This window comes from Callorhinus ursinus, unplaced genomic scaffold (genome assembly GCF_003265705.2).
Source record: "Callorhinus ursinus isolate GAN/ISIS: 27379988/994484 unplaced genomic scaffold, GSC_fseal_2.0 scaffold6, whole genome shotgun sequence".
Classification (NCBI taxonomy): domain Eukaryota; kingdom Metazoa; phylum Chordata; class Mammalia; order Carnivora; family Otariidae; genus Callorhinus; species Callorhinus ursinus.
In genome coordinates, this window is record NW_027397068.1 from 42,453,729 (window position 1) to 42,555,203 (window position 101,475).

Here is a 101,475-nt window from a genome sequence, read left to right on the forward strand (position 1 = left end):
GTGGACATTTTCTAAAATGGTCATTCTCAATCTTGGAAGCATATTCATATTATCTAGAGAGCTTTCCAAAAAATAAATCAAATCAGAATACCTGGGGAGTGAGGCGCAGCTATCAGAAATGTTTAGTAGCCCCTTGTATGGCACGCTGCATAAGAGGGCTGGGAAACCCTGCTCTAGAAACACAAGTGCCCAGTGGGCTAGGGGGAAAAAAGATATCAATTCCTAGCTCATATTGCGTCCTGCCACAAAATGCAGAAGCCCAGGCACAGAGAGGCTAAGAAACTTGCTTCAGTTTACACAGCTAGTAATTTTCAGTGTAAAGACCTAAAAATGGAGCCTCAAAGCCCATGTTCTCTTTCAGTGTAGTAGTAAGGTTCCCGAGCCAGAGTGGCACATTTTATCTGTCCTTTCTTCCTCTTCCTTCTTCGTCTTCCACTGCTCAAGGGCCCCCTCAGCACCTTATGTAACAAGTGACCTGGCACTGGTTCAGGCAAGGACTGTTGAATACAGCTTCCCTTTGGACATCTAAGGTTCCCACTGCATCAGCAACAAGATCAATTCAGGAGGGGCAAACCAGGATTTCACTGACTTAATCAAACACCCACCCATTGTGTTCCCTGTGGAAGACCTGCCAGAGATGAAGAGGGTCAGGATGGCTGCTTTACTAAGCTTTAAGGAAGTTAAGGAAAATCACCATTATAAGTGACAAGGAAATGGAAGGGAAAGCCATAGTCTCCCATGGCTAAGCCATTACTTGGGGGCCAGCACAGCCTACCCCGTTAATTCTTTCCTCCTTCAAGACTCTGCTGAGGCAAACATCCTCACGGAAACCTTCCTTTATCTCCCCATGCGTCTGAGTTAGGAGGACTTCCTCACTGCTCACAAGCACACTGGCTTATGTCCTGCGCAGCCCTTACCACACTGCACTGCCTTATAAAGTATCTGCTTCTCTCTCCTTTTCACCAGACCATGAACTCCCTGGGGAAGAAGGATCATGCCCTTGACCTGTATCCTTAGCCTCTAGCACAGTCCCTGGCACAGAGAATATATTCAATTAATATTTCTGAATGACTGTCTATATTTAATTATAATAAAAATGGCAAAGGACATTAAGGGGGGTAGTAGCTTAAAATTTTGTACATCAGAAAAATGAGTCACAACTTAGACAAAGGTTAGATGACCCAAGCTGGAAAGTCATGAACTCTTTCTAGCTCCTTCTGACAGCTGGAAGTCAAACCTACCCTGGTGCTTAATTTCCAGTGTAGAGAGGACCAGAACAACTGGATAGACCCTGAAAGTGATCTAATCGGCCATGCTGATTCATTACTTGGTGCATCCACGGTCCCTGTCACCAGAAGCCACATAAAAGCCCCGTGCTTGGTGTTCCGTAGAGCAATTTTTATGTCCATAATTACAAATCAGGGACATTTTAACATAACAAAAAACACTGACATGTTTATATATGTGCCATAAAATCATGGGTGTACCTTTTTTCAAGTGAAAATGTAAGACTCTATTAATATTTATTAGTCTGTACTTTGACAGTAACTTGAGCATGGATGAAATAGAACCTGCTGGTTAGTTGCTTTTTTGATAAATCTTTTTTTTAAGAGAGGGAGAGAGTGCGTGAGAGAGCAAGAGTGAGGAGGGGGAGAGGAAGAGGGAGAGAGAGAATTTTTTTTTTAATTTTATTTATTTGAGAGAACGAGAGAATGAGTGGCCTGATGTGGGACTCAATCCCAGGACCCTGAGACCATGACCTGAGCTGAAGGCAGACATTTAACCCACTGAGCCACCCAGGCGCCCCGGGAGAGAGAGAATCTCAAGCAGGCTCCACACTCAACACAGAACCCACTCAGGCCTCAGGCTCACAACCCTGAGATCTTGACCTGAGCTGAAATCGAGTCAGACGCTTAACCACCTGAGCCACCCAGGCGCCCCCAGTAAATCTTTTTTGAGCGATGAATTTGTATAAGGCTTTCCGGCAAGAAACGGGAGGGGGTTGATACGGGACACATACTTGACCCTGACAGACCTGAACATCTATTTTAAGGAGAAAAAAAAAAAACCTGAAAAAAATAATGACAAACCATTCAAGAGCAAATGTATGTAAATACTACCTCTCATTTTACAGATGGAGAATGTGTAGATGTGAAGAGAAAGAGATGTGTAAGGGCTAAAGACCTGAAAAAGTGAGACATGAGCTGATTTTTCTTCTCCGTTATGCTTTCTAGTCACCCTGCCAAGCCAGGCTTGGAACAAAACTGTCAGTTTCTAGTCTTTCCTCTGAAAATGTGACTGCTTCATCAGCCTACAGGAATGGCTTATGGGTTCCAAATTAGAAAATATACCCACAGTTGATGCTTATTATTTGAGGACTCCATATCTATGAATTTGCCTCATTATTAAAATTTGTTTGTGACAGCAAAATCAATGCAGGGCTTTTGCGGTCATTCCAGACTTGGGCAGAGCCCCGAAAAACTTGGGCGTGCAGGCGGCATACCTTTCCAGCTGAGGTCAGACAAGCCTAAGCTCTACCTTGTTTCAGCTCTCAGACGGTAAACAAGTGCCCTTTTCACAGAGTACAGATACACCATTTTTGTGCTTTTGGGGGAAGGGGGCTAATTTTGCTATTTAAAATGGTTCCCGTGAAATGTTGTTCAGTTAGATAAGCTTACTAGGTTTCACTCAGGTGTCAGTTCTAATGATGATGGCCCTGAGCTCAAAGTTCATGAGTCAACAATACATAAATAAGGTATCTTTAAACAGAAACCCACATAAAACAAGGTTATACATTGATCATTTGACAAAAATGTTGAGTGCAGGGGATCACAGGATCCAAACTCCGTATTTCCACCGGGAGCTAGGGTTCAGTATTGTAAATCCACCCTCCCTCCTCTCTCCCTCGGGATTTGCCCTGGCCACCGCGCTGGAGGGCCCAATTCGGCTGGGTCAGGCGCTTGTAGGGCTTGAGCGGGCGCCCGGAGCCCGGAGTGGGCGCCCCCGGCGCCATGCGCAGAGCGGCCGGCAGGTGGCGCCCAGCGGCGGGCTCCTTCCCCGCGTGGTGCGGGCCAGGTGCCCTGGACGCCGCGGAGCTAACCACAGCGGCAGTGCAGGCGGCCCCCGGTCCCCCACCTCTTCCACGCAGCGCTCGCGACAAGTGCGCAGTGGGAGGGCGGACGCGGGCGGCGGGGCCAGCTGCGTCCCGAGCTCGGGCACCGCCGCCTGCTTCTCTGGAAGCGCCTGGGAGCCCCGCCGCGCGGAGTCCGAAGTCGGCCACCATGGAGGCGCAGGCGCAAGGTGAGTGGTCGCCCGTCGCCCTGAGGGTCGCGTCCTGGCGCGCAGAGAGGCGCTTTCCCGGCACCGCGTAACTTTGCTCTCGGACGGAGCGGATGGGTGCCATCTGCACACGGCCGCAACTCCGCTCCTACCCGAGCCTGCGGGATAATCCCTGCTCCCCAAACTCAGGATTTGCTGTGTGGCTGGGGCCAGTGAAGATGCTAAGTGGGGAGGTCCCTCGGCTGGAAATGCGCCCACAGAGTGCTCGACTTCTTTTCCCAGCCCCCCGCGTTTTCCCATCCTCGCGGGTGCCCGAAGGACCTGTTGTGCTGGGTCCGGAATCCGCGAGGCGTTCCCGTTGCCCTTGGGGGAACAGGGAGGGAGCACGGCTCCTCAAGGCTTGAGCGGTGGGCTGGCGTCCGGTGCCAAGTTCGGGCTGGGCGGCGCGCGCGGGAGCGGTGGCTCCGCGGAGACCCGGGGCCCCCGGCGAGCCAGGACTTGCCTTCCGAGGCAGGAGAGCGTTACCCGCCCGGGGATCTCCAGCGATAGACGCGTGTGTCCCGCTTTCCCAGGGCTGGGAGAGACCTCTGCCTCCCCCGGGCGGGGCGCGCAGGGTCCCCGGCCGCGGTCTGGCCGCCTCGCTCCCCGCTACCGGGGTCGCCCGCTGTAGGAACCCGTGGCGGCGGCGTCACCAAGGGCAGCCTCGTGTCTTGGGGTCACACTCAGACCAGGGGTAGGGAGTCCGTATGGAACTGTGCCCATTAAAAAAAATTAAAAAAATAAAGGTAAGAAGAGGTTCAAGACCCTTTCCTGAATGAGAGCGATTTGGTGGGTGCTTGGGCCTGGGCTGAAGCCACCCAACAGGTTTGCTGCCAGGATTACAGTTGTCTGAACAGTACGAACCATCCTGCTGTGTTCCATCAGCCAAGATCCTGCCCATAAAGCTGCTGCTGCCAGTATTTTTTATTCCCCATTATCTAATTAAGAAAGGAGAATTCAACCAAGGGTGGGGGTTGCTGATCAGATTCAAAGGCAGGGGTTGGGTTGAAGGTCTTCTCTCCTGACCTGAAGCAGGTGGGAACAACACTGGAGCTTTCCAACCTGCCTTGCAGATTAGAATTATTTGTAGTGTTAAATACTGACCCATCCCAGATCAATCAAAGTGGAATCTCGGGGGCCTGGGCATGGGTATATTTGAAAGCTTCCCAAGTAATTGGTTATTCATTGACATTGGAGAATAAGACTCATCTGAATTCTGAAGACAGCTAAACTATAGGTCGGAAGCATCGGTGTCACTGGTTTGCTTTACTTGCGAGATTTACTTAACAAAAATATTCCAGTGCTTTCCTTTTGCCAAGTACTGTGCTAGGGGGAGCAAACACAGACTTGATTTTGGCTTCATGACATTTATAGTAGAGGAAGTAACAGACATTAATTTGATAGTTACTGGAAAATGAAGTGTAAAATCGCAGCCGTGTTAATGATCTAAAAGAGGGCCACATAGCTCCAGTGAGAGCCTGAAAGTTTGGCCTAGTAGGTGATAATCAAAATAGTGAAGATTGTTTACTGTGTTTCTGTTTGTGCTTGTGTTGACTCACTTCCCCGCAACAGTCCCATGAAGTATTCCCATTCTCCAGAGAGGAAACGGGCAGAGCATGTGAATTCCTTGTCACATCAAGTAGGCAGTGAGTAACAGAGCGCATGCAGTGAGTGCTGGTCCCACTCAAGGCCTGGCACTTTTAGAGGAGGAAGAAAACTGAAGTCCCCATTTATGTCCCCCTACTCCCTTTGCCACTCCTCCCTCCCCCTCATGAGTGGGTAGAATCTGAGTGGGCGGGGAGCCCACCTTAAAGGGCAGGTGAAGTTGTCTTCGGAATATTTGGACTAGGGTGACGGTCAGCTGGGAGGAGAGAAATGAACAGGTTTAAGAACTACTTAGGAAGAAAAATCAGCTAACTTTGGAATGTGTATGTAGGATGATGGTATCAAGGATGACTCTAACGTTATACTTCCACAACCAGAAGGATGATATATGCCTCTTAAATCCTCATTTTCCCAGTTCTTGGAGTTCTTCATTTTCAGACTTTTTTTTTTGGTGATTTAAGCAGCAGATCTATTAAGTTCTCTAAAAAGACTTTTCCTAAAATGTTTATAGTTTTAGATGAATAGGAAAATCTTCTTACCCCTTGACACATGTTTCTAGCCAAATGAATTGCCTCTTAGATTCTAAGAGACTCCTCTGGTTTCTTAAGTGCAAGTTTCTATCATCGGCACGATTTATTTTAGAATTATCTCGAGTGGGGATGGCTTATCTTGTTGCCTCTTGATCTAGAAACAAGCAAAATTGAGTGAGATGAAGTAGGCAATGCCGCTGGGATGTTCCCTTGTACTTTCCAGGAGACCTGTAGGTGCTTAAACATAGTTTGTATGCATAGCTCAGTAAATGCAGCAGCAGGGTCTTTTAAACTTTTCCATAAGTGAAATTCTGCAAATATATACCTTGACTTTATAAAATAATTACTTCCAGCAAAATAAGAAGACATTCTGGGAAGCCGACAGAACAGAAAATATAGAGGTGGGATTATGCACAGAATGATTCGATGAGAAGGAGCTGGAGAACAGTGTGGAATGACAAGTCTATAGGAGGCCAACATGCCCATTTGCTTTCCTGGTACTAGAGAATTTTGCGTTAATAAAATTGATATATTAGAGAGAGACTTTCGTTAGGAATGTAGCATTTTCATGAAACATATGGCAATCCTTTGAAATAAAAATTCCTGATCTTTTTAAACCAACTTTCTAGGTGGTTTAAACCACATTACTCTAGGAAATAATTTTGTTTTTGTCTTTCCTAGTGTCTTTAATGTTAAAAGGGAAATTTTCTCTCCACTTAACACTTGTATACATTTAGATCGATAATTGTATTAGTTTCAGGGCACCTGCATGACTCCGTCGCTTTAGCCTCCGACTCTTGATTTTGGCTCTGGTCGTGATCTCAGGGTTGTGAGATCAAGCCAGAGGAGGGCTCTGTTCTCGGTGCAGAGCCTGCTTAAGACTCTCTCCCTCTCCCTCTGTCCCTCCCCCCTCTAAAAATAACTTAAAAAATAATTGTATTAGTTTCCTATGACTGCTGTAGCAAATTACTACAAATTTGGTGGCTTAAAACAACAGAAATGTATCCTCACAGTTCTGAAGGCTGCAAGCCCAAAAGCACTGTCACCAGACCACAATTGAGCAGGGCTTTGCTCCTTTGGAGGCTCTGAGAATTAACTGATTCCTTGCCTCTCCCAGCTTCTTGTGGCTGCCGGCATTCCTCGGCCACGTCCCTGCAGGCTCTGCTTGGGGGTCCCATTGCCTTCTCTATCAGATCTCTCTCTGTCTTTTATAAGAATGCTTGTGGTTTCATTTAGAGCTCATCTGAATAATCCAGGATAATCTCCATATCCCAAGATCCTTAAATAATCACATCTGCAAAGACCCCTTTCCCATATAAAGTAACATTTACGGTCCCAGGGATTGGACCTGCTACCTTTGGGGGTCATTATTCGGCCTACTGCAGTAACTATTTTTTAAATTCAGACAATCTACTCAGGAGGATTCTCAGAGATCTGTAAATGACGTGAAGTTATAAATGTCAGATTAATCTTACCTGTTTCCAAATCCATTAAAATGAAAATGTCATGGGTAACTTCCATTATAATTATACTTTGTTCACAGGACATTCATTTACACCCATGTTTTTCCAGGAAGAACTTACAGCAATTTATACATGTTTAAAAAACACAGCAAGATAATGTAAATTAGAAACAGGTGAATGAAAATAAACAAGGATCAGAACAGAAAATGAGGCAAGGAATAAAGCCGTAGAAACCTGAATACAGTTATATCCTTTTTCTTAATATTGCATGGAAGACAGTTTTGCTTTGTAATACTTTGTTTACAAAGAAAACAATAAAATAATCCCTCTTCTCCATGCCAAATAGCAACAGGTTAAGTCTCTTATGTTGTAGGGATCCGATTACTCAAGGAAATGATTTGTTTTATATATTTCAGGGACTATAATCATAAACCTTAAACTATGGGAGGTAGGTGTTAAATATTTTAATTTATGGCTTTTAAAATTTTTTTAAGAGTGTTCTTACTGCCTTCAAAGCTACCTCCTGTAGTTTTATTTCCCCCCAAAAGTTTTAAAATAGGTAGTATTGTATCCATAATTAAAGTTAGTCGTTTGCGCAAATCTTATACTGTTATTTTAATTAAAATTCTTATAAAATCTAATCATATAAATGATAGATATTATAGTATACTGGAACCTATTTCAAATTGTCTGCCCTAATATACTTCTTGTTTCCTTAATACTTTGGGTAGGCAGAATCTGAGAAGTTGCTTCAAAAAAACCTGTAAGCAAGAGAGTCCATTTTTGTGGCCTGTGACAAGATTTGGTACTTAGTGAGATGCAGTAAATAATAAATAAGTGCTTCGGCAAACATTGATTTGCTAAATATTTCAACAAGTATTTATTGATTACTGTAGTAATAGCAAATACCCGATAAGAACTTACTACTGAGAAGCGACAGGGGATATGGTTAAGATTCCAGAATCCAAGCAAACTGCCTGAATTTTAAGTCTGTCATTCTCACTTACCATTAATATGACCCTGGACAAGTTACTTGATCCCTCTGGGCCTTGATGTTCCCATACATAAAGTGAGAATAATAATAGTACCTATATCGTAGGATTGTATTGAGGATTTAAGGAGTTAATACATGCAAAATGCTTTAAAACAGTTCCCAGCACATGATAAATACTATATAAATACTGGTTCTTACTTTTAGTGGCATAGACCAAGAACTTTGCATGCATTATCTTACTGAATTCTTATAGTAACAACTATGGGATAGATACCATTACTTTTTTTTTAAAGGTTTTATTAATTTGAGAGAGAGTGAGCGAGAGAGTGAGGGAGAGAGAGAGAGAAAGAGAGCACACTTGCATGCCTGCACATACAGGGAGGAGGGGCAGAGGGAGAGGGAGAAGCAGACTCCCCCCTGAGCAGGGAGCCCAATGTGGGGCTTGATCCCAGGACCCTGGGATCGTGACCTGAGCCGAAGGCAAATGCTTAACCGACTGAGCCACCCAGGCGCCCAGATACCATTATTTTTAACTCATTTTGTAGACACGGAAACTAAAGATCAGAAAAATTAAGTGGGGGAGGAAGAATTTAACTGCAGGTCTGCTTGAGTCCAGAGTCTGAGCCTCACCACTTCACCCCTACACTAGCCCCACAGTCATGTGCAGGACAGCGTATGCCAGCAGAAGACGAAGATGCATTTGACATGAGTCATCTTTCCAGGGAGGATAGCTAGGAAGGGCCATCCCCATGGGTAATGCACACAGAATTGAGGAGATTACATATTTCCATCCCAATGGGAGTTTTTGAATACTAGAGTGCTGATTAGAACTAATTCACATTGAGGGTGACAATAACAATGATATTTTAGTGGTTTTTCTTAATGCCCGATGCCATGTTATACACTGCAAAATTGTGTTATTTAATTACTAAAATGAAATCCTGAGGAAGGTAATGTTATTTTCATTTTACAAATAAGGACACTGAAAGACAGTAGTTACCCAACTTTCTCCAATTCATACAGCTTGGATGTGTTAGAGCCCGGATTTGTAATCCGAAAGTTTGACTTCGTACATTGGGATTTTAATTACTGTTCTGTACCATCTCCTTAAATTGGTATGCATAAGCAGTCAGTGTGCAGAGTTACAAATCATAGATTTTGCTTTATATTCATATGGTCAAGGGGGTTTTAAAAGGGCAGTAAATAATAAATAAGTGCTTCGGCAAACATTCCACTGTCCATCCCACATATGGGCAAGGTCTAGGTCTGAAAGAATATGACCAGAATTCTTGAGGTCTGCAAGAATAAGCCCCATAATATGGCAAGCTGGGGGCGGGGGTGGGGTGAGGTAGGGTGGGGTGGTAGTGTGCTCTTATATCAACAACGTGCTATTTTAGTTCTGTTTTCAAGATGAATTCAGTAAGTCACAACAAGCCGTGTGATTCTTAGAACCAGTTTAGAATTTTATTACCAACTGCAAAGATAAGCCAGTTCAAATGTGGAATGGTTCAAATATGTTACTCCGCTTGGTGTTCGTTCATATTCGTAATCTCAGGACTGTAGAATAAATAAGAGACATGAGGATCTGCACGCTTGTTTCCGGAAAGTAGGATGCTGGCTGAAAGGACTGATCTCAAGGAGTACCCAAAAAGGAAAGATCTTTAGTCTCCTGAGTATTATAATTACTTGTTAATGTGAATATGTTTTATTTATTTAGCTGTCTCCCAAGCATATTAGCACAATACCTACTTTAACAAGGTACCTAGTGGAAAAAATGAATAGTCAGTGGATTTGTCCTTAAGCTACTGTAGCAATTTCCATGTTAAATGTTTGTGGTCTAAAGTGGCAAAAAAAGAGGACATCAGCCTCAGCCATCCTCCTGGTTTGCTCTCCATATAATGCACGTGTTCGCTATTACTGCGGGTCTGAATTGTCCCCAACACCGTGAAGCCACCTCTTCAGTTTACTGAGGTAGGATGCAGTGAAGAACACAAAAAGGATGATCCCAAACTGAATTTTCAAGCCTGTCATTTTACCTTCCATTGGATATTTAAGAAATGCAGTGCGATTTATTTAAAATATCTCTATTAAATTAAGAATCATCCTAAATGCACCAGGGAAGGCAGCACAACATTTTAAATGAATTTGAGTTGGCTAAAAGAAAGCTTTGGGTCCCCAAGGAAAGATAAAATTTTAAATAGTTTCTCACAGCGTGAGTCTTTTATAAGTGTTGCATTTTGATGCAGAGGAGACGAAATTCCCAAAATACAACCACAGATTTTCAAGAAGACCCTTTTGTCACCAACATATTGCTTCCTTCTCAAAAGACAAAAATCTGGCACTTTGCTCTTTGTGCTTAGCCAGATAATGTATCATGCACTGGAAATGTATGTGTACGTTACGCCTCATCTCCAAACTTACCTATGGTTATTTGTACCTTACAAATTACATTTTCCTGATGTGTATCTAAAATACAGAATCCTCCAACCCCTTGAAAATTGCAAACTGCATTTTTCTTATAATTAGACATTTCTTTTGTTGATCACTAGCAGGCGCCTTGTGAAGGATCCTAGAAGCGGAGCGGATTCATTCAAAAGAAAAAGCTTGGGTGAGGGGATCTCTTCAAATCTCTTGATTTCCGAGTCTCGAGCTGTCAGATATTTGTTTTTTCTCTGATCCCTCACCCTCCCCGCCACACATGAATGAGCTGAAAGTAGCAATGAGAGCTACAAAGAAAATTGTCTGTATTTTCCAAAATTTTGGCTTCCAAGGTGGATTCATTTGTACATGAAAGCATCATGGAAGGATGGGGGTTCCCTTACTTAAAAGAGTTAGGGCAGGCCAAGAGGAAAGTGCAGTCTTTGGCCCCTGTTATTCCATTTTTGATACCCCAGAGCCCCACCTGGGAGTTTCGACATATCCATGGTTCCTGCAAACTTTGTTTCAGAAGACTGGGAGGCTCTTACTCATCGCTTTCTCGCATTTTCCCCTGTGCAAGAAGTGCATTACCGGCAAGGAAAATACCTCTTTATTGTGGGCCTACTGTGTGCCAGGTGGGGTTCCAGTCATTTATGGGATGCTCGCTCCGCTTTCAGGCCCAGAGCCTGCTCTCCAGGACGCTGTCCCTGAAAGAAGGAAGCATGTTGGGAGAATTAGGACTTGCATTTGTTGCACCGCGACAGTTTTGAGAATGTGTGGAAATAAGAACACACATTCAGAAATTTTTTTGAAATGTGATCTTGCTATTTTGAGAAATCTGCATGCAGAAGATGTGAGGGGAGTATCCACCAGCCAGAAGGAAGGTGGTTACTTCCTGGCAGGGCTGCACACGGGCACTTGACAGATCCTTTTGTACTTTAGAGAAGAGCTTGGCTCCTCTGGCCAGACATTGCATTGGCACTGCCAGAGAGGAACGCCTTGTATTTACTCATAAACAACCTAATACATTTAAAAAGCAAGTATTGTATAGAAAAAAAAAAAAGCAAGATGGATTGGGTAACAGTAAACAGATGCAAAACATATCTGGAAAGAGGTTCAGATACGCATTTGAAAAGTATTGGAGTTCACAGTATTGCCCCTTCCCTCCCTCACTTAAATTCTTTTTGGTTCTTGATGCAGGGTCCTTGAGCACAACTGTCAAGAAAGAATTCTTGAGGCGTTTTATGGTGCTTTTATTCTAGTACAGGGACAGGACGTCAGCAGAAAGAGCTGCACTGGGATTGTGAGGAGTGACTGATACATAATTTAAAGTTTGGGGGGCGGGTGGAGATCACCAGCGTCTCTAAAGGGATTTCTCCACATTGAAGAAGAGTTCTAGGATCCGGGAGGTCTGGCTACTGTCAAGATAAGGTTGCTTTTAGTCCCCAGTGAAACATCAACATTCAGGCAGCCCTGCCTTCCGTGAGGAATGTCACACTCAGCCCGTCTCCCGTGTTTATCAGGGGGCTGCAAGTTGTAAGGAAATTTAATTTTCGCTACATTTCTCTTGCCTTTGTTCTCCTCAACAGTTAGGTTATGGGGGTTGCTCCTTCCTTCATTAACGAGTTCGGAGCAAATAGTCGATCAGTGGTATCTAGCACTACCCTTTTATATCCTGCTATTGATGTGAAATGTTGGGGTCAGGGAGCTGATGGTTAAGAAAGAATTCTTGGGACATCTTCATTGCAAAAAAAAGGTGGTTTTTATCAAAGCATGGGGACAGGACCCGTGGGCAGAAGGAGCCACACTGGGGTTGTGAGGAGGGATTGATTATATACTTTCAAGTTGGGGGGGGGCTTAGGGCTAGTGTAAGTCTCTAAGGAATTTGGAAGCAAGGTTTCCAGAACCTTGAGGGGTCATTTACTACTGTATAGTAAACTTGTGCTCGTGAGACCCTTCAGATGTATATCAGTGGACCATATGCTTGGAAGGTGCTTGCTAACTTATATCTTGTGGAGGGAGGGAATGGAGATAAAGGAAGTTTCCAAAGGGATTTTTGTATGCTAAAGAAGACTTCCAGGATCTTGGACCTCTGGCTAATGTCAAGCTAAGGTTGTCTTTTGCCTCCAGCAAGGTATTAACATCGAGACACTTGAGTTTGGGGAGGAAGGTCACTGTGCCTGTCTCAAGTACTTCTCAATGGGCTGTAAGTTGTAAGAAAAATTAATTTTTTTTCTTTTTGCCTTTGTTCTCCACATCATTATCCCATATCTTACAATTAGATACAGATACAACTTTTGATGACCTTTGCTAATGGAGGCTATTATAAAAACAAAATTCAGCTGAGTAAATTTGAAGATCTGATTGGCTGTTTTCAACAATACATGAATTGGGGAGTATCCCAGCTAGGAAGCAGAGAGGGGCTCTGAGGAGCGGTATAGAATGGCAGGCTCTTATAGACAGAAGGGGATGGGAAAGAAAAAGGAAATTTCTAGCAAAGAGTGGATTGTTTCAGGCAAGGTCACCTTCCCCATCTGTGGGGGTCGGAAGAGGTCCATCAGATGGATTACCCAACTAGTGCTGACCTCTGACTCCAGCCTCACTGGTTAAAGGTTACTTTTTGGAAGAAGCTGAGACTGCAGTTAGGTTAGGTATTAAGTCTTGATTTGCTGAGGTGGGACTAAGCAAAAGCAACTTCATTTGGGCCTGTCATCTCCTTTTTAACAAGGGTAAAAACCCATTTCTATTTGGCTTCATCCCACATTTTGTGAACTTACAGTTAAATATGCTTGTTTGCAAAGAGCCAGGAATTTACAACATATCCAGGTACAACAACTACCTTCCTGTGGAGATCTGAGCTCTGGAAAAGAAAGAACTTGGTGCCAGTGTTCTGTTTGATTCCTGAGGGGCTCAGTGCCCTCTACTCTCCAATGATGCCCTGTGCCCGACTCTGCGGAGCTGGCCTCTGTCCTTCTCAGAGTTTTATCTGTTCTACTTAGCCCTTTTCCAAGGCTGTGGGAAAATAAATATTTTAGATTAATGTAATGGGACCTGTTATATTTGGCAGAGGCATAATGGTCCCAAAATAGCTTTGAATTTGGGTTCCAGTTGATGTGAGAAAAGAGAAATTTTGCTCTCCCTCTTTTTTTAATTTACGATTTACCTTTTTTTTTTAAAAGATTTATTTATTTGAGGGCGCCTGGGTGGCTCAGTTGGTTAAGCGACTGCCTTCGGCTCAGGTCATGATCCTGGAGTCCCGGGCTCGAGTCCCACATCGGGCTCCCTGCTCGGCAGGGAGTCTGCTTCTCCCTCTGACCCTCTTCCCTCTCGTGCTCTCTCTCTCTCATTCTCTCTCTCAAATAAATAAATAAAATCTTAAAAAAAAAGATTTATTTATTTGAGAGAGAGAAAGAGAGCGAAGCACGCACACATGCGTGTGCCAGTGTGAGCCAGGGAAGAACCAGAGGGAGGGAGATGGAGGGGAAAGATCCTGGCGCCAGAAGCAGGACCTGATCCCACAACCCTGAGGTCACGACCTGAGCTGAAACCAAGAGTCGCTCAACAGACTGAGCCACCAGGTGCCCCAATTAGCTCTCTCTCTCTTAAAAAAAAAAATTCCAGTGATCAGTTCTCAGTCCTCATCTTGGTTGACCTACCAGCATGACGTACATAGATGCTCACTACTTCTTGAAGTGCTGTGTTCTCTTGGTCTCCAGGGCATCGACTTCTTTTTCCCCCTCCTTCTTCACAAGCCCTGTCTCAAGCTCCTTTGCTTTCTATCTGCACTCCTTCTCTTGTGAGCTACTCAGGCTCGTGCTTCTAAAATTCCATCCAGACACTAACAGCTCCCGAATTTCAGATTCCCCTCAACTTCAGACTACCTACTTGATATGTCCGCGTGAATGTCTAATATAAGTATCTCGACTTAACATGACTAACATTGAACTTCTGATCTCCTTCCTCCCGAAGTATCGCTAGTTCTCCCAAAGTTATCCCCTTGTCAGTTAATGGCAACTCCATTTCAAATGCAAAAGCCCAAAGCCTGAGAGATTTTTGTCTTGGGCGGGTTTTCCCTACCATACCCCATCTCCAGTCTCATTTCCAAAATATACCTCCAGTCCAACAACTTCCCACCCTTCTGTCGATAGGGCCTTGGCCCAGGCCACCACCATCTCTCACCTGGTTTCTGCATGAGTTTTCTAGCTGGTCTCCCTGTTTTGGCCCTGGCCTATCTTCAGTCCATTCCCAACATGGTAACCAGAGCGATCCTCTCAAAACATTTGGTCCCATGCCACGCCTCCCTTCAAAACCCTGCAGTAACTCCTCATTTCGCTCAGAATAAAGGGCAGAGTCCTTACACTGGCCGAAAGGAAGGATGCTTTGTGATCTATATTCCCCTTCCTCCCCTGTAACTTCCCTGACCCTGTGTCCCAACACCCTGCTGGTTAATTCCCTTTGCTTGGTCTTCAGCACCTTTTAATTTACTGATGCCTCTGCCTCAAAAACTCTTCCTCAGCTACCTTGCTGGCTTGTGTCCTCATCATCTTGCCAGTCAGGGTTACCCTGAGGCCTGGCAACTGGACCCCTGTTGTCAGGAGACAAATCTCCATAGGTTTCTCAAGTTTCTGCACAACTGGTCCTCTGAGCGAAGGCATTAACAGCTACTTTTCTTTGCACTGTCTTTTTAGGGATGTTTTGCATAGCAGGTGGCCTTGGAAAGGAGAGACTGTCTCCCTTAGGGGTAGATTGATTTACTGTCCAGGATAATAAAGATCAAGTCTCCCTCTGGACCAGGTGTCAGGTAGATTTGCTAGCAGCCACCTTATGAAATCAGGGCTTCCTAATCTCAGTGTTACTTTCCTGAAACATACCCCACTGTGTAAACAGACAACACCTGACCCTCATCATGTCACCCTTTTGGAATTAGGGCTCAAGGAGCTGATGCGATGATGTTACTATGGCTATTGCTGTTGCTGTAATTGTCTTTTTTTCTGTGATCCAGGAGTCTTGTGTCTTCTGCCAAGATATGTGAAGCTGACAGGCTAATTTGCTAGCCTGCAAGTAGGATAAAGTCTGACCCTTCACAATTCTTGACCCCCTGTCCTGAGTCATTAATTTTAGAGGGTGTCTTTTTAACTTTGTCTGTCTGAGCCTTGTTGAGAATGTCTATAGGCCCACCTAGATCGTGTTCCTCATCTTCTAGACCATGCTTTAGGTATCTGGGACTCCAGAATTGTCTGCCCAAAAAGCCCTCTGTGTGTCACCAGGCTTGCATGCACACGCCTTCCATGGGCAGAACGTGCTGCCAGGATGTACATTCCTAATCCTAAAGGACTGAGAGCTGGCTGCTTTGGGAGGTGGCAGTGGAAGTGGCCTGGACAGGCTAGTCTACAGGTTCTTGAAGTGTGATCCCTGGACCAGCACCATCAGCTTTACCAGGGAACTTGTTAGAAATGCAAGCTCCCACCCTAGACCTACTAAATTAGAAACTTGAGGACGGCACATCTGTGTTCTAGCGTACCATCCAGATGATTCGGATGCACGCGCCTCGTTTCCAGTTCTGTTGTTAACTCGCTGGACGAGGCCATCCACCTGCATATGCGTAAAGCCCCTCCTGGTACTTGTGGTGGACAGACCCTCAGATGACCCCAGACGTTTCCGACTTCTGGGACTCACACCCTTGTATAATCCCTCCCCCTAGGTTTCCAACAGGACCTGTGACTTGCTTCTAACCAATAGAATATGACAGACATGACGGGATGGTACTCCCTTGATGATGTTACTTTAATAAGACCGTTTTACGGTACTGGAGGGAAGACTCTTCTTGTGGGTTGATGAAATAAGTAGCCATGTATGAAGCTGTTGTTCCTTGAAGCAAGTTTGCTACCCTTTCCATATGGAAAGTTTGCAGACAGGCTAGGTATTTTTATTTTCAAATGCAGTTCCTAAAATTTTACTCCAGAGGCTGGTCCTTTGCATTTAGTCAGTGACTATATACTCACTATTTCCTCAGGCTGAGGAGAGACTGTGGTCCTGCGGGGGGGCGGGGAAGCCAAGAGGAATAAACTCAATGAAAGGAAAAGAAAGATTTTGTCCTATAAAGGGACTCTAGCCTGGTGGTGGCAAGCATGGATGTCGTCACAAAGATTTCGATTCATGTCCCATTTCAGTCCCTTCTTAACTATGTGATCTTCACCTTACTCACATCTCAGTTAACTAGCTCATCTACAAAGTGGGAAAGTGACGGCCATCGTGCGGGCTTTGGGACAACGGAGATAATGCGTGTGAGGTGCTTGTGACTGCACTTGGGTACTGTTATGACAAGGTGAGGTTCATTTATTAATTCCTCCTGGAATATGCGTCACACACCCTCTGTGCTGGGCCAGGGGGTAGGGAAACAGGTGAATGAACCGAAGTCCTTCCTCTGTGAGCCTACTGCCCTGTTTTTGTTAGAGCAGTTAGGTGTTGAGCTACTACCTTTAATGCATTCTTCTATCGGAAAATTCTTTGGATTTTTGTATACCACCTACCACAAAGTTAAAAATAGCTTGCTGGAGCAAAGGAAAGATGAGTAGGTTGAAGGTAGAAATAAATATATAAGTTGATAGAATTTTGGACATCTGGCCCACGTGCAGAGTTGTTTTCTGAAGCATAAATTGTACCCACTAGAATGCACTGAAAGAGGATAAATATTTTAGGAGACACTTATCTAGAATATTTTAATATTGCAAAACCCAGAAATTTAAAAATATCTATACAAGCAAGGATAAATATTTTAAATGGTTGCTCTTTTAGTCCTTCTTTATTTACTTGGATGAAAATTAATGATGTACATAGCAGACCTACAAAGCCACATTTATTGTTTGGACATATTCTGAGGATGAACAGGTTAAATTTTTTATTTATGTTGCCATGGCTTCTCTCATAATAATTTAATAAATCTTTGGGGAACATGCCGCAGAGCTAATCTGTTCGGTTAGCAGATCTTGTTTCTGGTCTCTCGTAGCTTTGAGGTTAATTATTACTGCGCAGCCGTGCTAAAGGAATGCAAAACCATGAAAATAGCTGTGTGTTCCGGATGGCAGGGCTGAAAATCCTGGTGTCTGTTGCTTAGCAGCCTGTTTGAGATTTCTCTGTATTCTGAAAAGCTTCTAATGACAACTGTAGATTTCTGCTCTTGCCACTTTAAATGTTAAAAAAAAAAGGCACAAATGAAAACTTTTAGTATATATGTGTATATATATATATATATAGACATACACACATATTACACTTAAAAACGTGATCCATTACTATCTCCTTTACTCTGCCTGATTTTTCTTTGTAGCACTGTGGCATTTTATTTTATGTATAATTATTTTCTTTTTCCCCCAATGGGCATTAAGCTCCTTGTGGTCAGGGACTTCAACTGTTCTTTATGGCCGTGTCACCAGTGGTCTAGAAAATGACTCATTCGTGGATAGTGCTATGTAAATACTTATGGGGAAACGATGAATGAATGATGTTGAGTAAATACGTCATATATGAATGACCCTGGCAGAGTGTAAATGGGGTTGTGTGTGTGTGAACATTGCAACTTTTGTAAGAAATTAATATTTTTTTAAAAATTGTGTTATAACTTCTCATAAAAGCTCCCCAAATTGAAGAAGCGCTGGGGTGATTGTCAGAGCTGTCAGTATGGCTCCACTGTCGTTCAGTGTCATTCCTGATGTTGAAATCCTGGAGATGATCATTAAACTTAGGAGTTGAGCTATATCAACATAAACACAGAAGCTGGGACAGAATTAAGTTCCTCGTCTTAAGAAAAGGGGACTGAAGGGGATCTGGAGAGAGTCAGGGGGACCTAGGGGGACGTGGGGTGGAAAGGGCACACAGAAACTGAGTTCTGGGGGGACAAAAAAAGGAAGAATGTGAGAGAAGGAGATGCTTGAGGGCTGAGGGGGAGAAACTTAGAAAAAGAGATGCTTCTAGGGGCGCCTGGGTGGCTCAGTCTTTAAGCATCTGCCTTCGGCTCAGGTCATGATCTTGGGGTCCTGGGATCGAGCCCCGCATCAGGCTCCCTGCTCGGCGGGAAGCCTGCTTCTCCCTCTGCCACTCCCCCTGCCTGTGTTCCTGCTCTCGCTGTGTCTCCCTCTGTCAAATAAATAAATAAAATCTTTAAAAAAAAAAAAGAAAAAAGAGAGATGCTTCTAATGATGTCGGCCCAGGAAAAGTTATAAATCCCCTCGTAGTTTGCCTGTGATATTAGTAAATTTTGTTAGTAAATTAGTAAATTTAGTAAATTAGTAAATTCAGTTAGTAAATTCTGCATTGCTCATTCAAATTTTCTGTGGAAATAGAGTTTTGTGGGACAGCTCAAAAGAAAAGAGGTCACTGGATACCTGATGTATATTTTACAAAGAAATGGGTATTCTGTTTCTCTAACCTCCACTGAACAAATATGGAGCAAATACTGAGACTCTCAGTGTGAGGTGTGCAGATGGACCGTGTGCTTGGGTGCCCATGTTTTCCTGGTTGTCCTGGTGTGGGGGTTCCAACAAGGTGGAAGAGGGATGAGGAGGAGAGCTTCAACCCAGTCCCATGGGGAGTGGTTTGCCTGAGCAGCTGATTTTCAATGCATTTGAAAATCTTGGGTCAGCAACACCTGTTCAAATTATTTTAACTGGACAGACGAAAGTCTCCTTTATAGAAATGGAAGCTACAATAATTTGGTGACGTTTTCTTTTATAATGTACATGTGGCCTGTTTTGCTTAGCTAATTTATAAAGATTTAGGGGAAAATATGTCTGTATTCTTGTGTTGCTTAAAAACATTATGCAGGCTGCAAGTAGTTACTGAATGAAACTTGAAAAACGCTTATTTCCTTCCCTGAATGTGCCACTTCCCCCAAGACCTCGCTGATAGCCTGCTAGGGTTTGAAATATTGATGAATATGAATCCATTCATCTCCAAATTTTACTGACCTTTCAGTGGAGAGTATTTTTAGCTTTGTCGAGAATTTTTACAGAAATATCAGGTTATGTGGGTATTCTTTCAGTTTCATAGAACTGAAGATGTATTCTGTAAGATGAATATTTGAGTCATCATTCATCTTAGGCTAATGAAGTAATGTAGCTCATTTTTAAATAAGGTGCCAAGAAATTACTGAGTAAAAACATCCTTCTTGTAAAATCTAATCTCAATAAAATGGATAAAATAATTTTGATAACTAATTGTTTGTTTAGGTCCTATGTAAATACTATCAAGGTGTTAGTAAACTGTTTCTTATATCCTGGCAGATGTGGTAAAGGTTGCTAATACATTAGCTTTTTGACCTGTGAGACAGATTCTTCAACACATTGGTGGGGTGGTGGAGTGCTCTCTTGACCAGACTTGTTGGCTGGCTCACCACTGAACATTTTCCACTGACTCCCCACTTTCCATTTTCCTATGCGAGAGCGTTTGCTCATGTGGTTTTGTCTGCCTCGAATGCTGTTTCCCTTCATCTGGACTTGTCACATCTCTCTCCACTGGTGAACTGATTTTCCCCGTGCAAGGAATCCCCCCTCTTCTCAGCCCCTGCAGCCTTTTGAATCTGTCTTATGTCCTTAAGGAACAGTGTCATCATTTAGAATTCCAGGGACTTTCATGCAATCTTATGTTGTGGATGAAAACACTCCAAGAGATTAGGGGATTGACCGAGGCTAGTTTCTTATAAGTGAGGGCACCCAAAACAAGGACTTGGGTTTTCTGTGATTCTCTTTGTACATATATGCAGCCTTTCACCTTCGGCAGCACACTGTGGTGATTTTTCCCTCTGTCCTGTTGAAAAGACTCTTTTGAACGTTTGTTTTTAATTTAAAAATTTAAAATTTAAGTTTAAAATTTAAAAGTTAACATTCTGTTCATTAAAGTCAGATTCAGAAAACATACTTCTAGGTACAACTTGCAAATCTTATTCTGTTGGTAAAATTAGCAAATGTTAATAAAGACTTTTAAAGGAACTTTGTAACTGGTATACAGATTTAGTTGATATGCTCAATTTCATATTTAAGTACTTCAGTTTTCTAATTGACTAGCCTTCCTGAATACTTAAACCTTATAAATCTAAAAATCAAGTGTATAAATACAGTAAATCTAGAATTCTCTTAAATGTTCCAGTATTACTTACGAACCTAGCCAAATTTCCACTTAAAAGTCACATTAAATCAGTTACCTAATCAAACATTTAAAATTGTAACTATAATACAGGTAGTCTCTCAATAGACCACATTCTTTCAAACATGATATAAAATACCAAATATCCAGATGCCTTTTACAAAAACACTAGTTCTTGGTTTTGGTTTTATTCATTTTTTTTAAATCCGTTCATTGCTTCATTCAGTAACCACTTAAACTATCTGTGTACTAGGCATTGTTCTAGGCTCCAGGAAAACATGAGCAAACAAAATGAAAATTTCTGCTCTCAGGAAGTTCGCATTCCTGGGAGGAGGCAAAGAATAGACAACACAAATTAATGAAAGATATACTGGAAGTTGGTAAATGCTAAGGAAAACAATAAATTGGGAAAGGGGGGCTGTGAAATGAGGGGTTAGTGGAGTGGTGGTTGTAGATTATTCTCTGGGATTGATACTCTGTGCAAAGACGCTAGGGTTAACTGAGCTTCCTTCCCAACAGAGAGGGGTGGCTTTCTGAGTACTCTTGAGGTTGTTTGTACAAAGGCCAGCGATTGGTGTTGGGGCATTGCCTGGACTCCCACTGGTGACCCTGGTGAATAATTGCTGAAGTTATAATTGCCGTGTCCATAACTCCATGTCTTCTCAAGGGAAACCTGCAGCCCCCACATCACTTGATTGGATTTTGCATTTTTTTTTTTTTTTTGGCTCTTACAAAACAGAAAGGTGACTTTCCACCCAACCATAGAGACCATTGATGTAACCCCGAATTCCTTCATACTCTTCAGGCCACTCCATCGTCACAGACATGTCTGACTAAATTCCAGGCACGCCTCGTGGTTTTTGTCCTATAGGTTGGACGCAACTTCCTCAGTCACTTTCCTGATCAATTTGAGCTCTCCAGGAGATGGTGAAATTCCAGAGCAAAACACTGTGTCAGCTCTCCTTCCTTCTCCTTTATCGCGGTGCACTGTAGAGCTACCCAAGCCCACCCTCACTGTGTGCTGTTTAAGGCAGGACAGCACAGCCCCAGAGGCCTGGGGCTGTCCCCTTCTGCCTCCCGGTTGCAGACAGCTGCTCAGAGACTGGACTCCCTCAGTGTGAATCGGAATTACAGTAACACCCGCCCCCCCGCAGCAGAGCTCAAAGCGCTTGTTTAACACTATAGGATGCTAGTTTTCCTTCATATTAGTAGTTGAATACTTAACTTGAAAAATCATTCAAAGTATTTTACAAGCAGATCATCCTTTTCCCATTTTGATTTCTATTCCTGTCCTTTCTCTTTGTATTTCTTTTTTCTCTTTCTGTTTCATTATTTACAATGAGAATTATACTACTGTTTTGTTTTTACAGTGCTCATAATTTCATTGTCCCTGGTATATATTTAAGGCACAAGTTCCTTTTCATAGGACAAAGCTCAAGACAGCAGAGTGATCTTCCATTCCTTCTTTTCACTCTAGGGTACTAACTTCTTCTTTTTTTTTTTTTTTTTCTATTCCTTCAATTTACTCACTCTGAATACCCGTGATCTTTTTATGGACAAAAATGCTGAAAAGGAAGCTCTTACTTAAAGTGAGTCTTTTCTGCTCTCATGCATGATACTGTTATCTAAGCATTCCAAGAAATACTTGGAAAGGGCTGTGTTGCTCTGGGGAGCAGCATCTTATGGACCGTCTGGTTAAGGGAGGATGTTTAAAAACCATTTCAATAAGGAAAGTCACCTTCTACCTGGAGTGTGAGCACACTTGAATCCACCACTGGACAAAACTCTGATACCAACCTGACCCCACCTTTTTCCTCACCCTGAACCCACAGCTCTGGGTATTGCTGTTCCTCAGTTTGTGCTCTACCATGTGGGTGACTGTTACACTCAGTCTTTGAGCATCATCAAACAGCTCAATTTAACCTCTGTTTTAAAATAACCACTGTGCAACTCCCCTGTTTTATTTGTATGTAATTGTTAGTTCATCATATATAATGTTGTAAGCCAATTTGACTCCTTTAGGGAGAAAAGGGAGAAAGGAGGGAAGCAAGGGGAAAAGAAAGGCAGTCTTGTCATTTTCAAAAGACAGATTTATTTGCAATCTGCAGTAAGTGTTTTTCCACAATTACCTACCACCTGCTGTAGTTAATTGGATACAGTTAGTGCCAAGCATGGTTTATAACATTTTTTAATTGATTAAAATTTTACTTTAACTTTGAAGGTCCTGAAATTACTGACACATTAGAATTTGCAAATTAAATATGGTACATAATTTTTCAGTAACTAAACTATATATATATGTTCAGTAACTAAACTACATATATATATAAACTATATATATAAACTATATATATATATATATATGGCTATAACCAGTCAGTTGTTTCTTGATTAGAGAACATGAAGGAGAGTGTTAATTACCACATTCTGGATAATTCCACTTACAATTGAAAACACAAAATGAGACTGTTTAGCATCTATATAAGATACTGTTTCCTGGTCCTTCTAATGATATATTCAGTATCAAGAATGTTTTGTATTTACTTGCTCAGAGTTCTTTTAAATAAAGAAACAGAATCCTACCAGCTTCTGTTCTAGGGGCCCACAGAATCACAGCCAAATGACTTGCTATTAGCATAGCCCTTTATATTAGCTGAATGCTTTCAGGTACATCTAATTGTGAGTATTCATGGTACTTTCTGGTAGTGTGAAGGAGGCTGGTGTTACTCTTGTGCAAATTACAAGGCTAGAACCAGAAAAGGGGAAAATGATGGCTTAGAGTAATCTTAGAGGTTGTGTTCGAGTCTACAGTTGGCTTTTTTCTTTTAGAAAAGTAAGGGGTGCCTGGCTAGCTCAGTCCATGGAGTGTGAGGAGGCTCCTGATCTTGGGGTTATAAGTTCAAGCCCCACTTTGGGTATAGAGATTACTTAAAAATAAAATATATTTATCTTTTAAAAATTTTTTTAAAGATTTTATTTGAGAGAGAGAGAGCATGAGCAGGATGGGGAGCAGAGGGAGAGGGAGAAGCAGACTCCCCGCTGAGCAGGGAGCCCAATGCAGGACTTGATCCCAGGACCCTGGGATCATGACTTGAGCCGAAGGCAGATGCTTAACCAACTGAGTCACCCAGATGCCCCCAAGATATATATATATATTTAAAAAGAAAGTCCAAGAAGGTGAAGAATCTGTTGGCAGTGAACCAAGTAATGAATATGATGTCATAATTTTTTAATTTATACCCTGTAGTAATTAATTTGTAGTAATTAATTAGCAAACTTAATAATATATGATCTAAATGATTAGCAGACATAATGATACCAAGACCAAAATTCAGGAGAACGAAGAGGTCAGAATACAAGTACCTCTTCAGGAAAACTTAGGAATAATCAAGAGAACTAAATAACACACCTGTCTAAGAGACTCAGGAAACATTTCAGTCAGGGTACAACAAAAGAACTAAGGCAGCTGGGGAGTTCAGCAATCGCGTCGAGGCCAACAAGCTATTTTACCTTATTGTGTACATGCTGTCTAGTTTCTACAGAAAAAAGAGGGAGAAGAAACCAAACCAAGACTTAATCAGCATCATGGGATTTATAAATATTAGACTATGAGTCACTATAGAATTTGGGTATTTTAGGGCTCCTGGGTGGCTCAGTGGGTTGAGCAACTGCCTTCGGCTCAGGTCATGATCCTGGAGCCCCGGGATCGAGTCCCGCGTTGGGCTTCCTGCTCTGCGGGGAGTCTGCTTCTCCCTCTGACCCTCTTCCCTCTCGTGCTCTTTCTCGTCATTCTCTCTCTCTCTCAAATAAATAAAAATCTTAAAAAATAAAAAAATAAAAAAAGAATTTGGGTATTTTATACTAGCACCGAGGGCAGACCTAGTTAGAAGCATATACTATTTTATGATATTTATTTACTGACAAACGTTTGGTGAACCTCTTCTATGTGCCATGCAATGTATAGATTCTGGGGGTATGATGAACTAGGGCAGACTCTTTCTTCTCCCAAGTTGACAAGGGCCAGGATTTTCCAGGAGACCTACAGGGAGTCAGTATTGGATAGTCTACTGATTCCAGGGTCTAAGAAGTCTCTGGGACATGAGGAAGATTCTGGGGGGCACTTGGGCTTCATTTGGAAAGTTGACTTTGGACTGCCCCTCTCCTGGTGACTCTTGTCTAGATCACCCCTTCAGGGCAGTTCTTATGGACAAGGCTGCCTCAAGGACACTGATGCAGGAAAGATGTTGAGTTTCAGAGCCAGCAGCCAAGAAGGAATTCTTGAAGCATCTTTGGTGCAGAAAGGTGGTTTTATCAAAGCATGGGGACAGGACCCGTGGGCAGAAGGAGCCGCACTGGGGTTGTGAGGAATGACTGATTATATCCTTTCAAGTTGGGGGGGAGCTTAGGGATAGCATTAAGTCTCTAAGGAATTTTGGAAGCAAGCTTTCCAGGACCCTGAGGGGGCTAGCTATTGTTGGGAAAAGGTCATTTATTACTGTCTAATAAAAGCTTAGTCATGAGACCCTTCAAATGTATATTGGTGGCTCAAATGCTTGGGGGATGATTGCCAATATATATCTTGGGGTGGGGTAGAAATAAAGGAAGTTTTCCAAAGGAATTTGTATATGTTAAAGTAGACTTACAGAATTTTGGGGGGTAGGGGTAATGTTAAGCTAAGACTGCCTCTTGCGCTTAGCAAAGTATTACCATCGAGGCAGCTGAGCTCCTAGAGGAATGTCACTCTGTTTCAAGGACTTGTCCGTGGGCTATAAGTAGTAAGGAGATTTAATTTTTTTTTTTTTTTGCCTTTGTTTCCTACATTGGACAGTACTGGGTTTAGGGAGGTACTACTGTGTTCCTCGGCAGCTGTACATTCTAGAAACCAGTTAAGCATAATGACCAGCATCCCTAGGAAGGTAGGTAGGCACTGATGCTGAGTCACATACAGGCACCTTTCTTTAGCCAGTATTTGTGTGTTACTGGGCTGGGCGTGGTACAAACCACTTTAAACGGCAACTGTGACTTCTCTAAGGCAGATGTGCAAACATCAAAAGCACATAAAGGCATGGGGGAAGTATGTAAGCCCCGAGCAAACACACGGTGCTATGCCACTTTTGGCCACGTGTAAGTACAAGCTGCCTTTTTTGGAAGTCGTAAGTGAAGTGTTGTAGGAGTTGCATTTTTAGAGGGTGAAGTGAAAAGAAGTGGCTCCCTCTGTAATAGAAGATTGTTGAGGGGGTGGTTTTTGAGAGTTGGTTGAAGGTAGAAAGGGAGGGAACCTGCCATCTGGGTATGTGATGACATTCCAGGTGTTGGTATGGCTGCTTCTTAAAGTTGCCTTTGCTTTGGGAGTACATCGGAAAGACCGTGAAATAAATTTGGCTGAGAATAGCTGAGGGAGTGAGGATGTGAGGAGCGCTGGCTTGGCTGTCAGACATTATCAACTCCACAGTTTCCTCACCTTGGGGCCCTGGTCAGTGGCTAAGGAAGCATTGCCATACAGGATCCCATTTAATCTTCTCCAGAACATAGCTCCACAGTACGTGACTGTGTCTCTACCTCACAGATGAGTAGATGGAGGACGAGGAAGTTTAAGCTTCTTGTGCACCGAGGACTCAAATATCACCGTGTGTGTGTGCGCCTGTGTTTATATGCCACGTATGAATACACACACATATATGTTATGGGGATTAAGCATGCAAGGTATGTTATTTTTGAGTACTTCATGCCAGTCACTGTGTTAAAAACTATGGGGACAGCCAAAAAGTCCAATTCCCCCTTTTTGAGGAATTTCCAATAGAAACCAGTCCTTATACAATAAATAGCAATGAAAAATAGGAGTGAAAAGAATACTTGGAAAGTAGCATTAAAGGTACATGTAGAACACTGGAGCATCCAGAAGGTTCAGGCTGGCCAGCCTGGGTCACTGTGCAGGAGAACCTCTTGGAGGGGTGAGCTTGGAGCCAGGTTTTTGTACAAAATGACGGGATATAAATATGTGAAAGCAGCGTAGGTGAAGGGTGCCTTGTAAAGGGCCTTGAACAGAGAAGCACACCTCTATGTTGTTGAGATTTCTCTGTATGACTCCACTTGGAAGACCTGCAGGGAAATACTTTTAATAAAAACCATGAGGAAAATATCACTGAATTGTATGAGAAGAAAATTGGAAAATATTTATAAAATACTATAAATTATAAAATCGGTGAAGGTGACTATAGAACAATAAGACAGGGATCAAGTCTTAGTGTCTTTCTCTTCCTGCAAAGCCCATTCCCTCGCAACTTGGTTGATACTCAAATGTTGGTTCAATGTAAACAAATAATGATAGTGATATTTAACGTAAGTGCTAAGTAAGGATTCTTGACATAGAAGAGACATTGAAAAGGAAACTTGGTCTAAAACCAAAAGTACTAAATTATTATGATCTCAGCAAAAAATTGGAAGTTGTATGGGGAGAAAGATCCAGGAAGTACCACTCAAGATCCAATTGCAGAAGACAGAACCTATTTATTTATTTATTTACTTACTTACTTACTTACTTACTTGAAAGATTTTTATTCATTTGACAGAGAGAGAGCACAAGCAGGGGGAGCGGCATGCAGAGGGAGAAGCAGGCTCCCCACGGGGCAGGGAGCCCCATGCAGGGCTCGAGACCAGGACCCCGGGATCATGACCTGAGCCGAAGGCAGCTGCCCAACCGACTGAGCCACCCCCCTCCCCCGGCCATCCATTTATTTTAAACAGGAAGGAATTTGCTATGGAGCCATGTTAAATGGCCACAGAATCTTTGTATAGCTGAAGTAGTAAACTCTAGACTTTAAGGAAGAGCTCTTAAAGCTACTCCCAAGAACTGGGGCCAGTGTTACTGTGCCACCGCTACCATTAAGAAGCAGTTGGGATGAAGAAGCCACGGCCGGCCGTCGGGGTTTGCCTTGTCACGAAGCTGCTTCTCCTGCCATTGGCTTCAGAACCGTACTACACCTGTTCCCGTCTGTACCAGTAAAACGGATGGGTCACTCCGTGAAGTTAGAGGGGACCACTGGGACCTCAGCCACAGAAAGCCAGTGACTCCCAGACTGTTTGGCTTCAGGAATAGCAGAAGTGGCTGAAAAGCGGCCTCTTCCTTGTTGTTCTCACAAATCTCCTGCGAAAGTTTCGGACTGACCAAACCAAAGTTACATGTGACCCTCTGGCTCTGAGATCATCAGCTTCTGGGATTTTACCGTAGAGGCAGGTATATCCACATGCAGAGGGAATCAAAGCTCTCGTCTTTCAGGAGCAAGGGGGAAACAATGTAGGAATAATATGTCCGGAAGGAAGAAATAGTTGGCATTTTGTTTGTATAAGATAGCAAACATTTGATGTTATCTGATTCCTAGTATTAGGCGTTTTGTTTTCAGATGATTTTAATACAGGTATCTGTGAAGAGGAAGCAACAACTTGCAGAATTGAAAGGGGTAGTTTACATTAACAAGAAAAAAAAAAGGAATGGACAAGATGCTACCAAGCCAGCAAAATAGTAAACAAACAAAAAAAGTAAACTAAATTGCAAATATAAAATAAGAAAAAATCAAACACACCATTGTTACATTAAAAAGTAAAAGGCCTAGGGGCGCCTGGGTGGGTCAATCATTTAAGCATCTGCCTTCCGCTCAGGTCATGATCCCAGGGTCCTGGGATCACGCCCCGTGTTGGGCTCCCTGCTCTGCAGGGAACCTACTTCTCCCTCACACTGTCCCTCTGTGCTTGCTCTCTCTCTTGAATAAATAAATAAAATCTTTTTTTTTTTTTTTAAGTAAAAGGTCTAAATATGCCTATGTGAAGAGTGGGACTGTTGGGGTAACAATAAAAGTGTGGATGAAAGTTGCCACAAAAAATATACTCAAGCAATATTTTTTAAGGGTTGGGGGAAAAAGGGATAAATACATGACGCAAAATACACAGGGCAAAGAACAAACAAAATAAAAGTATGAAGAACAATAATTCTATTGGAAAGAAAGCACAAAAAATTAAAAAGAGGCACAATTTATAAAGTCATAAAACATGCCCACATGGCAGAGCAACTAGAAACATAATCAAAAGCTATATGATTACAGAGAGAACTGTTTACTAGTTCCGTTTTATAGTGGCGTGTTTTAGTGAGAAGATAGCAGATTATAGATAAAGACAGAAAAGCCTTGAACAATCCAGTTAAAGTGACTTAACAGGATGTATTATAGGACTTTATGTTCTTTCCCTAACTCCCTTGGTGCCACAAAACACTTAGAAAAATTAGTGAAGAAAAAAAATTAGTGAAGTATTTGGCCCAAAGAATAGTTTAAAAAATTAAGAGCTTTTACAGACCACATTTTTTAATAGATTGTCCAACAAAATTAGAAATAAATAAGAAACACATTTGGGTCAAAGATAAAATCAGAATGAAATTCTCAGCTATCTAAAAAATAGTGAAAAGGAGAACCCTCCAAAATCTGTGAGACACAGAGTCACTAAAATCTATGAGACACAGTAACTACAAATGATGAAACTTAATAGTTAAGAAGCTAGAAAAGAACACATTAAAAGAGAGAATTTTAAAAGATGAAAGCAGAAATTAATGAAATTGAAAACAGCAATACCAAAAATAGCAGAAAAGTTAAATAAATCCAAAATGAATTTTTGGAAAGATATAGACCTTTTGAGAAACCTATTTCCAGAAGAAGGAGAGCAAAGTTAGAAATGAAAAAAGAAACAGAACTAAAATATTGAAGAAATTTTAGGAGTTGGCGAATACCATGTATCAATTTTTGGAAAATAAATTTTAAACCTGGAATAGGGATCTGCAAACATTTTCTATAAAGGACATATAGTAAACATTTTAGGTTTCTGTCACAGCTACTCTGTCCTGTCACTGTAGCACAAAAGGAGCCATAGACATTATAAAAACAAATGGGTATGGCTGTGAACCAATAAGACTTTATTTACAAAAATAGACAGTGGAGTGCGCCTGGGTTGTTCAGTCGGTTTAAGTGTCCAACTCTTGGTTTCTGCTCAGGTCGTGATCTCAGGGTGGTCAGATGGAGCCCAGCCCAAGGAGCCCAGGCTCCTTGCTCAGCATGGAGTCTGCTTGAGATTCTCTCCCTCTCTCTCTGCCCCTCCCCCTGCCCACGTGTGTGTGTGTGTGTGTGTGTGTGTGTGTGTGTGTGTGTGTGTTTCTCTCTCCCTCAAATAAAATAAATAAATAAAATCTTAAAAAAAGAAAAAATAGACAGTGGGGCAGATTTGGCCTGCAAGCCATAGCTTGCTGACTCCTGAACCAGAAGAAGTATAGCAATATATAAATTACCAAAATCAGTCCAAGGAGAATTTAAAACTTCAACAGAGGAATTAATAACTGTATTTAATGTAAATCCATTTAAAGTCCCAACAAAGATATTTTGAAATTAGATAAAATGCTTTTAGACTACCTATAAAGAATAAATGTGTGAGATTAGACAAAGCATTATGATAGAGACAACAGGGTGGAGGGGGGAGTTGCCTTATGGACTAGTAATATATACCATAAAGTCACTCTTAGCAGAGCAGTATGGTATTGACACCATAGATTAGTACCACAAAATGGAGTCCAGAGTGGATCTTAGAATATTCTGGAATTTAATATATGCAGTTTCAGTGAGAAATATTCTTTAATAACAAGTCGACACTATCTCAAAAAAATAAAGCTTGGTGCTTATTCTACACTTTACAAAATTTATTTGGATTAGAATTTTACTAGAAAAATAATACAGTGCAAGTATTAAAAGAAAAATGAGGTGACTCTGTACAATGTAATAACTGGAGAGAGACTGTTTTAACCAAGAGAGGAAACACAGAAGGTCAAAAAGAAAAATAATTAAAAAAATAATAATAACAAACATTTTACCCCATATAAAATTTAAAAATATTTGCATGACAAAAGATATTATCAAATCCAATAGGCAAACAGTAGGTGAGGGAAGAATTTCATCACATATAGCAGTTAATGGATTAATATCAATAAAAAGTGAAAAAATCTAATAATTTGATATGCCAATAGAAAAATAGGATAAAAAGTAATTTGGATTCATTTTATGGAAAAGCAAATCCATTTGGCCAATAGCATGTATAAAGGTGCTTAAATTAATTATGCTAGGGAAATGCAGATTTAAGTAACAATATGATAGTGTGTTATACACGTTGGACAGGCAAAAGTTAAAAGTATAGTAAGTAACTCAAATTGCTGAGAAGGGTAGAAAAAGTGAATACTTTCACATGTTGCTAGTGGAAACATGAATTGTTCCAGTCTTTTTAGAAAACAATCAGGCAACATCTACTAAAATTTAAATTCTTCTCTTGGAATTTTTGGAATTAAAACTACCTTACATAATGATCCATGCACAAATATATTCATTGCAGCGCTGATGATAGTAGGCACCTCCCCATCCAGAAAAAAGTGAAATAAATAAATGTCCATTAAATGGGCAGTGTTTGAAATCATGCAGTATTTGCTCATGATAAAATATTCAGCCATCGCTTAAAAGAGTGAGTTATAGCTGTACCGTTCGGCACATAAATTCATTATGAATTGTTAAGTAAGAATAGCAAATGTGGGGCGCCTGGGTGGCTCAGTCAGTTAAGCATCTGCCTTCGGCTCAGGTCACGATCTCCGGGTCCTGGGATTGAGCCCCGCTTCAGGCTCCCCTCTCAGCTGGGAGTCTGCTTCTCCCTCTCCCTTTACCCCTCCCTGCTTGTGTTCTCTCTCTCTCGAGATCACTCTCTCTCTCGAATAAATAAATAAAATCTTAAAAATAAAAAAGAATAGCAAGAGGCAGAGGAGTATATAAACACAATGCCATTTTTGTCAAACCATTGGCCACAAAGTGCATGTGTATGTGTAATTATATAAATGGGCATGGGCACACATACATACATACACACATTGTCAAAGAATAAACAAAGTCTGGTGTTATCTGAAATCCAGAAACTGTTAGGTGCACTTTTATTTTTTTTATTTTTTTGACATGGAATGTTGGAAATTTCTTTATTCTTACTTATTTTTATTAAGCACCAGCTTAATACTGCAGAAAATTTCAAATCACCCATTTTTCCCTCCCCGCCCCAAATTCTTGATAAAGAGCTCTTCAAGTGAAGACATGCTCTCTTCTCTCTTCTGTATAAAACTTTATCAAATAAAGGCAAATAACTGTGTGCACCTTGCTGTAAAATGCTGCCCACGGCTGTGGAAAGTGTCTGCTCAGGCTCCTTTCACTGTCCAGGTCCTGAAAGACTCTTGTTCATGAACTGTCTCTTCACAAAGCAAGTCCACCACTTGCTAGGTTTATCATTCTGAGGGTCAAAAACTTTCTCACAAAGTCTCAGTCCAGTCTCTTGTCTCTGCTGCTATAAGTAGGCCCTCATCACCTCATCTTCCTATTTGTTTGCAGGTTTGGCATAAATTGCATTAAGTGGAAAACCAGGCTCTCCAGGAATGGGAAAATTAGTGATTCCCAGTGTATACATTTCTTTTTCACCTTGGCTTTTGGAATTGCACTTTTGGAGTTTCTTTAGACACTCAGAAATGTAGAGAGTTATATATATCAAGGTTCTATCAGCTTCATTCTTAATCTCATAGTTTTTGAAGAACACATTGGCCTTAAAGTAATAGATGGCTTCATCCACAATATCTGTATCTTTTGTCTCTCTAGGGGCAGGTCCTTTGAACTGACTTCTGATAGGCAACAGTGCCATGTTTCCAATGAGTTTGGTGTCAGGGTCCATGAGAGTAGAGTGGTAAGCCGGCATCTTGGCGGCGCCGGTGTTTCAAGCCAGACGAGGAGGTTGGGGTTCAAGCGTGGCGCTTCTGGTCCGGGGGCCCAGGCTGCACTTTTATTTTTATACCTTCTCATATACCAAGGCTTTTTGTGGTGTTGAGGAATCAAGGGTTTTAGCTGGGGGTTGGAGAGAGTTAAGATTTCATATTTAAGGATAATTAGTAGAGATCTTGTCTGGGAAGTTTCTGCTGAGAAGGTGGCCAGGTTTTATGGCATCACCTATCAAATAAGCTATCTCACAGTTACCCAACCATATTGTACATTCTGCCAAAGCCTTCCCAGCTGGTTAGGTTCTGAAACAAGTTAGGATAGCCGAGAAAACCAGTGACTCCAGTGGAAACTTTACAGCGCCTCTCTCTTTTAAGGTATCTGTCAACTTGTTATCCAAGTGGAAAGGCACATTTTTATGCTTCAGTGGATCTGTCTTCTCCGTGGTCTGTGCTGATTTTTCCTTTCACAGCTGTGTTCTGAGTACAGCTAAAAGTGGCCTCACTTTATTTTTATTATTTTTTATTCTCACCCTTACCTTGATGGAAAGAGGGAATTATATCAGTAGGGTGGGAAAATGTGGCTATTGTATTAAACAGTAGAATTAAATATCCTTCTTAGTAGTGTTTTTCAAACTTTTCAAATCTTGATACAGAATAACATACATTTTACATTACCTTCTGTTATGTTGGGGTATGTGTGTATATATAGTGTGTGTGTATAAAATAACTAACTGAAACAAAATTTCTGAAACATTACTTGCCCTTATTATATGCATGCCTAATAATTTTCACTCTATTCTTGTCTGTTCTGTTTCTTTTAAAAAAAATGGTGGTCACAGCCCATTAAATTGACTTTGTGACTCACTAAATGGTGTAGTGACCTGCAGTTTGAAAAAAATACCTCATCAGGGGATTCTTATCAAAACTGCATGCATGGCTTTGCATGGTCAGAATATTTCCACTGGGCTGGTAAGGCGGTTAACTCAGTGCAGTCCAGTCCATGCCTGGAGAAAGCTTTGCTTCATTTTGTATATACCAGTAAGGCTAGCTTATGCAGAAGACATTCTGATAGATTTCATAAGGTAGTTTTAAGTCTTAGGAAAGCATTGTGATACTTTCAGAGAATTAGCTTAAAATGGGGACATAGACTTTTTTACTGCAGTGACAGATGCCTTAGGTAACTGATTTGCACCCAACAGTTGGAATTGTCCTGAGAAGGCCGGTCATCTTATTATAAATAGAAGTCATCTCTGTTGATTTCACCTCTGCCCTAAGCATTCTTGGATTATCTTTGCCACTTAGACTTTAAGATTCTATGCTCAAGTTAGAAAAAGAAGAATTTCCATACCAAACTAAACAACAAATAATTCTGTTCCTTAAAGTAATTACCCTAGTTGGGCAAACTGCTAAGTTAATTCTTCTTTGGACCAGTAGAGATCAGGTGTGCACTCTGTTCCAAATACAGGATTTAGGTGACCATGAGCACCAGAGGTGGTTTATGTGTAGGCATTTTAAAGTGAAAGTATTAAAGTAAAACCTGACTCATACTGTGACTGCAAAGAAGCGTGGTGTGTGTTACATCTACCTGGGTTGGGAGCAAAGAATTTCAAAAAGAAGGCAGAAAATGGACTCTGCCTATAGCATCCTTTAGAGCTTACCTAATTTAAGAGGTGTATACAAAACATTATTAGCTGTTCATTAAGAAAGAAAGCTGTTGATATCCTGCCATTAACTTGATTTTTCAATCTAACTTATTTTTTTCTCTACTGGTTACCATTGATGCCTTTGATTTTGTGGGTGCTGCCAAAAGATAGCTCGTCACACCAGGAAAGAGCAGAGACAAGGATTGGCTACCTCCCTCTCCTTGGTACTTTTCCATAACACTCCTTCCACCAACGTCATTGGTATTTCCTTTTCACTCCAAAGTAATGCCACATCTGATACCGCAGGAACTTGATTTTATTTCCTTACTACATGAGTATTTGAGATAAATGGAGCCATTTTTTGTTTTCATTTAATACACCTCACAGAAAGAAGAATGTAAAGTAAAAGCAATAGTCACAATTATTTACAGTTGACAAAATACATAACAGAAGGAGTATGCTGAGATATAGAAAATCTCATTGTAGGTCCTCCTAAAATTTCCCTTCCATCTTCCTTCCCTCACTGGAACTCTCTACCAGCTCTCAAGTATTGGGGGTTAGGACAGAAAGGAAGGATAGCTAGAGGTTTCTGCTCCTAAGACATGGGTCACTTCTTTATATAGCTGAAGACAGTTAACTAACGTCCAAGTAACGGAAAGTGCCGGACTCGAAACTGTTTCTGTGAACTGTAGGGGTCATAATTTTAGCTCTTTCTACCAGCTGTGACTTGACAAATGGCAAGAATTAATATGCTTCTCTTGGTCTGTAGGGCTGTCAAAATCAGACACCAAACTTGGGAGCAGTTCCAGGGGTGGCAGACGATTCCACCTGGTGCTCCAGCTTCAGAGTAAGTCCTAGGTCATTCTCTCTCAGAACAGTACGTGTGGGGGTCACTGCCACAAACTAATGATGGGAAATCGATGAGACTGAGAGCCATCAACATTACATCGGCATGAGCATGCTTTAGGGTTTTTGTGGTGTACTCAACATATTGTACTCAACTCTTTTGCTGTACCAAGAGAATGATATGGAACCATCCATTACTGCTGTCTCCATTTTACTTATTGATTTGGGATTTTAATACATTCTGTGATGTTTTATGGAATCTTGATATCATTTTAAACTCAGTTGTCTTCTAAACTGTAATTAACGTTTTCTTAAAATTTGAAGAGTCCCCACTGACCTTCGCGTTTTGTTTTGTTCTTGACATGTGTTTACGTATACGTGTGTGGGGGGTTGGTTATTTTGTTCAAGTTATATTTTCTCCCTTTCTTTATTCACGGTAATATTCCTAGTGGGCGATTTTGCAGAAGAACAAATTGTTCTTTGACACTTGCATCTCGCCCATTGGCTACTTGGTTTGTGTGTTTCTGAGGGCACAGGGGCAGCTTTTCCACATGGCCTTTCTAAATGAAGAAGAGAGAAAACAGATGTCTGTTTCCAGGTGCCATCAAAATATGGATTTAATTCTTTTGCTTTCATTTCAAAAGAACATGGGGAAGGGATAATGATGTGTTCAACACTGGGTAAATGGTATTATTTCTTCTAACTGAAACAGTGTGGAGGAACCGAGCCGCCATCAAGTATCACTGGTGCAACATTGAAGGGGCCTGAGAACAGCAGGGTTTTCCATTTGGCTGGCTGTTGTCACATGGCGTTTGTCAAAATAGAGAAACAGGGCGCAGATACTCTAGTTGTAAGACCAGACGTGCTCTGAGCATGTCTCTCTCCTTGTCATCCGAGGAAAGAGAAAGTTCTGAACAAAGGGAGAAATGAACAACTGTGGGGCAGCTCAGTCCTTCGTAGTCTTGAAATACCAGGTACCTGGTTTTTCTCCCTTCTGTTCATTAGACAACAGCAGAGCTCCTCATGATGAATATTAGTATTTTTTTAACAAGGTATGTTCAAGGAAAAAAAGAACCAATATTCACTTGTTATAATAACAGATGGAACTTGTTACTCTAAGGCAGAATTGAAGTAGAATTGTGAAAGATTTAAAGCAAATTGTGAATGAAGGCTATTATGTAGCCCCAGCTTTCCTGATGACTTTTGGAACATGCTGTTGGAGGAGAAAACTGTTCCTTTGGTCACGTTCCCTCGGGGCTTTTGTTGTAGGAAAATAGTGTGTATGGGGGGTCGGGTTTGAGGATGACTTTGACTCCAAGTGGAAATTTTTGTTTTCCTGATGAACTTGGCTAGCTCTCAGGACACCAGACATGGTGTCTAGCTCTAGGCATGTGACTATCACCTCGTCAAATTGACATCTGCCCTACATGCCAAGGGTTTCAGAAGCCAGCTGATCCTAGCAGCATGAAGTTCTCTTGGGTTAATCCATAGCAATCAGAATTTTGAGAAAAAAAGAAAATCGTGCTTTCCCTTACCCGGGCGTACCTCAGTGGGATCCCAGCACGTACATACTGTTAACTCAAAATATAATCTACTAAGGGGAGGAGAAACGGACATGCCAGTGTGATGTGGCTCATTCAGGCTTTGTCCCTTTAATGGAAAAAACTGTGCTGGCCAGTAGGGGACCCGCCACTAGCACTTCATGGGGCACGAGGAAGGGGTCAGTTTTTGACAGTGGGTCTCCCTGCTGCCCCTTTTCATTTCTAAGGAAATAGGCATCTATTTTAACCCGCCTTGTTAACTTGTCAGCTAGGGCTGAGTCCACTTTTCTGAGTTTTAATAAGAACCCAGAGAGAAAAGAGACGACTGGTCGTGGTTCCAGACAGCAGTCAAGCTCTTTGCTATGGCCCGACCTGCCCTGACCCCTGTGGGCCTCGCCTCCCTTGTGCTCTGCACCTGACACACGCACATACTTACTGACACAGCCCAGCCCGTGTGTGGCCACTCCAGTGAGAGCTGCGTCTGTCACATGTGTCCCACCTGACTTCTTGAGAGAGTTTATTAGCATCCATGTCGTCCATGGCAAATATTTAATTACAAGGGCACTGACTGCAGTTCTGCTCTGCCTGGCAGGTTATTTTCAATAATCGTTGCTAACATCTATTCATTATCCTTAGGTGTTAGGCGTGGTACCCAACAGTTTACATACTTTAATCTCATTTAATCCTCCAGCCAACCCTTAGAGATAGTTTCTGTGATTTTCTCTGTTTTACAGGTGAGGAAAGTGAAGCTTCAGGAACCGAGGTAAGATAGCCAGGATCGGGGGCGCCTGGGTGGCTCAGTCGTTAAGCGTCTGCCTTCGGCTCAGGTCATGATCCCAGGGTCCTGGGATCGAGCCCCGCATCGGGCTCCCTGCTTGGTGGGAAGCCTGCTTCTCCTTCTCCCGCTCCCCCTGCTTGTGTTCCCTCTCTCGCTATGTCTCTCTCTGTCAAATAAATAAATAAAATCTTAAAAAAAAAAAAAAAAAAAGATCGCCAGGATCGTGCGGTTAAGACCAGATTCAGCCTTAGCGTACTCCAGAAACCATCTTCTTAAATCATCCTGGGTGAGGACTGGGGCAAGGACTGCCCCCAGTGGTGTACGGCAGGAGGACTTCAGGGAATTTTCTCCAACTGCTTGTGTTTACATTCTCCTTGCCCATTCCCATTCCCCTGTTCCCCCTTCTCCTTATTCTGATCTGCTTTCCTGCGGAGGGAGGGGGGTGTTGCCTGTCCTCACCATTGAAGGTCACGGCCACCCTGAGTCACTGTCCCGGAGGGGTGTGGTATCGCCCTCAGGAGTACCATGATGGGAAAGTAGCTGGGAACCAGCCAGCTGAAGGAGGGCTGACAAATCCCCAGACCATTTCTTCTGTGACTTCCTGTGTGGGGTGTTCTGTCTGTGATGGTGTAACTTCAGGTAGCACGCGTAGCTGCAGAGTGATGAGGAAGGATGGAAGACAGCTCCCATGTATGGGAAAGACCTAGGTATATAAAAAACATGAACATGTCTATAAAATGCATATGTATGGAAACCTACATGTACAAAACATATCCATGAATAAATATACATATATGAGAAAATACGTATTAAAAATATATTTATTGTAGACTCTAGGTATGTATGTCCTCCTCGCTGAGTTCCAGCTTCAGTGTTAGTAAGGGTGAAAGCTATTGTACACTCATTATACAGCCGCTCTTCCTGGAGCCCTACAGAGTGAGTCCGAGGAGTGGGCGGGCTGAAGGCCATGCCTGGGCCTTCAAGGAGCACACAACCCAGAGGGCTTTTGTTTTTCTTGAGGATAACACTGACAATTCAGTTTGCAGATGAGTTCTCTTAGATCATTATGATTCAGACAGACAGACAGTTCTGTGGGGGGGAAAAAGCTTGTACAAGACTTCATGCTTTTTGGTCCGAGAGCTGACTGGAACCACCTTTGGAGTTCCAGGTTATTTACTCAATTATAGGATTAATATTAATTGTGACTATTTCATGTACCTTAGGAACTTCTAGTTTACAATCAATTAGAAATGGCAGTTGATAGCAGGGAATGATTTGGAAGAAGTACTAACTCTACATTCTTGGCATTTGGGGGCTTTTTGTTGAAGGGTACAAAGCCTTCTAACTCAGTCCCTGAAGTCATCTGTTAAGTACATCACGGCACCAGGAAACGACTGGTTTTTTTCCCTTAAGCATATCTCTTACCCTGTCATTCCCCTGCTCAGAAACCTCTTATGCTTCGGGCGCCTGGGTGGCTCAGTTGGTTAAGCGACCGCCTTCGGCTCAGGTCATGATCCTGCAGTCCCGGGATCGAGTCCCGCATCGCGCTCCCGGCTCAGCAGGCAGTCTGCTTCTCCCTCTGATCCTCTCCCCTCTCATGCTCTCTCTCTATCTCGTTCTCTCTCTCAAATAGAAAAAATAAAAAAAAAAAAAAAAAGAAACTTTTATGCTTCTTCATTCCTTTCAGTCATCTTTACATGGAATTCAAGGCTCTCCTTGATCTGGACCAGATATCCTTTTGGGCATATTTCTTACCAGCTGGTCAAGCAACTCTTCATTCTTTTACCATACCTGAGCTTTCTCGGTTTTAATACTTTGCCACCGTCCTTCCCTACAGGACCTCCCTTCTCATCTCCCGTCAAAATCCTCTTATTGTGTATGAGTAAACTCAAATAACATTATCTCCGTGAAGACCTTCAGGATTAGCTATGGGATTTAAACACTTCTTATTTGTGCTAATGGTACACTGTTTAGACCTTGGCTAAAGTGTTTAATACATTCTTTCTTGATTTTATAGTTAGCCGGGCACGTTGAGGATCTCTCCTCTGTTCCTTGAGAGTAAGAAGCAAGTCATGCATTTTTTTTTGCCTCACCCTTCAGTTGAAGAGAGATTTCATAGTAAATGAGTAATTTTTACATAGTTTAACATAAGTAAACTTTAGATCTATGGAAAAGGCACTTATGGGATATTCCCTGATAATACCAGATTAATCAGCATTGGCACCTTGATTTGCTCTAATCAACACCTTCATTTTTTGATCCCTTGTTGCAATAAGGTTTAACCTTAGGGCTTTGAACTGGCTATTGCCTCTCCCTGGAAGTCTCTTTTCTTTTCAGGTTTTACATGGCAGCTCTCTCTTGGCCTCAGCACAACTGACCCATTTAAAGAGAGCCATTGTTGGTCTTGTGTTGTGACAGAAACCCTGTTTCCAGTCACTGACCCCCTGGTGTACCATAGATCTGCCGTCATGTGTCTCAAGCTTCATGAGAGCAGAGGACCTGTCTGTTCTGATAATCATTGTATTTCCAGGACATAGAATGGTGCCAGACTCACAGTGGTGCCACTTAGGTTATATTATTTTATTTAAAATCAATGGTTTTCAACATTGACTGCCCATCAGTGTCACCTGTGGGACTTAAGAAAAAACACAGATGTGCAAGGTTGATCTCAAAGATTCCAACTCATTTGGCCCAGAATGATGCCCTTAAACTTGCCTCTAAATGTATGAATCATCAAAGGCTCTGAAAAACAAGGAAAGATAAACTTTCCATAGCTTCCAAAGCTGTGGTTGTTTTTAAGACTTTCTGCATTTTATTTTAAATCCTCATCTCATACCCTTAATCCTGTGACTGTCACGGAGAGATAATGAGAAGATCAAACATGAACTTACATTAGCCACAGGAACATCTGGGGCAGTTCCAAAGTTTTAATTATGGTTTCAGTAGTGTAAGAGCGTAATTATAGTTTTAATGTTGAAACAAGTTTGGGGATGTTGCTCTACAAATAAAGGAAATGTAAATAATTGTCATCTGGGCTTCAGTCTCCTTGCAAGACCAACAATCGCCAGATTATTTAAAGAAATGTACTGCATGTTACATGATTATTTTTCTGTTAGCTCTTTAAAGTACATGACATTGAATACCTTGAAATAATGCTTATCTTATCTATAATACCTACTTTGGTGTTCATCAGTCTATTAAAACTGTACCACAGATTTCCCTGAACATAGAATTTTTCTTTTTTTTCTCACATTTGTGTTTTTGATATCTGACTTTAGTCTTAGACTCTCCACTTCCCTCCTCACCGGAGTATCTAAACACATTTATGCCAGGCTGGCCCTCTGATTTTACACATGAGACACAGACGTGAGAGTGACTTAAGAATCTCGCTCAGGGCCACACATTCAGCTTGGTGGCAGATTCCAGCTTTGGAATTCCTCCCCCTTCGTATCAAAGGTGTTATCATAGTCCTAAATCATTAGGCAGGAAAATAAAAACAACAACCTTAAAACTATTTCTCAGAGATAATCTGGCCCGTTCGGGCCTTTTAATCAGAACATTCTTATGGCGAATCTCCCACTGGCTATCTCCGGAGAAGATTTTCCCAACCTTTTCTAGACCATGGGGAGCTATATTTAATTTATAACCTGAAAATATTTCCTAAAAAAATTCACAATCATGCTTTCTGAAATTTTATTTCATCTTTTCTTATTGCTTGCTGAGAAAAAAATAAAATTGTTGCCCTTTTCCTTTTCACATGCCTCCTGATGTGAACAATCTCTAGAGATGTCCCTTTTCCAGAATAAAATCTGTGTTTATGTGTTCACTCTGATCTTCCAAACCCTTGAATCATTTTACTTTTTCATCTTGGTAGGTCCTTTCTCTTCATAATCTCTAATTGAATAGTTCAAAACGGCTCACATTTACCACTGGATCCAGTTCAATACAGGACAGTGTGAATCAAGTTCACATGTTCAGTAATGCAAGAAATGGAACTTCCCTTATTTTTCTGCATCTCGTTATGTCTCCACTGAGTTATTTTTCTACTAAGGAGAATTTTAGAGAAATGTTTGTCCCCCAAATCAGGAGACACCTCCCGTCTGTTTCTCCCTGTCTGACCTGAAAGTAAAAGGTTTTTTGAGTGTAAGACTCCAAGCTCTAAGAGGCAAAATAGCGGGAAGGATTTTTTTAAGCAAAGTCCATTTCCTTCCCAAAGTAGGATATAATATAAAGTTCTAATCAGGTATGCGCACTTGCTATTTCTAAAATAACATGTAATTTAATATTTTGTTAGGCCACACTTCAGAAATAAGAAACTGTGCCTTTCAACGATTCCTCTGAACTAAGCTGTACCCGCAAAAGATTATAACCACTTGCCATGTTGCCTTTTCTTTATTCTAGTGCTAAGGATTCAGATGGATGGCAGGAACTAAGTCAGCAAAAGTGGATATAATTGGTTAAGTGGGAGAATCCAAAGGGAAGTGAAGCCCACTAAACGTCAGAGGGGAAGGGTTGTGCCATCCAGTTACGAGAGTCTAAAAAAGGCATTTGGGTGTCCATTGCTTGAAACCGTAGAGTCATTGGTGTGTCCAGAAAAAAAGGAGCTAAAAGGGAAAGGTGAGGAACGTCCCAGCAGGGTAAGGCTAACAAGCTCACTGCCGGCTCCCACACTGCTGAGGCTGGCCAGAGCCCCTGCAGCTCTAGGTCAGTGTGTGGTTGGCCAAGGGATCAGTTAGCCCAGCGACCTCTGAGTGAGCTCATGGCTCCAGTTCAGTAACTAAGGGCTAGTTATCTGGGAAGGTCAACACTGTCAACGCCGTACCAGGAACTAGGATTATACCCAGGGCTTCAAGCCCAGATGTTGGCTCTCTGCCTGATCTGAGTATGATCTTGAATTCTGTTTTGCTTCCAGAGAGAAGGAGCCAAAGGTCTGCCTGCCTCCAGGGACAAAGATCAGCAGTTAGTTTCCCAGTGGATCCCGATTACAGCAGGGGGAAGGCTCAGGCTCTAGGAGGCTTTTCCAGTGCTTTTAACCATCTAAGGCAATTTGAGGCTTCTGTGTCTACTGTTGTAGATGGTAGGCATGTTGTACAGTACTTGAAACCGGTGGTGGTGGGTTGATAAGTGATTTTTCACTAGAGATGGAAACATTGCAAAGTTCCCCTCCTTTACGTTCTATCTCTACTCCCTTGCAGTGGCTGCCCCGGGGCTCTCCCTGTACAATACCTGCTTGCATGCATGGGAGAAGAGAGATGGGTTTACAAACGGATGACCGGCTTCCAAAGTTGGGAGGGCCAGGAACACACTAAGATGATAGGTTGCCTGAATATAGAAAAAGCAGGGGGACTCAGCTCACCACTTTGTCTCTGTGAATATCAGTTTTCTTCAGTGTATCAGTATAAATTAGGGATAGTGATACCTAACCATATGAATTAATGTACATGCAACCCTTGGGCTCGTGCCTGACACATGATGAACGCAAGGGTCCGTAATTGTGGATATTGTCTCTGTGCCCAAGCAGAGCTTCCTTGGTAGTTCTCAACTGGATGTGGTTTTGCCCTGCTGGGGACATTGAACAATGTCTGGAGACAGTTTTGTCTTTTTGGTTTTTTAAAGATTTTATTTATTTGGGAGAGAGCGCTCACAAGCAGGGGGAAGGGCAGGGGGAGAGGAAAGGAACAGGCAGACTTCCTGCTGAGCACAGAGCCTGCCTGTGATACCGGGCTGGATCCCAGGACCCTGAGATCATGACCTGAGCTGAGATCAGACACTCAACAGACTGAGCCACCCAGGTGCCCCTGGAGACAGTTGATAATCACGACGTGGGGTGGAGGGGGCAGGGAGAGACAGATCCTACTGGTATCTAGCTGGCAGAGGCCATATATACTACTAAACACCCCACAGTACACAGGACAGTCTCCCACAGCAAACAACCCTCTGAAAAATGTCAAATAGTGTCGGCGTTGAGAAACTTACCAGCTGAAGGTCATAAAGTCATAGCAAAAAGGGACAAGGTTGGCTTTATCCTTAGGAAAAAGAACATGTTAACCTACTAACATTTAGAGACAAAGAGCCTGTCGAATCTAGACACTGCTGTGAAATTAAATCTCATTCTGATGGAAGAAGACTTCTTAATTCTAAAGAGAAAGTAAAGTTTTTGTTTGTGTTTTGTGTTTTTCTTATTTAAATAAGGAATCTAACCACTCAAGTGATTTATTGAACTATGGATTGAAAGATCTAAGGCTGGATTTTGTTCATTTTAATCTTTCCCAATAATACAGCCTAAAAACTCTTTTTGCTAGATTTGTATGATTTACTAAATAATTATGTCTGCATGACACCTAGAACCAAAAGTCAAGTGTTAAATTCTGTTTAGAGACTTATTTCAACTCAAATGGATCTCTAAAGGAAAAAGATACTAAGTACTTGCCTTCAATATACAAGTGAAATGTGCTGAATCGAGCTCTAATGTCACAAGATACTAGAAATCAGATGATGATGAAAATTTTAAAATGACTTAATTTATAAGAATGCTTTGGAGTCACAGGCCAGTTTTAAAGCTCGACTTTCATTGTATTTTTGTGTTGTTCTGTTGTTAGGTGAAGCCTCCTTGGTGGGGGTATTACCGCCTAACTGCCTGGTCGGGCTACCTGGGACACAGGAGAGCCCATGGTCATTGCCAGGTGTAACAGTTGCTAGTCTGTGTTAACTTCTGGGGTCCCACCTTTCTAAAGGAACATGCATTTCAAAGCCACTGATTATTATTAAAACGCATTTTACTTTCAGACTTTGGTTTTTCAGTTTTGTTTCCTAACTGGGAAGGATTTTAGAAGAGGACCCAAGCCCCTTCCTGCTTCTATGTTTAGCATGCCATAAATTCCAGTAATAAATTCTTAAGAGAGTTTGATCTTCTATTTTTTAAAAAAATAGTCCTAGTTTTAGTCATCTGTTAAAAATATGTTGAAAATGGATTGCATGTGTACAAAATTGTACTAGATTTAAATACATATTTTCTTCAAAAAATTTGCATTCAAAATAGCAGAAATATTTTCAGAAAATAGAGACAAAAGGTATACACAGTTTCTTAACATGAGATGAGTAATTCAACATGACCTCATTTTTAAATGTTCCTCAGTAATCCTTTTATCTCCAGAGTGAACAAAGGCTGTGTGTGTGTGAGGGTAGGACAGTCAAGAATCTTCAGGTGACTTCTGATTGCAGTGGGGATAGGAGCACTGTCTGAGAGACACAGAGGGCAGGAACTTTGGGACTGTGTGTCTGCCTAGCTGGTCACCAAGCACACTGTCCCCTGAGCCACCTTCTAAAATCTGGGCCCCCTTTGCCTGGATCTGGTTTCCTTGGTTTGCATCACCTACTCGGTATCTGAAATAAAATGGTCATTAGTGATTTGGAAGACTGTACATTTGCCTGCCGTTTGTACCAAAACTGTTTAAAGTGAAATGAATTTTGGTCCTTTGGTGATAACATTGAGAGTTAAAAAGACTCATCTCATTACTTCTACTCTTGTATATATATAAATCTATCTTTTTTTGAATATGGATTTTTTAAAAATGGCCTTTGATTTCAATTTTTAATTGCAATTTATAAGATAGTTTCTCTTCTAGAACTGTGATACTCTTGCCTAGAAAGAACTCACTGATCCAACAGTCCTTCTTGTTTTTTTTTTTCTGTATTTGGCTGGAGGGTCCAATAATTCTCCGTGATTCATAGGACACAAAATTGTACTTCCTTTTTATTCAGTGCTACTATATTCACTTATCCATCAGATAGATTTGAGCACCTATTATATGCCACAACTGTGCTAAGTGCTAGAGATTCCCACATGATTAAGATAGTGTCTCTGCTCCTGAAGAGTTAGTTCATAGGTGAGACCTCATCAGCACTAAACTCAGCATGGTACATCCTAGAACCAGTGAGAACAGGTAAGACACATGAGGAGGCAGTTACTTGAGAGAAGAGCTTCACAGTGTAGAAGCTATCTGGTCTTTGAACACGAAGCCAAGTTGGATACATGAAGATGACAGGAAAAGCCACGACTTGCCAAAGAGTAGCGTGAGTAGAAGAATGGGGGCAGAAAGCCCCCAGTGCTTTGAGAATGATGGCGAACTGGTGTGGCTGGTGAGGAGACTGCTTGATGGAGAAAGGCTGAAGGGCCCAGTGCACAGGGGCTCTAGCTGATATCCATGCTCTGCTGAGAGGGTTATATTTCACCCGGTGCCAAGTGAAAAGCCCTCAAAGCCTCTACTGTGATGAGATAGACATTCATTCAGTGGGATAGGTCCCCGAGGAACCCAATCTAGAAAGATCTCCATTTTTTTCTTAACATGTTTCCTTTAGAAAATTTGAAGTGACTTCTCACCAGCCACACCAGTTCTAACAACCAGGAGAGTTGTTAGAAGTAAATGAAAAAAATCACCGATAAATTCATTTGCCAGTTACGTTCATTTTAAAAATTTTTGTGTATTTTTCTCCTTGTAGTCTTTTTCTAGTCATAGAAAAGTATGCATTTTATATGGTATTTGATACAAAACTTGAAACTAAATATTTGCATTTTTTTAAGTTAATGTGATATTTTGAACTTGTAATATTATCATTGTTTTTCTGGAAAATTACTTTTTATGATGCATAATGTCCCCCCTGTATGGACTTAGCAAGTATATAAACAGTCCTCCCTTTGGGAGATACAACATATTTCACCTTTTTTGTCATTGTTTGTCTTCAATATTTGTTGTCAGCGTGGTTTACTAAAAATCCCAGTTAATATGGGTAAAGCATAATAATACCACAACAGTGATATGGTATATTTGTTTACTAATTCAGCTGAAAAAAAATAATGAATAAATGTTGGTTGATCTGAATGGAAAGGAGGCATTTACTTGGATGGTAGTGAGGGTAATTTGATTTAGATGTTAGGAAGGACTCCCTTAGTATAACAACTGTGAAACAGTGTGACCATGGGACTCTTGAACCTATAGTTTCATTCTGCAGATATTTTAAAAATAAACAACCAGGATTGAAGTACTATCTTTCTTACCATGATTGATTATGATAGGCAGTATCTTACGGCTGTCCTTGAGATTTTCAACTTTTGTAATCCTTTGCATTTTTGTTTATATTTAAAATATAACTTAAAATAGAAATTGTGAAGAATTTTAACAGTTACATGCTATCTTAGTCCATTCAGGGTACTATGACAAAATACCGTAGACCCCACCGGGTCTTGAACAGCAGTTTATTTCTCCCGGTCCCGGAGGCTGGGAAGTCCAAGATCAAGGCACCCGCAGATTCCGTATCTGGTGAGAGCCGGCTTTTTGGTTCACAGATGGTCATCTTTTCTCTGTGACCCCACTTGGCAGAAGGGGCTGGGGAGCTCAGTGGGATTTCTTTTATAAGGGCATTAATCTCATTCGTGAGGGCCCTACCCTCATAACTTAATCACCTCCCAAAGGCATCACCTCCAAATACCATCATTTTGGAGATCATGATTTCAACATACGAATATTGATGAAACACATTCGGTCCATTGCACATGCTCATGGTAACCAGTCAAGTAATACAGAGGTCTGTAAAAAATCTCCTTGTCCCTATCCAGTTTCACTCTTTTGCAGTAACCAGCATTAACAATTCAATATGTGTCTTTTCTCACCCTTCTCAGTGCTCATGCAAACACATGGACGTTCGTGTTTATATGTGAGCACAGTACTGCGTACTGGTTATTCATCCCAAGGGAGCAGAATACTGTGTACTAGTATCAGGGAAAGACTCCAAACACTTCTTTTCATTGTGCCTGGGTATTGGAGTTGCAAGGAAAACAACACAGTCAAGCAGTGGATGGAACAATACTTTACTTAGAGAAGAGACGGAGCAGGATCCATTTCAGTAAGGGGCATTGCTCCCTCAGGGCCAGCAGCCCCTCACTGTGCCCCCTGTAGCTGACTCGGTGTTTGGCCTATGGGCAACCCTCTTTGTTTATTTCCACCACTACTAGCAATAAAGTGAAACTCTCCAACCCCTCCCCTGTGGAGTCTGAAATACCGAAAGCGAGGGCGTGCCTGAGGGCCAATGATGTGCAAGTTTAGGCGGAACAAAAAGGGCACTACTGAGCATAAGATAGGAAAAGATAATCCCCCACAGGGTGGTAAGCCCTGGACAGGCTAAGCGGGCCCTTTATCTCTTGGTAAGCAAGTATCTCAGGCCCAAAGCCCTTTCCTAAGGCCAAGTGGAGGTCCAAAGACTGCATGCTTGAGACTGCCTTTTCCAGCAATTTTTATTGCGCTCCCCAAATGTAACATGTGTAAACAAAAGCCACTTGCTTTACACATTTAGCAATATGCAATGAACATTCCTTCTGGTCAGTGCATGTCAATTCAGTTCATTATTTTTAAAGACTGAGAGTACGAGGTGTGGGTTTTCTGTCCTTGTTTCAGCTCTTCCCCTTCTTTTTTTTTTTACCTTAATTTTTTTTCTTTTTATTTTATTATTTTTTAAAGATTTTATTTATTTATTTGACAGAGACACAGCGAGAGAGGGAACACAAGCAGGGGGAGCGTCAGAGGGAGAAGCAGGCCTCCCACCAAGCAGGGAGCCCCATGCGGGGCTCCATCCCAGGACCCTGGGATCATGACCTGAGCGGAAGGCAGACTCTTAATGACTGAGCCACCCAGGCGCCCCAGCTCTTCCCCTTCTGATAGGTGTCCAGGTTTTTGTAGTTTTCTACCACAACCAACAAGGCTGCAGTAAGTTTTTACAACCAATCTAATTAGGTCTGCTTTTTTTTTTTTTCCTGTAAGATTTATTCTCAAGAGTGGGATGATAGGGTCAAAGGCTCTCCCAATCAGCTGCACATTCCAGAAGCCAGTGATGAATTAGAGGATCGATCAATTTCTCTGCAACCTTGCCAACATAGGCTGTTCTCCAACTTTTGCATTTTCATCTCTTAGATGAAAAATGGCACATCTTTGCGATTTCAATTTGTATTCTCCTTATTCCTGGTAAGGTTGTCTTTTCATATTTTATTTAGCCATTGCATTTTCTTGTATGTGACTTGCCTTAAATTTTTCTAATTCTTGCCTATTTTATTTTTGCTGAACATTTCGTGATTCAGAAACACATATTTCTATCTCCTTTAGCATTTATTTTCCTACCCAGATTTCAGGAGAAAAAGAGATTTTCTCCTGGGCATTGTCAGTAGCAGCTATTTGAAATGTTAAACTTTTGATAAGCGAACTTGGAGAAATGTGCATATTACTGAACTGATTGCTTAAAGTGAAGGGGAGACTGCCCATACCCCTGACCAGTGCTTTTTAAATGACCAGGCTTCTGACAAGAATGTACCGTGGGAAAAGACAGTCTCTTCAATAAATGCTGAGAAAGCTGGACAGCCACATGCAAAAGAATGAAACTAAATTGCATTCTTACACCATACACAAAAAAATAAGCTCAAAATGGACTAAAGGCCTAAATGTGAGACCCGAAACCATAAATTTCCCGAAAGAAAACATAGGCAGTAATCTCTTGGACATTGGCCTTAGCAACATTTTTCTAGATATGTCACCTCAGGCAAGGAAAACAAAAGCAAAAATAAACTACCGGGACTACACCAAAATAAAAAAAACTTTTGCACAGTGAAGGAAACCATCAACAAAACAAAAAGGCAACATACTGAGTGGAAGGAGATATTTGCAAATGATATATCTGATAAGGGATTAATATTCAAATATATAAAGAACTTATACAGCTCAATACCAAAAATAAACCCTCCAAAAATCTGATTAAAAAATGAGCAGAGGACCTGAATGGATATTTTTCCAAAGAAGACATACAGATGGCAAACAAACACATGAAAAAATGCTCAACATCACTAATCATCAGGCAAATGCAAAACAAAACCACACTGATGTATGACCTCACACCTGTCCAAATAGCTAATGTCAAAAAGACAAGAAATAACAAGTATTGGCAAGAATGTGGAGAAAAGGGAGCCGTTGTGCTCTGTTGATGGGAATGTAAATTGGTGCAGCCACTGTGGAAAACAGTATGGAGTTTCCTCAAAAAATTAAAAACAGAAATACCAGATGATCCAGTAATTCCACTACTGGGTATTTACCCAAAGAAAATGAAAATGCTAATTTGAAAGATATGTGCACACCTATATTTATTGAAATATTATTTACAATAGCCAAGGTATGGAAGTAGACTGGAAGTAGTATGGAAGATACTCAAGTGTCTACTGATAGTTGAATAGGTAAAGAATATATGTGTGTGTGTGTGTATATATATATATATATATATTTCATAAAAAAGAAGGAGGTCTTGCCATTTGTGACAACATGGATGGACCTAAGGAGTATTATGTTAAGTGAAATAAGTCAGACAGAGAAAGACAAATACCATATGATTTCACTTATATGTGGAATCTAAAAACCAAATGAACAAACAGAAACAGAATCATAAATACAGAGAAAAAACTGGTGGTTTCCAGAAGGAAAGGGGGTAGGTGAAATAGGTAACAGGGATTAAGAGGTGCAGACTTCCCTCCTGTGAGGGGTCTAGCAAGAAGTTGCTGTAGCCGGTTGTCAAAGAGGTTGCTGCCTGCATTCCCCTCTAGGATTGTGATGGTTTCCTGTCTCACATTTAGCTCTTTCATTCATTTTGAATTTATTTTTGTGTGTGGTGTAAGAAAATGGTCCAGATTCATTCTTCTGCATGTTGCTGTCCAGTTTTCCCAGCAACATTTGTTGAAGAGACTGTCTTTTTTCCATTGGACATTCTTTCCTGCTTTGAAGATTGTTGACCAAAGAGTTGTGGGTCCATTTCTGGGTTTTCTATTCTACACTTACAATGGTGAGCATAACTCAGTGTATACAAGTGTTGAATTACTAGGTTGTACACCTGAAACTATTATATATAACATTGTACGTCAACTATACTTTATTAAAAATAATAAATAATAAATAGATAAATAAAAATAAAGGACCAGGGCTCTGAGAATGGCTGAAGTACCAACAGGCAGGGGTCCAAGCTACCCCGCCCGCCCCTGCCTTAGCCTCTTACTCCTCACGGTAGCCTTGATGTTGTGTAAGGACTGGAGAACGTTAAAAAGCTAAGATCTGTCTGAGGAGGACTTTCTTACTATCTACTCCTTTCTCTAAATATGCCTTGGGAATAAAAGCTATATTTTGCTCTGCTTCATGTTCATAGCAGATGTCTTCCATTGCAAAGTAAATGGTTTCACTATTTTTCCTGAACTCATCCTAAAAGATGACCGAGCACTTTCCAAAGACCAGCAGGCAATCAAGGACTGACTGAAGATGGGGGACTATAGTTTGTCTAGCAGAGCGGTCTGCATGTCCAGCTTGTGTCTGTCTCACTCCCTCAGGGATTGGAGGAGATGAGAAACTGGTCCCAGAGTGCTGACTGTATCTTTAGTTTCTCAAGACAACTCACCAAGTAATTGAGTATTTCTGATGGAGCAAGAAGAAGATCAGAGGGGGAGGGAGAAAAGGAGAAGATATTTCTTCCTTTTTTTTTTTTTTTTTTTACATGAGTGTTACTTTCTGTTAATGAGTTTGAATTCACAATAATTTATTACCCTGGAGTTTTCTTATTATAATAATAATAAGGGAGACTGTCTCCCTTGCTCAGGGCAAAAATCTAAGACCTGGTGTACATTTCGGAGGTTTATCTTCTGTCTAGCTTGGCTTCCTTTTTGCACACTCCCTGAGGGATAGATTTGAATGTGTATGTGGGGTGACAGGGTGAAATGAGGGTGGGGGTACAGAGAAGAGGATGATGTAATGGTTAAGATGGTCCACCAATTTTTGGTTTGTCTGTACACATTGCTTCAGTAGTTTTATTTTTCCTCATGTAATGTAGGAGTTTATTCAAAGAAGGAAGTTCCTAGAGTCTGTCCCTCATAAACTTAGCTGTGTTTTATTTTTTCATAACTGTTTGTTTAGTTTTTTATTCACAAGTTTGTGACTGCTGTGACTTTATTTTTGGGTTGTTTAGGTGTGAGTTTCAGATTTATCCAGTGTGCATCTATTTTGTGTGGGTGAAGCTGTGCCTTGAAAGAACAGCAAATAAACGTTTGAAATGGGAAGAATATCTCAGATGCCTTAATCTTATACTTGAAATGTAGGTGATTGGATAAGCTGAGATTTGTGATAAATAGTTTACATCTTTTAATTGAAAACTGGCTTAGTGTTTTTTCTCCATGGTTTTGAGTGTGGTCACTGAAATTACAGCTCATAACTAGGAGAAGCCATTGGTGTGGATAAGACCATGTGACCTCATGTGAGGAATAAAAGCTCAGGTCTGAGCAGCTTACTCTTTGATTGTGCTTCAAGTTGGCTCCACTTGGAGTGAAGTTCAGAAGCAGCCCCTGGAGGAGCACATCTACCACATCTCCTGTAAGGAAATTATGCTTCTTTATTTCTGGCTTTCATTTCAGAAAACCTGATGAAGGTCTTCTATACTTGTTTACTTGATCTACTTATAAAACAGTTTTTAAAATTTTTTCTACAGTAGTCACAGTTAGAGTTTTCTTTTATTGATATATTCGAAACAATGTAAGTTAACATGGAGATGGGAAAGTCTAACACAGCTGTGTCTTGGTGACATGAAGAGACACCTTTCTAGCACAAACAGTCCCAGGTATATATCAGTTTTCAACTTGTCAGGATGTTGAATAAGGTTCTGCTCTAAGTGTCTATTACCAAATGCAAGCAACATTCTGGCATCACCCATCATGTATTGAAGATCCAAATTCCTCTTAATCTTTCTCACTTAACTTATTGTAGCTTTTACAAGGAAGTAGACTTAGAAGTAGACTTTCCAAGGCCTTAGAATTTGTTTTATCTGGGAATATTAAGGTCTAAACTCAGGCAGAACCTTGATAAAGTGGAGGCTAGCCTTTGGCTTAATGTATTCCTTGAAGGGACTAGATGTGTGCTGATTTGTACTTCTCTGTCACGTGTTATTTGCTACTCCTGTCAATGGCCATTGTGTTGATTGTAAGTTTTGGTCATTTTATCTTCAACACTACAAAAGAGAGATGCTCCCCTGGCTGAATATTAGATTTAATTTGTAGGCATTTGAATAGTACATATGTAAGGTCATGATGGCTAAATTATTCCACAAATATTTATTGAGCATCTAGTATTAACAGTGCATACAGTACCTCATAATCTAGAGGAGGAGAAAGATAATGAATCATACCACTAAAATATAGTATAAGTGCTACAATATCTTGAAGTCATCTAACTCTTTATTCTTCCCAATGCTCACCAAATAATCTTTTGCTGTTCATTTGGTTTCTCAAGTAGATTTTGTTCTGAGGAAGTAAAGAGCACCAAATTTGCCATAAGACATTTGGTTTACTAGGCAAATCAGTCTCCCAGGAGATTCATTAGTAGAAACTCACCTAAGAGGTTGATCACCCCTATGTGAACTGGTGAAATAAAATTTCTGGACCTAACAAACCACAGATGACGGTTTAGAATATGACATCTCTCAACTATGCAGCCAACCTGGGGATCCCAGCCTGAGTGGCCAGCTGATCTTACACAATAATTGAAGAAGCTGTGTGTGTCCTAATGCAATGACATTTTCTGTAGTGAGCCCAGTAAAATGGTGCCATGAAGCAAGCCACTCCCAGGTCCCTGGACAGTGCCACCAAGCCATAGGACAAGCAGATTCTGTCCATTGCCCCAGATTTCCACAGTTCTCAGCACCTTCAGGAACACCTAAAGGCATGGGTTGCGCATGAGACCCGGAGAGTCTTGGGTAAATGGGTCTAGTTCAGGCTCTCTGACATGAGTAGGAGTCCTTGTCAGACCTTAGCCAATAATTCAAGTTTAGGTGCATCCCTAATTGGCTTGAGTTTCTTGAAGATAGCCTGACCTTCAGGGCCATGTACTTATACTTTATGCCATCTTTAGTATTCCGTTGAATTTTGGTGACCTCATCAATACACAGTGAACCTGAAAATCTTTTATCAATGGTGTATTTCCTCTGGCAGTCAGAAGACATTCACCCTGCATATATGGGTGAATGAGAAATGGAAGGAAATGTTGCCATATATTTGTAGATCTCTATCTGTAATGGCACATCACTTCCATCTTTAGCCAAAGTTAGGTTTTGGCCAGTCACAAGTTTTTCTTTAAGGGATTAGAGTCCATTTTAATCAGCATCTAACTATGTGGATTGTTACCTAAGTAGCTTATTAAAAAAAAAGTGGAAGAATGAAGTATAAGAATTTAATTTAAGCTACTACAACCTCAGAAGCATCTTCAGATAAAATACTTGGTAAAAAGCATAAAATCTTTCTTTATGATTAGTACACTTTCAGGCTGAGCATTACAAATATGACTTCTTTTTTTAGCTACATTATTAAATGAAACTAAAGCTTTAGAAAACAATGCTATTAATAGTGGTGACTCATATGTTCTTCATATTTTAAGAAGGACAACAAACTTTTACAGGACAGAGTCTGAAAGATTATCTTCACAAAATTGTTTAACTATAATTATGGTAGTATATAGTATTATGTGTCTTAAAGCAACTTATAATGCAAGTTGTAATATAGCTCATACTCTATACAATATTTAGTAGTAATTTATATATAGTAATGTATATAATGATATATATAGAATGCAAAAAAGTCAACATTTTAGATCAATTTAAGGCACACAGCATGTTACTTGTTCTCCTAGTGTTGTTGGCAACTTGGTAGGATTCTTAGAAGGAAATCTGAGGATGAAGGGGAGAGAGGTAATTCTGAGGGTGAAAGAATGGCACAAAAGCATAGGACTGAATAGAGCATAAACCGAGGGACACTGCATATGACAGCCTGGCTGGTTTCAAGGTCTTCATGGGAAAATCATAGCCAGGCTAGTTGGAATCATCACTTTCAGCCAGCCGTGGGAGGTTTTGGAGGCTCACATAAGAATTTTCAAATGTAAGCTGGAAGCAATTTTATCCATTGAATATTTTTTGAACTGAGTTTTGACAAGATGAAAGTAATGTGTTCAAAATATTAATTTGAGTGTTGTGTAGGTTGGGTTGTGTTTAAAGGTTGCAAGCAAGGTGATAAAATTTAGCTAAGACTGCAGTAGTCTAAGTGTATAGGGATAAAAGCCCAAGTCACTGTCATAGCAATGAAAGTTTAAAAGGATAGACAAATATGACAGACAATGAAAAGATATGGAAAGAGCATCAAGAGGACTTGATAGTTTGACTTTCTATTCCAGGGGATTGATTCAACAAGCATTAGTTGAGCAACTCCTGTATGAGAGAGTTTGGAAGATGAAAAGCCACCCTGGACTCAGTAGTGGGAAGACTGCATATTTTAAAGCTACAGTCCTTGGCGAAAGCCAAGGTAAACCTTCAGTAAACCTCAGTCTTGCTGGGCAGGTTTTATGGAGGTCTTCCTGGGATGGGATAGAGAGACATTTTAGTTCCTGTCTGACTTGTGCATGAGGTATTGTGGTCAAGTTGAAGAAGCGTGAACTCTGTAACCTGATAGATTCACATTTAAATCTTAAGTCCCTCACTCATCAACCATGCGAGGTTGGGTTAATTATTTAACTTTCTGAGCAATAGTTCTTAACTTGAAAAAGTGATAAAATACCACCTGTAGAAGACAATTCTCCATATATCTTGCATTTCTGCCTGTCTTGCAAGCAGAGATGCTGATGGCTTTTTTTTCTGGACAGTCTTTTCAAGGATATTTATAGTGAACAGCCTTGGAAGATAGAGATAGTGTCTCTCTCCAGAACAAAAGTCAGGTTTGCATACTGTCCAGCAGAAGAAAGATAATGTCTCCCTCCATGGCAAAGGAGAGGCAGGTTTGCTAACTGCCTGTTATAAAAGATTAGGATTCCCTGAGAAATTCCCAAGGTTCTTTAGCTGTGATGCAAACCCACTGTGTGAGTATTTTCCATTCAGGCCCTTCCATGTCACCCCCCCTTGGGACTTAGTGGCAAGTGGCACAAACCTGGACACGATGTTCGTGCTGCTTGTTGTGCTCTAAGCTTCTGATCAGGAGCCTTGGGTCTTCTTACGGCATCTAGGAAACTAGCAGGCTAACTTGATAGATTATGAGTTGGATAAAATTTGAGACCTTTTATCTTGATGCCACCTGCCTAGTATGTTTCTGGGGAGGATGAGACAGGATACGGTATGTAACACGCTTGCCACATACCAGGTGGTTAAAAAAGAAAGCATTTATTCTACTTCTTCCCTTAAGAGAGTAATTGACCAAGCTGCTGAGAGAAGGTTCTCAGCGTGACACATTTAGTCCCTTTCTAATACGGACTCAGTGTCTGGGCACATCCTTTGTGTAGTCTCAGGATATATTTTGATGTGATTCTGTGAGAGGGAACCCAAAAAAGTTTGAGAACAGAAGATGAGTATGCTGCCTGGTTGCAGCTGAGAGTCTGGTGTTCTTCACTAGCTTCTCTCAAGGCCAAGCAACAAGCAACAGCATGATAGCAATTCTGTATATAGTTCGTTAGGATTGAGCTGGGACAAGGACAGGTATGGTTCATCTAAGATGGTTATCTGTAAGGGAGGAAAAGGGGTTGGGGCGTGGGGAAGAGGAGAGAAACTGCTCTGAGAGAATCCAAAGGAGAGATGGAAGAAATGGTCCCTGTAAGAACTGATGGTTCCCAAGAGGAATTGGCATTTGAGCTTCTGTAGTCACTTTTGCACATATGAGTGTGACATTCGGGTGATTGATCCTAAGTTGCTCTTTGAGAGACCTTCTCTCATCAGTGGCTGTAGGTATAGCTAGTACGCTTTGCTCTTAGCGGCGGTCCACCCTTATACCATCATGCTAGGAATGCAGGGCTGGCAAGGTGAACAAGACTGGCTTTCTGTCATTCACTAGCTTACATTCTGGTACGGGAGAGAAGACAGGGAGTGGAGTGGACTCAACACAATGGAACGGTAGCGAGTGCCTGAGAGTGGTGCAGCGTGGTGACGAGACCAGTGCTGACAGCATTGCCAAGGGAGAGAGTGGGGCCAGAGCCCTCGTGGTCTCTGGAGTCCACTCTAAACCCCCACTTCAGGCCCTTCAGTCTGACCGAAGATGGCAGCATGCAAGGCAGAGAGCCTTTACGTGACGGGGAGGAGCAGGCAGTCCTCGGCTGCAGCCCAAAGCCAGGAGGAGCCTGCACAGAGCTGCTGCGGAACACTGCTGGGAACTGCCTCTGGGCTCTCAGAATCTCCTCTCTACCCTGTGCCTCGGCTCCGACCCAGTTTTTCTTATTTCCCAGATACAACCTTGAACTTTGACACTGGACTTCACCTGGGTCAGACTTCTTGGAAAACAGCCCAACTTGTTTTAGATACTTTGCTTTAGGCTCAGCCTCTGGCAAGCCCACCGCCACCCATGGCCACAGAACAGCATGGAACCATGGTTCTGACTCAGCCAGTGCTGTCAGGAGGCATTAGCTGTGAAGAGCCAGGCACGGCGAGCCTGGCCCCAAACACTGGAGTAGAGAACACTCATCTCTCACTTCTCAGGGCGGGTATAGAGAACACACTCCTAAAGACAAGCCTGCAGTTGTGGCGTAGACTACTCAGGAAACCCTAGGAATCCAGCCTTGGATCCTCAGCTCCAGGAAATTCCTGGTTGGCCTCTGCAGTATATTCACGACAGTCCCAGAAGTGTCTCCAACTCTTCTGGTTTAGCCCAGACCCCTGTGCTTTTCTCTGGGCATGTATGAGGATGTTTCCAGATAAACTGTGGAAAAGCCAAACTTTGTGGACCAGATCTGCCTTCAGAATCCAAACAGAGACCCTAGTCCAACAATTGCTAGTTACAGTTGCATCTGCCTCAGAGAATCCTACTGCCTGGAACAGTGCTGCTGGGTCAGTAAGTGCTGGGTTGGGTGTGGCCGGGTGACTTCAGCCCCCCTCCCTTGCCTTCTGAGAGTGAACGGGCTGGGCTCTGGGTTAGCAGAGTTTAGCCTCCTAGACCATTTATCTAGAGAAGATTTTAGAGACTGTACAAATGACAGAGAGACTTCAGATTTAGAGGAAGGAGGGGGCAAAATGATTTACCAAACTTTTAGTTAAATTTTTTTTTGAGGTCATCGACCACTAATAATTGACATCACGGAGCTAAAACTTGGTAGAGTTCATAATGATCTCTTTTCCCTGAATTTGATAATATTATTGTCTCTGTTTAATTCAAGAGTTTATGTGTAGGAAAAAGAGAAAGGGACATTCAGGCTAGCTCAAATGAAAATGAGGTTTTTTTTAATGATGAGGAGGAAAGCTCATGGAAATTCAGAAGTCAAACAACCGGCCTCCGGACAAGCAGGTTTGTAAACAAGTTCTGTGAAAGTGAAGACCTGCACGGCACTTGGTTAGGTGTTCAGTAAGTATTTGTTGAATGGATGATGAATAAACAAACACAGGCAGCTGTGAGGAAGACTTAGGCCCACACTCTACTAATTCTGCTAGTACCTGATATAACCTTGTTCTACCAACCCATCCATTGTCTCATAGTTTAAAATCTTAAGAGAGGAATCCAGAGGCTGCCTCTGAGTCAGGCCTTCATCCTGCTCCGTGAAGCAATGGCCAGAAAGGGTAGCGCTGTGCGAACATAGGGCTCCTTCTAGGGAGCGGGCAGGAGGATAAGCAGAGCGTGGCATGTGGGTTCAGGTTTCTCTAGAGCATTCACTTTGCGTATAATTGCGTGCTAGCTTACTGGTGTTACTTAAGGTACATACGTGAGTGACTAGTCTCTGCAGTGAAATTTTTTTCACATCTTGAGGACAGAGTAGTAGCTTCTATTTTTTTTTTCCCTCTCTCACAGCATTTGAATTTTCTAAATAATTCTGATCAAGGAAGAATGTACTCATGTGTGACCAGATTGGGTGCTAACCAGTGCTAACAGATTATTATTTACCAGGCACAGTGCTAGTATTTTGCAAAACTGTAACTCCTGACAACCTCCTTCTGTGGGTAGACATTATCACCAGTTTTACATATGAAAAGACCAAGTTTCAAGCTATCATAGTCACAGAGTTGAAAAGGGTGGAGCTGGGATTCTTCCTAAGATTAGTTTTCCCCAAAGGGGTCTCTTCCCAATAGACTATATTCTTGCAATCACTTGATGAATCATTAATCGAGCTATTGGGATGAATTTGCCAAGACAAAGCCTGGGCTCTTCCACAAGCCATTAATTAGTCAGCTAGAGGGAAAGAAGCTTTAGGAGCATAACAAGCAGGTGAGTATGCAGCTGCGGATTAGATATGGGTTTGGGAAAACCAGCTCTGGAAACATTATAGGATCAGTTGGGGACCTTTGATATGGTCTGGTTTCAGATGAGATTTAAAAAAGATGAGAAGAGAAAGTTGTCTAGGGCACCTGGCTGGCTCAGTGGGTGGACCATGTGACTCTTGATCCGGGGGTTGTGGGTTTGAGCCCCTACATGGGGTGTCGGGATTACTTAAAAATAAAATAAAATAACAAAAATCAAGTTGCAAAATAGTGTGATTTCATTTAAAAAAAATTTTTTTAAGTAATCTCTACACCCAACATACATGGGGCTTAAACTCACGACCCCGAGATCAAGAGCTGCATGCTCTTCCAACTTAGCCAACCAGGTGCCCTGATCTCATTTTTAAATATATGGATATATCTAAATATACATATATATACGATATATTCAATTTTATATGTATATATCTATACATCAGATTCTTAAAATCTAAGATGTCAAAGATTTTAGGATACCTATTGTTTTATATCACTATGGGAAAATTAACGGTAAGACGCCATTGACTGTAAGAGGTATCCCACTTTCAGAGATGTTAACGTGGGGGAAAATGTGCTGCAGATATAGGAAGAGATCTGGAAAGATGTACATGAAGGTTTTATAGTGATGATCTCTGGGAGAAGAGAGTATTGTTTTTAATCTTTGCTTTTCCGTGTATGCAAATTTCTTACATGCCAGACCCTCCCTTTCCGTTCTTCACCCTGACTCAAGGGCTAGAGGAAGGTGATCTCACCGCTGGCGCAGAACCAATTATAAAATCTATTGACATGTCATGCACTAGGGTTCAAGCCTTGGTTTTATGATGTAAGGTTGTAAAGCTCCCATTATGCTTCTTAGCATTTGAGGCCACTGCCAAAACTGCAGGGCAACAGGAAAAAACACGTTTAAACACTAGATATGAGATTCAATAATAGGCTAGATACAAGTTGCTAGTAAATGAATGGAAAGCAGTTCGATGATGGAGGTGCATAAGAAACCATATTTAGCTTTTGGTGGTAGGTTTAGTAAATGTGCAGAAAGGATTCTAATAAATAAACTTGTTTTATTTATATCTTTAATTTCCACCCGCCTTGAACCAACATGTGTTAGTTTTTGTGCACTTTAAGATAACCAACAGTGAGAGTAGCTCAATAGTTTTTCCTGGAGAGAATAAATGGAGATAGTTTGAAGTTTTATGTGAAAAGAATGCCTGGAGTTATTTTCACCAAACATCATGATGAAAATATAAGTAAGTAATAAACATTACAGTCTTAGATTTATTATTTAAACCAGGGTGAATTTTCATTTATTTTATTGCATTCTTTCTTTTTATTAAGTCCTGGAATAATTTTATATTCTTTTTGAAAATACACACTTTTCTTCCTTTGCTTGGTTCCACAGTCATATTTATTCATTAATTCCTTAGTGTGGGTGTACACACACATCCATGCAAGATTATTTTGCCATTTAAAAGAAATCCTGCAACTTTTATATATTTGCCAACAACGCAGGATCTGGTCATTCATCTGAAATCATGGTTTGTAATCATTTTAACTCCTAGCTGTCTGTACTGTTCTAATCATGTGCATGAAGCCATGACCTAATCCATTGGAGAGCTCAACAAGACGCTTTGAAAATATATTGATACTGGGGCACCTGGGTGGCACAGTTGGTTAAGCATCTGACTCTTGGTTTTGGCTCAGGTCATGATCTCAGATTCCTAATCTCAGGAATCTCAGGGTCATGAGCTCGAACCCCGTGTTAGGTTCCGTTCTCCTTGTGGAGTCTTCATGGGACTGTCTCTCCTTCTCCCTCTGCCCCTCCCCCTGCATGCTCTCTCTCTTTATCTTCAAATGAATAAATAAATCTTTAAAAAAAAAAGTGTATTGATGCCAATGGGCAATTTCTTGCAAGGTTGAAAGAGGCATTTTAATCTAAAGCTCATTTCTTGATTTGTACTTGCCAGTATTTGTCTACTTTTCTTCATAGGTTGTAGGACAGGAAAGGACATAGGCCCTGGAGTCAGACTAGCCTAACTTAGAAGCCATCAGTTTACAAATGAGTCAAAACCCTGAACTCAGGTTCATAAGTGAGGATCCCCCTCAACAAGGCTGGGACCACTTCTCTGCTGGATCTGCTTCGGTATGTTGTGCCATTCAGCCCTGACTGAGTCATCATGGCCAATTGTAGGCATTTGGTAGCATTTGACAACTACCTTAGGACCTACCTGCTTCCCAAAGATGTGCCTGGCCAATAGAGAAGCACAATTCCTGCATTACAGTCAGACCTATGGATATTTGTTTACCCTTATTAAAATGTCTATATATTTTATTGCATATAAATGAAAGTAAAATGGCTGTCTTTAGGTGCAAAATACTCCTATGGCAGGATCCCAAAATGTATTCACACTATGTCTTTTTTTTGAGCGGGTGTGAGGGGAGGCAGGGCAGAGAGAGAGACAGAATCCCAAGCAGGCTCCATGCTCAGCATGGGCTGAGCACGTGGGCTCAATCTCACGACCCCGAGATCATGACCTGAGCTACAATCAAGAGTTGGACGCTTAACTGACTGCGCCACCCACGGGCCCCAACACATTAATATTTTTTAAAACGATTACTCCCAATTTCACCAATATGCTGCTGTGGTTTGTACGGAAATTAAAAATTTTTATAACATTTTTACATGTCTTACCTGATTTAACATAATTTAATTTTAACAACGATTTTATAAGGTAATCAGTTTTACAGATGAGACCATTGAGATCAAGTGTACTCTGTCGTTAGTGGCAAACCCACAGATAGGTAGGATCCAAGATTTCCTGACGCCAAGACAAAGGCGGCATATGCTAGTCAAGGGGGCATAGTTTGCACATCTGGAAAGAGAATCAAATTCATGAAGTTGCATACATTCATAATGTACTGGTGTCCGCTAAAAGCTATGTCTCTTGAGTGATTTGGCCCTCTAATAATTGCTTTTATTAAAACTATGTATTTATTCTCCTCTAATACCTGCTTCCATAGTAACTAGGTCATTTTATACTCATTGTGCTGTCCTCTCACATTTTCGTCTGTCCCTTGGCGTCTCTTACCATTTGCTTTTATTTTTCCTCCCCATTCTGACTCACTTTCACTGTGAATCCCATCTTTATTCAACTCCTCTTTTCATCTATTCCTTGATTCTGGAATTTTCCTCTGACCTCATGATTTGATGACTGCTTCCCTAACCCAGTGAACTGAGCATATTATGCTGGGAACAGCAGGCCTTGTTTTCATTTTGTTTGCGTCTACATGGCACCCTGTGCTGAACCGTGTGATTCCGAGAACACCCATTGGAGGAGGCTGCGGCAGGGAAATAGAGGCCTAAGTAGAAAAAGAAGATGGGGAACTGGCATTTCATTTCAAAAATAAGAATGAAGAAGGAAACTGGTCTAATTAGACCTGAACTAACTAGCAACCCAGCCTCCAGGCAGATTTCCTGAATGGCTGCTTTCTGGGAGTGAGGCTTTGGAAGATTGGGGGATGTGGCCTTGGAGGGGCACAGTGGCAGATGGGAGCCCAAGGTCAGCTGCATGTCTCACTTCATGAGGTCAGTGTTCTTTCCCCTGAAAAGAAGAAGTTAGCTCCTGGATATGGGGCTGTGCCTTTTCCTAAATTCACTAGAAGTTTCCCAACTCAACCTATTATCAACTAAAATGGATTTCAAAGTATAGTTTTCTCCTAGAATATAAGAAGATACTAAAGACGTCTGTTGTCTTGAAAAGTCTAAGCAGCCGGAACTGTCTGTTCCATGGTACATGTCCTCTCACACTGCCAAGAGAGGGGAAGATTGACAGTTTGCCTACGAACTAAGTTTAAGCACTACTTGTTCGATTCCTGGACCCAACTGAGTTAGGGAGCCAGAGGACCTTAGAGGTTCCTACCATGGCTCTTCTGGAACCCTAACCCCTAGGGCAGGGGTCAGCTTACCTTCTGTGTCCATCTCAAATCTGTGCTTGGAATTGAAGCTAGCTACCCCCCCCCCCGCAAGATTGATTTATTTATTTGAGAGAGAGCGTGGGCATACGAGTGGGGGAGGGGCAGAGGGAGAGACCCTCAAGCAGACTCTCCTGCTGATTGCGGAGCCTGGGGCGGGCCTCAACTCACCAGTTCAGGGCAGATCACGACCTGAACTGAAACCAAGAGTCTGTCGCTTAACCAAGGGTGCCCATGGAGGCGCCCCCCTGCTGCTACTTCTTGATGTAGACAGTTGTTCTAGGACTTTGACTGAAAGTACATGGGCCACATGTAAGCATACATATCTACTAGCAGAAATAAATGACAGTGTTTACCCCCCTTCAATGACCTGCTTAACATTATTGTACTGAGTCTACCGATAGTCTCATAGGTTGCTGATGTCTGCATAGAACTGACACAGTCTTTCTGAGGGATAATTAGTAGTTTTCAAAATGTTCACGCCCTTGACTCTGGAATCCAGTGTATAGGAAATCATCAAGATTTTGCCTAATGATTTTACTAGGAGATGTTCACTGTAGCTTCCCAGTAAACAGGGTAAGTTATCAATCATACATGAGACAAAATACTGCATAAACATCAAAAATATGTAAATGTGGCTGGGTTTTTAGACATAAAGGATCTTCATGAATCCTGTTGAATAAATCAAGTTCACAACAGTAAGTGCATATAAATATATGCAAGAAAATGTATACATATGCATAGAAGAAATAATCAGAAAGGATGGACCAAAATGATAATTATTTCTGGGTAGTGTGATTAACAGTCATTTTAATTAATAAGGGATAATTTTATTTTTCTATCTTCTACAATGAACAGGTGTTGCTCATGAAAAAGAAGATTATTTATTTATTTAAGATTTTATTTATTTATCTGACACAGAGGGAGACAGCGAGAGCAGGAACACAAGCAGGGGGAGTGAGAAAGATAGAAACAGGCTTCCTACTGAGTGGGGAGCCCGATGTGGGGCTCAATCCCAGGACCCTGGGATCATGACCTGAGCTTTACGAAGGCAGACGCTTAATGACTGAGCCACCCAGGCACCCCGAAAAAGAAAATTATTTAGCATTGAAACTGGCCTCTGGAGTAGATAGATGGGGCAAGAATCTGATGAACTTGGACCAGCAAGAGGCTGCTGTCATTGATGTGTGTTGGTGTATCAGCAGTGACACAAGGGGCTGACGGTACACTGTTAATTCAGACAAAAGGATGTAGGTACAAGGGACTCAAGAGTGGGGTCAGCTTGAGAAGAACTTTGCAGATTGGTTCATATTTTTATTCTCTTTACCTAAAATGTCCTGATATTGTAGGATAATTATTTACCTTTCATTTTGACTTTAGATAAACTCTATTTTTAATTGTTTTCTCAAATAATAATATATATACAAAAGAATATTTACAAAGTTTAAAGTGTAGAAAATACTCATACCCGAAAATCCAGTGTCCCGGAAACGGAGCATTACCATTAGCCCTATAGAGATCCTTTGTTAAGTTCCCTGTCCCCATCTACACCCACTCCACCTCAGAGAAAACCCTGGCCCTGAAATATTTTTATCGTAGTCTTGCTTTTCTTTATAATTTTATTTCTAAACAATACTTTATTTAGTTTTGCATGTTTTTGGTCTTCATATGGCTGAGATTATATTTTATTATTCTTTTGCAACTTATGTTTTTCACTCAGTGTTTTGTTTCTGAGTTTTATCCATGTAGGGTGTAGCTTACTCACTTCACTGCTGTCAGTCGTGCTGGTGTAAATGCATCACAGTATACTATGTGCCTTCTCTGTTTATGGACTTTTGCATGATCCACAGGTTTTGCTACCATGAAAGTTCTTATTGATAACCTCTGGTGCTCATATATGAGTGTCTCAGGTATATACATAGGTGTAGAATTGCTGGATGGTAGGGTGTGTGAACTTCCTAGATCATGTTAAGTTATTTCCCAAGTTATTTGTCTGTCTTTATATTCTTGCCAGCAGAGTATGAGAGTTTCCGTGCTCCACGTAGTCATCAACATTTGATAATGTCAGACTCTGAACTTTTTACTAATCCAGTGGATGTGAAATGATTTAATTTGTATTTCCCTAAACATCAGTGAGGTTGAGCATATTTTCTTGGGTAACCCTTTGTGATTTCTTCCTATGGCAAATCTGTTTTGGGTCTTCGGGGCCATGTTTCTGTTGGGTTATTTCCATTTTTTAGCCTGGTTTGTAAGAATTCTGTTTATGCTGGGAACTCATCTTTTGCTAGTTATACAGATGGGAAAGACCTTCTTCCATTTAGTGGCTTGTCTTTTAATTTCCATATAGTGTGTGTGATGAAGAATCATTTGTCATTTTATTCACCCTTTCTTTTATGATTTGCCTTTTTTTGTGTCTTGTTAAGAAGTCCCTTCCTACCTAGAGGTTCATAAACCCTACTGTCTTCTAAAGTGCTTATAATTTGATCTTTGTGAATCATGTGAAGGTGTCCAATTTTATTTTTTCTACATGGATAACTATTTGTCCAGGGACAGCTTACTAAAAGATCTTCCTTTCCCCACAGATTTATAAATGCCAGCTCCGTCATAGCTCATGTCCTAAGTGAAGCTTCCATATATGTGGGGGCCTGTTTGCTCAATCCTTCAGAGAACATACATGTTTGAGGTATCCAGATGCCAGGGGGCTCTACTAGGGAACATCAGTTTTTTCGACCAAAAGGCATTTTTCTCACAGAACAAGTTAGAAGTGGTGCTGTTCCGGGGTCATCGTGCGGCACAGTGATGTCCTCAAGAAGCCAAGCGCTTCCCTGTTTCCCTCCACCAGCATCAGTTTGTCTCTGATGTCTCCCCACAGCTGCTGCTGATGCTCTAGGTTTCGAATCCACACGATTTCCACGTCCAAAGTGGAAAAAAGTCACAGTGCTGTCTTATCTCCAGCTTCTTTTGGGCCACCCACGTAGTGTGCATTCAAGTTGCTGGTTCACACAGTCCCGCTCAGGGTGAGGAGTCTCAGCGGGTTCATTTTGCCATCCATCCAGTGCTGAGTGTCAAGGCTGCTTGCCTCCCAGATGCCTGTGGGCAGCGATGGTACTAATTTCCAGGTCACCTTCCTCTCAGGGTGCAGTCCTGTGGGGATGCAGATCCCCTCTCCTCCTTGGGTGGCCCTAGGCTTTGTCCTCTGCCCCCTGCCCCCCCAGGGGACAGTGAACACCGAAGCTGGAATTCGTCTGGGTGGTAAATGTGGAACTAAGGAAAACTTCTTTTGTTTACACCTCTGGCTTCCCACTTTGATGTAGTTCCTTTGGCTTCTTAGTATTCTTTACTTTCTTGGCAGCTCATTACACATTTAGAAAGATTTTTTTTTTCTGGAATTTTTGGTGGTTTTTTATTTCATTTATTTATTTTTTAAAGATCCCATTCATTTATTTGAGAGAGAGAGAGCACACACACGAGCTGGGTGTGGGGGGCAGAGGGAGAGGGAGAAGCAGGCTCCCCACTGAGCAGGGAGCCCGACATGGGGCTTGATCCCAGGGCCCCGAGATCATGACCCAAGCTGAAGGCAGGTGCCCAACTGACTGAGCCCCCAGGCGCCCCAGGAATTTTTAAATTGTTTTTTAGCAGGAGGGTCTGTCAGTGTATCTAGTTTATCTCCAGACTGTGGAGACACAAGTTGGCTAAATTCATTTTTTTTTAATTGCATTATGTTTTGTCCCTCTTGCCCAAAGGTTTGTTGGAGACAGAAGCATTGCAAGGACGAGATGATGACACAGTAGCCAGTGCCGACTTCTCTAGCATGCTGTCTGAGGAGGAAAGAGAAGAATTAAAAGCAGAACTAGTTCAGGTATGTTTGGTCATCTTACTGTTGTTCTGTCTGTCTCAGGATCTTAGAGTTAGTGTTAGTTTTGTCTAAGTCCCATGTTATAATTATGTTGTTTTTCATGTATTTATTTATTTATTGAGAGAGCGCCAGCAGGGGTGGGGAGCGGGGCAGGGTGGGGGGAGAGAGAATCTTAAGCAGGCTCCACAACCCAGCATGGAGCTCCACGTGGGGCTCGATGTCATGACCCTGAGATCATGACTTGAGCTGAAATCAGGAGTCGGATGCTTAACCGACTGGGCCACCCGGGCGCCCCTGTTGTCTTTCATTTAATAAAATTTAATAAATGATTATTGTAAGGTAATTCATTTTTTTCTAGGATGTTTTTGTAATTCTAGTTGTCTATTATCCACTGGTTGTAGTAGAAAAAGGAATAACTATGTTGCTTAAGCAACAATGACAATTAGCTGTAAATATGCACCTCTTCTTTTTAATTTCACAATATTATGGGAATCGTAATCACTTACAGACCTGATGAATTCTTCCAAGACCTTGCTGTAAGTACAGGTGCAAAAGCTCCTTTTTAAGAGCAGTTCTTGCTTCAGGTCAGCAACTTAGCTCAACAAATACTTTGTAGTGATTTATTTCTGTAATTAAAAAGTCAGTCATAGAAGAACCTAGACTTCTTAAGTTGTGTACTCGTTTGCCGAAGAATAAAGCTCTGGGGGCAGAAAGGAAAGCTCTGGTGAATTCAGGTTTCCTTAATTCTTGTGTAGTTTCCGTGGGCCTCTGGACTTAGAGGTGGGCAGGATGCCTGGCTCATCAGGAGTACAACTTTTGTTACAGCCAATTGCTTACAGCACCCACTAACCCTTAAACACTTTCCTAATGAGCGGTTACATTGTGGGAGGAAAGCAGTGGAGAAAGGGAGCTTTTCAAAGAGAAGAAGCAGTAGGGCCAGAGGGATGAGGCCCATATTCCTCCCCATTCTGTGTCCCTGGATCCGAGGGTCGGAAGCTCCTCCTGGTCCAGCCAGAAGCAGGGCTCTGGGCTCAGTTGCAGGCTGAGGACACAGCTTTGAGCTCCACTTCACCCTCACCATGCTTGGTCCGCTCCAGGCTCTTCAAGCTCTAATCCTCTGGCGGTGTTTGTTTAAGAGCTTATAATAATATTAAAGACTTTTTAGGTGCTTTCACAAAGCACACCCAAAAATAACTTCATTGTAAAATGAAAAAGCAGCTTGTTCTTCTGGTACAACAGAAATTATTTCAGTAAGCACAGTTCCTCAGATCAAATAGCCTGGTTCTTGAGCCCGGTCTGTCAGTGGCCACTGATCTAGAACCACCCAGTCGACTTCCAGTTGGCTGCACATGCCGGCACGCACCGACCGAAGTCAGCTATGGAGGAAAATGTCCTAGCTCCATGTTTTCTTACAGTCCGGAATTCTGGTTCATGACCAGCTTGTTCATGTCACTTGTGGTGTCCAAAAGTTATATTCCGCAGACTGGTGTCAGCTAACTGATTCTAAGCTAAAATTTAATTCCTTCACTGTTATAGTCCAAGTTTAAGTTTAGACAAAACCTCTGTAGCCGACCAACCTTCAAAAAATGCCTTGAGTTTTCTGGGTTCTAGGACTGCTCGGGTATACACACACACACATATATCAGTGTGTTTTTGTGTGCGTTCTTTATTTTCTAAACAGTCAACAGTGAGCGTGCATTACTTTTCTAATCAAGAAAAAGCGAGCCTTGGTTCTAAGTGGATGCTCCCGTAATATGAAAAACCAGTGCTGTTTCCAGAAATTCCTGTCGCACTTGGCCACATTACTAAGCTTCCAGCACATCTCATTACTAAGACTCTTGAGCCTGACTTCTGAAAGTAACACCAGACCCCGTTACTATGTTCAAGTTACCAGGATTCATGTTCTCATCCCTTAGAGTGCTTCCTCTCTCTTATTTCTGGATTCTTCAGAAATGAAGAAGTCCTGCATGTTGCGAGAGTGGCATCGTGACTCCCAGAGGAACATGCGCGCAGCTGTGTGCCCAAGGCCCAGTGAAAAGCAAAGGAAATGTATCTTTGCTGTTTTTTCTCTTCACATTTCCATTTCTTCTCCCTCCACCTCAGGCCACCTCTGCGTAATGCTCATCCTTTTCTTAAGTCTGCTTTCCCTGCCCTTCTGCAAATGCATGCTGCTGCTGCTGCTGTGTGTGTGTGTGTGTGTGTGTGCGCACATACACACGCTTGCTCACACAAGTGTGCATGCACACTCACATACCGACCCCAAACCAGGTTCTTTCAGATCACATATGCATTCAGATTAGCTCAGATGCTAGTGTTTCATTACAGCAAGGACACACAGGGAGCAATCTCTTCAGTCCCACAAGTGGCCCTCCAAAGACCAGAGACGGTTTTTAGATAGCCCAGCTTCCTCAGCTCTCCACAGACATTCTTCCTGGGCACCTGGTCGCAAGCAGCCCCTCTCTGTGCCTGACAGAAGATCCAACTCGATTCATTTGCCACTTGGATAACAGGACACCTCACAGGGCAGCCCAGGAGATTGCCTTTGAGTCAGGCGATCACTGGTGGCCATGACCAAAAGCAAGAGCTTTGAGTACGAGGACTTCTTATCTCTGACTCCCTTGCTTACAGGGGGTCTAGGAATGTGCCAACGATCCAGTCTCCTCCTCAATGTGCTCCTCTCCTTCCTGTCCTCAGATTCTCCCGCTGTCTCATGACTATGTTGGATCCCTCCCTCCTGCTTTATCCTGCACTATTTTGTTGCTTATATGCCCAAGAGGATGCCCTTATACTTTGGGCAAACTCATAACTGCACTCATCCACACAGCCAACATATTGTTGTGTGCTACTGAGTGCTGGCAACAGAAGATCCGTCCTTATGTCAGGAGACCTAAAATAAGCCAGTATCGTCCAAAAGGCTACATCTTAGATGAAGTTTACATTTTAAAAGAGGAATCTGTTATTAACACAATTTAGTCTTTAGTTTATTATTGTGATCATGTGGTATGTGTGTTTTTAAAAGTTTCTTCATTGTGAGGCCAGTATCACCTCTGATCTGCTGCAGTAGTCTGTGTATAGAAGGTATACAATTAGATTTATAATGAACTTGAATTATTTTATAGCTTAAAGAAATATTTACTTTTTTTAAGTTTATTTTTTTAGTAACCTCTACACCCAACTTGGGGCTCAAACCCCATGACCTTAAGATCAAGAGACACATGTTCTACCTTCTGAGCCAACCTCGTGCCCCAAAATATTTTCATTTTTGAATACCAGAGTTGAATATGCTTTCTTGCAAACCTTACCAATATATAAAGACATACTATTTTATTTCAGCTATTTGTTCTCACTAGCTCCTGACATCTTTTTTGAGGTCTTTACACATCTTTGTTTTTTTTTTCTCTCTCTCTCTTTTTTTATTTTAAGATTTTACTTATTTGAGAGAGAGAGAACACAAGCAGGAGGAGGGAAAGAGGGAGAGGCAGACTCCCTGCCAAGCAGGGAGCCCAACGCAGGGCTCCATCCCAAAACCCTGAGATCATGACCTGAGCCAAAGGCAGACGCTTAACAGACTGAGCCACCCAGGTGCCCCTCTCTCTCTCTGTCTTTGAATAAACTTACTCACTCTTTCTGTGCTGCTCCCATCCTATTCTACTTTTACTTCACTAAGCCTCATGTTACTCTTTGTATTCCATAACGTGCATGGGCTTTTGAAAAGGATGAAATGTTGGGATTAGTACTGTAAATTTATGATGATATAACCATCAAATACTGCCAGTGTCCTCTAGATAAAATGACTCAAGAAAAATAGGCATTAATAGGAGTAGGAAAAACACCAGGCAACATGATCAAGTAGGCAAAGCCAATTTTCAGGCTTCCTTCATCTCCCTTTGGGCTCTTCTCCCTTCCTTTGGCGTGTGATTCCCCAGGAAGAACACAGTACCCTCAAGCCACCTGTCTCGTAGACTTACAAAGAAGTGCCTTGGGCTCTGGGCCTCTCTCTCTTAGTTGCTTCCTTCAAGGCCTTCTTCATTCTTTCTGGACTCAGTAGTGAACAACTGAAGTGTTCATAACTAGTAATGTCTTATTGTAATATCCTTCTGTATCAGAGTCCTTCAGAGAAACAGAACCAATAGAGATTTTACAAGGAATTGGCTGATGTGATTATGGAGGCTGACAGTCACAGGATCTACAGTCAGCAAGCTGGAGACCCAGAGGAGCTGATGGTGTAGCTCCAGTCTGAAGGCCAGCAGGCGCGAGGCCTAAGAACAGCTGATATTACAGTTTAAATCTGAAGGAAGAAGAACAGTGTCCCAACTCAAATGCAGCCAGGCAAGAAGAGTCCCTATTTTTTTTTTTAAAAGATTTTATTTATTTATTTGACAGAGAGAGAGACACAGTGAGAGAAGGAACACAAGCAGGTGGAGTGGGAGAGGGAGAAAGCAGGCTTCCCGCGGAGCAGGGAACCCAATGTGGGGCTTGATCCCAGGATGCTGGGATCATGACCTGAGCCAAAGGCAGACACTAAACGACCGGGCCACCCAGGCGCCCCTAGAAGAGTTCCTATTAACTGAAGGAAGGTTTTGCCTTTTTGTTCTATTTAGACCTTCAACTGATTTGACGAGGCCCACCCACTTTGGGAAGACAATCTGCTCTACTCAGTCTACCAATCCAATTGTTAATCTTATGCAGGAACACCCTCCTGGGTACACGCAACACGATGTTTGACCAAATGGCTAGGCATTCTATGGCCCAGTCAAATTGACACATAAAAATAACCATTGCACTCTCTCAAGTAGTATCTGGATTTTAATCTTAGTGCTTAGGAGTCTTCGCCAAAGGCGTGATTAGCCAGGAGAGGAGGCTGGCCTTGAAGCAGTGGATGCAAGAGACCAAATGCTCTTACGCCTAAGCATTATACTGATGATTTAATAGTTTATGAAAGTATTTCTTTGTCCGGATATAAGTTAGATATTTTATGTAACCTAGCAGATAAAATCGGAGAGTAAATTTTCAATCTTCTAACATAAATTTCATTTTGAAGATAATTCATTAGCTAGTTCAGATTAATTTATAATTTTTTGCATTTTTTAGTGAGGTATAAAATTAACTATTTTAATATAAAATTAACTGTTTTAAAGTGAACAGTTCAGCAGCATTTAGTATACTTACAATGTTGTGTAACTACCACCTCTAGTTCCAAACTATTTTTAGCACACCAAGAAGAAACCCCATATTCGTTATGCAGTTGCTTCCCATTTCCCCTTCTGCATTCTGTATCTTTGGATTTACTATTCTGTATATTTCATATAATAGATGACCTTTCATGTCTGGCTTCTTTCACTTAGCCTAATGTTTTTGAGGTTCATCCACTTTGTAACATGTCTCAATACTCCCTTCCTTCTTATGGCTGAATACTCCATTTTTGTGTATACTGCAATTGTTTATCTGTTCATTCTTTGATGGGTATTTCAGCTGTTTTCACATCTGGCTATTGTGAATGGTGCTATTATGAGCATGTGTATACATGTATTTGTTTATATTCTTTGGGGAATATACCTGGGAGTGGAATTGTTGGGTCATATGGTAATTTTATGTTTAACTTTTTAAGACACTACCAGACTCTTTTACAAAAAAGAGGCTGAGCCATTTTCCATTCCTACCTGGCCATGTACATGGGTTCCAATTTTGCTACATCCTCCCACACTTGTTATGTGCATGCTAATTCGTATTTAAATAATCAAGTTTAAATATCTAATCTTAGGCATAAATATTGGTCATACAAGGAGATCTTCTTCTAGGGAGTCAAGAAACCAAAGAACCAGACTATCAGTTTATAATAAAGAAATGATTAATTTAAAATTAAAGGGGAAAGAGTATATTAAATATTTCAATTAAAGACTTATCTGCACTCTACCTCATCCCAAAAAGAATTTGATGTGGCTTACAGAGGTACTTATGATATCCGGTTTCCATACCACCTGCATCAGAGTAACTAGGAGCACTTGTTAAATAATGTATGTAGCCTGGCCCTACCAAATTGAAGATATCAGAATCTCAGGGCATTAAAAGGGGCATACATCTGGAATCTGCATTTTAAATATGCCCAATGAGTGACTTTTATGTAAACTGAAATTGAAAACCACTGGTGTAACTAGACCAAAAAATCTCTTTAGTCAAATGAGGGGTAGGCTCTCACCATGAGCATGGTGAGCGCTGTGAATTGTGCAAGACTGTTGAATCACAGATCTGTACTTCTGAAACAAATAATGCAACGTATGTTAAGAAAAAAGAAAAAGAAGAAGATAGCAGGAGGGGAAGAATGAAGGGGAGTAAGTCGGAGGGGGAGACGAACCATGAGAGACGATGGACTCTGAAAAACAAACTGAGGGTTCTAGAGGGGAGGAGGGTGGGGAGATGGGTTAGCCTGGTGATGGGTATTAAAGAGGGCATGTTCTGCATGGAGCACTAGGTGTTATGCACAAACAATGAATCATGGAACACTACATCAAAAACTAATGATGTAATGTATGGTGATTAACATAACAATAAAAAATTTACAAAAAATAAAATACTTGTGATTAAAGGCTTTGCTGTGGGGCAGAACTCTCTGTTCTGTGTAAAGAGATGTGGTTCTCATTTTCATTCTTGCAAGCTAATATAATTTAAGATTATGTGTTTTTTCAATTTCTGGATTTGCTTGCAGATTTTTTTGGCATATATTTAGATCACCGATAAATATACCAAAAGCTTCAAGAAATGTGTCTGAGCATTTCATTGAAATGATGAGAATTTCATTAAAAAACCTGAGAATAGACCCAACTGAGTAACCAAGTTCACGTTTCCATCATTAAAAGTCTATTCCTTACAAATGCTTTTTAATGTGTGCTTCCATGTTTAAAATGTTAAGGCATGGGACTTCATTGTTCTTTCTTTAGGTTGGTGTTTGGTAAATTGGTCACTTCAGTGTTTCTCTTCACTTTTGGGGGATCAAGGATTTCATTAGAAAACTATGAATCCCTTACCTCCCTCAAATAACTAATGAATCTCCTACTGCCCCCCCAATTTTGAGTAAATTTCTAGGGTCCCACAGATATGAGGTTGAGAATATCAAGATGTTTAAACCTCTTTCCTCTTCTCTACATCTGTAAGTTCTTTCTGCCAGGTAAAAGTTGTCCCATTATTTTTATTACACAGTGAAAACCACATTTATACCCAATGCATAAAAAAACCCCAAGACTCCCAATAATTTCAGTCACTCAAAACATATTATGTATGCAAAAGAAAGCAGAAAAGGTCTTTTTACAGAATAAAAGGCTGCTACAGAAAGAGAGCTAGAGATACAACCTTGAGAATTAGTAGGCCACAGATTAAACACAGGAAGACACATTGACAAAGGTGAAAGAGTGGAATGTGACGTGATAGCAAAAGAATAGAGGGTTTAATTTTACAGTAACTGTGTGTTCTCATTTAATGAGGAGACTAAAAGCATGACTGCCTTTAGCGGTCCCCAAGTAGACTCCTTTTGCAGCACTGAGTGTATGTCTGCATACTGAAGGCCTGCTCATCAAGAAAAGACAGTGCTGACTATAACATGTTTATGGAATGTGTAATTCATTTTAGGAAGATTTCTGTGAGCATTAGAAAACTGTCCCATAAACATAAGAAATGGATAATGATAGATTACTAGGACATTTGCTGATATTAAAAACTCCAAGAGATTGTTCTTTTCTACCGTGGTCTTTAAGATGCTTCCGACTTGGAATTATGCCTATGTTGCTTAAGTGATTATTTATGTCCGTGAAGCTTCACAACACTATTCCGATCTGTCCACCATTGGGGTAAAATCTTCCTTGCACTAGTAAAAAGGCAAAGGTACTTGTCTTTCTTGAGAGGCTCTTCTAGCAGCTGTATCTCTGGTAATCCAAGGAACACATTTGCATGATGACTGATGATGTTAGTGTAAATGTGGTTTGTGGTCAGAAGTAGAGCAATACTCTGAATGTAAATGAGACACAGCTGCCACATTTGTAAAAATAAGAAATCTAGTAAAAATGTCAGGCTTTTTATGACCCCTATGCATGTGGGATGCTACGGGAGTACTAACAGTTCTCTTCTGGCTTCACAAAGGAAGTCACAGTCATTTGTACTGTTCAGAAAATAACGATGTAAATTTAAGCAATCTTACCAGGGCAATACATTATAAAATATGACAACAGAATAAAATACAGTAATTGAAATCAAAGACTTCATGGAGTTTCAAATTGATTTTCATAGGTTATAGCAACACTCTCTAAAATCTGGGCTTTTTACAGAACTGCTTTGTTAGAAATTACATTTGCAAGAGCAATTTTTGGCATGTGACTTATTTTATAACTAAGTTTGTACCTTTTGACCTTCTTCACCCATTTCATCCACCCCTCCCCTCTGGCAATCACCAATCTTCTCTCTGTATCTGTGAGCTTGTTTTCATTTGCTTTGGTTTTTCTCGATTCCACATATAAATGAGATCATATGGTATTTGTCTTTCTCTGTCTGATAACATTTCACTTAGCATAATACCCTCAAGTTCCATCCATGTCACAAATGGCAACATTTCCTTCTTTTTTATGGCTGAATAATATTCCTGTGTGTGTGTGTGTGTGTGTTTGACATTTTCTGTGTGTGTGTGTGTGTGTGTGTGTGTGTGTGTGTGTGTGTGTGTGTTTGACATTTTCTTTCTCCATTCATCCATCAGTGGACACTTAGCCAGTTTCTATATCTTGGCTATTGTAAATAATGCTGCAATGAACATGGGGGTGTATGTATCTTTTTGAGTTGATGTTTTCATTTTCTTTGAATGATTACCCAGAAGGAAAACTGCTGGGTGGTATGGTGGTCGTTCTGTTTTTTTGAGGGATCTCCATACTGTTTTACATAGTGAGCAAGAGCAATTTTATGAGATTTGCTTTTCTGCTAACACCTGGGAAAGAGGAAATATGTCCATACATAACCTTGTACATGAGTGTTCATAGCAGCTTTATTTGCATTGGCCAAACCCAAATGCCCTTCACCAGGTGAATAGGTAACACACTGTCCATACAATGAAATACTAGTCTTCAATGAAAAGGGAAGAACCCCTGATAATGCAGCAACATGGATAAATCTCAAAGATCTCAAATAATTAGACTGAGTGAACAAAGCCACACAAAAATTAGCTGTGGAGTGAAAGAAAGATCAGCGGCTACCTGGAGGAGGGGAGAGAAGAGAGAGGGGAGGGCTTACAAAGAGGACCTAGAAAACTTGTGGAGGTGATGGATGTGTTCACTGTTTTGATTGCAGTGATGACTTCACAAGAGTAACACACATGTCAAAACTTACAGACGATACACTTTAAATGTGGGCAGTTTATTGTACATCAATTACTTGTCAATACACAGTGAAAAAGAAAAGGCAACACAAATCATGTTCTTGCATACATGCTCTCCTCCCTTGTTCCTCCCTTCCTGATGCATTAGCTTGGCAAAAACCAGTGTCTGCTCAGTCTGTGCCTGCAGCAATGCAGCGATGTGTGATGGGCAAAAAATAAATACACAGCACCGACCAGTGACACTTGAAGTTGCCTGTAGGAGAAAGGCATACAGTACAAAGCCAATTTTTTTGTTCAAAAATTATATCTATGAACAGTATTAAAAAAAAAAAAAACATTTGGGGGGAGCACCTGGGTGACTTACTTAGTTAAGCATCCGACTCTTGATCCCGGCTCAGGTCTCGATCTCAGGGTTGTGAGTTCAAGCCCTGAGTTTTTGTTTTTGTTTTTGTTTTTTTAAACCTTTGGAAGATTAGAAGCCAAAAAATTGAGTGGCAGCTATTTCCTGGTGGGTTGTAGGTAATCATTCTTGTTTATATTTTGCTGTTTGAGTGAATTTTTTATAAGGAGCAGTGATTACTTTTATAATCATTAAAACTAAAATAATCTGAGGGCACCTGGGTGGCTGTCGGTTAAGCGTCTGCCTTCGGCTCAGGTCATGATCTCGAGGTCCTGGGATTGAGCCCCGCGTCGGGTTCCCCGCTCAGCGGAGAGCCTGTTTCTCTCTCTCCCTCTGCTGCTCCCCCTTCTTGTGCTCTCTCTCTCTATCTGTCTCTCTCTGTGTCAAATAAATAAATACATAATCTTTAAAAAAAAAAACAAAAAACTAAAATAATCTATTTCTGTTTTAAAATACCAGACCGTCATGTCGGTGGGCTGCGTTTGCTATAGTTAAGCGAGGGCCTGGTAATAGGACAGTGTGCAGAGAGTTGCTTTGGAGCACCGAGTGCTTTGCAGGTGTGTGTTTCAGCTGCCCTCACATCTTTCCACACCGCTTTCCCTCCCATCTGTAGCTAGAAGACGAAATCGCAACGTTACGGCAAGTCTTATCAGCGAAAGAAAGGCATCTGGTTGAGATAAAACAGAAACTTGGCATGAACCTGATGAATGAATTAAAACAGAATTTCAGCAGAAGCTGGTACGACGTGCAGACCACGACTGCGTAAGTATCCCAGTGGAATGTTTAAAAAATCACCGCTGTCTCTCACCTCTTCTGGGTTTGTATTTATTTATTTATTTATTTATTTATTTATTTATTTATTTATTTATCCTTTGAGGCTGATTTGGTACTTGTGGCTAGGAAAAATATTTTCTCTAGAAATAAAATAAATGTGACTAATCATTAAATACATTGCATGATGCAGACTCTAAAAAGTAGCTTCATGAAATTAAACTGTTGACCAGACGACTTTTATGGGTTTGTATTTTTTCTCTGTATTCTATATTTTTAAGCATTTGTTAAATAGATTTTTTTTTCTTTATGTTTTCTCATACAATTCTAAACAGACAGATGCTTTTTCCTCAGAATACTTGGGATTCACTATGGGTTTTCAGTTTCTATACCAGGTGGTTGGCAGGTTTAGTACAGACTTGTTGCCCATTAATTTAAAAAGAAGTGCTTATACTTTGGGGATGTGCTTTTCATCCCTTCTACTCTAGGGAATATTTAGAGCTGGGATAAGGCCATGTGAGATAATAGAAAAATATATGTGTGTGTGTATTGCTCTCTATCCCTGGTTCCTGACACAGAGTCCCTAAATCTCTTGGAATTTCCAGAATAGCAGCAGTATCCTTTGTTCTAATGAGGTGACTCTCAGTGGCTCTGGGATGGGGGAGCTGGTCACCAGAAAGACCAAGCCATGATTAGAAGCTTGGACTTGCAGCACTGTGCCTTATCCTCCAGAGAGGGGAGAGGGGGCTGGAAATGGAGTTAATGACTGGTCATACCCTTATGATGATACCTCCATAAAAATCCCCAAAACATGGCATCCAGAGAGCTTCTGAATTGATAAACAGAGAGAGGTGCTGGGAGAGGGGTGCACCAGAAGAGAGCATGGAAGCCCCACAGCCCTCCCCACATACCTCGCCCTGTCTGTATCCTTTGTTATATCCTTTTATAATAAGCCAGTCATCTAGTAAGGAAACATTTTCCTGAGTTCTGTAAGCCACTCTAGCAAATTAATCAAACTCGAGAAGGAGGTCCTGGGAACCTCCGATTTATTGCCCATTGGTCAGAAGCACACAGGTGATAACCTGGACTTGCCATTGGCATCTGAAGTGGGATGAGGGGGGTGCTCTTGTAGGATTGAGCCCTTCACCTGTGGGAGCTGACACTCTCTCCAGGTATGCGGTGCCTTAAAATTTAGGACACCCAGCTGGTGTCACAGAATTGCTTGGTGAGGGAAAAAGCATGTTTCTGATGTCGGATGTGTTGTGAGTGTGGTAGCCGGCCCAAGAACAAAGGAAACAACAGGAAAAGTGAGTTTTTCCTGCTCACACCACCAGAAATGGTTTTGGCTTCCCCATTATCTTTTTGTCTGGTATTAGGCAAGATACAGAATAACTTTGGGTATTCTGCAATCATACTTTTATTGGATTACTTTTTAAATACATGAAATATTCAACTATTGTGGTGCTTCTCTAATGATTTAAAATATTTTGCTTGCCAGGTGTTCTCGTATCAAAGGGAAGAAGGTACCCACATCATGATGTAATTTTTCTTTTTTCGTGAGTTGGGGGCTAGAGGCTGATGGAGAAAGTTCCTATCCCTAGCCCTAACATTAGCCCCTAGTTTTTGTCTTCGTGTTATGCATTTTCTTCCCTGGCATTATCCATTGGATGGCAAAGTTATTACATTCCTAATATTTTAGTGGAAATCAGTTTTTCTCCCGGACAGAGATAGGCCTGGCAATAGGAGTAAGTACCAGTGATGAACAGCAGTTACTTCCGTTTTGCTGGCGGGCAGCTTTGCATGCTGGTTACTGAAAACTAAGTCCTAAGACCTCAGGGAAGGTGCCCTTCGTATGAAGAGTTCCATCTAAAAGGAACTTGACGTCTCCCCACTCTGCTTCCCCTCGGCTCCATGTAAAGGAGAATGTTCCTTTCCCCTATCACAGCCTGGTAGTCCTGTCTGCTCCTATGCTGTGTCCCCCAAGAGCTCATCCAGACTGTGTCAGGGCACAGCCCAGAGTAGGGCAGGATGGAGCCAGGGAGCCCATCGAGTTATCTCCAGAGGCAGATTAACCTTCCCCAACCCGATGGTGACAATTATGGAAGACGATAAGAGACTGCATGGTGGTGTTTATCAATTTAAAATAGATATTGCCACACTATATGAACAATGTCCTATACAGGAGAGCTGGATTTTAGGCGCTTAATTAAATGAGCTTCTCCGTCAGTAGTTTTGGCTTCTGTCTTTGCACTTTGGTGGCTTAGACCACTTAGTGGCCCTGACAGAGTGAGGCGGAGCGAGCTCCAGTATCCCGGTCCTGGGCACCTCCTGCCACACTGATCTGCACTTCCTTCTGGGGTGTAAGACCCAGGCAGGATCTTTCTGCTTGGCCTCCCTAACCACACTGCAGGAGTGGGCTAAGCAAACAGAGGGCAGGACGACTCCGGCTCCCCCGTGGCTGATGGGAGGGACGGAGCAGCCCGCATCTGGGCAGAGGGTACATCAAGTTTGCCCTAGGTCTGAGGGGGCAGGGTGGGGAGAGATTCACAGTCGTCGGAGACGTGGAATTAGAGTGAGCAAGTTCAAGGAGGGTGGGTAGCCTCCTCCCACACGGGAGAATATAAAGTCTCTGGGTTTTCTCATGTTTGAAAAACAAGTTGGTTTTATAGTCAGGCAGTCTAGTTAGTATCAAGCTTTTTGTCGAATGAGTAGATTTATTCCCTAGGGTTACGGAGTTGAAAGATTAGTCAGGAAGACAGAGTTTGGTTTTTGTTTGTGTGTATTTTACGAGTTATTCCAAATAAGCAGTTAAATGGTAGGTAGAGGAGTGATGTGAAGGAAAATAGAGTGTTATGTACGAAGCAGGAGATTGAACCCTGCCTGGGGTCTCAGGGAAGGTTTTTCAAGGCAAGAGACGGATGCTTCAGCAGGCCAGGGGGGGCAGGGGGAGCCTGCTGGGGGAGGCCCAGCCTGGTGATGGCCACAAGGAGAGAAGCCTCCCTCTCCCCCAGGAAAGCAGTCCAGTTCATTAGTGTTGTGGCGACCGCAGGGAGAAGTGGCCGGGGCTTGCGCAGGGCCTCGTGGTATCTGTTAATAGAGTTATTCTTACTTCAGAGGCACTAGAAAGCCATTCAAAAGGTCGTGACAGTTCATTTACCCAGCAAGTCCTTACGTGTGTCTACTATTAGTCATTATTACCCCGGAGCTAATTTGAGCCCTCGGGATGTGGGACTCAACAAGATGGACAAAGTTCTTCCTAGCTTCTTAAGAGTGTTGAAGGAGAAAGGAGCATGAAACCCGTGACAGAGCCGCCGTAGGAAGAGCTGTCGGGAGTACCGTGATGAGAACAGCGCAGGGTGACAGGCTAGAGGAGAGGGCAGGGGCCACTGTGACAGAGTCCCCGTCAGGGAAGTTCTGTCCTAATGCTGTCCCGGGACGTCACTCGGAGCTGACACCCGAGTGACCAGAAGGATCCCGTCTTGTGATGATGCAGGGGAGAGCTTTGGGGCTGAGGCAAGCGTTGCTGCAAAGACCCCGAGGCCAGAAGTGGGTTGGTTTGCAGGGTAGTGAGAGGGGTGGAGGTCTGGGCCTGGGGGGCCTCCCAGACCGTGGGGAGGACTGGGGATCTTATTCTAAGGGCTCTGGGTGCCACTGGAGGATTTGAAGCAGGAAGTCATCTGTTCCGATTCACCTTTTAAAAAAAAAAATCACTCTGGTTTCTTTGTGTTATACAGAATGGGGAGAGGTGGGAGTGGAGACCAGAAGATCCTTTCTGAGACTGTTGTGGTAGTCCACGTCGGTGACGGTCGTGAGGGACAGAGAGGGGACAGGGTCTGGAGGCCAGGCCAGGGGGATTTCCCAAAGGTTTGGGGGTGAGAGAGGAGGCAAACAGAGGGATCAAATGTGACTGTCGGGTCTCTGACGGGGGCAGCCAATGGAGCATTGGGACTGTGTACAGCAGTGGGCATTACATGCATCACGGCTAAGCCCATGGGCTCTGGACTCCAGTTGCTTGGATTGAAATCTAGGTCCCCAGCATGGGTGAGATGAGATCCTATTAGTACCTATCTCATAGGTAGTGAGGATTCAATGAGTTAATATTTGTAAAGCAGGCAGAAGGGCATCTGATCCCTTGTAGGCCTGTTTGCTGTTCTAGAAAACAAGTCTGGCGGGGAGACTCAAGAATTCTGTTTTGGTGACAAACAGGTTTCTATGTCGAGAGGGCCACTCGGAGGAAGAGTCAGGGATGGAAATAAACATGGGGAGTCATCTGCGTATTGATGTCATTGAAAGCTACAGGACTACACGAGAGTTCTAAAGACACTTTAATAAATGTGGATGATCATGGACTCCTCACTCTTTTAGGAATGATGTGAGCCTGCCTTTGTAAGGAAGAATCAATCCTTTCTTAAGAGGGAGGCATAAGTATATCAGTAACATAATTTCAGGAGTGCACCTTTCTCCCACCCTCTTTTCTTGGCTGCCGAGGTGGGGGTGGGGAAAGGTCTTAATCACATGGTGGGGGGGGGGCCTGGTTACAGAATCTGTTTTCCCCGTGAATTAATTAAGTCCCTGCTGTTAGTGCCATGGTACCCATTCTAGGACAAGATCTACACCTCATAGGATGAAAATTTTGATGTGAGGAAATGAGGAGCTGGGTAGGGATAGGTTGGGTAGAATTAAATTTCAAAGCACTAAAAAGAATTTTAGCTGTCAGAGGATTGAAGGTAATTCCCAGAGGCAATACTTTGCATACTGATTAAGCAATCATGACCTATTTAGTTTGATTTATACTGAAAAGAAAATCTATGATATGTTAATGAAGGATCTTGGCATATTTTAGTCTGTGGTAGGATTCAAGTAGGAATAGGACTGGATGAGTAGAAAGAATTGCACAGCATACTGAAATTATCCCCTTTATGGAAAGATAACCATACAGTAGCAGGTCAAAAGATATCTGTATTCGGGGTTTGTTGTTGCTGTTGTTTTTGTCATAGTTTTGTCTTGCTTTGATTTGAGAGACTTGAAGAACACACACCAAAAATTCCTACCACCTCCTTTTTTTGTTGTTGTCTTAAGGGGTTTTGTTGTTGTTTGTTCTCTGCTGCTTTTTTGTGTTGTCTTTGGGCTTTAAAGAGGCATGGGGGAGGTGGGAGGCTTTGGTGTGTTAGAGGTAGGGAGGACACAGGAGGAGAAATTCAATCTCTTCTGTAGGTAGAAGGAGTAGGAATTCAGAAATGCAGCGTTCTCATGGGCTATTCAAATGGATAGGCTTCATTTTAGTAAGTGTTGAGTCTTCGGTAACCCATGACATTTCTCCACTAATAATCCCCCCTCTAAGCTGTGCTACAGACCAAATGGTAGGTCTGCCAAGGGGAGAAGGTTTTGGGAAGGAATTTAAACCATTCCATCCCTTTGCAATAATTAATAACTTCATCCTTATAAAGAGTAAAATGCAGCATTAAAAAATGCGTGGTGGTTGAAAATTGAAGTTTCGTTTGTGATTTATTTACTCTTTGATTTTGTGCTTCTTAGACTTCCAAAGCATTACAGTCAGTAATGACTATTACCTCTTCTTTTATGAGGAGCCCCTTGTAGCACCGGTTGAGTTGGGAAGTGCCAGTGAAGATGAAAGACCTAATTTCAAAAGACACACATAGTCGATCTCTCAGACAGCTGTTTATTCTGCTTACCTTTTGCCTTTCATCTTATCACACAAAGCAGGAAGTAGGCTCTTCTTTTCCAGGTTCAACTGGTAAATCTCTTTTGGTAACATGTTTAAGGAACCTTCAGAAGAAAATAAGCCTAAATACTTCTGTGTCTTTGGTGAGATGCTGCATGGGCAACTGTTAAAACAATAATCTTCTTAAAATCCCGTAACAGAAAATGTATTTGTGCTATCCAATATCTTCTTATCAAAAGACTTATAATTTTTAATTCTTCTATTTGTGTGTAAAAAAAATGCTTTAAGTCAAAACGTTTTAGAAGATATACTTTCTCCTTTTGATTACTGACACTACTTTCAAATCAGTAAGACATGACAAGGTGAACTGCATGAAAAGTCAATAGAATGCCTTTTATTTGGTTTGCAGAGAACCTTACCTCTCCCTACTGAAGATCCCCTTGTCAGTGTGCCGGCCAAACAGTTCAGCTGTTCTGGCCAGTAAATGTTATCCATTCCTTGAAGAAGATGTAGCTTAGGGGCGCCTGGTGGCTCAGTGGTTAAGCGTCCAACTCTTGGTCTTGGCTCTGGCCCTGATCTCAGGGTCATGAGATCAAGCCCCACACTGGGCTCCCTGCTCAGCAGGGAGTCTGCTTGAGATTCTCTCTCCTTTTCCCTCTGCCCCCCTGCTCATGCTCTCTCTCAAAATAAATAAATCAATCTTAAAAAAAAAGAAAAAGATGTGGTACACACACACACACACACACACACACACACACACAATGGAATATCATTCAGCCATGACAAAGAAGGAAATCTTGCCTTTGAACAACATGGACAAATCTCAAGGGCATTATGCTAAGTGAAATAAGTCAGAGAAGGACAGATACTGCATGGTATCATTCATATATGGAATCTAAAAAAATTTTTTTAGAAAGAAGTCAAATTCTTAGAAGCAGAGAGCAGAAGGGTAGTTGCTAGGGGCAGTGGAGTAGGGGGAAAAGGGGACGGTTGGTAAATGCAAACTTCCAGTTACCAGATGAATAAAAGTCTGAGGATCAAATGTACAACAGTGACTCTAGTTGATACCTGTATTGTATAATTGAAGTTTGCAAAGGGAGTAGGACTTAGATGTTCTCACCAAAATATATATGAAAACATGCGAGGTGAGGGCTCTGTTAATTAAGTGGGAGGAATTCTTTCACAGTGTATATGTATATCAAATCATTACGATGTACACTTTAAATAGCTTGCAATTTTGTCATTCATACCTCAGTAAAGCTGAAAAGAAAAAGGCTATCCATTCCAGCCAAACGATCTCTGAAAAGTAAAACCTGTGTTCCCATTGACTTTCTTTTTTTTTTTTAAAGGATTTTAGTTATTCATTTGAGACACAGAGATACAGAGAGAGAGAAGAGAAAGCATGAGCAGGGAGAGAGGCAGAGGCAGAGGGAGAAGCAGGCTCCCCGCCGAGCCAGGAGCCCGATGTAGGGCTCGATCCCAGGACCCCGGGACCATGACCCGAGCCAAAGGCAGACGCCTAACCATCTGAGCCACCCAGGTGCCCCTCCCATTGACTTTCAGTGAAAAGTAGAAAGTTTACTTATGCCCTAAATTAAAAAAAAAATCTCCCAGTAACAAATCTTGAATGAGGTAATGCATATGAATATGTGGTAAGTGTGAGCTACTATTTGCTAGCACGGTTACACTTTTACCAAAAAAAAAAAAAAAAAAAAAAAGGTTCAGCCCTGGACCAGATTCCAGCCTTGTTGGGACCCGCAGGCTCCTACACAAAGCTACTGTTTGCTGGAATCACTTTGGAGCCCACGAAGACAAATTGCCCTTGCCTCGAGCGCAGGCTTCCGTGGCCCTCCTCCAGAGTTGGGAGTCGCACACTGCAAAGTCCTGACTCTCTTCTATCGCTGAAGTCTGGCAGTCAGCCTGGACTCTTTCCTTCCTCTGGCCTCCTGTGGCTCTTACTCTGGGGTATCCAGGCCCTGGGGACACAAGGATGTTGAATGAGATGCAGCCCCTGCCCTCAGGAAGTATAGGCAGGTCACAGGCAGACTAGAAACCCGTAATTGCAACAGAGTGAAAAATGTGCTTGGAAAGAGCTGTGCAAAGTGCCTCACAGGAACACAGACGAAAGGCACATAACGCAGACTTCTGGGAGCATCTGCTCCCATCTTTCTGCCTCCCGGTGCACAAATGATAGCAAGCTGAGAGTCCCGTAACATTTTGACGTTTATTTCAGGAGAATGTAGTTGTCTCCTGTTTCATCAAGGATGTAACTCAGCAATGGTGTAACTTTATATTTAGCTTGAGAGACATCATCTAAAATGCTAAATTACCATTTCCATTTAAATTACAGGGTTGTCAAGTCAATCAGAAGGTTGGTGTTTACATTGTTTTTCTTTATTTCAATATTATTGAATGTAATTTTAGGAGTTTTAGGAGTACAGATTGTGTACCGAATTCCATGGCACAATAAAGAGAATAAGATGTAAATACAACGACATCCTTCAGCGTTTTCAGTGGCCTGACAGGAGGGTCTTTTTTCAAGATGTGGGCGCCTTGCCTCTAGATAGGGATATGTATGACTTCATTCAGTTTTAAGCTCAAGCCCAATTAGAATGCAGTGTAAGCTTACAGGGTCTGTGCGGTACACAGCTCCAGGGGGACCCTTGGCTTACACTGGATGTGAGTAGTGCTTCTTAGAGCTTTTAAGTGCTCTGAGCCCCATGGCCTATTTCTCTCGGGATCCCCCGTTACTTTGTTCTGGGAAACCATTTCTTCCCATATCACACTCTCTCATTGCCCCCTTCCCCCTAAATCTCTTTCCCTCAATTACTGGTCTCTATGTAATGTATGTAGGATGGCTGGTAATTGTTTTTAAGAAATGTGGTCGTTAGTCTAGGGAGGAGAGGTGTAAAAATGTGGGGAAAGAGGTACATCTTAGAAGTCTTAAGATGCAGTATTATTACTTTTCTCCACAAATACTTGCACTATAGACAGCTGACCTCACTCACCTCCAAATGTCTCTCATCTCCAAGGCAAGGAGACGTTCTGCAGGAAGGCAGGCACACTCATCCTAGCCCTGTCTCTGTCTTTAAAAGGTCACACAGTTCTCTGGGCCTCAGTCCCATCATCTGTAGTCTGAAGAAATTGGACTCTAGTGCCTTCCAGATTTAACATTATGTAATTCTCAGAAATAAAGAGTAAACAGTCCTAAAAATCCCTCTTCAACACTCCTTTGAGCTCTCCAGATGGTTGATTTTAAACTTTAACATTTCACATGGGTATAGAGTTGCATTTTTCACGGTGAGGACTTAATGTCACTAATACTTCACTAAAGTAGTCAGATGCCCGTGTATACCCACCACACATTGTTCTATAGAAGAGGAGTGTGTTTACAACATAACGTAGCTCGCTAGCACTTACTGCTTACCAGATGTACTTCTCCCTGGCTAGCTGTTTTGAAATTAAGCCATCGAATGCAGAATGTGATATACACACACCTGTTCAAAAGTCACCTCATCTCAAAATTCGAAGCGTTCTCAAATATATAAAGTTAAACTACAGGGAACAGTTTACAAGAAACAGTTAACAAGCAAAAATTAAATATTTGCTGTAATTGCAAGAAATTCCTGTAGAAATGCAGGAGCAACGCAAGAAGGAATTCTCTAACTAGTCACCGGTCCCAGCCTGACACAAAGGTCATGGCTGTTGCAGGGTCTTTCTTTACTTTTCCCTTGAGCCCCCTTTCAGGCCGTACAGAATCAGTGCCGGGTAGATGCTCAGTGTACTTGCTTCCTTCGCTTTTCCTTGGTTCCCTTTCCTACCCATGTGTCTGCCCCGCCTCCAGAGCCCAGCTCTATTCTGCCGACACCCAGTTGGCCAAGGCCCCAGGGATCTCTGGCCCCGACTGACAGCAAAAGGTGGCTTTCACAGTATTACTAAGGGTGTAGGCTTTGCTCTTTTTAATTTTTCAAAGTGGGGCATTTACAAAACAACAAAACCCTTTTTTTCCCCCCCAAATATGGTGGGATCGTGTGGCAGAGCAGCTGGAACAGAGGTTTTAAGGCAGGATGGGGCCTAGTATGTCCATGGACTGGCAAGGAGGTCCTGGGGGGCTGGAGCCAGGGGAGCGAGTGGGAACTTCTTCCACCCTCTTACATGAGAGGGCCAGCTCATGTAAGATCATCCTGAGGCCCGTTGTGTGGACTTTGACTTTTACTCCAAGTCCTCAAGGAGTCAGTCTGGTGGGAACATAGGCCGATGAACAGACAATTGCCGAATTATCTTCCTAAAACTGCTTTGGAAAAAGGTCACTATATTATCTTAAGATCATGTGCCCTTCTTATTCCCAACCGTAGATATTAGAAAAATAAGCGAAATACTAGTTATAGTTTGCCCTTTTCTTGATAATTTTACCCCTGAACATAAAAGCTGAATCTTCATATTGAATATGCATTTTCTAGTTCCTGTGTTACCTTTGATGGCTAACTGTTTCCTTGCAAGGGTCTCTTTGTAGAGTTAAAACACACACTTCTTTAAGAATGACTGTACTCTGAGAGCACATCTGCTGCTTGTGATTACACATCTGACCTGCACGTTACGCTTGCATATGAGTATTTTTCCTGAATTCAGATGTAACGTTCTGACTTTCTCACCGATGAGTGGCAGTCAACCCATCATCCCCAGACAATGAATAGAATCATGAACTTCTGTGGACCATCTTCCTAAAGCTGTTTAGAAAAGGAATTTTCGAAGTAAGGAGGGAGAAGGATGGAGAATGTTCTGTGGGCAGTCGTGATGTATAAACTGTGTTTCTGTTGTTCTGTTTTACTTCTAGCTACAAGAAAACACACGAAACCCTGAGTCACGCAGGGCAGAAGGCAACTGCAGCTTTCAGCAACGTTGGGACGGCCATCAGCAAGAAGTTTGGAGACATGAGGTACTGTGGGAGAGATCCATGGGGATGCTGCTAAGCCTTTGGCCTTCTGAGGGAAGGGGTGCTTTCTCTATTGGCTGGTCTTCCTAATGTATTCTTTTTTAATTGGATTAACATGTTACTCGGCTGATAATGATTGGTGACTGAGATTGACTTTAATAATGAAGAGTTTTCTGCCTGCTGATTTGCTTAGTAAGCCTGGTCCCAAGCATGCCCTTTCCACTAGGACATGACCTAATAAAAATGGGAGATCTGGGTCTCCTTTAATTACTGATAACAAGTGGGGGGGATTTCAAAAGAATGCAGCATACCCTGAATTTTATTCACTAAAATTTAAACAGTAAGTTAAATACGCATTCAGTGGAATATGCTCTGATAAACTATTCTAAGTTACATTTTTGTATACATCCATCTAGGATCTTTTTCTATGCTAAATACATACATACTTATTCTTTTATTCCAAAAAAGTACTGTGGTATATAGTCCTTGCACATTTGGGTTATTTTCAGTATTTCATTATTATATAAAGTTAGGGTGAACGTCAAGATTTTGAACTGAGAACCAACTGTCCTCACTATAGGCGCCAGAAAAAACAGTGCAGTTTTGACCATTTTTATTTTTTACATTATGTTTTAGTAAGTTATCTCCTATAGAGTTGTTACTTTCATTTTTTTTTTTGCTTGTTTAAATACCTTTCATAGTTTATTTTGAATTTGGTGATATATTTGGGAGACTTTTCTTTATAAATCAATTTTATTTTTCTCTCTAGAAATCAAATTCATTTTTTAAAAACTTTTGAAGTATATATTTTAAATGTCTTCCTTTTAAAAAAACTGCATATAATTTCACTGGATTCTTAAACTTTACTACCCTACAACTTTGATACCTAGAGGCAAATATTTATATTGTTGTGTTTAAGTTATTTTTGGCTTCATACATTACTGGATTGTGCCCCTGTACTATCTTCACAAGTTGGCCTTCATGAGGCTAGAGTTAACTACATGTGCATGAATCTGAATTACATTGTTTTATCTTCATATTTATTGATAATGTGATAATGAAAAGCAACTGAAATTTTTCAGAGGCTGCATGTGATGAATAGGTAAACCTTCTGGATTATTAATTAACCCTCATTTTATTACAAATAAAATTTGCTGTCATGTCAGTGGCATTAAAAACGTTTAAACTAATTAAATAATTTCCCCAAACCTGAAAATACACTCTTACCTGCTATATCCAAGAAAATATATTTTGCCATATTTATAAAATTTGTCCTCCACATTCTTAGTTGAAACCTTTCACTGGAACACTAGAACCACCCCATGATACTAAAGTGTTATTTCTCCAAATTTGGGAGACTTTACAAATACCGCTGAAGCCTATTTAAAGTACATATTCCAGATTCCACCTCTCCGAGATCATGCCTCAGTGGGTCTTGGATGGAGTCTAGGAATCTGCATTTGTAACACGCTGTTAAGTGGCTCAACGTCAGGTGGTTAGGTTATGAGGAGGCCACATGTAACTTAGCTCACCTGTACCCAGGTGTTCTCAGTTACGAAATGGGGATAAGAGAAGAGAGCCTGCCATTTATTAAGCACTCAATAAATGCTAGTTTTTATCCTAAGAGACCATCTCAGTTACAAGGTGACCCCACATAATGGAAATGAGGGAGTATACATTAACAGGAGGGCACTGTGGTATTTCATAAAGGTTTTGTTCGTTTTTCTAAGTGGAAAAAAATGAAGACCCTTTCACTTATGCAAGTATGTTAACATATTCATGTTCATACACTAATTGGCTATTACATCAAGGTTGTGTTGACTTCTTTTTTTCTGTTTCAGTGCGGCTTTGTTTTAGGGTAATGAATGATCTATTTTCCAGAAGTTTCAAACTTTTCATTAATTGTGTCTCTATATAGAGGATACAATACTTTCATTATAAACTGTGGCTAAAAGTACTGGGAAGTATGTCACTGGAGACTCAAATATGGTCCTGTAAAATGTTGTAGAGTTTGCAAAATTCAGACCTATATTTTTCTCAAACTAAAACATCTAACATATATAACTGAGGATCAGTCCCTGTGAAAGCAATGAGTTTTACAAAAAATTTTCAGTTTTAAATTACACTAGAACAAGTAACATATGTGAAAGTCACATTTGAAAATTACTTACATTCTGTATAGTAAAGATTTCTAAATGACAAAAAGTAAGTTTTTATTTTTCATTTAAATTGACTTGCCAATTTATAAAATGATAAATTTAAAAATTATATCACATTTTACTTTGAACCCTTTTTTAATATAAAATATCATTTTTTCCTATATTCCTGTTATTTATACTATATAATTCTATGCGTTCTGGGAAAAAATTTCTGAACTTGTTCAAAAAGATTGCCAGCAAAGTTCAGATACCTCTCAGTTTTTTTTTTTTAATTATTACAAGTTAATACTTACAGATTTTAAAAACTTAGAACTTGGGCCTTTTAATAAGTTAATGAAAAGCACTCTGTGAGGATTTAAATTGATGTGTTTTATAAAAACAAGTCATATTTTTCAGGCTGAGATTCTCATTTTATCCTGATTGCCGTTGACCGAGTCCCCATAGCTCCATTAGGGAACTGCCCTCTCTCTTTCTCTACCTGTAAAATACCATTGTTCACAGCTACCTAACTAAAATGCTTCCTGCAAAGGTAAAACAAGGACACATTTATGAACGTGCTCTGAAGCAATGCAAGTTCTTGGAATCGTTTTTATAATAATCCCGGCATCTTCTTGGAATTTCTCAGTCATTTGTTCAAACCACGTGTGAACAGGTGGAGATGAGGCTCTTTGGAGGAAGCACAGAACTTTTATTCGAGTCCAACCATCTCTGTATAGTCATGAGAGATGATATGAGGACAATAGTTAGAAGTACAACTTATAAGAGATTGATATAGTAATTGTTAAGACACATTAAAAAGTATACTCCCAAAGAGTAATGAATGGAGTCACGTCATCTTTGCTTTGGGGCTCTTGAGAGGGGGGACAAGGGCACTGAGATGCTAACTCTGGTCCTGCTCTCTCTTTTGCTTCCCCGGGCTGCAGGTCTCACTCCATCGGGTAAGCGCTGCCTCTAGGGCCCCACTGGCCGCCTTGCTGCTCCCTTCCTTCCCAGAGTCCACTGCTGCCTTCACACCGTGGGTGTGCCTCAGCCAAAACACTGGCTCTCCTTTCCTGAGAGTGTTCGTGACCAGAGGGTGTAGGGCTTCTGATGTGATTGAATTTATTTAAGCATCTAGTTATCTCATTTTGGAATCATTTATGCCAGTTTCACTTGCTGAGCAATCTCTTAGGAACCCCGTCCTACATTCTCAATCCTTCCTGCATTGGCAGAGGTCCTCCGTATTGAAAGAAGAAAAAAAGAAAAGCAGAAATTGAGAGTTGTATGTTTTTATGAGACGTGTAAAAAGTAAAATCGAGAAACAGAAAATTGTTGTGTTTTTCTGAACGTCTTGTGACTGTTTCTTATGTGGATGGTTCACCTTCAGCTTTCTGTGCCTTCTGAGGTTGAAGAGGGGAAAGGTTACCAGAAGATCACACGTTTGGAAGTGTGCAGTTGTCCAGTTAAACCCTCCTTCAGCGGGAATCTTAGGATATATTTTTGGGGGGGTGGATTTTTTTCCCTAAAAAAACTGCCTATATTTAAAGAGATGAAGAGATTGATAATGCTGATTAATTTCTTTTACTAATTCCTTTTTTAATGTAATTTCTGGGGAAATATTTGCCTATATTTTCTAAGTGGAGTGTCTAAGTGAGACCATAAGAACTCCCTGAATTCTTCTGTCCTTTTCTTTCTGAGTTCTAGTAAAGTGCTGCCCATACTGATGACCTCAGTGGATATTGTCGGGGGAGGGTGAGGAGTTTGATCCCTTACTGTTAGCTTCTTGGGAGAAGATGCAGGGATGGTGTTGGAAAGTGTAATGGGGGAGCACTATCCCAGGAACAGGGACCCCATACATAGGGCTTCCTCCGTTATCCCAGCCTGATTTCTGAGTGGAACTCACAAAGTAGTAACAGGTGATCCGTCGGTGGAAAGATGAGCCAGCTACCATAGGATCGAGAGAGTGAGACAGCTGAAACTCAGAATTCTCAGAAATGTTGATGTATTTGTACCAGATATCCTAGAATGGGTGCAGCGGTCCCTGCTCCCATGTTGCACTGTGTGGATGGTATTTGCCTGGTATCTGTTTCCTTGAATGTCTTCTGTGAACTACATAAATTCCTCTGGAGTGTTCCTCTACAACGGAACTATTAGCTTTCACCTGCCTTTGTACCTTCCTAGGTACAGCCCTTCCTCTCTTAATGAAAGAAGAAAGAAGGGAAGGGAGTGGGAGTTGAACCTGGGGAGGATGTCCACAGGCTCCTGGGCACACCTGGAGAAACCCGACATTCTCCTCAGATTTCCTGGCCTACCAGGAACCCATAGGATGTAAAATAACACCCAAAGAGTACACCCAGTGTACTCTTCCCTTATGCCCTTGAAAGCTGACCGTGGCCCATCCTACCCAGCGAGAACAAGCGTCATCTTGGTGGGGTGGGCAAGGAATACTTAAGACAGTTGAAATTGCTGTTTTAGAACCGTGAATAGGAAGTTTCTCATGTACTTACGTTGTGCTATCTTCTTTTCTCTTTTTTTTTTTCTTCTTTTAATCTGCTTTTGCCCTGAAGCTACTCCATTCGCCATTCTATAAGTATGCCTGCTATGAGGTAATGTGTGTAAATTACTTTATATAATATCAATGCAGAATGTGTATGTATGAAGTATTACTTTGATAGTTACTTTGCGGGGTTTTCCCCCCCTCTTAATATGAAAAGAAATGCAGTGACCTTCCTTACTCTCTTTCCTGACAGCCTTCAGGAGAAAGGGCGGACAGTTCTGTTGAAGTAGGGTATAATGGGCTTCGGCTTCTGACCAAACACACTGGCTTAAGTCCAGTGTCTCCTGATGTGTGTGACCTGAGACAGGTTCCTTACCTAGCTCAATGTCCATTCTCTTAACCTGTTGTGTAACATAAAGTAACCTGTGTGAAGCACTTTCTTAGCGCAGGGCTTGGAGCCACCATGCCTGCAAAGGCAGAAACACGTGCCTTACTTCAGCAGAATTAAACGCAAGCCTGGGAGGAAGGCTAAATGAAGGGAGTCACAGGCTGAGACGACTGCAGTTGTAGAAAGGGTATCACCAGGATTTCTTAACGTAGGCGTTAAGGTGAGGTGTCTGTTAAGCAATGAAAATTACTAGCTGGGTGAAAACTTCTGGGAAAGACATCCCCCACTGCAGGTTTGTGTAGCTTGGTGAGGCAGTCAGATAAAAGCACACTAATAGTAACAGGGTATCGAAGAATGAATGTCAGATTGGGGGGGGGCGGTGCATCAGGAGACACAGATTGTAGCCCAGCTCTGCCAAGAATGAACTTTGCAGCCTTGGGAAAGTCACCTCAGTGATATCAGTTTCATCATATTTAAAATAAGAGGCTAAAACCAGATTTACTGCTCTTCCCACTGCTCTTGCCCTGGGCTTCCTTGGTGGGGGACGCGTAGGGGGGCCATCAAGCCTCCAAGACCCTTCCCTGCTTCAGTCTGAACTGTGCCTTTTCTGCCTGCTTTATAAAGTACGTGTTGTGGTGTGATATGTTAGAGAGGGGATTCGGTTGCTCTAAATAGTTTGAGACCACTGCAGCCAAATTCTTTCCAGGGTCATTGGTAGTTGTATGTGATCTGATTAAATCTGAGTAAACAGTTTCTCCCTGTTCTCCAGCACACATTCTAGTGTAATTAAATTAGAGGAATGTCTGTTTTATTATCCTGATGATGTTTCTTCCACACTGAGGTTATTTGGAAATTTAGCCACAGTATCTGATTTCCCTAATTTGGTGGTAAATAGGGAGCTTAGATTCAAGATTGCTTAGTCCATCTTTGAATGACTTGCACCCCCTAGCATAAAAACACTCAAATTGAGTAGTGCAACCTGCAGCCCTGAGCTTCTTTATTTGTAAGCTTTTTTTTTTATTAACTATTTTTTTAAAGATTCTATTTACTTATTTGCCAGAGAGAGAGAGAGAGAGAGCACAAGCAGGGAGAGCGGCAGGCAGAGGGAGAAGCAGGCTCCCCGCTGAGCAAGGAGGCCCATGCGGGGCTCCATCCCAGGACCTGGGATCACAACCCAAACCGAAGGCAGACACTTAACCAACTGAGGCACCCAGGCATCCCTGTTTGTCAGCTTTTAAGTGTCCAAAGAAGGGCTTGCAAAAAATTAACACGGTTTTGCTTTGTGAATCCATCTAGTGGCTTATGGGTCAAATGTAGTCCTCATGATCTTGACTGAAACTAACTTTAAAAAAATTTTTTTACTCATCTAACATATACCCATGAACCATTAGGCTGAACTGTCCGGCCACTGTGGGCTTGTGTAACTGATCGATGATAGGCAGGCATGTGAGCAGGCTTGCCCACATAAAACCTGCGGTGGCATAAGGTATCAATAAATATATACCGTTAAGTCATTCAGGTGCAAATTCACTAATACTTCGTCATGAAACAGCAATATTATGGAGGATTACTCATAGGAATTTGACTCATGCTTGTGTTGTTTACAAGATGTGATGTCACAAGTGGGCTCTCTGAACTCACCATTGTTAATCCCTACAGCATAGATGCAGATACATTTCCGACCATCTGGAGGGTCAGAGTCTCTGGAGGTGATCTCCAACAAAGCCAAACTCAGTCCAAAACATATTATGTACGTTAGTTTCCTCTTGATCATATTAGAGCCATGCTTCATTCCACACCAGACAAAGAAGCCCATCTATTATAGCCATTCTCCCTTATAAAACTCCTCTAGGCCATTCCTCCTATTTCATTTTGCTTGCACTCAAGAGAGAATAACAGGTGGCTTATCAAATATAGTAACATTCAGTTGAATTATTTGACCTGAAAATGATGGCAGTCATTGTTGCTGAATGCTGACATGGATACAAGATTTAAGGTACATTTTTAGTACCTTCTTTGTTCCTGTTTCTTTAGTTGGACCTGGGGATATCCTTTTTAATGGTAATGATGTCATGAAATCATGTCATGTGGCCAAATCCAGTCTAGGAAACCAAAAAGCACCAAATTAAGCACCTAATGCTTAAAGTAACAAGATGTTGTATAGAGAGTATTTAACACAATGAATGAGTCACAAATAAATTGTTAATAGACTGCAAAGATTTTTGTTTGGTAAGAGAACAAAAGTATATCCTCTGTAGAAGGAAAAATAACATGTGCTCATAACACCATTTTGATCAAGCATTAGTCAAGTAACAGGTATATTTCAACATAAAATAATGAAAGCATTGACTCTCAGAAACACTACTTCATGGAAATTGACAAAATGATTACTTTTTAAGGCATGGAAGAGAAAAATTTATGAACGTTTTTCTCCCCCTTGAGTTATTTCTGTCTTGTCTCACATTTACTGAAATAAAGAACTTTACAGTTCCAAGTGGGAAAACTCTAACATGACATTCTTCAGATAGACTTTCCATTGCTTACCAAAAACAAAAAACCAAAAACCCAAGCAAAACAAAAAAAAAAACGAGTCCGGAAAAGGGGTACTGTGATAGTTAATTAGCAAATGACGAATTAAGCTATCATTCCTTCGAATCCTTGGAAATGATTTCCAGTGCATCTTGGAATTATTACAGTGGTGTTATTAACAAATGCTGTCCTGTTTGTGGTGTGACTATTTTACTTAGAAAATTGCCATGTCAGATTATGGTTTGTAGATCTAACCTAGCAGAAATGAAAACAAACTTTAAAGCATGCTTGTCGTATAGGTGGCGAACCGACAGCTGGCTCTGGTGCAGAGATGATGTTTACAATTAAGAGCAGAAAGCCAGGCAGCTCGGTTGCTAAGGGTCTTTGGAGCTGACCTCTCTTTTTTTGTTATTTTAGGAATTCTCCTACTTTCAAATCATTTGAGGAGAGGGTTGAGACAACTGTCACAAGCCTCAAGGTACAGATGGAGTGAATTTTGTGTCATGGGGTCCCGTGAATCAGGACAGCTTAGTCATTGTGGTGGTTAATTCTGAAGGCAGGACCTCCAGCATTCGGTGCAGCCAGGAAGAAAGCCTTGCACAGAGTCTGTCTTTTTCTTCACATATAAATCTGTCAGTAAAACCAGCATTGGAGAGTCTTGCTGGATCCTCACAGAGTTGTTCCCGCAAACCATTCGGGGGTGATGACTTGTGAACATGAACGGGGATTTGTGTTCACATCTTTGCAGGTTAGAACTCTCTAGTGCTGTCCCCTCCAAAACTGGTATGTGAGAGAGCATTGCGGGTAGGATCGAGGGTATGTGAATTCTGAATTTAGAGGTTAATGAAGGGTCTCCAACAGCTCATAGCCTCTCTGGTTTGCACATGGACTAGCAAAAACGAACTTGGCCCCCTGTGTTACACTGCCTTCGCCCTCCTGTCAGCTACCCAGACTTGTTTACTCCATTCCCAGACTGAGCACAGCACAGCATGATGATCACGGAGGGAAAATCAAACTGAGTCACAACGAGCATTCCTTTGTAATAACGCATTTGATCCCCAGCTTTAAACTGAAAATATGCCTGTGTCATGGGAGGTGTTAAAAAAAATTTCATTGACTTTTATCATTTGAGTGTAGATGAGTTCATCTACAGAGGAAGAAAGCACAAATAAAATCAGTCTAGTCTCAAAATGAGACTTTCAAAACAGGAAAAATCATTGAAACGACTATGTTTTTAAAGATACCAGCTAAACAGTGATTTAAATAGTCTTGATATTCTTATCGCTATTTAGTAGACAGTCCATTTCTGTATTTCCCTATCTGGGAAAATGAAGAATGCAGGGCATCTTTAAGCAGATCAAAGCAGGCATGTGCACATGCTGATCATCCAGCTGCTTCTGAATCCTCTGCCACCACGTGCTGCCTGATCCGTCTGTGAGGTTGTAAGGTATTCCTCACTAGAGCTCCTGCATGCTCTGATTGTGGCTTGGAGAGTCTTTCCTCTTAGGGGAGGCTCTTTCACACAGTCTCCTACTTCTGCTTTATCGGGCCTGGGATTAGATGTTTAAGGCCCAAGAATGAGATTATTACTCAGCATTTCCCAGGCCTTGCTTTCACTTACCAGCACTTTGTAGTCGTGCGATTCCATGACCCTGCTTGTCAACATCATTGCTTATTGAGTATCTGGGGACCTGTAGGAGCCGTTGAATTGCCCCGGTGTGTAGGGAAAGCTTTGATAAGGAGGGACGTGCAGTGCCTGGGACATTTCTATTGCTAGAATATCAGGTTTCAAAACTAAGGGTTCAGAAAATCCTAGGAGTTAATTCCTCAGCATTTGGTTCCCAGCCTTAGACAGTGGAGGGAGGATGGATTCTGTTGCTTGTTAGACCAGTTCTGACATAGGAGAAGTTGTACTTTTTAGGTTTTCTTTAGAAGAAGGAGATACGAAGAAGCAAAAGAAGAATAAAGAGCAACCTATTTCCCTTTGCTTTTAGGAAGCTCTGGTAAGCTCACAGCTCACGTATGATTTAAGTGTTTGATCCACACTCTGAGCTTCTCACTTCTCCCGCTTCACTGGGATGGAAGGTGTAGAGCCTGCTTCCCCCCTTAGGCGTGCACAAAGCTAACTCAGCTGGCCAGATCCTAGCCTGTGTCAAGACTTCCTGAAAGCGGGTTCCATGTCTTAATGATTGTCCCTGGGGTTTAACAAGACTCACATCCCACCCACCTCCTATGTCACAGCTGACGCCTACTTCCTCTTTTTCTGCCCACCCAGGCAGTGGAGAATAAATAGCTAATAACTGTGCTTTGTGTAAAACTTCCCACTCACTCAGTCATTGCAAATTCCTCATTCTTTTTTTTTTTTCCCTCCAGACTAAATAATAGATGTTTAACCCTTCTTTATGTAGTTTATTTGTCACATAGTTCTGTGTTCTAAATTTTCTCCAAAATTTCTATAATGGTCTTCAATTATGGATCCCGGGGCTGTTTCCGGCTGACTCACAAATCAGTAAGGATGAATCAGTAAGGAAATGCCTCGCAGGTCTCTGTGCTACGGTTCTCCTCACACATACTGCTTTAAGCTTGATTTTTAAAAACATCACTCAAATGGAATCCTGTTCATATTTATGTTATATGAGAAATAATGTTCTGCTGGGAAAGGAGGTCCGTTCTGACCATCTGTCACACACACCATGTGGCATTTATACTGATTGTTCTTCCTTTATACCCAGTTCTGTAACAGCTTGGTTTTCCATGTCATCACCATTATATAAAATTTAGTCCTGTTTGCCTAGATCCTTGGAATACATCACTCTCTCACCTGATGACATCTCAGCTGGTTTCACCTATACACTCAATGAGCGCACTTTCTATTTCCTCTAAAACAAGCAAGCAAGCACAGCTCTGATGAAACCATATTGTTATGTTCCACCATGTTCCACCATGTTCCACCAGGGAATCATGAACAACTGCATCCCTTCCAACCATTCTGATCATTTAACCTTCCAGTCATTCTTCAAACCATGTCAAGCAGACCATATTTTTAGTGCACCTCTTTTTGATGAATACTTTGCATGGCTTTATTTTATTTAAAACCTTAAGAAGACGACAAGATATACTTATTACTTCTTTGTGTCTTCTCAACCGGCCATATTATTATGAGAGATTAGGCGGCCCAACTCAATAATTCAAATAGAATTTTATGCAAACAACAATCATAGTTTTGGGGATAAAGTGACAAATGCTTGGATGAAGAGCCATTATGAAGGAAGGGGTCCAGGAGAGTTTTATTGTTCACATCTTTGCTGAAGCAACTCCTCACCTAAATAATTGCTGTGTACAGTCATTCAACCCACATGGTTAGGAAATCCCTTTATTCCACTCAACCGTCTTGGTTAGAAAACCGCTTCATTGCACGCCCTTTTTTTGCCAAATTGCTTTATTTTAAAACGATTCCCACCTTTATTTTTCTATTTTGATTTGAGAAAAATAAAGAACTAGGAGAAGAGAAAGCAACAAAGCCCAAAAGAAAACATCAGTAATTGGTAGTCACTTGATTCAAAACTGTGTGTGACTTCTGTTGCAAAACAGAATGCAGATACAATAAAGAGGAGAATGGAACTCCTAATAGAGTAGATTACGTTGAATTAATCTTGTTTCTCTCCAGAAAGAAATAAACATAGTGAAAAATCACGTAGTTGAAAGCAACCCCTGCTTCTTCCCACTGCTGAGATGACACAGAGTCGGGGAGGAATCAGTGCTCAGTGCCAGAGGTCTGCAAATTAAGGCCTGTGGGCTAAATCCAGCTGGTTGCCTATTTTTGAATGGCCTGTAAGCTAAGAATGGTTTTTATATTTTTTAATGGTTGAAAAAAATCAAAGGAAGAATGCTATTTTGTGACGTGTTAAAATTAAATTACATGAAATCCACATTTCAGTGTCCATACACAGTCTTCTGTAAACACAGCCATGCTCATTCACTTATGTGTTGCTTTTGGCTGCTTTGTACAATGGTTGATTTGAGTATTTGTGACAGTGACTACGTGATTCCTAAGCTTAAAATATGTGTTATCAGTCACTTTCCAGAATGAGTTTCCTGACCCCAAGCAGAGTGGAAAATTTCACTTAGGAATTGAATTTAAAGAGGCAGAGAAGGATTTTAGTGACAACTGGAGAAAAGTGTATGCTTGTTTTGGAATGTTAGACTGGTTTTAAAACCTGGTTACCTTTTGTAAAGGGCAGACCAGGCAGTGAGTGGATACATCCCGCAGCGTGGCTTATGTTCCTCTGAGTGATCACTTTGGTGTCATTGAGGAGTAGACAGCAGTTTGGGAATAGCAACATTTTCTATTCTGTACCTTTCTTTTCCTCAACATGTTTTTCCATATTGTTAGTGGTTAAAGGAAAACCAGTGCGACAATTAATAAGACTTGCATTAAACATTAAATATTCTTTTGAAGGACTTTTTAATATGGAATTTTTCAAAACATTTTACCCATATTTCTTAATATATTTCTTATTAATTGATGTCTTCCTGATTTTGTTCTTATTACCAGTAACAAGTACACAAAAAGGGAGCCTCCTAAAGCATCAGAACTTTGCATTTCAAGAGATAGCCCTCCTTGAGGGGCAGCTGCCTAGAAAGATGTGAAGTGGCCAGTGCTTAAGATCTGAGTCCTGTCTGCCTCTCAGAACAGAGACCAGAAAGCATGTTCAATGGAGCTGCTCAGCCTTTTCAAAAGCCATTTGTCAGGGATCCAGGTAGCCTTTCTAAGTCCCAGTAGGAAGCCTAAATTGGGGTCACTTAAAGGTGTTTATACACTTTTTAAGTTGAGGGAATTTATCTAAAATCCAGTTCTGTTTTGATTACATCTGTTCTCAGGGCGATGTGTAGACAAATCCACAGATCTGGATATGCTCCTGAAGGGGTTGAGATTTTTAGATGTCAGAAGGGATAAAGAGAGCACTGCTAAAATTGTACGGAATTGAAGTTTTGGATCCTCTCCCAGATCCCAAGTATGAATGGCATTCTAGCACTCTACTAAAGGAAACTAACTTCTCTACACCCTTTACGTTCCCTTTCAAGAAAAAAACTATTTCTGAATTCGAGAGTAGCCCGTCTTTACACCAACATTGCAGACCTGATGAACTAACTGTACGTTTGCATCTCTGCCCTTTCAGACGAAAGTAGGCGGGGCGAACCACGGCGGAGGCAGTTTCGAAGAGGTGCTCAGCTCCACGGCACACGCCAGCGCGCAGAGCTCGGGGGGCGGGCCCCGGCGGGCCGAGGAGGAGGAGCTGCATTGCTAGGGCCGCCCCCTGCAGCCGCCCCGAGCCCCGGCCCCGCCCAGCCGACCAAAATCCCGCTGGGAAAAACCCAGGCCTTGACCTTGTTCTTCAAATGGCCTCTCCGCGGAGTTTAATAAAATGATTTCCATTTTGTATTTGTGTTAATGATGGACCACGTGACCATCACATTCAGTATTCGTAGATTCTCATAATTTAAAATGTCCCCACTTGAGCAGGTACAAAATTGATCATAACCCTTGTCTTTGTGTAATTCAGCGTATATTTTCCAAACTCGTAGCTATTAATGATCGGCTTTGGTTCTCGCTTGGACTCCTTTATGATGTGCATGTCTTTGAAGGCTGAGATTAAACACCCCCTTCCAGGTCGGTCAGGTGGGCGGGACAGAGTTTTTTCTGACCCTCTCCAGCAACAGGATGGGTTCACTGCAAATTTCATCAAACTGCTTGTGATCCCCTTCACTTGCATCAATTATGAATGTTTGTTTAAGCAATTAAAATAATTGGTTTTAATGAAGACTTTGAATTCTTAATTTCTTGACGTCTTCAGGGGCAGGTAATGACTTTAAAAGATGGTAGCTATGAATCTGCAGATGCTATTTTTTTTTATAAGATTTTATTAGCATGAGCAGGGGGGAGAGGCAGAAGGAGGGGGAGAAACAGACTCCCCTCTGAACAGGGAGCCCGAAGCGAAGCGGGGGCTCCCGCCATTCTGCGATGCTATTTTAAATCAACGTCTACTGCTAATTTGGTGAACATAAGAGGATGTGTAAGTAATTATAACCTCAGCGACCCTGCTAATTCTAAAATTCTCTCTAATCCACCTAGAGTAGCAAACTGAGGTAAGGGAGACCTAAAAGGGGGTGGCCAGAAAATGGGAGAAACAGTTCTGCTTCCCCTTCCATTTTGCAAATTGCTCACATGAATGAAAAAAGCATCATATTAATACGATCAGGTTTCTGCAGGAGTTTTTACCTTACACATCATATGCTTCTCTTTTCTTCTAAATGGGACCTATACGTATGTTACTAGGTAGCAGACACACATCCTATAGATGCAATTTTTAAGTGAACACAGAATTGACCTTTTAATAAAGCAGTTTAATTTATATATATATTATTCATACAATATATATTATATAATTTGTTATTCATTGTTTACTTAGAAATATATATATATTTTTTTAATTATTTTTTGATGTAGTGTTCCATGATTCATTGTTTGCGTGTAACACCCAGTGCTCCATGCAGTACGTGCCCTCCTTAATACCCATCA

The 101,475-nt window shown here is 41.5% G+C and overlaps 1 protein-coding gene and 1 pseudogene across 6 annotated transcripts; one reads left to right on the forward strand and one right to left on the reverse strand.

Annotated features, from left to right (window-relative positions):
• Positions 1-3,070: 3,070 nt before the first annotated feature.
• On the forward strand, positions 3,071-100,336 carry TPD52L1 (TPD52 like 1). Of its 6 annotated transcripts, XM_073893871.1 has the most exons (9): positions 3,071-3,300; positions 66,098-66,213; positions 76,570-76,718; positions 87,245-87,346; positions 90,426-90,440; positions 92,049-92,087; positions 95,313-95,373; positions 96,817-96,898; positions 100,076-100,213. In XM_073893871.1, exons 1-8 carry the CDS (start codon positions 3,282-3,284, stop codon positions 96,859-96,861), a joined length of 546 nt encoding a protein of 181 aa, XP_073749972.1. In that variant the 5' UTR covers positions 3,071-3,281; the 3' UTR covers positions 96,862-96,898; positions 100,076-100,213. The 6 variants fall into 6 exon arrangements, with proteins under 6 accessions (XP_073749972.1, XP_073749970.1, XP_073749971.1 ...); XM_073893869.1 differs by lacking the exon at positions 96,817-96,898 and having other exon boundaries at positions 100,076-100,336; XM_073893870.1 differs by lacking the exons at positions 90,426-90,440; positions 96,817-96,898 and having other exon boundaries at positions 100,076-100,336.
• LOC112817868 (actin-related protein 2/3 complex subunit 3 pseudogene) lies at positions 31,594-32,323 on the reverse strand (annotated as a pseudogene).
• Positions 100,337-101,475: the final 1,139 nt, after the last annotated feature.

Coding starts and splice junctions, on each gene's coding strand:
- TPD52L1 (XM_073893869.1), top strand. Junction 66,214..76,569: donor TAAAAGCAGAACTAGTTCAG/GTATGTTTGGTC, acceptor TCCCATCTGTAG/CTAGAAGACGAAATCGCAAC. Junction 95,374..100,075: donor CAACTGTCACAAGCCTCAAG/GTACAGATGGAG, acceptor CTGCCCTTTCAG/ACGAAAGTAGGCGGGGCGAA.